Here is a 144,179-nt window from a genome sequence, read left to right as displayed (position 1 = left end):
AGAATTTAATTTATAAAATAATTATTTCTTTGCAATAACTTTATGTAAATATAATTTTAACAAGCGTGTGAATGAACCGTCCTATAAAAAGATTTAAAAAAAAGTAAGTAAATAAAGCAACCGAAACGGAACGGTTTATTAAAATTATTTATTTCTAAGCAACTTACGTTTATCTAAGACAATAATAAACGGATGATGTTTCTGCGCAAGCGCAGGGTGATTTACAAAAACGAGTCTTGGTACTCCTAAAAAACTTTTGTACCTAGACTTGACTCAGTTTGATACTTGATAATATTATTATTTATTTTTTAATATTTCATTATAATTATAAATCAAATTGTTTAAATAAAAGCATTAAACTTTCTGAATTTTTACTCGCAGTTGAATAATTGTTGTTTCTATTTTTTTCCTTTTTAACCAGTTTCAACAAAAGAGGAGTTTCTTAATTCAAACGTATTGTTTTATTTGAGTTACCTCATAACTTTTAACTATGTCTTCTGATTTTGATGATTTTTTATAATCGAAATGTGCTTGTCATGTAGTGCCATTTAAATTTTGATCGAGATCTGATGATCATTTTTTGTGTTATCCTTTTGGGGGAGGGGGCGTGAGCGCGGAATAGGCTGTGAAGTACCTCATCCCCCATTGAAAAGGCTTTGTGTTTAGTGGGCTACTGTCCCGACGGTTGTTGTCGGGTTCTTGTATACATGTTAAATCTTCGGATAACTTTGATATTGCGATGTAGGTAACGTCAGCTTTCTCTAGTTTGTATGTCACGAGATATATGCTGCCACATCCTAAATAATGCGTATTTAATTATTAGTCTTATCGAGTATTTCATGAAATTTATACGGAAGGTGTTCTAAAGAAATTTGGTTGTCTTATTGAATTGAATTATTATCATTGAATTGAAAACTGCTAGATCTGACGTCACGCGAGATGAGAGATAAATGTGTCTTGTGCCAACGTTTGGGCCGATTGTGCCTCTATCGCTTGTTCCGCGCTCTCGCTAACCCGCTGAGGCTCAGGCGGAACGTGACACTTTTACTTGCCGTTTGACAATTTTATTGATTAGTTACATTTTTATGAAGCGGTAAAATTTATTGACCCGGGGAAAACATTTATTTCATTTTAATGGAATCACTATAAATTTATCTTTTTACCTATTAAAGTAATCTTGAAAGGGGTACACCTATTAACATTGGAAATATAAAATTTTGATTTTGAATTAATGTTTGTTATTCTAATAGGCGAATACTACTAAAGATATTTTGATGCAACTTGATAAGGAGATAGTTGAAAATTCAGAGCGGCAAATTAAAAGTTAATAAACCATTGCCCTTTTGCACCTGAACATTAAACAAAATCGGAAAAGTACATGTATACATAACTAGTCAAAAATATATGAAACCTATGAACATCCTTTTTTGTTGGTTTAAAATTCACGTTAATTTTAATATTAAAACAATAAATTATATTTATGCTCATTAAGATTGTTTTATTGTACTTACGTCAGTAATTACAATACGTCAATATTAACAAAAACAATTAAAATAATATTATAATTTTAAATTTTAAACCGACCAATGGCGGGATAATCATCTAACTGCTGGCTTTGATATACATAGGCCGAAGACGGGCAGCAGCGTCTTCGTTGCGACAAAGCCCTACGGTCACCAACCCGCCTACCCAGCGTGGTGACTATGGGCAAAACACATGAGTTCGCGCCATTTTTGGCACGAACTTGTGGAGGCCTGTGTCCAGCAGTGGACTGCGATAGACTGAAGTGATGATGATGATGATAATTTTAATTTTTAACTAGACGACATTTTGAAAAATTTCTGTAAAATTATATCAAGGTTGTAATCTCGACTGTAACGTTTAACCTTCTTCGTGTTTTCTCTATTCTAACGATAAGTAACATTGGCGTTATCATTTGTACTATATTGCTAACTATATTTGACAAAACTGTAACTGTACTATATTCGACAAATACATATGTAGCACGTCTGGTCGAGTTTGGGGATGCGGAGGTACAAGGTGTTGAGTTCCTCGTTCGCCATCGCAAAGGGAGGATCCTTGGACCAGCCGGATGTTGTGTCTGGTGGGCTAACGCCCCGACGGTTGTTGTCGGGGTCTTGTAGTTGTCAGTTTTCTCTAGTTTGTATGTCACGAGATAGATATCGCTACACATATTAGTTGTCTTGTTAATTAGGTTTGATTATTTCGTCAAATTTAAGGTAATTTAGTGATCTTTGTACATAGTACAGTATAGTTACATTCGTTTAAGAACTTAGTTATTAACGTTAAGTAAAAACTCAACTTTTTACAAAAATATATACTTAGATATAGTTTCATTACTTGAAGAAGTCAATTATTAAGGATGAATTAAAAAAGATTTATTATTTTTGCTTTTCAGTTTTTTCGGCGGTTTAATTTTTTGTTAATTTTTTTTTTTAATTACTATTAGGTCGTCAAACAAACGTGCGGGTCAACTGATGGTAAGCGATTACAGTAGCTTATAGACGCCTGCAATATCAGAATCATCGCAAGCGCATTGTCGAACACCGACTCATCTCGGGAGCGCTGGTCACGTGACTCACCACAGGAATACAACACATTTAACGAAAAATAAAAAACGAGTTATCATCATTTCACAGCTAAATAATTCTGGTCTCAAGTAGTTTTCTGTTCCTGTGGCGAGTGAGGTATACCTAGTGAGAAGTATCTTCTATACATATAATAAAATGATAGGAAAGTCAAAACTGTACATTGAATATTTTTTTTAAAGAATACTTGGGGTCTGATCTACAATCGACATCGAAGCCAAAAATATAGTTTTTAGAATTATTGTCTGTTTGTCTGTATGTATGTCCGGGATAAACTCAAAAAGTACTACATGGATTTACTTCAAATTTGGCACGAATATTAGAAGTCGGGTCAACATATAGGCTTCAAATTATCACGCTATCACCTACGGGGAACGAGCAGTGAACCTTTATTTCTTCAATGCATTCTGTAACAACGTGTAATCTAACGACGCATATTTGAATGTTGTTATTATGGTAATAACCATGCTATAAGCTAGGTTCATACTATAAATAAAGACATTCTGTAGTATATTTAGTATCATTGAACCCGTGCGAAGCCGGGGCGGGTCGCTAGTAACTTCAATAAAAAGAAAAGATTTAGAACAAATGCTATTGCCCCCTACTCCCCTGATATTAAAGTGTTAAGCTGTACATATACTTAATATTCTGACGAAGTGATTGTTAGTTACGTGGAGATGGCATTACCTACGACCTTCATTTCTATATACAGAGGTTGGCTAACACAGCGCCGGGTTAAGGACAGGATGTTAGGACACTTATCGATACACATACGGACGTACACGTCTCTTGTGAACATATAGATGGTACTAGCTGATGTCCGCCACTGCGTCTGTGTTGCTGAGTAAATATTTATTTTATGTATGTAAAAATGTTTTTTTTAACATATAACTAGGTCAGTAAAGAAGCGTATGGCTTACCTGATGGTAAGCGATTACCGTAGCTTATAGACGTCTGCAACACCAGAAGCATCGTAAGCTCGTTGATGATCCTATCCCAAATTCCCCTCATGAGCTCTGGACACCTTACTCACTAACAAGAACACAACACTGCTTGAAAACAGTATTATTTAGCTGTGATCTTCTGTAAGGTCGAGGTACTAACCCAGTCGGGCTGCTCCATATTATAATCAAGAATTTTCTTGCTGTGCCCTATTTGAATAAAATGTCAAAAATATTAGTAACAATTTTTGAAACAAAACATACCTGTTTTAACGACACGTAGTATTTATATCTACTATATTAAATTAATAAAAAAACACGCAAATAATCATACGAAACAAAATAAAGTCAAATTGAGAAATTTCTTATTTAAAGAAAAAATCGATTTTTTCACGAAAATGCCTAAAATCGTTTTTGAAGAGAAAAATTCAGTCAAAACTTAAGAGAATTTCGGAAAACTATCGATTTTATTATCGAAATATTACACATATTTACAATTCATAAGTTAAGAAGTAAATATTTACAGATAGTTATGTTACGAATTATGTCCGCGTGGAATGGTGTCAAGAATGCTGGCAGCATTTCTCCGTTGCATCGTTATACTAATTCTCTGGACAAAAAATGCACCAGCCCTCTTGTCACCAATAAAGGCAATAAGGCGACGATGTTAAATAATTAATTCGATAATTATTTTATTTCGGGACACGCCCATATTGTAAAAATCGTATTGCTTAGAGCCAATTAAACATACTTGTTTTTTTCTATACAATCTTATATGTGAAATGATTCCGGTGCGTTTGGTGAAAGTTATTCCAGTGCATGGGAGTGAAGTGAAATGTATATTGCTTTTTCACTCGCTCTTACTCGTATAAATGTCTAGAATCCTAAAATCTTAGACTATTCTGTAGGTCAAGTACAGAATGGTTACTGTTGAGTTATAAATTATAATCAATAGAAATAAATAAAATTAGAGTGTCTGTTTGTAATATTAAAATAACTGCTTTTTACTAAATGCATTTGTAGATATACACATTATACCAAAATAACATTTTTTATAATTTTTGGCTGTCTGTCTGTTTGTTCCGGCTAATCTCTGAAACGGCTGAACAGATTTTGATGGGACTTTCACTGGCAGATAGCTGATGTAGTAAGGAATAACTTAACTACTTTTATTTTAGAAATTTAGTTATTTTATAGCTCTGAGAACTTAACAAGACAGGCAGCAGCGTCTTCAATGCGACAAAGCCAGCCCTGCGGTTACTCACCCCCCTGCCCAGCGTGGGGACTATGAGCAACACAAATGAGTGCATAACGTTTTTGGCGCGAACTTGTAGAGGCCTATGTCCAGCAGTGAACTGTAATAGGCTTAAATGATGGTGACAATCTTTGTCGATTAAGTTATCGGCAGACGTTAAAAAATGCCTAATTTCCTTAATTAGTGCAAATAGGCACAACGTTTTCTTGTTAAAAAACATTGAATATTTATCCTAAGCGAAGGTCGTATATCATTATAGTTATTGACTGCATTACGTCATGTCCGTCTGCGTTTAGTTAGCCTATATATAGTTTTGTACTTTTAGGGCCTGCTTCACCAGCTGTGACGCTGTTTGACGGATGACAGTAGGTACAGTATATTTATCTTAAAGTGAATATATAGGTGTGCAATTCCAAACCTATTAAGTCTAATTTATTATATCAAAACATCAGTTTCGACATTATTTTTATTTCAATTTAACTAACAATTAGATATATTTTGAAATGTGATGTCACATTTTTGGAACCCTTTCCACCTCTTGTCACACAATGCCAACCCCCCCCCCCCCCTTAACGTGTGACGTAATTTATGGATTGCCCCTAAAATATAAAAGTATTTTTTTTTTATGTCACTAGGTTGGCAAACAAGCGTACGGCTCACCTGATGGTAAGCGATTACCGTAGCTTATAGACGCCTGCGAAACCAGAAGCATCGCAAGCGCGTTGCCGACCCAATCCCCAATCCCCCCAGGAGCTCTGGTCACCTTACTCACCAACAGGAACACAATACTGTTTGAAAACAGTATTATTTTGCTGTGATCTTCTGTAAGGTTGAGGTACTACCCCAGTCGGGCTGCTCCATATTTTGAGCAGGAAATTCCTGCTGTGCCCTACCTCAGTGAAAAGTATTTAGTGCTCATTAAATATCTATATCTGTTGAGTAAAGTTTAAGGATTAAGGCTCACTATTGTAATCATAGCATATTTCTGTTTGCAATTGCGTATATAAATATCATGTTTTTTAAATTGAGTCGAAACAAGTCCTAGTGGCCTTCTACCTTGTACCTGCTTAAGTGTATTCGTAAATTATGTGCAGGTTTTTTTTTTTTTTAATATAACTAAGTCAGCAAACCAGCATACGCCTCACATGATGGTAAGCGGTTACCGTAGCTTATAGACGTTTGCAACAACAACAGTTGACCCTATCTTTAATTTTTCCCAGGAGTTTTGGTCACCTTACTCACCAACAGGAACACAATACTGCTTGAAAGCAGTATTGTTTAGCTGTGATTTTCCGTAAGGTTGAGGTACTACCCCAGTCGGTTTGCTCTATGTTTTTGAGCAGCTCGAGTTTTATATTATTTATACAATTACAAAAGTTTTTAAAGCTAAACAATTATAAAGGAAAAATCATTGTCTTTAATTTATTATAATTATTAAAGAAACTCCTATCCATTGTATGTTAATAAAACCACATCAAAAACTATGACGTTTATGGCAAACAAAGAACTTGAAATATTTTCTATATAAACTATGCTTATATAAAAATACACATGTTTTGTCTTATGTCCTGAGTTAATGATGAAAGATATCTTACACATGAGTAAGTAATAGGGTGTATCAGGCTTTTGTTGTTGCAAATGTCTATAAGCTACGGCAATCGCTTACTATATCAGGTGATCCGTACGCTTGTTTGATGACTTACGAGTAGTTTTTAAAAATAAAATAAAAAATTAAATGTCTAGTATGTGACGGTAACCGAACTCACATCGCTAGAAAGTTCAGGCAAACTATTCCATCAATATGATATATTATTATATTATATCTATTAATATAAACAATTATATTTTATGACGTAGGGTACAGCAGACAATATCTTGCTCAAAGTTTGGAGCACCCTGATTTGGGAAGTACCTCACACTTCAAAGATCACAGCTTCATTTTTCAATGTTTTTTTATACAACTAGGTCAGCAAACAAGCGTACGACTCACCTGATGAAAAGCGATTACCGTAGCCTATAGACGCCTGCAACACCAGAAGCATCGCAAGCGCGTTGCCGACCCTATCCCCAATCCTCCCCCAGGAGCCTTGGTCACCTTACTCACCACAGGAACACAACACTGCTTGAAAGCAGTATTATTTAGCTGTGATCTTCTTGTAAGGTAGAGGTACTATTCCAGTCGGACTGTTCCAGATTTTGAGCAGGGAATTTCCTGCTGTGCAATGCCTCAGTAAGTAGTACAGGATACTGCTTTCAACTATGTGTTGTGTTCACGTGGTTAGTAAGGTAGCCAGAACTGCTGGTGAGCGAATGGGATTAGACAATTTTATACCATAGCTATACACCAATAAATAATTTTATATTGAATTTTTGTTTTGTAAATATGTGGTGTATTGAATATATATTTTTTTATAAATAAATAAGCTATAGATAGACGTGTGAAATTACCAATGCGTGTACTCGTAAGCTCGTAGGTATTACAGATATTTTTTTGGTTATGAAACTATTTCGTATTTACAATAACAAACGATTTTATTTTCAAGGTATTACGTTATGTTTAGGAAGATGTTTAATGATATGGTACTCGCGAGTTACCTGCATGACTCAGTGCAAAATATGGAGCAGCCCGACTGGGGTAGTACCTCGAACTTACAGAAGACCACAGCTAAATAATACTGTTTTCAAGCAGTATTGTGTTCCTGTTGGTGAGTTAGGTGACCAGAGCTCCTGGAGGGGATTGGGGATTGGGTCGGCAACGCGCTTGCGATGCTTTTGGTGTTGCAGGCGTCTATAAGCTACGGTAATCTCTTACCATCAGGTGAGCCGTACGCTTGTTTGCCGACCTAGTGATATAAAAAAAGTAATAATAATAATACTACATAATCAAAGAAAACAAAATAACCGTTATGTCCCTGCATTTTAAATCTGTAATATCTTCGAAAATATTCATGTAAATTACATGCTGTTAAGGGCCATATTGATCAATATTAAATGCACAATGCATTTATGGTATTTAATTGGATAAGGTTTAATGCTGTATTGCTTAAGATCGCTTCGTAAATAAGCCATTATTTTTCGTATAAAGAAAAATATAAAAAATAATTATTGTGGGTTATCCCTAAGAGATCGACATATACTGTCGCGGACTTTTTCGTAGACCTTTTTAAAGTGTACTGTAGTACATTATTTTTATCAGTGATTCTCTACTATATTATTCATCAATTATACATATAAACCTCTTGAATCAATACATCTATTAAAAAAAGTCCATCAAAATCCGTTGCGTAGTTTTAATGATCTAAGCATACATAGGGACAGACAGACAGCGGGAAGCGACTTTGTTTTATACCATGTAGTGAAGGTGAAGCAGGCCCTAATTCCCTATTCTACCTCCTGATTTTAAAGTCTAATCGTAACTTATTTGCAAGATAAACTTTATCCAAAACTGTTTAAATATAGGCCCTGAATTTAAATCAATTTTACAACAATTATATAAGGATATTAATGAAAGGTTTAGGTCATTTAAATTACATAAGCACGATTTATTTTCTAGGTTATCAAGACTTGTACACATGTACGTAATACGACAATTAATTGCAATGTACATAAGTAAAGTTCACTTCTCACTAAAGGTTATAATATATCTCTTAAGGTTAATTTAAGTTTGTTTTTTTTTTTGTAAAGTGGTGTCAACCTTGGTACTTCCGCGGTTTTTAGTCACTTAACGCATTGAATTTGCTTCCGGTCTTGAACGAATAATATGTGCATATAATTATTCGTCAAGTATATGTAATTACAAAAAAAAGGTAAAATAAAGTGCGAGATTGAATTTATTTAGCCTTGACTCGGATTCAAACAGAAAAGTGTTAGAAAGGGCTATAGTTGTACCTTTATCTGTATTATGATGTGATAATTTAATGTTTTTACACTTTTTAACCGGTTTAAAAAAAGAGTAGATTTCAATTCGACTGTTTTTTTATGTAGATAAATAACTCATAACTTTTTAGTACTTAGTGGACCGATTTTGATGATTCCTTTTTTAATTGAAAACTGGTGCTTTTCATGCTTGGGACCATGCTATGTGTGTGCTATTATTCTGAAAGCAAGTATAGTCATCGGTCTCAGTTGTTATAACAATCAAGTTCTAATGATTATTAATGTTGATAGATGAATCAAATAAAAAATACTTTAATCAATTAATAATTCAAAACTAAATTAAAATGTATCCATAAAATTTTCCGTGATGCAACCAAAAGTTTAAATTAAATTAATTAATTAATTATTACCGCTCGTACGTTCTTAAAAATAAATAAATACGTGCATCACTTACACCCGGACTCACGGAGGAAATCGAAGCTACAACTTCGGAGAAGAATGTATATATTTATATAATATTGGTCCAATCATTACTCAGTATATTCAGTTTTTTTTTTTTTTTTTTTTTTTTATTAAATGATTACGATTCAACCGGTACAGCCCACTGCTGGGCACTGGCCTCTCTCCGCGTAGGAGAAGAATTGGAGCTTTATTCACCACGCTGCTCCACTGCTAGTTGATTGATTCTTTCATTTATGTACATAAATTAATATTAATCAACAAGATGTGCTCACGACTTCGTCCGCGTGGAATAGTGATTTTAAATGTGATGCTTTAAATTGGCATATTTTTTTTTGTGAACCAATTGCCATAAAACGAACATTAAATTTTAAGCTAAGCTTGCCACAATATATGAGTAAAAACCACATATGAAACGCATAAGCCGTTTCTGAGATTAGTGTGCACAAACGCACAGACAAAAAGACAAAAATTCTGACAATCATTGTTTTGGGTGCTATATGCGTTGATAAAAGTCCCAATAATATTATTTCTCATATATTTTAAATGTACATACAGCGACCTATGACATTTTTATTATATGTATTGATTAATGTTGAAAGTGTATAAACATTACCTTCATTATCAATGCAATCGAGTAAGTTTCACAAGTAAGTTATAATTAAAAAGAAATTCGAGCGAAACTAGGTCGGGGCGATAGTTAAAAATAAACAAAGACAGACGAAATAAGATAACTTACTTCGCTTTCGTTTCTGAAGGCCTAATCTGTATACAGGCTGTTCGCGTTAAAAATAATTGTTTGGATTTATAAATTTAATTTCATACTTTATTGTAATTTATTTTCATACTATTGTTTATGTCATCAATATTTTCTCTATTTATAGGGGTTTTTTGTAAGAGATCATTATTAGTGATAAGCCCGACTTTTCACTTTTGTAGAATATTTTGATTTTCTTTAATGTGACGGTACCGGGTACCTTAGTAGGCAGTATAAAATATCCCGTTCAAAATCTTTACCAGCCCGAATGGGAAAGTTCTTCGACCTCACATAAGATCAAAGCTAAGTAACACTGCTTTCAAGCAGTGCTGTGTTCCTGTTAGTAAGGTAGAGAGCTCCTGGCGAGGGTCGGGTCGGCAACGCGCTTGCGATGTTTCGGATGTTGCAGGCGTTTAAATGCCACGGTAATCGCTTACCAGCAAGTTTGCCGATTTAGTCGCATAAAAAAATAAAAATGTGATTTTAAATGTCGAATAGAGTATTAAATAAATTTATAATATAACTAGCTGACCTGGCGAACTTCGTATCACCTTATTTTTTTCTGAAATATAATAATAACATAATATATCAAAATAAAATATAGCCTATCTTTTAAGTTGGATCGAACTGCACATGGTGTGCGAATTTTATTGTAATCGGTTAAGTGGTTTAGGAGTCCATTGAGGACAAACATTGTGACACGAGATTTATATATATATTAAAATTTGTCGTAATTTTCATATAACGAGTCCTATATAGTTTGTTATGGAGTAAACTCAAAAATAAAAAATATTAATCGCCAAGTCAAGTAATTATAAGAAGTACTAGAACATTCTGTGTACAATCGGTTTCGGAGTAATGTGGGAATGTGTTACAAAGCATTGGGCAACGATTCAAACACAGTCTCACGGCTTACCGGCCGCTATTATAAAGTGATAATTTACTGTTAAACGAAACGAACTGTTCGTGATGGTTTTCTTCGGTCTTCTGTTCTGTGTTGCTTGTTATTCGAGCAGTACTTAACTTGTTGTAATTCCGTTTTTCACTTTTCTAATCGCTATTAAAAGTTATTCGGAAATCAGTTTTAGTTATTATAGGTCACCGATTAGTCATCCCCTTTTAAATTTGTAACTGAGGTAGGCCAAAGCAGAAAATATTATGCTCAAAATCTAGAGCAGCCCGACTGGGATAGTAAGTTGACCTAACAGAAGATCACAGCTAAAAACACTGCTTTCAAGCAGTGTTGTGTTCCTGCGGTGAATAAAGTGACAAGGCTCCTTGGGGGATTGGGGGTAGTATACTTCTAGTGTTGTAGGCGTCTATAAACTACGGTAACCTCTTACCATCAGGTGCGCCGTACGCTTGTTTACTAATATCATTTTTGTAATGAAAAAACTTTAAAATTATTATAATTTCTACTTGAAATTCGTGTCAAGTACCAACGAAGTTTTACTTTCGGCGTCTGAAGGACATTTCGCACTCGTAACAGTGTATTAATATTAATTGGCGAATCAAACACATGATAACTCGGTAATTATAATGAATATTATCAATTTTTTCATGCAAAAATGATTAAGAAATTAAAAACACTTGGTATATTGTTCAATAATATGTTATATAAATAGGTAAATATTAATCGTTGAAATGTACGTTAGCGCAACTTCCGAACGACGTCACCAAACAAGGCTAACTTTTTTTTTTGAGTATATTTAAAAAAAAAAACGCGATAAAAAAATAAATGAAAATACTGTATTACTCGTCATAATTGAAATAACCTTTAAAACTATGCTAGCGTCTTACTTTCATTGAACACGTAAACTTGTACGTTACAAATATTAAGGTTGCCTGCAGAGGTGGCCTGGCAAAAATATTTTTAGCATTAAATCCGCCTTATGTATTAAAAATGTGTAAAATTATCTGTGTATGAGGCCTATAAATATCAAGCAGTAGACTGAGATAGGCTGAAGATAGTGAGATAAATATATATATAGTATTTCAAGTATATAGCGTAATAAAGAATAAAATAAATAAATGTTCCCTCATTTCATTTTTCTTCACGTACGAGATTTATTTTAACAAACTGGAGATGAAATCATTCGATTGACCAATATATTCATTCAGCCTGTAATATCCCACAGCTGAGCAAATAAGCCTCTTCCTCTATGTAGGAGAAGGATTATCATTGGTAAATCATTTTATTGTTTAAAATCCGGTTCTTATATTCAAGAAACGGCCAATCGGTCGAATTATTTTAACCAATATAAGCCTACTAATTAGAATCAGCGACAATCAAAAATTACTTTATTCAGGTATGCTTCAAAAGCACATTTTAATCGTCATTTTACATATTAGAATTATATTAGTTTTAATAAATTAATTATAGTTAAAAGTGAAGATACCGTTAATTCGGAATGTAAATTCTGCAGAGAAGAATCGGCGAGAAACTCCACAGCTACCCTTAATAAAGATAAAATCATTTTATGGACCACTAGGCCATTAGCCCTATGCACCACAGTCAATGCCACAATACACTTAACAACAGGTCCATGCACGTCTCTATTTATTAAAAAAAAATGCTATTTATTCATTGTGATCCAAGTTGGTAACAATAAAGATGCGCGCCGTTTCGGTCGAGTAAACTCGTTCCAAATTCAAACGAACGGCCGCCATTGGTCCACTTGTATCGGAGTTACGTGGACAGTTGTGAAAATCATTACGTTGCTTCCGTTTGATATAGTTTTGTGAATTGTGACTTCTTATGTGCGATTATGAAAGTTTTGACATACTTTTTTTTCGTGTAAGTCACATGTGCGCTTGATTTTTTCCATGTTTTTGCTTGATTTTGTACTTTTTTTTAAGGAAATTGTAATCATAACAAATTGAAAGACGTGGTAACCGGTTTTGCTATAGTTAAGCTTCAGTCATTTCTATAACTCATCGTCTAAATTAGTCCCGTCAATAATAAATGATAGATATATACTAGCTGACCCCGCAAACGTTGTTTTGCCATATATGTTATAAACCCCCTTAATATACCCCCCCTCCTATAACTTCGGAGTATGAAAAATAGATGTTGTTCAATTCTCAGACCTACCCAATATGCACAAAAAATTTCATGAGAATCTGTCAAGCCGTTTCGGAGGAGTTTAACTACAAACACCGCGACACGAGAATTTTATATAATAGATTATAAAACCTTGTGCCTCGGGGAGCACGTTAACCAGTCGGTCTAGGTCGTTATCGTATTTGATAGCGATCTTTAATTGATAATAAGGGATATATCCGCCGACCCGCAGTAGAGCAGCGTGGTAGATTAAGTTCCAATCCTTCTCTTACATGGAGAAAAAGGCCTATGCCCAGCTGTGGTATATTTTAAACAGAACGTCGTCATATATTTAAAAAAAAAAATATTGATTTAAATATGAATAATTTTTAATGATAATTAACATGAACATATTTCTGGTCAAATTTGTGTTACTATATGTTGATGTACATATATTTCAAAAATTTGAATTGTCAATTTAATTTTAATGAGATACAAAAAAAAAATCTCGTTTAGTCGGCTTGGTTAAATGATAAAGATAAAAATTGATTTATAATTGTTAGGTAATTATTTTGTAATTAACGTATTTTTAATAATAACAACGCAAAAATGTACGCTATAAAGAAACAATCTAAAATCAATACATATAAACAAAGATGTACAAAGACGGTCTTATGGCTAAGAGCAATCTCTTATAGACAACCTTATGGGTATGGGACGGAGCTTTTTGAAACAGAATGAATAAAGAAAGGTACATGAGTTAAACTCATAGAAAAGTGGCGAGAGAATGGTTATATAAGTTACTGCCATGGTTAGGTTATCGTTTTTTAGTGCTTATGTAAAGTTTTAACACAATTATGTTTCTTTTATGACTACAAACAAACAAGCGTACGGCTCACCTGATTGTAAGCGATTACCGTAGCTTATAAACGCCTGCAACACTCGAAGTATACTACCCCGAATCTCCCCAGGAGCCCGGTCACGTTACTCACCGCAGGAACACAACACTGCTTGAAAAAGCAGTCTTATATAACTGTGATATCCTAATATTCTCAGAATGTTAGAGATGAATATCGAAGGACGAAGAGCGATCGGCAGACCAAAAAAGCGATGGATAGATTGTGTGAGTGAGGATATGACAAAGAAAGGAGTTAGCGCTGAAGTGACGACTAATAGAGGGGAATGGAAGAGGAAAACATGTTGTGCCGACCCTGCATAAGTGGGATAAGGGCAGGAAGATGATGATGATCTCCTGTAAGGTCGACGTACTTGCCCAGTCATGCTGGTCCAGATTTTGAGCAGGATGTCTCCTGTTGTGTCTTATCTTAAAATTTTATATAATTAAACCTATTAGGTGTATATTAGTGTGTAATACTATTTACTTGAACAAACCTAAAATTTAATTTTTTTAGATTTCTATATTTATAGTTTACTGCCATTAATCTAAGCACGGCAGAGAAATGTTCAAATATTTACCCGTTGGAGTAACACTGTAAGAATACAATACATTTTGACATTTAACATACTTCTTGTTACAAATCCCTCTTCTGTGACTTAGAAAAAACCGGTACCTGACTACAGGACATGTGTTTTGATATTACCTTTAAACCGAGATATTTACCTGGTAAACATTTTTCTGAAAATTGAAACTCATAATGAATTACTGGAAATATTCCAACTATAGATCGATGAAAGTCAAAATTAAAATCAATTAAAATCACTTTTGAATCGTCTTTTACAAACTGTGCTGAAAGTTTAATGCTTTATTTTATTTTATTTTTATTATTTTTTTAGAACAATGTAATAAAGCAGCCGTAATCGACCTTTTTTCAAATCAATCATGACTGCTTGGGCACACAAACTGCAAGATATTCACGTTTCGATGTTTGTGTAAAACGACTGTAAGAAAGAATGTCGGCAACATATTTGCAATGCTGCTGGCGCAGCAGGCGTCCATAGGCTACGGTATCTGCTTACCATCAAGCAGATCGTACTCTCGTTTTCCACCTTTTTGCAATAAAACTATATATTTAGACACCAATGACAGTTTGAGTAAATTTTATTTGAAACCACATTTTGTTTACGATATTAATGACTAGTCCCAAATCAGACTAAATACCAACTATATGGATCCACCCATACTACACATGAAAATAAGTTTCATATTTACCAGTTTCACAGTAGGAAATCTCCTGCTCAATATTCTGAAATCAGCCCGTCCGAGAAAGTACCTCGACCTTACAGAATATCATAAAGCAAAATAATACTACACTCGAGAAATGTTGTATTACTGTGGTGTGTAAGGTAGCCAGAGATCCTGTGGAGGGTCAGTAAACTAAATATTAGGTGGACCGTGAGCTTATTTGCCTAGTATAGTCTAGGTCCCCCTCTCTTCCCGTGGGTGTCGTAAGAGGCGACTAAGGGATAACAAGGTTCTACAACCACCTTGGAACTTAAGAAGCCGACCGATGGCGGGATAACCATCCACCTGCTGGCTTTGAAATACACAGGCCGAAGACGGGCAGCAGCGTCTTCGGTGCGACAAAGCCAGTACTGCAGTCACCAACCCGCCTGCCCAGTGTGGTGACTATGGGCAAAGCACATGAGTTCACGTTATTTTTGGCGTAAACTTGTGGAGGCTTATGTCCAGCAGTGGACTGTATAGGCTGTAATGATGTAATGATGATAGTCTAGGTCAGTTCAGATTTTAGGTATACATCAGGCGGTTTTATTATAATATTCTTGACTAGCCCGTTGGCGCAGTTTGTAATGGCCCTGCTTTCTGTGCCGTGGGTTGCTGGTTCGATTCCCGCCTGAGTCTGGGTGTAATTTTTCTATTTATATTTTATATTTATATATGTATTATTTCTATGTATATTTATCAAAAAAAAAATCGTTGTAACAGTAGTTTGTTACCTGTAACATAAGCATTAAGTTGCTTAGCATAGGAAGAGACAAACGTGTGTGTGTTATTTGATATTTATTATTTACTAGCTGACCCCGCAAACGTTGTTTTGCCATATATGTTATTAACCCCCCTTAATCCCCCCCCCCTCCCTATTACTTAGGGGGGTGAAAAATAGATGTTGGCCGATTCTCATAGATACCGGATAAGCACAAAAAATTTCATCAAAATCGGTCAAGCCGTTTCGGAGGAGTATGGCAACGAAAACTGTGACACGAGAATTTTATTTATTATTTATTATTTATTATTATTGTTCCCTAATTCCTAATATTCCGTACCGACCCAACGGGACTCGTAGACATTTTCTAAAGATTTCTCCATTTTTCCATATATTATACGGAACAGTAAAACCGATTTTACTCATTCAACCTACTTCGTACACATGGTTATTGTTATTCAAGCGGCAAGTCTGACTTGCATTGCGATAAATGTTAGCCGTCTTTTTTAACCGACTTCGATAAAAATTGGGTCTTCGATCTAAATATTGATCTTGAATGGCATGAGACATATTTGTCTTACTAAAATCGCCTTTAGTAATATCTACAGGAGTAATATTTTTTATTTGTGAAAATAAATAGACTCAGGCGGAGTGTTAAAGACAATTGAATACTGTGTAAATAAATGTTTTTTTTTTTCTTTTTTTAAAGTTAAAAATGAAAAAATGACGAGAGTAAATTTTTACGATGCGCGCGCACACCGTCACATAAAGCCGACACCTTGAAGTTAGCTAGTCAACGAAGAAGTTAGCAATGTAAAGTTAGCTAGCGGATGAAGTATAACTTCTTACGTGCGTATAAGTACACACATACTTTTTTAAAATTATTATTACTTGATCAATGAAATACAAGTTAATAAGTCCGCAACCATAACTTCGGATACATTAAAAATAAAAATATTTACAAGCAGAAAGTAAACGTAATTACAAGAAATTTAATGATGCCTTAAGGAATACTATAAACTCGGTGTACACACCAACACTACTCACAACACTACACTAACCCTTTTTTATTATTTTACTTATAGATTAATTATGAAACAATACATTTCTGCGGTCCTGCGGTCACCAAACCGCTTGCCCAGCGTGGTGACTATGGGCAAAACACATGAGTTCGCGTTATTTTTGGCGCGAACTTGTGGAGGCCTATGTCCAACAGTGGACTGTATAGGCTGTAATGATGATGAAACAATACATTAATATTAATTACAATACACTTCTAAAAACTTAGTTTATCTTAAGAGTGTCGCGCTCGCCAGACACAAAACGGCTGTGTATCTACAAACTGCTTCGAACGAAGCTACTTTGATACAATTATTTTTCTATAGTCCTTATTAAAACAGTCCCCAATGATTTATTAACATATAATAAAAAAAATAAAATTACTTTAATGAATATGGTTAGGATCTGATTACAGACTTCTGATGGATTTAGTCTATGGAGGGAATAAAAAACAAAGATAAAATTAAAGTGTTGGTTAGGCAAAGTTTCAAGTACATCGTCAAACAAATAGAGTCATAAAACTTTACAGTCCTTTTTTACCCTCTTATAGATTGAATTTTCAAAAATCCTGAAATACGACATTTTGGAATTTCAACCAAGTAGATAAATAACAATGACGGTGTTTCGTGCAAACATACTTCCAATTTTTAACCCCATAAGGAGTGAATTTCCAAAAAATCCTAGTGTCCTAGAGTAACTTATTGAAATATCCTGTTGTGTCCTGTATCCTGCCCTTATGATATATATGCTTTAAAATCAAAAAAATCGGTCCATAAGTGTAATATAAAACAGGCAAACTCTAGTTTAATTATATTACCTAGCCTTTTTTTATACGTACGAATTCCGGACAAAGACCTGTATGATTATACGTATTTCAGCCATTATCAGCCGTCGACCCACTAACGAGCGGAAGACAAATCGATGTGTGTCGACACGTTCGCTCAAAGGACGTTACCAAACAATCGTATATTGCTGTAAGAACACCCGATGCATCCTATTTTTGTAATATTTATACAGCTGTAATTATTATTACTTGAATAAAATGTATATTCAGTTGAAGTTACTACGGATTTCTTCGACCAAATTGATTTTGCTATACAACTTCAGAATATATCATAGAATATATAAAATACTAGCTGACTCGGCAAACGTTGTCTTGTCGCTAAACGCTATTTTAAAATAGGGGTTGGTGGTAGAAGGGTGAAAATTTAGGGTTGTATGTATTTTTCAACGCCAAATTATAATAAAATAAAAAATAAATAATTTATCTAAAAATAAAAAAAAATTAGGGGTGGATTACCCTTAACATTTAGGGGGATGAAAAATAGATGTTGTTCGATTCTCAGACCTACCCAATATGCACACAAAATTTCATGAGAATCGGTCAAGCCGTTTCGGAGGAGTTTAACTACAAACACCGCGACACGAGAATTTTATATATTAGAATAATATATAATTGTCTGTATTATTATTATTTCTGTGCTGTGTGGCTACGGCTCTAAAGAATTTAGCCACCCCATCTCTTCCCGTGGGTGTCGTAAGAGGCGACTAAGGGATAACAAGGTTCCACAACCACCTTGGAACTTAAGAAGCCGACCGATGTCGGGATAACCATCCAACTGCTGGCTTTGAAATACACAGGCCGAAGACGGGCAGCAGCGTCTTCGGTGCGACAAAGCCAGTACTGTGGTCACCAACCCGCCTGCCCAGCGTGGTGACTATGGGTAAAACACATGAGTTCACGTTATTTTTGGCGTAAACTTGTGGAGGCCTATGTCCAGCAGTGGACTGTATAGGCTGTAATGATGATGATGATGATGATTATTATTATTATTTCGTATTTGCATATTGTGGTGTATAATAAAGAGTAAATAAATAAATATAAATCATCATCATCATCATTTCAGCCTATCACAGTTCGTCACTGCTGGACATAGGCCTCCACAAGCTCACGCCAAAAATTGCGTGAACTGTAACGCCAAACGTAGATTAGGACGTTGAAGATATACGGATAAGGGAAATAGTGGATTAGAGGCAAACCGAGTCTTAAAATCAAATCTTTGTTAAGTACCGTCTAATCTATCTGTGGCAACGTAGCTCTAGTGTTGCGTAGATTTTAATGCGTTTTTTTTTTTAATTTCATGGTCGTTCAAGGCTGTTTGGTAATGGGGCGATAGTTTTAATAAAAATTGTTTTTTTTTTTACTAATTCAAATCATAAGTTTCATTAATGTAGAGCAGGAAATACTTTGCAAAAAAATTTTAGTCTTAGCGAAAGGGAACTGCTCGTTAATTTCGCTGTGCTCGAGCAAAACGACGTATCAGAGTTCCTAAGTATGCCCTATTTTGTCAGCACGGCTAGGGTTGCTCTGAATAGGTTAAGGTATCCGCTTAGCGTTAGGCGAATCATATGTTTGGTTGTCATCGTCAGTCATAGTCAGTTGTATAAGAAACAAGATGGCCATAAAAGATGATCACTAGCCTGCAACCATCCATCTGGAACCAAATAAAATACTATAAGACATACATTTAATAAAACTATATTTATTCATCCCTACTAATATTAGAAATGTGAATGTAAGTTTGTTTGTTACGCTTTCACGCGAAAACTACTTAATCGATCATCATGAAACTTTGTACATATATTCTTGGATGTATTAGAAGTAACATATACCTACCTATGTTACTTTTTATTAAAAAAAAATTCAATGCGAGCGAAGCCGCGGGTAAAAGCTAGTAAAAATATAATTCAAGCCCTACGACAAAGAACTTAGTACAGTAAAAAAAAAATTGACAATTTTTTGTCACGACTTTTAGCTATAAAAGACATACGGACATGATTCATGGCTGACAATGCCTTGATGAGACAATGTGATGACGAGATAAAGCTGAGTTCAAGGTTCGATAGCTGTTCAGTTACTGTTTATTAGCCAGAGAAACCGTTCGTATATTGTTCCTTTGTTGTCTTAGGATACGTTAACCCATATATTGAAAAGCCCGTTGGCGCAGTTTGTAGTGACCCTGCTTTCTGCTTCGGGGCTGTGGGTTCAATTAATATATATATATATATATGTGTGTGTGTGTGTGTGTGTGTGTGTGTGTTTATTTATTTATACATATAGGACAGACATCCAAACCGGAAAGATATTTTTGTACAAATACACATATCCATCCTGAGCGGGATTCGAACCCGCGAACCGTCGGTTTAGGTGACTACTCGCACCACTACACCAGAGCGGTTGATGGTGGTATAAATATATATTACACACGGTCGTCTGTTCCTAAAGTATGCAACATAATGCTTGTGTCATAGATAACTGCCGACTGATATGGCTACATTTTTTTTCTATAAACATACTTATAAATGACGCCGCGTTGGCGCAACGGTCACAGCCATGGATTGTACCTGTTGCGCTGGCGGTTGAGATTAGCGCGTTCAAGCAAACAAACAAACTCTTCAGCTTTACAATATTAGTATAGATTATCATTCATCATTTTTGTAGATCATTCTTATTTTATACTTTATTAATTATGTCATAGATATACAATTATATGATTCAGTGTAGGTGTATTAAATTTTCGTAATTACGTAAATTGTAAAATTTTCATCCAATTAGGTTTCATAATTGAATTCGTCGTCGTATGACGGGTTTCGTGGGAATTCATCATTAAAGTGAAGTAGCGATTCGTCCGATTAAGAATTAAGAGGACAGTCGTTAACGAGTTTTGCATAAGATTACGCAAAAGTGAAAGTAGTGCAGTAAGAGCACAGGTCTTAGCGATATTAAACATTATCGCCATTTTTAAAATTTAAATGACACAGCGTCGTTTTGTGTCTACTTAAATTCATTCTAGCCCAACTCAAAAAAAAAAGAAATAGCAAGCCGGCTCAAAATCTGGAGCCCGTCCGGAGAAGTACCTCAACCTTACAGAAGATCACTCATGTAGTGCTGTGTTCTTGTGGCGATTACGGACCCCAGAGCTCTTGGAGAGGGTTGGGTTTAGGGTTGGCGACACGCTTGCTATGCTTCTGGTGTTGCAAGCACCTATAGGCTACAGCGAGCGCTTACCATCAGGGCGGTATGCTTGTTTACTTATTGTGTTATATATAAAAAAATAACAAAACAAAAAATGCGAAATCAGTTGTGGGTAAGATCTTGCTTTGTGATATTTTTTAATCAATGTTTGTAATATCAGAACCTTTGTTTAAGTATAGGATATTCATTGTATGTTGCTGGAATATCAGACAAACAATGCGTAAGACACAGAGTGCGTAAGACAATGAGTCAAAATGCGTATTTTCCAGAAGTTCCTAATATGACGCGAACAGGCACAAAAGAAAACAATATTATTAATATTATTAAATAACTAGCGGCCCGGACAGACTTCGCTCTGTCAATACTTCATAGTAAAAATTTTTTTTTTTTTTAAAGTATCAAAACCGTCCATGGGCCTTAAGGTACATGCAAAAAAATAAATTAGCAAAATTGTTCGAGCCATTCTCGAGTTATGCGCTTAGAAACATTCATTTTTATTTATATAGATCTATTGTGAGATGAATAATACAAAGATTGGAAAGCAGTCTTATCACCAAGACTTACTCATGACTATGGGCTGATTGGAGGAAATCTCTTTCAGAGATAAGTCCACTTTACTATTATTATCGGAAAAAAATTAAATTACAATTATGTATAATTACTTAAGATAATTTTTTACAGACAATTCCTGTCTATAAAGGAAGTATTGGTAATATAACAAACATTTAAATATTAAGTCAAATCTTGTACATTATAAATGCATATAAGTATTAAATACATACATTTAAATATATTTTCTAAAACAACTTTATAAATAATAAATGGTAAACAAAATTATTTAAACTAAAAACATATTTTATCTATGATAGAACAGGAAAATTTTAAATTAAACTATATAATTGATTCTGAGAAACGATTCGACTCATTTTATATACTTATATAAAATTTTGATAATTATTATTGTATATAGTTGTATTTAAGTGATATTTGAATATGTAGCAAAAACTTTTTGAAGTGAAACTTGTTTGGAATCATTGTGATTTGTAACTCGATGAAACGAAAATGCGTCTAGTATAGGAAAGAATAAGATAGACACACACACAGTATTTTATTTTCAGAAGTTTCACATCTGCCGTGCGTGAATTGCGCACACACACCTTTTTACAATATTGGATTGTCTTGTGTTATATTAGCTGACGGCTTCTCGTTCCCTTAGGAAACTACGAAAGCTTAATTTTCGGAAACGTTTACTTCACGATTGTTCATATTCTTTTACGGCTTTCAAAAAAGTCTTAAGGAGAAAAATTCCAAAGTTTTCGAAAATCAAATGAAAGTGTGGTGTTATCATTAGTCATCCTTGTCATTTAATGAACATCTATTACTGATTTGGCCTCTATAAAGCTCTATGGAAACCCGAGTTTCTAGAAACCAGGGACTCCTTGTAGCTATTTATAGCTAATAAAAACACCTGATAATGTTAGTCAATTCAGCACATCATGACCTCAGCTCTTTACGCTCTGTATGAACAGGGCTCATCAAACCTTCAGCAGTGCTTGAACTATGTCAGTTACTTCGGCTCTGTAATGAATTTTTTCATTTCTGACGTTATTGTAGAGATACGTTGGGCGCAGTTCGTTTCGTCTGCTGACTGAGCTTGCACTTCTTATCTTCCATTTTTACTTTAACCAGATCGATTGGATACATAAAAATGTGCTAGACACCTAAAATCCGCAATCGTCAAATCAAACGTGTGTGTGCAAAATTTCAATCCAATCACTTGGGAACATCTGGCTTAAAATTGATGAGTTTTACTTCATCTGTGCTAACAATAACGCAAAATAAACAAAATCATGTAAGATTCGGAACCTTATATCACCTTGGAACTTAAAAAGGCTGAAAAATGCTGTGTGGTTACGGCATCAAAGAATATAGCCAGTCCCTCTTTTCCTGTAAGTGTCGTAAGGGGCGATTAAGGGATAACCCAGTTCCACTACCACCTTGGAACTCAAAAAGCCGACCGATGGCGGGATAACCATCCAACTGCTGGTTTTGAAATACTTAGGCCGAAAACGGGCAGCAGCGTCTTCGGTGCGACAAAGCCAGCCCTGCGATTACCAACCCGCCTGCCCAGCGTGGTGACTATGGGCAAAGCACATAAGCTTACGCCATTTCGGCGCGAAATTGCGGAGGCCTATGTTCAGCAGTGGACTGCGATAGGCTGAAGTGATGATAATGATGATGATGATGAAAGACATGCTTGAATACATGACGTTTTAGTAACACTTTGTCTAGTCAAGTCACATTAGTAGTTACGCCACTAAGTCAATACAATATTTTTAGTTTTAACACAAATAGCCTATCATTTGAAAACAATCGATTCTTAAGAATAACCTTAACACAAAAATCTCAAGGCGCAACAGGTTTTTCTTCTAGATCGCTCCAGTACTAATTAACCTTGATCTTTTATGTACGTTTTACTTAATTACATAACAATAATATATTCTATTCATTGAATGATGCTTGTATTCATAATTGTTAGCTAGCAAACGAAAAAAGTCGACTGCAATTACATTGACAATTAATACAACGTAAGTAGACGAAACAAAATTACAAACGCACTAGTCACCACTGCGATTTTTGAAGATTCGCTTCGATTTTCGATTTTCGATTCCTTATCATGGTTCCTTCCACTACCCTTGGGATATCTGCTTTCCGACAAAAAAAGAATCTGCGAAATCGATTCATAAACGAGAATGTTATCCGCAAACACACATATATTATATTTATACATACCGTCGAATTGAGAAACTTCCTCCTTTTTTGAATTCGGTTAGTAAAAACATTACATGACAACTTTTTCTTTAATAATAAAAGTATCGTAGATGCTACTGGTTTATAAATGTACGAAAAATTATAATAAATAATAAACGCTTCAACATCTAATTGCCTCCGATAGATTATGAATCTTTTGTCAACGGCCTAAAAACACAAAAAACAACAAACATAGTCATAAATGCCCAAACCACGACAAACATCAATATAGCCACGTAACACGTCCAAATTAGGAAGAAAATAAGCCCAAAATGAGTAAAACAATTTATTTGTTGATTGAGGAATTCCTTTGTCGATAAGGTTAATGGATGAAATGTCAAAAAAATATCATGGTCTTCGTGTAGTGTATTACATGACGTCTCAGATATTTCCTGAGATATGAACCTATTCCTGCTATCTTTTACCTTTATCAAGAAACCTAAAATGAATTTTTAAACTTAATAATTGAAATTTAGCGTTGCCTAAACTTAAAAATGGACTTTTGGATAGCTATGTATTATAAGTTTCGACTAGCCCATTGTCGCAATGCAGTCAGTGATCCTGATTTCTGCTCTAGGGGTCGTGGGTTGGCCCCTTGAATCTCGTTGTTCCCGCCTTGAGTCTGGGTGTGATATATGTTTTTATTTCTATTTATTTATCCAAAAAATGTAGCTATATCAGTCGGTTGTTATCTATAACACAAGATTAAGTTGTTTTTACCTTAGGGATATACTACCGTGTGTGTTTGATTTAAATTAAAAAAAATATATTTCATATATGATTTTCCCTTTCAGTAAGTGCACTACCCAATCTCAGCAGCCAATCTCTCTCAGTAACAGCCGGTGGATATACTTATTATTTAATAAATATAAATATTACATATATAAATGAATAGTAAATCAAACCCAAATTCTAAGACAATAAGCAGTCGCTGCCAACTACGCCAACTGGCTAGTCAATCATGTAATCTTAATATATATATAAATCTCGTGTCACAATGTTTGTCCTCAATGGACTCCTAAACCACTTAACCGATTATAATAAAATTCGCACACCATGTGCAGTTCGATCCAACTTGAAAGATAGGCTATATTTTATTTTGATATATTAATTATTATATTTAAGAAAAAAATAAAGAAGGCGGTACAAAGTTCGCCAGGTCAGCTAGTATACCTATAGATTTGCTCATAAACCTATCAGAATTAAAGAGACATCGAAACTCTCGCATTTATAATAAGACTGTGGATTTCAATATCCAACAAAACTAGAACAGCGTTATGTAATGCGGTAGGTTAAACCGAGATTATTACGATTTGCGGACTCATATTGTAGGTCACTTCGAATGATTGAACATTTAAATGGTTTTAAAATAATATACGACCTTGAAGAACTGTGTCAGTAGTGGTCAAGTTAAGGTTTGATCGACAATCTTGATTTCAGCTGATTATCTGATGCGTTTCTTATTCAAACAATTTAACATTTTAATTATCGCTAAAAGTGAATCTACCCCCGATTCGGAATGTAGATTCTCCGGAGAGCAGTCTTGCATATATATATAATGCATAATATTGTTACACATAGATACACCACTAACCATAACTTAAGGTTAAAGAACTTTATTCTCAAAAAGACAATGTCACTTACATGAGAACAATACACTACAATAAAAGTAAAACATACATATCGTCGTCTTATAATTCCTAGTGCTCAATTAACGAATAGTTTAAATGGTTTCTTCTAACGATAAAGTGTTATTGAGAATATATTGCGAAAGCCGAGATTAAAATTCGTTAACTGAGCTTACATCTTTTATTAGACAAGGTAATTTGTTGTAAAGCTGTGCTCCTTCGAATGTGATATCCCTTTTGGCAAATTTCGTCCTAGTCCTAGGCAGAACCAATAAGCTGGGTCGTCGATTGCTGCGCTTCGTGATACATTTTATAAAGGACAAATTTGAACGAATAGATTTACTGATAATTTTTTTTATTAAAATACAGGAATTATATATATAAAGTTGTCGTAGGTTCATGATTTTAGTTTCTTTATAAATTTTAGTTGTAGATGTGTAATATGGAACTTCTTACTGGGTATACCGATTTTGATGATTCCCTTTTAAATTTGATTGAGATCTGATTAGTAATTTTTGAGTTATCCCTAATAATGCGTAATTAATTGATTACACTGGCTCACAAAAAAACAAGTGCTCTGTACCTTTGATCACACCCATGATCTTTGACATCATGACCTTTGATCACCCCAAATTTCTTGCAAATTCCAAAAAACCGCCAAAACTAGCTAAAAAGGATTTGAGTTCAGTGCATTGAAAAAAAAATGAGAAACATACTTGTGCTAGTTAAAAAAATTTCACCTGCATTAATGCATTTTTTGCGATTTTCAGCCTTTTTTGGAGGTTATTTTTTCGACTACCTACGTTGTATTACTTGTCAATATAAATTGAAGTCACTTTTTTTTCATTTGCAAGCAAACACAATTATCATATATAGTAATTCGTTTCGCTTGTTATGCTAATGACTACTATGTACTCGTAGTTAACGAGCTTCTTTCACCGTGGTAAATTTCTGTCATTGTAAATTTTTTTACTATTTTTAACCGACTCTAAACAGTTGCAGGTTCTCGATTCGCATGTATTGTTTTATGTCTATTACTTCATACTTTTGTTTTTAGTAATCGAAGGGATATTTTTGTTTGTGTGGTTTGAGAGAATATTGTTTTCGTTTGGTTTCAATTAAATTTCAAGAAAATACAGCTTAAGGGTGATAAATATTACATGAAATGTAGTTTTTTTCATGGGTTTGAATTTTAGCTTTGAGGTAGCCTTAAAAATTATTCAAAGTACTCGCGTATATTAACTTTTAAATGTTTTATCCGTAAACTTCTTAAAGTTTCAAGTTCAAAAACCCATAAAGGTACCCTTAAATGACATCAGTTAAATGTTAATAAAAATCATTTTCACCTTTAACCGGCCTTCGAAGGTCCCTGATCTTTGATGGTCAGAACAAGTTTTTTTTTTAAATAATTCTTTCCTTGTTGCAGGTTTCTGCGCGTACGCATCGCGTAACGTTATATAGAAGTCAGTTTGCGACCGACCGCCGGCGGGACAGAACGTCAGTGGGATTTAAAATTAAATTTAAATAAAATAAATGGAACGGATTTAGTGTTTGTGTGTGTTGTGTGATCTTGTGATTTTTTTTAACGTGCTTTTGACAATCACAATGCAAGGTCGTGACAAATTGTGCGCTAAGCTAACGAGTGCATTCCTCAGGAAGTGGTGTAAGTATTTTAACTTGTATATAATATTTATTTAATAATCATCATTTCATCAATCAAATTTGATTTCATTGGTGTTTAAAATATTTAAGAAATTTTCTGAATAATGATAGAAATGAAAGTCTTTGATAGAGTCTTGAGAGAATTTATTTATAATATGATGTCATATTTAAAATTCAGATCATTCAAAATATTGACATAAAAATTGTTTTCTTTTTGTATGTTTACGATAGTAATAGTTGCAATTTTTTTATATTTTTAATAATAATGTTAAATATTTTATTTAGTCATAGCGTGGCAGGTTGGCAAGTAAAGTTATTCTAATTTCTAAGAACAAAGCGTCGTGCTACACGTATGCAAAGACATCAAACTAGATGTTCTGTTTTTTTTTTTTCTTTTTTATTATTAATATAAAATAATAAATATGTTTGTGTTAAAGTGTAAATATATATAGCTACAATTGACAATAGTGTTTTCATATGTACGTAGGATGGTTGAGTCAAAGTACTAGGTACGTAATTTAAGTTCTAGATGCACTAAAAACCTGTAATAGTATAGATAAGGTATAAAATATACGTATTTATACCTATCAGCCGACTGTTACGTAAAAATTAAGGCCCATTACTTAATTACCTAAGCGTTAAGTAGTCTATCTACAAAACTGATAACCGTGTATTTTAAAAATTTATTTATTTAACATTTAGTGATTTTATTAATTTTGTATTATCGAGAAGTTTCCTTCTAGAGAAACAATATATCTCAAATTTCTCAAAACATAAGTCACTATTTGTGGAGTTGATATTCTCGATGATGGAAAGGCATTTTAATAAGAATGTTTCCAATTTATTCCACTTATTTGACATAAAAAATGAATTAAATTAACTTTATATGTTCGTTAAAAAAAGCTACAAAGGAAATTACAAAGAGTCTTAATCACTGGAACTACGACATTATTATTATTTTAATCGCCTAAAAAGTTATTTGACTTTTTATCTTATTTGGGTTGTCATAGTAACCTGCGCTATTTTAAAAGTGACGACCGCTCTAGTGTAATGATGCGTGTGCTGTGTCGGCGGCGCCTAAAATCCGGCGGTCGCGGGTCGCGAACCCGAATTCCCGCTGGGACCCCGCTCGGAGTTTGTGTTTATGCAAATATTTACTTTAGATTTGGTTGGTTGTCTTTACGGGTCTCCCCACCTTGCCTCAGAGAGCACGTTAATCATTACAGCCTATACAATCCACTGCTGGACATAGGCCTCCACAAGTTTACGCCAAAAATAACGTGAACTCATGTGTGTTGCCCATAGTCACCACGCTGGGCAGGCGGGTTGGTGACCGCAGTACTGGCTTTGTCGCACCGAAGACGCACGTTAGAATCAAGAAGCACGTTAAGCTGTCATATATATACTAGCTGACCCGGCAATCGTTGTCTTGCCGCTAAACGCTATTAAAAATAGGAGTTGATGGTAGAGGGTTGAAAATTTAGGGTTGTATGTATTTTTTAATGTTATATCATAAAAAAATAGAAATTAAAAATTTTGTCTAAAAAATAAAAAAAAATTTTGGGGTGGACTACCCCTAACATTTAGGGGGATGAAAAATAGATGTTGGCCGTTTCTCATAGATACCGGATAAGCACAAAAAATTTCATCAAAATCGGTCAAGCCGTTTCGGAGGAGTTTGGCAACGAAAACTGTGATACGAGAATTTTATATATATATATATATATATATATATACCTGATAACAATTGCTAGATCGTTGGATGGTGGTTTAAGTTCTGATCCTTATTCTAGATGGCGAAAGAGTCCTAGCAGTGGGATATTATAGGCTGGATCATTCGTTCGTTCGTATTTAAAAATTACTGTATTTATAAATTACTAGTGGAATCACATACTTTAATGCCTACTGCTTCACTGCTACATACCACAATTATATGTTTAATAGCCTACGGTGCGTTTGCCTCGTATTTATGAAAAGATTATTAAAACAGGTTTAGTAAACTCTAGAAGCAATCATCAAGCATGTTAAAACCGATACTAAAATACTATATCTATAGTAGTAAGTCTTTATATAGTTGAAAACAACATTTTTAACAAGCAAATTTTTCTATTTGTTTAAATATAAGGAAAATTACGTCTTACATTGGTAAAACTAATATTTTGACAAAAATATAAAAAATATATTTACAAACGCATGTATTTTTTGTCGACACTTAAGATAAGCTTGGAAAAGTTTTAGTTGTGTCTAGTTTAGTTTCAATTATAATATGTAAATACATAGAAGCCATTTACGATAAGGCGTTGATTATTTTTTGATCAGCCCGTTAGCGCAGTTTGCAGCAAAATCAAAATCAAAAACAGCTTTATTCAAATAAGGCTCCAAGAGCACTTTCGAATCGTCATTCTGCAAATTAAAACTTTAAAAATAAATTATTATTCTTGTAAAAGTAAAGCTACCACCGATTCGGAATATAGATTCTGCTGAGAAGAATCGGCAAGAAACTCTGCAGCGACTTTGCTTTCTGTTTTAGAGGTTGTGGGTTCGATTTCCGTCGCGAGTCTAGGTGGAATATGCTATTATTTATATGTATATTTATTGAAAAATGTTGGTATACTACCGCTTTGTGTGGTGCATGTAGTCGCCTAAAACACCTACGTTTACGGGTTCAGTTCCCGTTCGGGATGGATATTTGTATTTCTACAAATAATTACGGTTTGGATGTTCATCCTTGTGGGTCTCCCCACCGTGCCCCCGATTGTTATCATAAATAACTGTTAGCGATCATCACTCGTAATAGGGAACATATCCGTCAACCCGCAGTGTCGCAGCGTGGTGGATTAAGCTCCAATCCTTCACCTACATGAAGAAAGAGGCCTATACCTAGCAGTGGGATGTTACAAGCTGAATGCATATATTAGTCCGTTAATACCCAAACATTATTTCTTTTTATTATTTATTAAAACCCTATCACACGTAAACAATTTGAAACCATTACAAATATAGTACGTAAAGACGACCTTATCGCTTTCAGCGATCTCTCCCGGGCAACCTTTATTGATAGTTGAGGAAAAGTGCCGGGAAGAGTGAACAAACAAAACGATACAAAGTTATTACATACACAGAAATCAGCTTAAAATTTATTAATATACACAATTCTTCTGTACGTGCGTTTGTCACGTAACTTGTACTAAAGTGGTGCAGTTGACCAATTTTGTTAAAATTTTGCGTCTACATTTTAATGGGTTCATAGATGCCACATTTGGGTACGGTGGGTACCTACTGACGGTATTTCAACAATCAAATTTCGTAGCTACTGTTCCGGGCGGGGCAACATCTGCCGGATGCGCTGTTTTTTATATATTTTTCATGAAATAAATGAATCTTAGTAAAAGACGACTGTGTCTGTATGTTGGAAATATTTATTTAATAATTAAACTTCTAATATCATAAGACTGAATAAAAACTCGTCTTCATTCAGGCGTCGAGTTAGCGAGTGCGTCAAACGGTATTCTATATCTGCGATCGAAAAAACAAGAAGAACCGGTCGGTTCGTGACTCGCGAGTGGAAACCTATTTATATATCGCGGGTAATTATATAGGAATATATGTATGAAAACATAAAAAAAAACAAGTGTTCTTTAGACCACAAGAGTGACGTAAAACATACGAACCGTGAGTCTCTCTCTTTTTATCTTCACACACACGTATTGTGTAAATATTTAAAAAAAAAAAAAAAAAATTATTTAAACTTCTATCTCGTTCTCAACTTCAAAATAAAGACCAAATTGTCTTTGTATTGTATTAGACTTTTGAAATTACATTCGAATCGTCGTTTAATCAAGTTATAATTATATTAAAAGTGTAATAAATTATTTATGGTTTTATAGCTATCTAAGATACCAAGCTAGTTCTGTCAAATGTTTTGTCACAGCTTGTAACACTTCACTGGTTAGGCATAGGGCATGTGGCTAGGCCTCATTCTCCAGGTAGTAGGAGAATCGGAGCTATTACTCTGCTCCACTGCGGGTTGACGGTTAATTTCCATTACACGGTTCACCTATGTCACCTATGGTTAAACAGGACCGTAAGCTTTTGATTTTTGACATATTGATTTTTGACATAATTTAGCAGTAAATGTGAGAAGCGTTAGAACTTAGGACTTTAATCGGGACGTGAAACTGGCAAAAAGTCTAAGGATTTCCTTTTTTTTTTATTAACTTCTATCTGCACGTCGTGTCACAGAGGGTTTTATGAGGGAACCAAAATTATGGGTTCTTTGAAATTTTGAGATTTAAAAATAGTTTGTGATATTTTATATATATATGTATATGCCAAATTTCACCACAAAATATATAATGGGTTTATTGAAAGAACAGAAAAACAAACAATTATAATATATATTAGAATCTACAATTTTTACGGTCTTTAAATATAAATAAATAAATATATTACAACAGACACACACGGTCGGTCGGCTGTTCCTAAGGTAAGCAACTAATACTTGTGTTATAGGTAACAGCCAACTGTTGTACCTAAATAGTTTTTTTTTATAACTATACATAGAAATAATACATATATAAATAAATATAAATAAATATAAATACTACACCCAGACTCAGGTGGGAATCGAACCCACAACCCGCGGAGCAGAAAGCAGGACCAATACAAACTGTGCCAACGATCTAGACAAGTAACAAAAAAACATAGTAAGTACATATAGGTAAATATATATATTACATTTATGTATGTATATTTATATATGGACACACATTAATAATCTTCAAACATAACATTAAAATGTCAATGTCAAATTTTATCTCAATTAATAATAATTATCAATTTTGTTTGTTGTTAGTTTTATTCTAAAACAAGTTATTAAGCGTCTCTGAGATCAGACAATATTCTTTAATTGATAATATTGATACGAAACTTTACTAATTCAATTAAGTAGGTATGGTCAAGAGTTTTTTGTGTCGGTTGCTTTTTTTGTGAACATTAATGTCTTAAAAAAGGGTCTTAGCTCGATTTCCATAATGCAAAATAGTTTTACTTTTGAACGAACAACGCGACTATAGTGAAAAAACTTCGAATTTTGTCGCGGTTTATTAGGTTGGCAGAAGTACACCGTTACACTGCTAGCTTTTTTCTGTTGGGTAATCTGGAAGAGATCGCTATTTAGTGATAAGATCGCCCATTGCACTATATGTGTCTAGAATTAAGGTTTGCTATGTATACTATCTTTAGTTGCAAAAAAGTGGTTTATTATTATTATTATTAAGTACTGTCCGCCTGTGACCATGGTTGCTGTAAAGTATCCGAAACGTCAGGCATCTAAAAAACCTAATAAACCGCCATAAAATCCGAAAAAGTTGTTTCTATAATTAGTGAAATTCGCGTAGACATTAGAAAACAACACGAACTTGTTTGAACTTTTACTGTATTAGAAGACAATATAGCAAATCAATGAAAGTAAAATATTTGTGATTATAATAATCGTACTGAATGAGTAAAGTGTGAGTGTGAGTAAATAAGTGAACGAATATAATTTAAATGAATTTAAAAACTCTAAACGGTTCAGACTCAACGACCCGCTAGGATTTAATCTTGTCCAGACCGCGACAAACATATATGGGATATACTAATGTTTGTTATTTAGGGGGATCAAAACCGCGACCGCAAATGTAAAAGCCTGTGCAGTAAACGCTGCGTCAACTCGTCGTTGAGTACCACTAACTGACCTGGCTACATTCGTACCACTAAATTTTGGAAGTAAATTTTCTAGAGACTTGGGCGTTATGAAAAGTATGATCGGACGTGGCGAACGGAAATTGAGAGGGAGATGTAAGTTAGTGAAGATAGAAAGAGAGAGAATTACGTTTCGTAAGTTATACTTCAGTCGTGTGGTCTAAAGCACACTTTTTTTTGACATAGTGACAACAGCATAACCTACCTTTTTTTTTACGTGGGGAAAATGCATCATGTATACCCTCCAGCGCGGGGGCGCCAGAGGGTTATGTCAGACTCCTACTGACTAAAAACCACCACGTGTTAGCAGTCATCCGCCTGGGTGGGGCGAGATGGGGTCGCGCTAGCATTCGCCATCTCGCCTCAGCGGTAGGCCCGGACAAAGCCTCCGGGCCCCGTCATAATGGTGGGGTGGCTTCGCTCACAACAAGGCCACCCCTCAGACGTATGGGGTCGTGTCGTCCGGCCGGCCGAAGTCCCCCTACTATCGGCCGCAACAGCATAACCTATCTGCTCCAATAGTGTTTTAAGAGCATCCATGAACCCTTTGAAATATACCGACGAAGTTTCAAACAAATCAGTCCAGCCGTGTAGGAGTTTGGTGAAAAACACACGTCCTGAAGAATATCTATACATCTATCCAAAAAAAAAATTCGAGTGTCTACTTGTAATATTAAAATAACGAGTTTTTACTAAATGCATATGGATGTATAGACGGTACATATACCAAAATATCATTTTTTACAATTTGTCTGTCTGTTTGTTCCGGCTAATCTCTGAATCGGCTGAATCGATTATGACGGGATTGTCACTGACAGATAGCTGATGTAATAAGGAGTAACTTAGGCTACTTTCATTTTAGATTTTTTTTTTTATAACTCAGCGAACTGAACAATAACTTTTTTGTTAAATTCCACGCGGATGAAGTCGCGGGTACAGCTAGTTATAATATATATATAAAGATGGATAAACGTAGATGTATGAGCTTGACGCCATTATAAGTAAAATCCACAGACGTCGTATCTAAGTTTAAGTATGACGGAATATTTATTTTGACATTTATCAGACACTAGCGAATTTTTTAAGTAATTAATAATGTTACGCTTACTTAGTGAAGTATAAGTTATTGTAACTTTTATATCTATATGTTGTGTTCCTGTGCTGAGTTCAGCTGACCAGAGCTCCTGGGGGAGATTGGGTCGGCAAGCCGTTTCTGATGCTTTTGGTGTTGCAGTTGGTGTTGGGCCTAGGCAACGGTAATCGCTTCCGATCAGGTAGCCACACGCTTGTTTGTTACCCCACTTGTAAAAAAATCGCCCTAAAGTGATTGATAATACACACATCATGATGAATGTCACAAAATTATCTATGTTCCGAATTACAGCGCCTGCGAGTAATTCGTTTCTTCGGTTGCTTTAATACTTTAGATTAATACTTTATTTTTTAAGAGATAACATTAGCTCGCATAAAAATTAATTGTAAAAATTGTAATAAAGCCGTATAAGAAGAAATTTTTGGGTTTAAATTAATCCCCAGGGTGTCGTTGAAGACAACCTATATTCTCAAAAAAAACCCCCCAAAAGTCAAGGAAGCCAATCAACCAACCAATCAATATAAAATTTGCCACATTAGGTACATTACAAACATAGTGTCTGTCTACTCACGGTTGTTTGAAAGAAATGATAAGGCCGCCTCCTAAGGCTCTGATAACATCACCATTGCACTTGTCATTGTAAGGTCGAGGTACTTCCCCAGACGCACTGCTCCGGATTTTGAGCAATATATTCCACGGCTTTCCAGACGTGCCCTTCCTCAGTTAGTATTACATAAATATAAATACCTAATTACGTATTAAGCGAATCTCAGTACTGATAAAAGGAATACTTCAGAGGTACGTTACGATACGAAATGATCAAAAATTCAATAAAAATATACAACCATTTTTGAAGGTCAAAAAACAACTAAGAAAATTTCACATGACTTAGGTTTTAGGGTTCCGTAACTAATTCCTACATTACGAGTTATTTGGGTTCACTTTTACGGATTATATTACTTCTCAGTCAGTCATAATAACTGCGTACGGTGCAGTTTTGCGCGTACCGTGTAGACTGTAGTGGTTCACACTCCAGCGATTACGGATTTGGTTCCCGTTCGCGATGAATATTTGTATTCGTAAAAATATATCCTTGTGGTCTAGACATTATACGGAATTCTTTTCGGACGAACCCGGTTCACAGTTACCGCGTTTTTTACAATAAAACAAAAGGGAAAAAGAGTTTTTATTTTTGATTATTTTAAAAAATTTACATTCAATGCCTTTTGTATTAATTAGTCGTCCTTTTAAAGGAGAAGTGATTAATTTTCAAGATTAGTTACTGAAGTTATCGACTTGAGTGGTGTGTTTATGTTAAAGATATTTTTATATAAAGTGCGATGTGTTTTTACTTCTGTTTGCGGGTTGAATACTGGGTGAAGAATATGAGTGATTTCCATGATCGTGATTCAGCCTGTAACGTCCTACTGCTGGGCAAAGGCCTCTCCCCATGTAGGAGAAGGATCGGAGCTTAATACATATGAGTAGTAATTTGATATCACTGAATACGTCTAGGCAATTATAAAACATAAAATTAATTTATATTAAAATACATAAAATACATAAAATTAATTTAGTTTAAATTAAAATTAATAAAAATAAAAGTAAAATTAATTAAGTTTGATTATTCGCAAGACAGGACAACGTCTGTCGATTCAACTTATCTTTATAAATAAAAATGAATGTTGCTAAGCACATAACTCGAGAATGGCTCGACCAATGCGGCTGGGCCCACGGAAGGTTTTAATACAATATATATACTAACTTTTGACAGAATGAAGTCTGTCCGGGCAGCTAGTTAGTAATAAATAATTGTGTTTGCTCGCAAACGATAAAAACCGACTTCAATTACATCGACAAGTAATACAACGTAATTAGACGAACAAAATTAACAAACGCATTAGTCGTCACTACGGTTTTCGAGGTTTTCCCTCGATTTCTCTGGGATTCCATGATCAGATCCTAGTTTCCTTATCATGGTATCATACTGGGGATATCTCCTTTTCAACAAAAAAGAATTATCAAAATCGATTCGTAAACGACGAAGTTATACCCGAACATACATACGGTCGAATTGAGAACCTCCTTCTTTGAAATCGTTTATGAATACCAATCTTTTATCTAAACTTTTAATGACTCGGCATATTTACAGGAAAAATTCATACCTTTGCTTAACGTAATTAATTTCTTTATGATTTTTTGTACAATCACAAAACAAAGCAGCGATATATCGTATGTGTTAAAAATAATAAAAGTTGATACAGCATTCCTTTATTGTAAGGACGAATTGAATATTTAAATGCGCATCTCTTCCGAGAAATATTCGAGAACAGAAAAAGTTTGAAACATACCATCCTTCATCCATACTAATATAATACAGCTGAAAAGTTTGTTTGTTTGTTTAAACGCGTCAATCTCGACTATTGGTTCGAATTGGAAAATTAATTTTGGGTTAGATAGTCCATTTACAGAGGATAGGCTATTTTTTTATTCAAATTAACATGAAACATATATTAGCAGAAATATTACAAAATAAAAACTTTTATTTATACAAAATATTATACATAGTTACAATTCACAACTTAAGAACTAAATATTTACAGATAGTTTTGGTTACATGAAACCGCAGGTCGGGTCAAATAAACATTTTATAGTGTTAAACCTAATCTTTTTCGCAGAGAACAGTCCTTAACCAAGCTTTGGGACGATTTTAGGCTGATTTTAATAAAATTCAAACAACAAATACAGTTGGGTTGTCTGGAAGAAATGGCTAATTAGCCATAAGTCCGCCCATTGTACTTCACTGCCTGTATCTATTTTTATGCTTTGTTTGTAATATATTTGTGGTGTACAATAAAGTATAAAATAAATAAATAAATGTTTTTCTTTAATACAACTAGGTCGGTTAACAAGCGTACGGCTCACTAGATGGTAAGCGATTATTACCGTACCCTAAAGACGCCTGCAACACCAGAAGCATCGCAAGCGCGTTGTCGACCCTTATCCCGACCCCCGACTCTCCTCAAGAGATCTGGCCACCTTACTCACGACAGGAACACACTGCTTGAAAGCAGTATCATTTAAACTAAATATAATGATGATGTGAGACGATATGACGCGACATGAACTAGCTACAAAAGTTTAGCTTTCTTGTTTACTGTCAAGCGCGTGACATTTAAATAAACGTTATTTTTATGATTTTTACATTTTTCTACGCAATTTTCCTTGTTTTTCATTTCGCTAGAACCTTCTACAAAGTATTAAAAAACTTAAGAACAATATTATCCAATTCGTCATTCGGAAGTCATGTGTGTACATACATTTTGGTGATGCAATTTTATTTATATAAATATTATTAGTAGATATACCAACCCGCAATGTAGCAGCTCTGAGGATTACGCTCCGATCCTTCTCCTAGATGGAGAAAAAGGTCTATGCCTAGCAGTGCGATGTATGTACTTTGTACACCTTTTTTACGAAAATTGCGCGGACAGAGGAGTATGAAATTTCGTACAGTTTATAATTTATATAGAGAAGGAGTGTAGAATGCTAAAAAATAAAAATAAAAATATATTAAATCAATAAAAAAAAAGATTACACACACTACCATATTTGATACACACGCATATTATATTCTTTTGTTGATTGTCAGTCTGTAGTCAAATTGAAAACTTAAAAAAAAGGTTCTTTATTTTCATAATTTTTTGGTTTTCTTTAATTTAAATTTTTAATTATGTTCGATATTACCCCTGGACGACCACTAGTCTGTATAATGAGCAATTAACTAAAACAATTATACGTCCACAAGATTATGACAATTTTGATATTTAATACGAGATGTTTTGAAAGAGATTGCAGTTAATGTAATTATGTACATTACATGTAATTCCATTGTCTTGATACTCGAGGACGGCTGAATTATTACCTAGCTACCGATCATCTGTCAGCCAAAACGATATAATATTTAGCCTATTGTTGTGTGATCAGTATTATATTAGCCTATAACCGTCCCAGTGCTGGGCTAAGTTAACTTTGCGTGTTCATCACGTTATCCAATGATCTTTGAGTGAAGTTTATACGTTTTAGTTAAAATATTTCATTATAATGAAAAAACTTTTTCGAATTTTATCGCCGTTTATTAGGTTTTTGGTTAGGAGTTCTATGACCATAGTTGCTGTAAAGTATCCGAAACGTCGGGCATCTAAAAAACTTAATAAACCGCGATAAAATCCGAAAAAGTTTTTTCATTATAATGAGTGAAATTTGCGTAAATATTAGAAAATAAAATATTCCAGTTACTAAAAATCATTGTGATTCCGTAATGACATAAATCAAAGAGTAGTCAATCATACAACACTGCTCGAGAGCAGGATTATTTAGCTGTGATCTTCTGTAAGGTCGAGGCATTTCACCAGTCGGACTACTCCTGATTTTGAGCGGGATATTTCCTGCTGTGTCCCTCATTCAATTGTTATTCGAAAGCGCTTATAAAAACGGCTTCTTACAACTTAGTGTAAATTTGTTCGAAAACTATCATGAAGCGATTGCTAGAACAATGAATGACCTTTGTGATGCAATAATAATATTATTAGAAAATGGGGCCAATAAGTACCTGAGACGGAATCGAATCTAATACTTATCTCAACTGTGTCACAATCCTAGTTTAAAGTATCGGCTCTGAGGAAATATGATCGTTAAGATATTATTAGTAAATGACTAAAGACAGCTTAATTAATCGTTAACGATCCGGAACGCGCTGCAAGGATATCGGATTCGATTTCCGACACCTTACCTCAGTAAATTTTATTAATTTTATTCATTTCCTCCACTTTTTAGGTATGTCATTAGATGTTTATCGAGATAATATGAAATATGTGGAAAAGTATTAACACCAAAATTGTCATCCTAATTATTTGACTGGACTTTTTTGGAGATTTACCAAAACTCAGTACTCAGATCCTTTTATACTTGTTACTTTTAGGTATATGGGGCTACGGCCCTGAGACTTCTAGTCACTAAATGTTACTATAACATAAATGAATAATGATAAATTATCAGACCAAATATATATGTTGATGAAAATATTAAATTAATAAAATAATGTATTGGACGAGAACAGATAGTTTATATTACAATATATATTACTAAAAGCGCTTCCTCTTCTCGACCCAATTATATAAGCCCCAGCGGGGTCCATAATAATGCTTTGTATCTTTGAAAATAAGTACACTGTAGATTATGGTTACGAAATAAATAAATAAAATAAAGACTTTTTCCATGAGGGTAGTTGTAAAACACTGTCATAATTTTGGCTTGCCAGCAACTTTCAACTAGCGTTGTGTTCCTGTGTGGTTAAGGTAGAGAACTCCTGGACAGGGTCGGGCGTAGGGTCAGCAACGCGCTTGCGATGCTTTTGTTATTGCAAGCGTCCATAAGCTACGGTATCAGCTTATCACCAGGCGGAACATATACTCGTTGCTACATTTTTAATAAAAAAAGTGTGTGTGTACTTATATACGCACATAAGAAGCTATAATTCATTGGATAGCCAACATCACTTGCTAACTTCTTCGTTGACTAACTAACTTCAGGGTGTCGGCTTTTTTTGTGACGGTGCGTGCGCATCGTAAAAATTTACTCATCATTTTTCCATAACGTGCCAAAAGAAATATAAGTTCAAAAATATTCCTGTTTTAAAATGGTCCAAGTTTATCTCATCTAAAGAAATACAATTAAATTACACTACACGAGTGTTTACAACGACATTCCAAATGTAATAAATAAAGTTAGATTTACGTTCGCACGTACTATATTTAATTACTTCAGTTATTTATTAGTTAATACACAGACGTACAATAAATAAACACTTTATATATGTTCAGAAATTAATGGGACGTAACGGACTTGCATCTGATCTTTACTCGTGTGTTCAATATAAACTAAAGAGTAACTGCGGAGTTTCTTGCCGATTCTTCTCTGCAGAATCTACATTCCGAATCGGTGGTAGCTTCACTTTTACAAAAATAATAATTTATTTTTAAAGTTTTAATTTGTAAAATGACGATTCGAAAGTGCTCTTGGAGCCTATTTGAATAAAGCTGTTTTTGATTGATTAATTGATTGATTGAAACAAGCTGTTAAACTCCTAACTGAATTTCTTCAAATGGGGCCTAAATGCGTTTCTTCAAACGGGGGTCCTGTAGGTGTAATGGACCACGTTCCACGTGATATAAATTCCTAGCCCGTTTTTAAATTTGACATTGTTTAAATAAACGAGCTAATTTGATAGACTCTTTCCGCATGATACCTTACGTGAGCGCGTAAACACGGCTATAATTTACAATGAAAAACATTCGACGAGAAAAAGAATTCGTTTCCATATGCGTTTGTTTAGTTGTATGCGGCAGTTAGTATTAATATTTCGATTTATCGACGTGTTATTTATAGGACCTGAGAAAATTAGTATTTGAGGGTTATGCAGAAGTACGTTGCCAGTACTCGTATATTAAGATAAAGTAAAATTTAAAAAAGTGTAAGAATATTTAATCTATAACACCTACGAATTGAAAAAATATTTTTGTGTCAGATTGCCCATATACCCTTGAAGGCTATAGGCTATACCCATAATATTTATATAACTATACATTACATTTATGACCAGCCTGTTGGCTTAGTGGGAGTGGTCCTATTTACTGAATCAAACAAAGGAGGAGGTTCGCAATTCGACTGTACACTTTACTGTGTGTACCGATTTTGATGATTCATTGATTTATTTGAAGCCTATAAATAAAGAGACTTATTCATAATATTATGTTATGTCAAACATATAACTTCTGTATTAACAGTAGAAACAATATTCTTTTAAAAATGTAGGAGAATCTCTGAGGAATGGAGACAGCACAAAACAATTGGGATATTTCATTTTTTGCTTTGTTTAGTGCTAAAGTTCTAATGTGTATATTAAGATACTTATATTTACTAAATATATATGATCATTAATAAATAAATTAATTAATTAATTAATATTAATTTATAATCAACATTTCACGCATGTCACTTTTTAGTTAAATAATTGTTTATTAAGTTTTTATGCAAAGAACATTACAATTCTGGACCTTTATATATCACTAACACTTCTATCTAATAGGATATTTACCCTAATACCGTACAGCCCAGCCCTACCACAAGATAATAATGATCGTAACTTTTACTAAATAATCATTTACATAAATAAAACTTAACCACAAATACTTATAATTAACTCTATTCGAACAACGTAAAGTACGTTTTTGTTTATAGCAACAGCGGTAACACGGGCATTCGACGAAATGTAATGAAAAAAAAAAACAATTTGCGAGTAAAACCTACTTGCACAGCAGTAAATCGCCAGTCTCTCTTGCGCACGCGCAGTATAATGGCGTTCTAATTTCAATTTCCAACCAATTGAGACCGCGTCGAGACATTCCATTTTCGAATTTTTCAAAATGGCGTTTACGTTTTCCCGGTTTTTCGAATACGTCAAGGACAATAGGGGGATCAGTGAGTGTTTTTTTTTTGTGTTATTTTTTTTAGTTTTTGTGACTGTCCGATTAAAATTGATTGCTCAATTTGAAAGGCGGTTAACGAGATCTTTCGAGCGTTTTGTTAAATTGTGCATTTCAGTTATTGTTCGAATTTTGAAATTACTTTAGTTGGTGTAATATTTCTAATAGATATGAGTGATTTTGTGATATCGATAAGGGATTTTCACTGTTCGGTAATCTGTAAGGGACGCTTAGCTACTGCTGGGGCGAATCCTATCCTATTAAACAGAAGGAACTTCCTCAAAGTTTTATTTTGAATTGTGACATGTATCAGAATATCTCTTGGAACATGTGACTTTTTTTTTTAATGGACTTTTCACGGTCAAGACTCACGTGCTATATTCCTAGTACAGGCAGTCCTCGACTTGCTTCGTTTCGCGTTACGTTGTATAATGTTTTGACACTATTCTTCAAGCATACGTCAATTGTTTCGATTTCTAGCATTAGATAATTCAAATTTTATGTTAATAATAAATTTTTTGCGGCCTATCAGTGTTACAAGTCCTGTATGGATAACAAGGAGAAAGAAGCAATCTAGTATCGATAGATTTTTATAACGCTTCGTTTCAGCCAGTAATATCCCACTGCTGGGCATAGGTCTCTTTCCCCATGTAGGAGAAGAATCAAAGCTTAATCCACCAACGCTGCTCTAATGGCGGACTAACTTGTTTCTTTTTTTATAAACCGAATGTTTAATTTATTTTAGTTAATGATATACATATAACAAAAATAACTACTTATTTTACGATTTTACAATTATTTTAAGAACTTACTTTCGATACTAAGGCATATTTCTTGTTATGTAGTTTTTTTTTTTTGAGTCGTTACGGACCATAACCTTTCACATGTACACATATGAAAAAAATATTACTCGACTTACGTCGTTTCGATTTACGTCGCGTATTTCGATAACTTAACATGCTGTAAGTACGTGAACTGCCCTAACCGATATAGATAGATTTTGTAGGTTTTATCTAGTTTGTATAATATATAATAATAATAATAATAATAATAATAATAACTCTTTATAGTACACCAAGAATGAGCAAAATTACAAAAGCAAAAACAGGATATATGTAAGTATAAAAGGCGACCTTAACGCCAATGAGCGATCTCTTCCAGGCAATCTTTATAATATAATTAATTTGAAAATATTTCTTTTTTGGTTTTGATATAGATTCATATATTTTGCAATGGTTAATATGTAAACCGGTTATTTACTATGTTCGTGTTCTCGATTTTTCGATTTAGACCATTTTAATTAAAAATTTTTTTTTAAATGAATTCTATTTTTTTTTACGTTACTATATTAATTAAAATTGCTTTTATTTTTATACTAGTTGTGCCCCGCGGTGTGCGTTAATTTGAGGAACAAACGTATCTATTAAAATATTTTTAAACAATTATACTTATTTCAATATAGTTCAATTATACGTCCAAATTGAACGTTATAAAAGACAAAGTTTATCTTCATAAAATTGTCTTATTGATGAAGTATTTTACGAATCATTCGTAAGGATTCATACGCTAAGCTAAGACTGATGCAATAAAATTACCTTTTCATTTTTTGTGATCATTAATTCGTTGCAGAGTTATTAACTGTAATGTTTTCTAAGATATTCATTGAAATCAAATGACATATTCATTTGGATAAGGATTTATACCATATCTATAACCTTTGCAAATAGTGCATTATTTTAGAAGAAACTTCATTACCATAAAAAAGGTCATAACGAGTTAATCTTAAGAGATAGACATATGCTTTCGCGGACTTTTTTTAGGAACTTTTAGTGGCGTTCAATTCCGTCAATTTTTGGGTAGGTTTAACCGTCTCCGAAAGAACCGAAAGATCTCAAAAATAATATTTTTCCCGTTTCCGTAACATTTCTTATAAATACTCAGATCCTATTGGTCTTAGCGTGATGTTATATAGCGTATAATTTTTCTTGGGAAATGGAATATTCAACACAAAAATAAATTTTTAATTTAAACCACGAATTTCTGAGATTAGTGCGTTTAAAAAAACAAAATCTTCCGCTTTGTAATATTAGTATAAATATATTAATTTAAACATAGTAATAAATATTTTTATAATGTCATTTTAAAATTCCGTCATGTTTGAAAAACGTTTCGCAGCTACAATGTGAAGTGTAAACAATGATCTTTAGAATGAGGAACGTAAATCAACAGCCGGACACGTAGAGCAACGTCGACCATTCCTCTAAATCGCGAAGGTTGAACATTCTGCATAGCAAAATACTTGCGTCTTAATACGTAACTAGATTAAACTTGTTTGTAGATTGTCTTGTGTATAGATTATATTAGCTGGGCCCCGCGACTTCACGCGTTAAATTGAGGAAAAATAACTTATAATCTTAATGTATTATTTTTTATGTGGGTAGACGAAAAAAATAGTCAAGTAAATACACTTTATTACAGATAGCTAAAAGAGTACTTGTCAGACCTCGATCAAATTTAAATGAAACTACAAGACAAGCACCACCTTTCGATTAAAAATGAATCATGGAAATCGGTCCACCCAGTAAAAAGTGTTGTGGTGACTAAAAATAAAGGGGAATAATTGTGTTTGCTCGCAAACGAAAAAAAACCGACTTCAATTACATCGACGAGTAATACAACGTAGATCGACGAAAAAATAGTCAAGTAACTACGCGTTATCAAAGATTGCTCAAAAAGTAGTTATCAGATCTCGATAAAATTTGTGACCACATGATAAACATCAGCTTTCGATTAAAAAAAAATTTTGTCGAAATCGGTCCACCTGGTCAAAAGTTCTGATGTAACATACATAAAAAAAAAATAGTCGAATTGAGAACCTCCTCCTTTTTTTGAAGTCGGCTAAAAAATACAGTCGAATCGAGAACCTCCTGTTTTTGACGTCGATTAAAAACTAAAGTAGCTATGATTTCATATTTTTTTTAAAACTAAAATCGTTTAAATATCTATACTAATATTATAAAGCTGAAGAGTTTGTTCGTTTGTTTATTGTTGATTCGAATTGAGAAATTATTTTTGTGTCTGATAGGTAGTCCATTTACCTAGGATGACTGTTGGCCGTATAATATTATAGTACGTTTTTCCTCAAATTAAAGTGAGTTAAACCGCGGGACACGACAAGTTAGAAAATAGTTTCAAAACGTTACATTTACAGAAATAATTTTTATCATTTTGTAGGTCAATATAATAGTTGTATCTTAACCATTTTTAACTGAGGTAGGGCATAGCAGGAATTTCCTGCTCAAAATATGGAGCAGCCCGACTGGGGTAGTACCTCGACCTTACAGAAAATCACAGCAAAATAATACTGTTTTCAAGCAGTATTGTGTTCCTGTTGGTGAGTAAGGTGACCAGAGCTCCTGGGGATTGGGGATTTGGTCGGCAACGCGCTTGCGATGCTTCTGGTATTGCAGGCGTCTATAAGCTACGGTAATCGCTTACCATCAGGTGAGCCGTACGCTTGTTTGCCGAACTAGTGGCATAAAAAAAAAAAAAAATTAGAATTATTTCGAAACAAAGTACATTATTATTACATAATTCTATTAATAATTTTGTTAGATATTACGCAAAAACAACATTAGCCTAAAATAATATAACAATTAAACGCGAATAGTAATTAACATATGATCTTAATGTTTATGTCACTGTTTTACGAAATACTAATTGCGCTTTGTGGTTTTACTTGCATAACATCTGGAACTTTTATTATTATGGGACAGAATGTAGATCTATAGCTGTCTAATACTGCGTTTTATAGCAATCAGCCTAACCCATTTTGGATGGTTGTTTTATATATATATATATATATATATATATATATATATATATATATATATATACTAGCTGTGCTCGCGGCTTCGCCCGCGTTGAAATCAGTGTTTCACAAAGTTTTACCGGCAAACTTCCAGTGAAACTTTCATCAAAATCGGCTTAGTCATTTCGTAAACCTTCCTCTTGAAGCACTCTCTCCATTGGTGAAACCGCATGAAAATCCGTTCAGTAGATTTTGAGGGAATCAACCACATACACTTTTGGGGACTTTGTTTTATAATAAACTAACTGTTGTCCGCGACTACGTTCGCGTGGTTATGAAGATATGCATTATTATTAAGATGTTTAACGCAAACTATTTTTTTATTTCAGTCACTTGAAATGCTTATCACACTGAGTAACTTTTTAAAAGGCACAATTTAGTATAATTTAATAGTTATTCTTATAAAACCTCTCTATACACCACATTTTTAGCTTTATTTTCAGGGTGCAGTATAAATAACCTATCAGGCGAACTTATAGCTGCTGTTTATGTTTCCTACAAACTATCAAGCCCAATTATAAAAAGCCCTCTTAGCGGTGGAATATCGCAAAATTCGTTCTTAGCGGACGTCTACTTACTATAATCTACCTCCCTACCAAATTTTATCTTTGTCCATCCTGGATGGATTAAAAACCGCTGGATGGTCCCATCGGTTTTTGAGTGATGAGTGAGTCAGTGACCTTTCTTTTTTATATATATAGATTACGATACATTATTTGGACACCTCCTCACCATCTATAGAGTATACATAACCATAAACTTCCAACCCCGTTTTATCCCCTTAAGAGTCAAGTTTCGTAAAAGCCGGTCTTAACAGATGTTAACACCCTATAAGGAACCTGCCAAACTTCAAGTTTGTGACTATTATAGTTTCGGAGATTTCGTGATGAGCGAGTCAAACTACCATCCCCCGTTTTAACCCCATAAGGGATTTGATTTCTAAAGATACGTTATTTACACACCTTCTTACCATCTATAGAGCATACATTTTAAATTTCAAGTCTCTTACTTCTAAAACATAGGACTTTCATACAAACTTCCAACCCCCGTTTTAACCCTTTAGGGGTCGAGTTTCGTAAAATCCGGTCTTAACGAATGTTTACGCTCTATAAGGAGCCTACCTGCCAAATTTCAAACTTGTAAGTGTTATAGTTTCGGAGATTTCGTGATGAGCGAGTCAAACTACCATACCCCATTTTAACCCCAAAAGGGATTTGATTTCTAAAGATACATTATTTAGACACCTTCTTACCATCTATAGAGCATACATTTTAAATTTCAAGTCTCTTACTTCAAAAACATAGGACTTTCATACAAACTTGCAACCCCCGTTTTAACCCTTTAGGGGTCGAGTTTCGTAAAATCCGTTCTTAGCGGATGTCTACGTTCTATAAGGAGCCTACCTGCCAAATTTCAAGTTTGTAGGTGTTATAGTTTCGGAGATTTCGTGATGAGTGAGTGACCTTTCGCTTTTATATATATTATTATTATTATAGATATTAGCATTAGCTAGGTACTTAACGTATGAAGTAATGATAAGATCTTCTATATCTCCACCGACTTTTAATTAAAGGATAATATAATAATACAATATTCAGGTAGTAAAATATGTAAGAGAATTGATGAATTGTAAATATAAATTAAAAGGAAAAATTTACCTTCCAAATTTTGTAATTTACATCTGTCAATTTTTTTTTAATAAAAAAATATAATAACGTAAAATGAGGTTTGTTTTATATTCTGATTTAAAAAGTTTGTGTATGTGTCGATACATCATAATAACACTAACTGACCTGGCTAACTTTGTTTGCCATAGTTTTCTTTCTGTGAATTTGCCGACTTTATTTTATATAAACCTTGTCTGATAAGCAAACGAATACAAATAATTGTGTTTATTCGAGAACGAAAAAAAAACCGACTTCAATTACATCGACAATTACTCGTAGTAGTCGAAAAATAGTCAAGTAAATACGCGTTATAAGAGATATTAGAAGTACCTCAAAAAATGGAACCACACGACATGGCACCACCTTTTGATTAAAAACATAATAATCGGGTCGATTAAACAAAGTCACATTTTAAAATGGGCTAGGATTTTTTTCTTTGGTACCCTTGTGGGTTTCCCCATCGTGCCTCGGAGAGCACGTTAAACTGTCGGTCCCGGTTGTTATCATATGCACCTGATAGCGAACATTCCTCATAAAGATTATATCCGCCAACCCGCTGTGGAGCAGCGTGGTGGATACATGGAGATAGAGACCTATGCCCAGCAGTGAGATTTTTCGGACTGAATTTTCTTAATCATCATCATCATCACTTCAGCCTATCGCAGTCCACTGCTGGACATAGGCCTCCACAAGTTCGCCCCAAAAATGACGTGAATTCAAGTATGTTACCCATAGTCACTACGCTGGACAGGCGGGTTGGTGACCGCAGGGCTGGTTGTGTCGTACCGAAGACTGCGTCTTCGACCTGTGTATTTTAAAACCAGCCGTTGGATGGTTATCCCGCTATCGGTATGTTCGTAATCATCGTCATTCAATACACGTTATATAAATCTATAGTTATAGTTATTTCTTATTCAGAAAATGTATCCTAAATACATAAAAAAAAATATATTTACATATTCGAAAAATAAAGTTAGGAAAAATATACATAACGACTTTCGTAATCTCTATTATTAAGTAAATATGGACACGGTCTGTTAACAGTTGCACTAAGACAGATGAATATAATATTTTTGAGGTTATTATTATATGTTACAAAATATCATTGGAACAGCGCGTTGCCGTAGTTTGCAGTTAACTCTGATTTTTGCTCCGTGGGTTGTGTTCGATACTTGCCCTGAGTATGGGAGTAATGTGTGTTTCATTTGTATATGTGTTATTTATACAACTCAGTCTAATATCCCACTGCTGGGCATATGCCTCTATCTATGTAAGTCAAGGGTCGCAGCTTAATCCACCATGCTGCTCCATTGGGGGTTGGCGGTTGGTGGCCATAGAATAGCAAACCTACGTTACACGGATGACACCACCTTATTTGCAACCGGTACTCAATGGGAGAGCTGCCGATGAGGATGGAAACCGTAGGCCTGGAGTTCGGAGTGAAGATCAATCGGACCAAGACCAAGGTACTGATTATGAACCGCCTTAACAACTCGCCGGAAGTGACTCAAGTTGCGAACTGCGAGGTAGTACAGTCGTAATTATGTGTACCTTGAAACTCTAATAACGAACAACGTCGGGTGCACGGACGAGGTGAAGCGACGAATAGCAATAACGAGAACTGCTATGGATAAGCTGAAAAAGATTCGGTAGAATCGAAACATCACGAAAGCCGCCAAGACCAGCTCGATGAAACCTTGTCATCCCCATATTTTTTACGGTGTTTGCCGTGGTCTGGGTGTTTATGCAGTCATTGTGGGTCTTCGCACCGTGCCTCGGAGAGTACGTTAAGCCGACGGTCCCGGTTGTTATCATGTACACCTGATCGCGATCGTTACTCATAGTAGGGAATATATTCGCCAACCCGCATTAGAGCAGCGTGGTGGATTAAGCTATGATCCTTCTCCTAAATGGGGAAAGAGGCCTATCCCCAGTAGTGGGATATTACAGGCTGAAGCGAAGACGTGTACACAACACGATATTCATTTATTTATATTTAATTATAGTTTTCAATGACAGTTATAATTTTTTGTGCTAAAATCAGACAGCCCTATCTCTTCGTATTCGCAATGATGAAGGTCGATTCTATTTGGTATCAAGACCATTGATTTCGTCAAACTACGCGTACGTACAAACGATTGTTGCAATAGACATTCCTATAGTTAAAGTAATTAGTAATAACAGCTATAAAATAAGAATAATTAACGGTCGTTCGAATTAATCGCGTTTTTACTGTTAAGAATTAATTAATTTTTCTCTACGGTTAGTTATTATGAACTTTATGAATGGACTTATGTTTTCTGTCGCTTCTGGTTTGTAGTATTAAAAACATCTGATAATAATAAAAATAGTAATATTCTTTATTGTACATACATATACAGAAATGACAGAATATTAAAATAACCGCTTTTTACTAAATGCACATGGATGTATACACGGTACATATACCAAAATATATTTTTTTTTACAATTTTTGTCTGTCTGTTTATTCTGGCTAATCTCTGAAACGGCTGGACCGATTTTGACGGGACTTTTACTAGCAGATAGCTGATGTAAGAAGGAGTAATGTATTTATTTTATAACTCTGCGAACTGATCAATAACTTTTTTGTTAAATTCCACGCGGACGAAGTCGCGGGCACAGCTAGTATATATATAGATATGTATCTGACACAACCATAAGAGTTATTTCTACAATTTTTGCAATAAATCACTTGTCGTAGTACAATGTGTTATGTATGACATTTAATAAAAACCTCGCTACTTTTATGTAATCGAATATTTTGTAACGTTTTCTTTGTCGCTGTGTTGAAATATTATAAAGATACAAATATACATAATTACGTTTAATGGAAAACATAATCGACTTCAATATGGAGCCGGTGTAATATGTAATTAAGTCTAAACTCAACCTACTTATAGAATTTTGTGCTACGACTAGTCTAAAGTTTCTTATCTTGTATGGGAGAAGAGTGTTACTCTTGCACATTTATAACATATTAGCATCCGGCCCCGGCTTCGCACGGGTATTTAACAAAAATTTTAAACTAGTTCTTTTCCCCAATTTTTTGAAAATGTAGTATAGCCTATGTCATCCGCGGATACGTACTGTAGCTTCCCAACTATGAAAGAATTTTTCTAATCGGTTCAGTAGTTTCGGAGCCTATTCAATGCAAACAAATAAACAATCAAACCTTTCCTCTTTATAATATTAGTATGGGCGTTTGAGCTTGTATATTGTATGTGTTTCCGGACGCCCGACACTGGAGTAAATCTTAGTGGAGGGCGTTGATTGTGAAATATTTTTTTTAAATTATTTATAACACTAGCGATTCGATTAACTGCACTATTGTTGTCGTTGGGCAATCTGATAATCGAAAACCATATAGCATAATATAATACTAGCTGACCCCGCAAACGTTGTTTTGCCGTATGTTATTAACCACCCCCCCCTTACCACCCCCCCCCCCTTATAATTAGGGGTTATGAAAAATAGATGTTGGCCGATTCTCAGACCTACGCGATATGCAGACAAAATATGCACATAAAATTTCATAAAAATCTGTCCACCCGTTTCACGAACGAACACTGTAACACGAGAATTTTGTATATAAGATGTAGATAGATTAGGTGATGACGTATTAACTTAAATTACATAAATACTAAAACTTAAATAACGGAATAACATACAAAGTGTATGTACTAGCATAACTTCCTTCAAATACTTATTAACATCTGAACTATGTATCAAGATGAAACCTACTACCTACATCAGATCTTAAGTCAGATATCCAAGATTACCAAAAAAATTATTATTTTGACTTGTCATGCTCTCCAAAAGACCTCTGTAAGTAATTTTTCTAGTAAACTTCTTTGTATTACGACTTAAGGTATTTACGTCTGTCTTGAGAGAAATCATTAGTAATGGAAAAATTTGTCCAAATTTTGACAACGCGTTAGCGCAGCGGTAATAATATAATAATAATAATAATTTAATTTAGACATATGTCCATATTTTTTTAGGTTAAGTTAGCACTGGTAATAGCACAGGCTGTTGCGATTCTTGCTCACGACATACATTTGTATCGACCATATAGATACTAGTCGTGGTCTGGGCGTTGTGTTTGTGTATTGTATGTGTTTTCGGACCCCCACCACAAAAGAAAAACCTACTAGGGGATCCGTTGAGTGTGAAGCGTTTATTAATTCTAATTCTTAAATAAGTACTAAATAATACTGCACGCAGTGTTGTGTACCTGTGTTAGTAAGGTGGAGAGCTCAATGGGGAAGGTCGGGGGTAAGGTCGGCAACGCGCTCACGATGCTTCTGGTGTTGCTGGTATCTATAGGCTACGGTAACCGCTCACCATAAGGACCGTACGCTTGTCTGCCAACCGATTTGTATATAAAAAAAAAAAAAAAAAAAAAACTTCTAATGTAGATAAATAAGTATTTACAACTTGAAAAAAAAAACATTATTTGTGGAAAAATTTGTCTGAGATGTATAAGTACATAATTAAATAATAGTCATAAATAAAAACGAAATACGAAATATGCTATTTCATCAACTACAACCTACCATACTCATGTACTAAAGGTTAAATGTAAAGTTTACATAATCAATATAAAACATGCAAATATCAACCATAATGTATACGAATAAGAGTTCATTTCATTTCAATTAACGAAAGAGTACGAAATTTTGTCACGTATTGTAATGGAATTACAAAGCTATGAAATTATATATAATTATTTGAATTAAGACCTTATATTTAGGAGAATAAGGGTTATATTTATTTTTTTTATTTAATTAGTTATGATTCGTTCATCTAGGAATGATAGTTTTTGCGGCATGACGCAGTTTTATTAGTGAATCATATTTAACAGTTAATTTTTTGTTGCTATTAACACGAGTACAAACAATTATACTTACATTTGTACCTATCATATATATTAATACGCCAAGATAACATCTTCAACAAACATCTTAATGTTTGCCTTCCTTTTTCGAAAATACTTCACAATAACTCGTCATAAATTATATATCGTTTTATAGATAATGCTCTACCGGCATCCACAACTAAAAAATTTAAACTGTTTAAAAAGGAAGATTAGGTATGCTTCAATAAGAAGGAAGGCAATTTTTTTCCTCAAATTAACGCGAATGGAACCGCGGCGCCCAGCTAGTGTAAATATAATTGTGTTTATTCTCAAACCAAGGAAAATAACCCTTAATTTTTCTTTTATATCACGAGATCTGCAAACAAGCGTACGGCTCACCTGATTCCTGAGCTCTGGTCACCTTACTCACCAACAGGAACACAATACGGCTTGAAAGCAGTATTATTTAGCTGTGATCTTCTGTAAGGTCGAGGTACTTCTCCAGTCGGGCTGCTCCATATTTTGAACGGGAAATTTGTTGCTGTGCGCTACCTCAGTTAAGTTTAATCTACATTGACAAGTAACAGAACAATTTATATCATAGGGATAACTAAAAAACTACTCGCCAGATCTCCATCAATTATATGGCACCACATGACATGCACCAGATTTCAATGAAAAAAAAAAAAACAATATGTAAATCGTTGCGCTCAGTAAAAGTTGTAAGGACACATAAGAAATACAGGTTAGTTGAGAACCTTTTTGAAGTCGGTTAATAAATAAATCGATTATTCTATAAAATGATGACCTAATAGTTATATTAACCTAATGTATGTAATCTCGATAAATAATGATTATTAAGTAATATTTCTACCAAAGAAAAGAGATTTAAATCAGCGGTTCTCAATCTTTTTTTAATCTTACCCAGAGATATCTTTATATCTGATGTCCAAGCAATTAAACATACAGACATGGCCTCCGAGTCAAATAAACCAAGTCCAAATTATTGAAAATATATTCGATAGGTTGTTTTTTTTTCATTACTCTAATTTTTTTTTTCGCTTTATACAAAAGTATTTAATGAAAAAATAATAATCTAAAAGTATTCCGATTGCCATATTATTTTACTTAGACAACAAAATAGACAATTTGGAATGGATTTATTTTTGTTGTTGTGACAAACATAAATTCATATTTTTATGCGGAGTGATTTTATTATGTAGTGCATTTTTAATTGAAAATTTTCCAAAAAATAATTTGGATGATATATATTTTTTTAATTTTGAACAATTTTTCTTATTTACTTACTTTTTGAGAATATGTGTTTAAAATTTTATAGATTGTGATGTCCATATTATAGAATAAAAATTGTAAAATGATTGAATATACAACACATCCTCCTGTTGTAAACAAATTAAAAATATACCCATGTCAAAAATGTTTTATAAGTCACGACCATAGAATAAAATGACACTTTCTTTGAGTTTTGTTCTTCTGTGTCAGGACGCTTATAATTTTTACTGCTAGTTTCAGTCGTAGGATCTTTGGTAGCTAATAAATTTCACTAATATTTAGAGTATCTAACTATGATTTAATTTTTAATTTTTATTCTAAAAATATTATTTTTTTAATAACATAACATTCAATGACAAAATCGACTTTTTGGAACATCAAATCTGGTGTCCCACAGCCCTAGTCTACAGGCAATGGCTTGAGAAGCACTGATCGACAGAACAGCAACTAGTTATGTAAGCCGTTTCCTCTTTGCGCAAGAGCACACGCGTCGCCGATTTGACATAATAACGTTGAACGAACGCGCTCTCTTGAAAGAGTTCCGTAAGAACTTTGATTATAAAAATTGGTTACGCACATAAATACTAAGGTTCATATTGATTTATCTACGATTCAGCCTGTAACATCCCACTGCTGGGCATAGACCTCTTTCTTTTTCTTTCTCTTCCATGGAGGAGAAGAATTAGAGCTTAATCTACCACGCTGCTCCACTGCGGGATGGCGGATATGTTCCTTTCTATGAGTAACGATCGCTATCGGGTATTTATGGTAAAAACCGGGACTGACGGCTTAACGTAATCTCCGAGGCTCGGTGTTGAGACCCACAAGAACAGACATCCGAACCGGAAAGAAATATTTGTAAAGTTACAAATATCCTTCCGGAGCGGGAATCGAATCCGCAAACTATCGGCGTTTGAAGCTACTACTCGCACGAATATACCAGAGCGGTTAATTTATTTAATCTATGTGATCTATTGATTGCCGGTGTAGGCTGGATGAGGATTGCGGAAAACTGGGATGTCTGGCGCGAACTTGGGGAGGCCTATGTCCAGCAGTGAACTGCAATAGGCTGAAGTGATGATTTATACATATTTTTATTGAGGTAGGGTACAGCAGAAAATATCTTGCTCTAATCTGGAGCAACGCTGGGGAAGTACCTCAACATTACAGAAGATCACAGCTAAGTAATACTGTTTTCAAGTGGTGATGTGTTCCTTGTGGTGAATGAGGTAGACAGAGCTCTTGGAGATTGTAAAAAGATAGGGTCGGCAACGCATATGCAACGCTCCTGTTGTTGTGGGCGTCCATAGGCTTCATCCTCTTACTACCAGGCGGATCTTACGTTTGTGAGCAAAACTAGCTGGCCTGGAGAAATTTGTATCACCTTTTTACCCGACTGCCAAGGAAGGGTTATGTTTTTCGCGCGTATCTTGTATGTATGTATCTTTATATGTAATATTCTTTACTACCTCATATTTCCAGAACCACTGAACGGATTTACATAATTGAGGTATCGTTAGGTTCGTCTTAGCTGCCCAAGTGTTCTTAGATAGGTGACATTAAAAAAAAATCAAACATGGCGGCTGCGCGAAGCCATTGTAGTTAATGAAAAAAAATTTTTTTTCTCGAATACTACAATATGGGTATCAAATTGAAGGGCATAATACAAGGATTTTAAAAAGGTATATCATGATTATTTTCCTTAATGTATTACATATATCAAAATAAAATATAGCCTATCTTTCAAGTTGGATCAAACTGCACACGGTGTGTAAATTTGATTAAAATCGGTTAAGTACTTTAGGAGTCCATGTAATTTATATATATTAAGATAAGAAAAAAATGAGTCGAGAAAACGTTTAAAAAATATGTACTCGATAATTAGACTAAACATATGGAAGTCACGATCTTGTCAACTATGATTTCACAAACAAGAAGTTAATGCACTTTGAAAATATACAAAAATATACAAAATGGCTGCCATTGTTTGTTTGATTAAAAAAAATGTTTAAATTTGAATTCAAGCTAACATTAATATTTGTTTTATTATAATTTTTGTGAGTTCAAAAGCATTGTATAATGGAATTTTTTGAATGTCAATAGTCAGTGAACTTGTCTGAATTTCATTGTTCAAAATAATAATGTTTGTATTTATTATTTATACTTTCCTAAGTGACGGAGTTTGTTGTTTGTAAAGACGTCTTGGGTTTTTTTCGTGTTTCAATTCTGCTCGTTAGATGTGTGCATATTTTGATGACTACACCTATATATTTTTGATTAATAAACTTTTCCAAGCAAGTTACGGAAATCAGAAATATTATAAGCTATTGGTTTCAATTAAAATGTCAAATATATTCTGCAGCTTTCAAATATATAACTCTGAGTTATAAAAATAAATTTAAATACGGAACAGCAAATCAAGAATAATTTTAATACTTAAGCAATCGGGAAAATAGCTTACTGCGCTTTAAGGCGGGGTAAAAAAAATGTTAGATACCCTCCGATGTCACCCAATTTAATTTTTATTTATGTTGACGTCACTACACATGTACTGCTCTCATAATCTCGGTACTATTCATCATGGCTTAACCTAACCTTGTATACACGAGAAATGCAAACACATATAAAATCAAAACAGGTAGAAGTGTTTTAATACGTATAGATAAACAAATTATATATTTATAAGTAAGATAGCAGAAGGTTAATAAACCAACGAATATTATAAATACAAGTTAATGCAGAGTGGAATTTTGGAACTTATACCCTGCATGTAATTTCAGAGGGCTTGGGAAACATTTAGACTCAAACGGATGTATAGTAAATCAAATAACGCATTATATTATTCTATACAAAAGAAAAATCATTATCTATCACCTATTATCTTATATATAAAAATGAATTGTAAAATGTGTTGGTAAGCGCATAACTCAACAACCCCTGGATGAATTTTACCAATTCTTTTTCTAAATGTTCTTTGAAGTCCAAGGATGGTTTTTACAGCGAGAAAAATTCGAATAATTTCCGTGAAAACCCTAAAAACCGCCCTTTTCTTTTTCCCATACAAACGTTTTCTAACTAAAATGTAGAGTCAATTTAAACTTTATTGCTATTCAATAAAGTTCATGTTAAATAATATATTAGGACGCATTTTACGTAAGTTATTAATGATTAAATTGATCTTATTCGTAGACCGCATTTTAATTTAATTTACATACGGTAAAAATTAATTGGCTATTTCACATTACTTATTATATTGTTGCGGGGAACAATGGAAAATTCCTGTTTTTAAACTATCAACTCCAAATTTGGTATGAATCTTCTATAGGGTAAAACCGGGATAGGTGCCTCACTTTTTGAAATAGCCACCTAATTTTAAAAATATGATTTTTATACGAATAATTTTTATTAATGTAGCTAGCTCAATCCTTTATGTTGAATTATGACTATTTTTTTTCAACCTAGCCTATGCAGATTAAGCAGAAATTAGCTTTTCGTGAACCCTTTTTTTTTGAGGATAGATGCCTACCTATATGGATAGTTGCTCCACCATGAAAATAGTGAGTAGGATAGATGCCCTTTAAACCGTGTAAACGAAAAACCCAAACCAAATGTTAGGTTAGGTTAGGTTAGTTCTACTCCTAAAACATCGATTGTCTCCAAGAAACATGGGCCATAGCAATGAAAAAATTTTTGTGCTTTTTTATATCTTTTAATTGTTATAATTAGAATATAATTTTTATATCACACAGATTACTATACCTAATTAAATTTTTAGAGCTTTTGTTTAACTAAAATATAAATTCGTAACATCTAAGATTTTTATTTTTTGTGTTACCCACATTAGGAATTCTAAACATTTTTGAATATCATATCAAAAATTGACCGCTCCAGCGGGGTTCGAACCCGCGTCTCCGACTTACCGTGTCGGCGCTCTAGCCAATTAACCCGATATGCACACAAAATTAGCGGGTTCGAACCCCGCTGGAGCGGTCAATTTTTGATATGATATTCAAAAATGTTTATAAATTCGTAAGTTTCAACATGATGTGTACATGTGATGTAGAAATGATCGATGAGCGGATTTTAGGATAACTCATGCCCAATAAGGGATACGGGGGTGGGCGTTAATAATGAAAATTTTAAATGTATGTAACTCCGAAACTACTGAACCAATTTTTATCCAATATTTTAAGCATCTGTAATTTGGTCCAACTTGGGAGATAGGGTAGTTTTTATCTCAATTGAACCTGATAGGTGGCGTTGCTATTGGCATCTAGCTCTGAAACCACTGAATCAATTTTTATCAAATTTTGTAAGCATCTGTAATTTTGTCTAACTTGGAAGGTATGGTAGTTTTTATCTCAATTGGACCCGGCAGGCTGCTATCGGTATGTAAGCTATAAAATTTCGTAGCTGTTTTCCGGGCAAGACAACGTCTGCCGGGTCCGCTAGTTACAAATAAAAAGATAAATTATTTTAAAAAATCATTAAAAATTAACAAAAAAACGTTTGTCAGCTCAGACGGGCTGCTGGAGTTTTCTCTTTAAGGACGATTACCGTGACATTTTTATTTAAAAACTAGCTGACTCCGCAAACATTGTTTTGCCGTATATGTTATTTACCCTCCCCCCCCCCCCCCCCATCCTTATAACTTAGCGGTATGAAAAATAGATGTTGACAGATTCTCAGACCTACCCGATATGCACACAAAATTTCATAAAAATCGGTCTAGCTGTTTCGGAGGAGTACATATAGTAACTAATATTGTGACACGAGAATTTTATATATAAGATAAAAATGTTCTATTAAGTGAATTAAATTGTAATTAAATAAAAAGTTAAAACTCTAAAATCAAAACATTAATTCACGTTTGCTACTCGTATCGGTACAGTAAACGCTGGTATACTGTTATACCTGTCACTCAGCTTCACTGCCATCTCTCCGTTTCCCACGACATCACTCCCCATAATTTCTTAACTTCAAAAATGTTACATAGTAATAAATAATAATAGAACTTCATGTGTGTAGATTAAATAGTTAACGAGTTGTGAAGTAGTCAAAAGTGGCTCGAAATAGTTCGTATAATATTATCCAAGACGCGTTGCCAGTTTTTTTACTAATGTAGGGCACAGCAGGAATTTTCCTGCTTAAGATATGGGGCAACCCGACTGCGGACCTCGACCTTACAGAATACCACAGCTAAATGATACAGTTTTCAAGCGGTGTTGTATTCCTGTTGGTGAGTAAGGTGACCAAAGCTCCTGGGGAGAATTGAGGATAGGGTCGGCTACGCTCTTGCTATGCTTCTGCTGTTGCAGATGTCTATAAGCTACGGTAATCGCTTACCAGCAGGTGAGCCGTGCGCTTGTTTGCCGACCTAGTTACATTAAAAAAAGTACTTTTTTAACTTGACACTATTAAAATATTGATTATTATATATTCATCAAATAAATGTAAGTACCTGGATGTCCGAGCTTAGCTCGGTATTTTTAGTAAATCGTGTTTTTTGGAAATCATATTTAAATACGAATTACATATATATAAAATACGAATAATATTTTTTTTACCGACAATAATAAAAAAATATAGACAAATATAAAAAAATAAAAAAATAAATAATTAAAACATAATAAAGATAAAATATGAATAATATTTTTCAATTTTACCGACGTAATAATATAAAATAAAAACTGGTTATTTTAATAAAAAATAACGAGTGCAATTAGAAAAAAGAAAAAGTAATAATCGATTTGTAAATTTGAGTATTCGAACCGTGGACTTTTCGGTTGATCGCGACCGCCCGATTTCCCACCTGAGCTATTACAACTTTATTGACATTTGCGAAATTTATCTTCGTATTCTAACGATATTGTAGCCATTTTTTCATTGTCTAAAAACTGGGATAAAACAACATTTTATAAAAATGAATCCTAGCTAGATTTATTTATCTCTCCCGAAATTCCCTGCATACTAAATTTCATGAAAATCGTTGGAGCCGTTTCCGAGATTCAGATTATATATATATATTATACTTAAGAATTGCTCGTTTAAAAGTATAAGATTCTTAACGAAATTAAAGTATTTCTAAATCAACTATCATCGCTCCTCAGTCATAATAAAATCTCCGTAAATCCAGTAATGTGTATCGCTATTATTCTCAGCTATCTTATTCACTAATTTAGCGATCTCTCCGGCCGAAACCAGCCAGCTATAACCTGATACATACTTCGCATTGTGCGTTATTTCGTACATAACTACACGCTAAGTTATCAATTATAATTGTTTATTTTAAATGTAAAAAAAAAGCTATAATTTACGTCGACAAGTACAAAATATATTATTAAAGATCGCTCAAAAAGTACTCGTCAGATCTGATCTTATTTAAATGAGACAACGTGACAATATGTATAGTACAAGTATAGTACAATACATAATATTAGATATCACTCAAAAACTACTACTACACACACTAGAGAATTACACTACAGAATATTTTTTTAACCGTTGGTTTAGCGACGCCGCGTTGGCGCAACGGTTACAGCCATGGATTGTATCGACCTGTTGCGCTGGCGGTTGCGGGTTCGATCCCCGCACATGACAAACATTTGTATTGGCCATACAGGTGTTTGCCGTGGTCGTGGTGTTTGTGCAATCCTTGTGGGTCTCCCCACCGTGCCTCGGAGAGCACGTTAAGCTGTCGGTCCCGGTTGTTATCATGTACACCTGATAGCGATCGTTACTCATAGTAGAAAATATATCCGCCAACCCGCATTGGAGCAGCGTGGTGGATTGAGCTCTGATCCTTCTCCTACATGGGGAAAGAGGCTTATGCCCAGTAGTGGGATATTACAGGCTGAAGCGTATATTTTTTTAAACGTTAAAAAATTAAATAGAATAATTATGCATATAGTCCAACATCTGTATGTTTATCTTTTATATAACCATAATATATATAACCATAACACCCCCCTTTCATCCTTAGAGAGGAGATAGAAAGAGACAGAGTAAAGACAAAAACCAATAACATAAGTAAAATATAAACTTGTTTTCAGGGTTCGTGCTGGCCTCCGCGGTGGTGCTGCTCCTCCTCGGTATAATATGCGCAATATTCTTCAGTACCTGGGTCCGGATGTTCATAGACCATGTGAGTATAAATTCTAATTTATCAAAAAGACATGACTTTCAAAAAAAACTTTCGCGTTGAGTCCTGTACAAGTAAAAATGTTAATATAGTAGGAGATACGAATTAGAGACGAACTCCATTCAGCAGATAAAAAAAATATTCGCGAAAGGATTGACTGAAAATTCCTGGCCAGGCTATATTAAATTAAATTTTTTTTTATTAAAAGTCCACCTTTGAGTTATAAGAATAAATTTGATACCTATACCGACAGGTTTGAAGCCTGTAAAAAATGCAAACGTTGGGTTGTCTTTTATCCTGGCGTAGCTACTGGGCGGCATGTATAAACAGGTATAATAATATATATTGTTCTAGTTACTTTCAACCACGTGTTTGGTAAATAAGTCTTACTCAAAATGACCGCTATTTATTCGAATACGATGATACAGGGTTGCCTGCTAAAAGTCTAGTTTGAATGACGGTTGTTGAATATAATATAGCCTGGCCAGGAATTTTCCAGCCAACCCTTTCGAGATTTATCTTTAACATACTATTTTTATCCATTAAGCAGACGGGTGAAGATCACGTCTAGTTCGGATCTTAGACTAATAGTTAACAAACAAGAAAGTGAATAAATAAAATAATAACAAAGAATAAGTATAATTTAATATTTTAATTTAAGTCTTCTAGTCAATTTCGTAAAAAAAAATATATTTTAAATCCAATTATAGATTAGCATTTCGTAAAACCAAGCCAAGCGAGATGTATTGACGCAATCGGAATGCTTTAAAAAGATTATTATCGAACTAAGTCTTGTGTTAGCCTCGAATCGCTATATAAGGGTACGATACGACAAATCGTTCAGATATATCTGATTGTAAACAGTGTATGTCAGATCCGACACGTGACCGGAGTCTCCTCAAGAACAATTATTTACCGTAATCCTATTTAAAATTTGAAATATTCTATTTGATGTATGAGTGACGTTTTAGAGCGCCTTTTAATCGACTTCAAAAAAGGAGAAGGATCTCAATTCGATTTTATTTTTTTATCTGTGTTAGTTCCGAACTTTGTACTCGTTGGAGCAATTTTTTCATCTACCTACGTTGTATTACTTGTCATGTAATTAAAGTTGTTTTTATTTTTTCGTTTACAAGCAAACACAATTAACCTTATAGCTGTTTAAGAAAGATATAGGTATATTTACTATTTTTTATGTATTATTATATTTACTGCACCGATACGAACAGCAATCGAAAATTATGTGTTGATTTTAGAGTTTTATTTCATTTAAAAATTTATTGTAAATTGATTAATAAAAAATTAGAATTCTTAGTAGTACACCTACTTTTTTTAATTTTGTTTTTGGTCGCAGGGTATAAATGTCATTGCATGGTGTATGTCACGCTAACCGCGTTTACCCTCGACCCGCTATTTGTAGGTACTAAACCACAAACACCGAAAAAAATTTAACTAGCCTTTTTATTTTGTATACATTTTTAATTTTATATACAAAATTAATATTATATACGTATAGACTTATACTAGCTTCACGTTCACACGCGTAAATTTGCGAAAAAAAAATATCCTATAGCCTTCTCTCGGTAAATAGGCTCAAACACAATAAGAATTTTTCAATTCGAACAAGTAGTTCCTGAGATTAGCGCATTCAAACAAAGAAACAAACTTGTCAGCTTTATAACATTAGCGTACATTAGAAATATTTAAGAAAAAATAATAGGTATTTATAAAAGCAACGGGAAGTTAGAACAGTTATTTTTGAAGTGATACTTCTTTAGGCGTTAAAATTTTTACGGATGAAACGGCAACGTTTTGATGAAACGGCAACATTTTTGTCGATGGCGCTGGAACGGAAATCTAAAGCTTTAGATTTGTATAAATATAAACGAGACTTAAAAATTAGTTTACCAAAGAAGTTTCACTTCTGACATGTGTACTTTGTACGGACACATATTTTTTTATAATTTTTGCCTTGTATTGCTCATATCAATGATTTCATTACTGACGACGCGTTGGTACAGCGATCACAGCACTGGCTTATGGCTGTTGCGCTAACGGTCGCGGGTTAGATGGGCACATGGCATACATTTGTACTGGCCATACAGATGTTTGTCGTGGTCTGGGCGTTTGTGCTTTTGTATTTTGTGTATTTCTGGGCCCCCGACATCAGGAGCCAATCCTAGTGGGGGTCGTTGAGTGTGAGTTGAGAGGCGTTTGTTATTTATTCACTGTCTGTAAGTTTGTTATGAAGGCCTAACTTAAAATCCTTTAACTGAGGTTGGGGCTCAGAAGGAAATAGCCTGCTCAAAATCTGGAGCAGCGTGACAGACGCTTACAGAAGATCACAGCTAAATAATACTGCTTTCAAGCAGTGTTGTGTTCCTGTTGATAAGTAAGGTGTCCAAAGCTCCTAGGGGAAATCGGGGATAGGGTCGGCAACGCACTTGCGATGCTTCTGGTGTTGCAGGCGTCTATAAGCTACGGCAATCTCTTACCATCAGGCGAGCCGTACGCTTGTTTGCCGACCTAGTTTTATAAAAAAAAATACACACACACACACACACACACACACGTATATTTTAATCCGTATCGATTGAATTTGCTTAAGTTAAAACATCTCTCTGAGTCGCAGTAACGGAATAACTTGATTCGTAACTCAGCCTAAATAGGCAATCTATGAATATGGAATAGATTTAACGGTACCGTGTGTCTGTTTACAAATTTAGTTTAATACTTGTGAAATAGTGTTGTTTGTTTAGTAAATTATATTATATTTAACTTATTCTTTTTTTTTTTTAAATCGTAAACCAGTGCTTGTCGTGTGACCAAATTTAGATTGTATCGAGATTTTATCGAAAACTGACGAGTAATTTTTGAGTTATACTTTTTTTTTTATTATCTTTATTAGAGACTTATACATATGTACATGACAGTCCTATACTAAACTTATCTATTATAAAACTAACAATTTTAACATTTTTAAATAAACTAAATTATTACTAGATCTTAACTTAATACTACTAATTACAAACTCTAGTATAAATTTGGCACATTGGGAAGTTGGTTCAGATGGTTCAGACAAGATCTGATTGAACAAGTGAGTTATACTTAATAATACATATTTAATTGAATAACTTTTCGACTACCTACGTTGCATTAGTTGTCGATGTAAAAAATTTTCATTGGTTGACAAAAAAAACGTTATTCGTTTGTGATCAAACATAATTGTTTTGCTATGCAGAATCCAGAATCGAATATGGCACCGGTAACATATTATGTATCTATGAATGTAATTTTTTGCTACTGGGGGTAGTTGAATATAAAGCATTTAATTTACTTCTAACTACACAAAAATTTCAAAATAATTTTTTTCCCCTGTTTTTTTTTTGAAAATATAATATAGCCTATGTCACCTGCTGATAGTGTAGCTTACTAACAGTTAAAGAATTTTTCAAATCGTTTCTGTAGTTTCGGAGCTTATTCAATGCAAACAAACAAACAATCAAGTCTTTTCTCTTTATAATATAAGAACAGATAATGTGTATTGTTCTATACTTATCGATGTACTCGTATATTAAAGTCGGTTTTTTTGTACACAATTATTTCGTACGTATATTCTAACATACAAACATTATGTAACTTTATACGTGCCTAAACCATGCGCCCTATTTCCATATTAGACACGGCTCAGCTGATGGTTACACGAAATCGGTAAACTGGTTATAATCCATAAAAATCTGTATGAAACTTAACCTTTCGTAACTAAATCCTTGACATAGATCGGCAGATAACTTTTTGCATTGTGAGGCAATGCACCCCCCGCCCCCCTCCAAGATGATTCGTTAAGGTCGGTTTAAAACAATCAACTGATTTAGTTAAAATTTCTGTATGATAATCAATACTTTAGATTCTATGTTTCATAAAAGCTGAGCTTTGTATGTAAGTGTATGTATAGCACATACACAGGAACTCTGGCTACCTTACTCCTCACTATTTAGCTGTGATTTTCTGTAAGATCGAGGTACTTCCCCAGCCGGGCTGCTCCAGATTTTGATACAGAGGTTTCCTGTTGTGCCATATCTCAAATATATGCTGGGATATGTTTAAAAACTAGCCATACCCGTACAAGCAATTCGCACTAAATAATAATAATTATCGCTGAACTTACTTAAAAATAATTATAATAATTATCACTTTGCAAAATTACAAAAACATATTTGTACGGGACTTGATTTGAAATTGAACAAAAAAAAAATTCCGACCGTCAATTATGTTGACGTCGTTTCAAAATTATAGCCGTCATATATATAATTTAGATAATTAATTAATTTAAAAAAAAGCAATAATATTTATTTTGTCGTGGATGCCGGTAGAGCAAGCAATTCTATAAAATGATATATAATTTATGTGGACCACATCTTAACCTTAGCGTATTAATATATATGATGATGAAAAAAAAAAACTAGTGTGCTTTAGACAACATGACAGAAGTAAAACTTCTGCACAATAGGCCTGCACTATGTTTTAGATATATGAAACACAACTGGCTATGAGAGAAAGAGACAAATTGTGTGCTCACGCCTCTCTTGCTCCCTTCGGCTCGCCCATCACATTTTTCGTAACGCTCTTGTCACGCATTCAACCAGCTTACTTCCCAAGTCAAGCGTAAAGAAGTTTTACTTCCAAAAAAACTTATAATGTTTTCCATTACAAATAGTAATTAGACGATTATTATGAGCGATATCTGACGAGTATTGAGTTATCACTAATTGATAAATGAGTTTTTAATTGACTTCGATTACGTTGGTATTCTCGTTTTATTACTTGTTGATGTAACTTACAAGTCGTTTCGGAAGTGAACTTTTTTAGCCGCTTTGGACACTTTTTGGTAGGGAAACGTCTTTTGGGTACACGTCACCGAATATACTCATGACTACGCCAGTCATGAGTGTTGCGCGTTAGACGTTTTTTGGATGCAAATTTTAATACTAAAATTTTTCACTTCTTTTTGCAGTCTCTATAACTGCCATTTTTTTTTGTTTGTTGACGAAAACAATTCTATCCACGTGAATATATCGTTTTTTTTTTTAAAGTTTTCTTTTTATACAAACCTTATCTTGAAAATAACATTTAAAAATAATTGTACTGCAGTCCTTCGGAAGTTACACGCGTATATAAATACCTATATATATTTCGGTGATTTTTTTTTATAATTATCATTACATAGTATCGAAAATCGCTTCCCGCTGTCTGTATGCATAGATCTTTAAAACTTCACAACAAATTTTGATGCTGTTTTCTTTAGTAAATATAGTGTGATCCCAAAGGAAGGTTTATATCTAATATATAAAATTCTCGTGTCGCGGTGTTTGTTGTTAAATTTCTCCGAACGGGCTTGACCGATTCTCATGAAATTTCGTGTGCATATCGGGTAGGTCTGAGAATCGAACAACATCTATTTTTATACCCCTAGGTTATGGGGGGAGGGGCTTAACAGGGTTAATAAAATATTATGAAATTTTGTGTGCATATCGGGTAAGTCTGAGAACCAACATCTATTTTTCATTCCGCTAAATTATAAGGGGGGGGGGGGGGGATTGAGAAGGTTAATAAAATATATAGCAAAACAACGTTTGCGGGGTCAGCTAGTATAGGTATAATACATGCATAATATAGTAGAGGAACACTAATAGTTTTTGCACCCGTACGGAACCGAGGTGGGTCGCTAGTATATTTCTTTATTATACCTACATTACATTGAAACCAATTACTAAACACACTTAAAATATAAGCTTAATTATAAGCTTATCTTAAGAGTGTCGCACACGCACTTACAGTACAGGCGTAAATAAAAAAATGCGTCATACTCAACGGCCCTCACTAGGATTTAATCATGTGTCGGGATTGCGGAATTAAATCCGCAAACGCCGTAACAGCCAAAAGCCAGTGCTGTGACCGTTGGCCTAACGCGTCTTTGATATTTATTGATCTATACATTGGTACTATTAAAATGTTTTAGATATTAAAACAAACGTATTCGTGTGAAGGTGTTCTAGTATCGTTCAGATCTATCTCACGAGCTTTCGAAACTAAGACAATGCTTTGTTTAGCGTGAGATGATCCTTGATCATTTATGTTTGTCTAGTATTCGTACCCGGTTTCACTTCAATTAAAAAACGATTAATTTACCATCTTCTAAATATCTTTTGCAGTAAAGATAAAAGTAAGTGCTAAAGTTATCAGATCAAGTCTTATATATATATAGGTTGTCTGGAAGAAATGGCTAATTAGCCATAAGTCCGCCCATTGTACTTCACTGTCTGTAACTATCTTTATGCTTTGTTTGTAATATATTTGTGGTGTACAATAAAGTATAAAATAAATAAATAATATATATGTGTGTGTGTGTGTTTATATATATAAATGGGTCACCGAGTATATGTACCAGCGAAACTTCCCAATGACTGCATTAAAATAAAACTACGCATGCTTCACTTGGGAAGTAAGTTGGTGTATGTGTGTCAAGAGCGTTACTAAAAGTGCGATCGGGCGAGGTGAACGAAAGTTAAGAGGGAGATATAAGTTAGTGAAGATAGAATGAGACAGAGTTAAGTTTCGTATATTACTGTTCGGAACTAAAGAAGTTTTACTTCTGTTGTGTGATCTAAACTCTCTTTTTTGTGTTCGTTATAGTAATTGACAAGGTTTTCATAAAAGAAAAATAAATTGATTGTTAAACAATTTAAAAAAAAAATATATGGCGGTACGAAGTTGACAGGATCGCTAGGTTACAATAATATACTGTGTGTAAATGAAACTATGTAAATCCTACTTGACAGATTTGATTTATCGAATCTTGGTCTTTGATATGGTGATGACTTCAGTTTTCATATTTTTAAAAAGATCGCGTCTAAAGATCTAAAGCTCGTCTAAAGATCAATAAGAAGAAGATAACTTCATGTTAGTGTCTATAATGAAAACATTTGATTATTTAAATTTCATTTCCCCCAAATACCAATCGCAGAGTCAGGAATATATTTCGAAAGACAAAATATATTGAGGAGACAGCTTTAGCTAAAACCATTAATCAGTCATACATGCTCTATCGCTTTTGACTAGCCCATTGGCGCAGTTTGTAATGACCCTGCTTTCTGCTTCGAGGGTTGTTCGGGTTTGACTCCCACCCCGAGTCTGGGTGTAATATATATATTTGTATTTATAAATGTATTATTTATAAGTACGTTTATCGAAAAAAAAAATATCTAGCTATACCAGTCGGCGGTTGCCTATAACACAAGTATTAAGTTGCTTACTTTAGGAACAGACGACCGTGTGTGTATTATGTAGATATTTATTTATTTATTACCATAAAATTTACTACAGCCTGTAACATTTCACTACTGGACTTGGACCTTTTCCTTGTAGGCGAAGCGTAAAGCTTAATCCACCGAGCTGCTTTTTTGATTTATTAATACATATTTATAAGTTATGAATTTACGCCGTTCTTTACAAATTCGACGAACTGTCAACACAGTTTGATTGCGAAAGAAACGCTCGATCTGCTGCGGGTTGGCTGAAGATATGGCTCAAGAACTAAATAATATGTTCTTTTCCAGGAGCTGGTGCTCCGCCCCGGTTCGATGACCTTCGAGTGGTGGGCGAAGCCCCCTGTCCGTCCGTTCGTCCGCGTCTACGTGTACAACGTGACCAACGCTGACGAGTTCCTCAACAACGGTTCCAAGCCCATTCTGGATGAATTGGGCCCTTATGTGTATTCGTAAGTATTTGGCATAGGACTGAGGCCCATACAGTACCTCAGGATTTTTCTCAGTCTCTTTTATCCTATCCTCTTTTTTTAACCGACTTCCAAAAAAGGAGGAGGTTCTCAATTCGACAGTATTTTTTTTTTATGTATGTTACCTTAGAACTTTTGACCGGGTGGACCGATTTCGACGATTTTTTTTTAATCGAAAGGTGGTGTGTGTCAATTGGTCCCATTTAAATTTATTTGAGATCTAACAACTACTTTTCGAGTTATATCTAATAATGCGTTTTTACTTGACGCTTTTTTCGTCGACCTACGTTGTATTATACCGCATAACTTTCTACTGGATGTACCGATTTTGATTATTTTTATTTATTTTATTTTTTTGTTAGAAAGGAGATATCTCTAGTTTGGTACCATGATAAGGAAACCAGGATCTGATGATGGGATCCCAGAGAAATCGAGGGAAACTCTCGAAAATCCGCAATAACTTTTTACTGGGTGTACCCGTGTACGTCGGTACGTGTTTCGTCGATCTACGTTGTATTACTCGTCAATGAAATTGCAGTCGGTTTTTTTCGTTTGTGAGCAAACACAATTATTTTTATACCACTAGGTCGACAAACAAGCGTACGGCTCACCTGATGGCAAGAGATTATCGTAGCTTATAGACGCCTGCAACACCAGAAGCATCGCAAGCGTGTTGCCGACCCAATCCCCGATTCCCCCAGGAGCTCTGGTCACTTTACTCACCAACAAAAACACAATACTGCTTGAAAACAGTATTATTTAGCTGTGATCTTCTGTAAGGTCGAGGTACTATCCCAGTCGGGCTGCTCCATATTTTGAGCAGGAAATTCTTGCTGTGCCCTACCTCAGTTAAACCTCCTATTACCTATTACCTCTTAATAAAGTATCTGAAATAGTCTTTGATAAATCTCAGCCAGATTTTATGACCGATGTAATTCAAGTAAATATCCTATCCCGTGGAAATGTCGGCATAAAAATTACCTATATGAAATTCTGGATCTTCAGATATCTTTTCGTTTTTCCGTTAAAGAGTAACAAAAATTCAATCATTCTCGTAAAGTTTCGCATTTACAATATTAGTACAATATTTATTGGAATAGTCAACAAAGTAGGTGACAGTTCACACGAATTATTTATAATAATTAATAATGGGTTTTTCTAATTAATTTGGGCTAATGGGTTGGTCACCAGAAATAGGGCAAAATTTTAGCTACTCATACCAGCCCTGAAACTTAGCCCTACGCTCCACCATACATACTATTTGTAAATTGTTCTCACGTAATGACACGACAAGTTGCATGTTTGCATGTAATTTTAGCAATTATGTATCTAAAATAACTACGCGTTAGGATAAGTCGTTTTCAATAGTCCAGACCAGCCCAGTATAGACTAGCCTTGAGATGCATTCCTTCCCATTAAGAGCCCAGAGTTCAGCAATTTTTTTTACAAATTGGTTCTGACGAGTTTTCATTCGTTATATTCGTGCTAATCTATTTGGGCAATCCTTTTTTCGTGGAATAATCCTAAAAAAGATTACGTTAAAAACTAAATTCAATCATTTTGGTATAAAGAAAATCGTTAAATCTTAGTGGCCTTTCTATTAGATGCTGTTTCAGTTGATTACTCTAAGATCGGCGTGTTTATTAAACTAGATTCTATTAAACGGTAGGCAAAATCCCGAATAGCCCGACTTCTCAATTTATGCTGTTTTCAAATAGCGTTGTAATCCTGCGGTGAGTAAGGTAGCCAGAGTTTCTGGGTAGGTTTAGGGTTCCTGGTTAGAGGCTTAGGTCGGCAACATACTCGCTCCTGGTGTTGCAGGCGTACATAAGGTATGGTATCCTCTTACCATCAGGCGGGCTATACGTTTGTTTGCCAACTACAAACTACTTCAAACAACAACAAAAATAACTCTTCACCTAATGACTAAGTTCTAAGTCTGTAGGAAGTAGAGTTACATAATTATGCAACCTTGTCATATTCAGATTAATTTAAATTTTTAATACATATGTATGTATATTCAAATTGTACAAATCTATTGCATTCAATGTTAATCAATTATAATTATCATTACTCATTCAAATAATAAACATGAAAATAATTTGTTTGTTCAACGGAACTATCAATATACGAAAGAAAATTTACTAGGAGTTATTATAATAGGCTATAAAACATCACGTTAAAAATTTTGATTAGCTGAACTTACAGTATCTGACAATTTCTCCAAACCGCGAAAGATTGCTAGTATATTGTTTCTAATATACTTTTAATTCAAAAAACGACGCGGGTTCGATGACACGCACGTGATAAATATTTGTAATGGCCACATAGATGTTTGTCGTAGTATTTGTTTCAGGACCCCCGACATAGGAGAAAATCCTACTGGGGGCTGTTGAGTGTAATGCGTTTATTTATAATTTTTCAATTCGAACCAGTACTTCCCTAGATTAGAGCGCTAAAACAAACAAACTTTTCAGCTGCATAATATAAGTAAGATAGTAGATTAAAATTTAAAAGAAAGAAATTTTTTGGTCCTAATTCACATTAATTCCTCTGAAATTGCTAAACCAAACCCTTTTTTTTCTATAGATTATTATTTTTCTACCTATTTCAACTACTCCATAATAAATTCTGCCCATCATTAGACATACCCAACTTTAATCATTGCTTTAAGTTAGTCTGTCACGATCACTGTCCATACTTTCGATAGTACTGGGCTTGCCCCGATATGCCATGGCGTAATGACGTCGAAATATTGGAAATTCCGAAATGGCAATAGCGGTTAGTCCTATGTATATGTAAAAATGTTCATATAAGAGCGTAAAAGTCTATTAAACAGTCAATACAAGCGAGAGGTATCAAATTAACACAAAATACAACACCACATACCACTGCAACTAAACAACTGAGGTAGGGCACAGCAGGAATTTTCTGCTCAAAATATGGTGCAGCCCGACTGGGGTAGTACCTCGACCTTACAGACGATCACAGCTAAATAATACTGTTTTCAAGCAATATTGTGTTCCTGTTGGTGAGTAAGGTGACCAGAGCTCCTGGGGGATTGGGGATTGGGTCGGCAACGCGCTTGCGATGCTTCCGGTGTTGCAAGTGTCTATAAGCTACGGTAATCTCTTACTATCACGTGAGCCGTACGCTTGTTTGCCGACCTAGTGATATAAAAAAAAAAATTCTAGATTTTTGCAGCTCTCTAACATGGGCGGGAAGGACACCGTTATTAACGTTACTCTGTCGTACCAGTTCTCTCATTTCTTCCTCTCGTACTTCCGTTCCGCACACTTGTCTTTCTTACATGGCAGTGATCCCCTCTAACAATTATTTCTCATTCTCTATTTATTATTTTTATTACTAAGGAATTAGGTTGAAGACTTACTTCAACTCGATTATCCAACATTTTTAATGGTACCGACTTCAGCCCTAGCTATAGAATCAAAAGGTTAAATCATAACTTTTGGTCCACAGCGAGGAATGGGAGAAGGTGAACATTACGGACAACGAAAATGGCACTCTATCATTCCACTACAAGAGGACGTACACGTTTATGCCTGAACTGAGTTCCGGTCCCGACGACGACTCGGTCGTCGTGCCCAACATACCTATGTTGGTAAGTGAATCATATTTATTTGTTACAAATATTTCAGCCTGTAATATTCCACTGCTGTTCATAGGCCTCTTTCCTCTTGTAGGAGAATGATCAGAGTTTAACCCACCACGCTACTCCAAAGCGGTTTGACGGATATATTCCTCACTATTAGTAACGATCGCTATCAGGTCATGATAACAACCGGGACCGACGGCTTAACGTGCTCGCCGAGGCACGGTGGGGAGACCCACAAGGACTGCACAAGCTGAATAGGTAACACACAGCGGACAAAATCTCGCTGAAAATTTAGGACACCCTGACTGGGGGAAGATCTCAGTCTTATAGAAGATCACAACTAAATAAAGCTATCCTCAATTAGTGTTGTGTTCCTGTGATTAGTCAGGTAGCCAGATATAGGGAAGAGTAGGGGGGCTAAACTCAGCAACTTTCTTGTTTTAGCAGAAAAGTTTGTAACTAACTAACTACCCTTAAAACATCACCAGTGAAATGAGGAATTTAAGCAGATATTTCTGCTGGCTTAGAAATACACAGGCCGAAGACGGGCAGCAGCGCCAACCCGCCTGCCCAGCGTGGTGACTATGGGCAAAACACATGAGTTCACGTTATTTTTGGCGTAAACTTGTGGAGGCCTATGTCCAGCAGTGGACTGTATAGGCTGTAATGATGAAGCAGATATTTAATAAATAAAGTATTACATTAATGACCTCTCACCGATTCATGATAAAATTTATCTTTGGACAGATTTATCTGATTTATGAGGTTAAAGTGGGCCTCTTGGAGCTCTTTCATTTCAACTAAAAAATAAAACTATTGGATTCAATTTAATCATAAACTCTTATCGGTTGGATTGATATCCATTAATATATTCATATTTACACGTTAGGCAGCTAAATCAGCTACCGGTTTAACTTGCTCTAATAATACTAAAGTACCCTTAAAGTCGATAGTAAGATGGTACGCGGTTGTATTAAAAAATGTTATTACGCTACCTACTAGGAAATACCATATATCTAATATTTTGTTTCCAATATAGTAATTTTAAGCTAATTGTCAGTAAATTGGCATCATTACAGCTTCTTTTACCACAGCGATTAAAATATCTTGACCCTCACCTCAAATTAAAATAAAAACGTACTTAATAATAACGTTTAAAATGCCATATTATTTATTACTAATTATATATTTGTCCGTATATAGCTAATATACCTAATGTAATTTCTGTTTTATTACGGTTTTGCGTGTTATAATGTTAGGCTCTAAGTGATCTTTTTAACCGACTTCCAAAAAAGGAGGAGCTTCTCAATTCGACTGTATTTTTTTTATGTATGTTACATCAGAACTTTTGACCGGGTGGACCGATTTCGGCATTTTTTTTTAATCAAAAGGTGGTGTGTGTCAACTGGTCCCATTTAAATTTATTTGAGATCTAACAACTACTTTTCGAGTTATATCTAATAATGCGTTTTTACTTGACGCTTTTTTCGTCGACCTACGTTGTATTATCCTGCATAACTTTCTACTGGATGTACCAATTTTGATAATTCTTTTTTTGTTGGAAAGAGGATATCCTTAGTTTGGTACCATGATAAGGAAACCAGGATCTGATGATGGGATCCCAGAGAAATCGAGGGAAACTCTCGAAAATCCGCAATAACTTTTTACTGGGTGTACCGATTTTGATAATTTTTGATTTAATCGAAAGCTGATGTTTATCATGTGGTTGCATATAAATTTTATCGAGATCTGATGACTACTTTTTGAGTAATCTTTGATAACGCGTAGTTACTTGACTACTTTTTCGTCGATCTACGTTGTATTACTCTTCGATGTAATTGAAGTCGGTTTTTTTTTCGTTTGCGAGCAAACACAATTATTCTCTATAAATATTGAGAAATCACAATCGAGATTCAGCTTTAACATCCCACTGCTCGGTATAGCCTTCTTTCTTCATGTAGGAGAAGAGTTGGACCTTAATTAACCATGCTACTCCACTGCAGGTTGGCGGATATATTCCCTACTAATCCTACTATATGATAACAACCGGGACCGACAGCTTAACGTGGTCTCTGAAACACGGAATGACCACTAGGATAGAAAGTCAAATAAAAATATTTATTCTCATTAAATATTGGGCAATCTTTATTTATACGTTAGGATTAAAATACGCATATATTAGTATAGATTATTGTGTGTATTTTACGTATTATCTATGTAGACTAAGGTAGGACAAAGCTGGAAATTTCCTGCTCAAAATATGGAGCAGCCCGACTGGGGAAGTACCTCGACCTTACAGAACATTACAGCTAAATAATACTGTTTTCAAGCTTCTTGGTTTGCCGATCTAAAATTTACTTACACTTCCAATAATGCATAAAGCTATATTTAGTTATTAGTAATTTTCATTCTACGAATAAAAATAACCAATAAATGCGAAAATAGAAAAACTATAACTAAATAATTATAATGAAAAACGTAATTCATACATGTCGATATTGATCATTAACCATCAATTACTACCAATTAAATATTTATTATAATTGGTCTGTTATTTACGATGTTTGTATTAACCATCGTTATTCTAACCATCGTCACAGATCATGTGGGCAAACAGTGGGATAATCGAGCAAAGAATGTCGTACTTGCCATAATCTTCAGTTAGTCAGTCAGTCAGCTTAGCCTATTGCAGTCCACTGCTGGACATAGGCCTCTAATAAATAATCTTAGTAAATAATAATAATCTCTAATAAATCCATAATCTTCGTTTTGATGATTTGATTGGCACAAATTTCTTCTCAATCGTGCAACGCGTAGACGTCTCGGCGTCTTTACCGAACTGCCCGACAGTGCTACCAGTCTACGCCGCGCCAAACTTCATTTTTCGTTCCCAATTAATGAATGGGATCTCGGATCTGTCAGGAGGAACCACGTCGTATTAATGAACGTCTCTGCCTTATATGTTATTACAGAGTTAGAGAGGTTATAGCCATACAATACCTGTAATTTTTATTTTCAACCGCCTTCATTTTTTTTTTATATCACTAGGTCGGCAAACAAGCGTACGGCTCACCTGATGGTAAGAGCTTACCGTAGCTTATAGACGCCTGTAACACCAGAAGCATCGCAAGCGCGTTGCCGACCAAATCCCCAATCCCCCCAGGAGCTCTGGTCACCTTACTCACCAACAGGAATACAATACTGCTTGAAAACAATATTGTTTAGCTGTGATCTTTATGTATAAATAAATAAACGGCTCACACTCAACAGCGTTCAACTCCTACTACTGTTTATTCCTGTGTTGCGGGACACGCATATAACACACAAGCATAAACGCCCAGACAACGACAAATTTTTGTTTGTCACCCTAGTGATGCAAAAAATATGATTTGTGTCAAAAGTGTATCTATGATAAGCAGATAGATAGATAATAATTGTGTTTGCTCGCAAACGAAAAAAAAACCGACTTGAACTACATCGACAAGTATAAATACAACGTAAATAGACGAAAAAAAAAATTAACAAACGCAATAGTCGTCACTGCGATTTTCGAGGGTTTCCCTCGATTTCTCTGGGATTCTATCATCAAATTCTGGTTTCCTTATCACGGTACGACACTTGGAATATGTCCTTTACAACAAAAAAAGAATTATCAAAATCAGTTCATAAACGACGAAGTTAGCCCCGAATATACATATATATATATATATATATATATATATATATATATATATATATATATACGGTCGAATTGAGTAACCTCCTCCTTTTTGAAGTTGGTTAAAAAAAGATAGGAAAAATCGATATAAACGGGAATAAAGTCTGTCTATGTTATTCCTGTCGTTGAGGTGTTATTGCCTATACTCGTAGATGTCTTGAAAAAATTTCAATTAATTGTTTTTCTCTTTTTCTTTTTGTGATGGTACTTATATACAAGGATTTCTCAGTAGGAGTTTAAGTTTTAGATTTTGATATTTATATTAATGTAATTTTTCATAATATTTTAATAAAAGTAATACTTCTCAGATGAAACTGTCCTTTACAATGCCATGGTACCTTTGAATTACACACTCAGCAAATTACTGTAAACATTTTTGTAAACTCTATATTAGTGTGTTTTGTAAGTTGTCCTAATCTATACATCTATAGAAATAAAATAAATATGGATGTATGTATACACGGTACATATACCAAATTATTTTTTTTACAATTTTTGTCTGTCTGTCTCTCTGTTTGTTAGTTTGTTCCGGCTAATCTCTGAAACGGCTGGACCGATTTTGACTAGATTTTATCTGGCAGATAGCTGATGTACTAAGGAGTAACTTAGGCTACTTTTATTTTAGAAATTTATTTATTTTATAACTCTGCGAACTGAAAAATGAATTTTTTGTTAAATTCCACGCGGACGAAGTCGCGGGCACGGCTAGTAAATAAATAAATATATTTATACTCATGCGTCATATAGTGTGATATAGAACCTGAGACCTTTTTTCTTGTTTAACAAATAAAATAAATACACTCTCAAAATTATATGGTTCCTGTATAAACTAGTAAGCCTTGATTTTGACCTCCGTTAATAGTACTTTAAAAAAAAACACTGTATCATGGAAATTATCTTAATTCTTAATACGGAAGCTGCGAACGCTCGGTTCAAGAGCAAGAATTTAAAAAAAAACCTTCGTTTTACCGACGACGATGGAAAGGTGTTACAACTTTAACTACGAATCTATACTAATGTTATAATACTGAAAAATTTGTTTAAACGCGCTAATCTCAAGTACCTAGTAATATTACTACCGAATTCGAATCGAAAAATTAATTTTGTTTTAAATAGCCATTTACCGTAGAAGGTTATAGAGTATGTTTTTCTCAAATTAACGCGAATAAAACCGAAGGTATACTGGCGACTCGTATTTTTTGAAACAGCCAATTTGTGATATAGTTTTCAATTTAAAGTAAGACGTTCGAATAATTGTGTTTGTTATCAAATGCAAAAAAAACGACTTCAAATTACATTGCTCTTCAGCCTGTAATATCCCACTACTGGGCATAGGCCTCTTTCCCCATGTAGGAGAAGGATCAGAGCTTAATCCGCCACGCTGCTCCGATGCTATCAGGTGTACATGATAACAACCGGGACCGACGGCTTAACGTGCTCTCCGAGGCACGGTGGGGAGACCCACTAGGACTGCACAAACACCCAGACCACGGCAAACACCTGTATGGCCAATACAAATGTTTGTCATGTGCGGGGATCGAACCCGCATCCGCCAGCGCAACAGGTACAATCCATGGCTGTGACCGTTGCGCCAACGCGGCGTCGTAATTACATTTGGCGAGTAATAAAATCAAAATCTAATCGTAGTCCAAGTCAATTAAATACGCATGGCCCCGGGTGAATCACCAAAGGGGGAAAAAATATCTCGATTTTTTCAATTGACAAAAAACTAATTCCAAACCGCGTCCGCAATATAACACACATAAAAAATACAGTCGAATTGGGAACCTCCTAATTTATTCAAATCGGTTGATGAACGTAATGGAAATTTTGCTTGCAATGATTGAGTTAAATTAATTTGTAAAAAAAATTGATAGCGTCGGTAAATTTACGGCAAAAAACCACGCTACGCCACTTATGTATGTTAAAAAAAATTGTATATGTATATTTTTGTGATATCTAATATATAAAATTCTCGTGTCAAAGTCTCGTGTTTGTAGTTAAACTCCTCCGAAACGGCTTGACCGATTCTCATGAAATTTTGTGTGCATATTGGGTAGGTCTGAGAATCGAACAACATCTAATTTTCATCCCCCTAATGTTAAGGGTAGTTCCACACCAAATTTTTTTTATATATATTTTGATAATTTATTTTATTTTTATTTTATTATGATATAGCATCAAAAAATACATACAACCCTAAATTTTCATAATATATATGGCAAAACAACGTTTGCTGGGTCAGCTAGTATATTATAATACACTACACTCCGACTCACACTTGAGATTATTTTCTGATATTCGCGTAAAGTAAATAATACGTAAGTACGATTCACAAAATTTTATAAAAGTCGAAAGTGTTCAAGTCCTCGACGAGTGAAAGTGATCGACCTACATACATGCGACGCGCGCATTGTGCTGTCTTAAACTCTGATCACTGAACATTTTTAATATTCAATATTAATTACATTGCTAATATTATAAAACATAACTCTTTCTGTTTATCCGTTTTACTTACACGAAACCATTAAACAGATTTTGAGTAAATTTGGTACAAAATTAGACTGGAATTTGGTAAAGGGCGTGAGTCATGAATCCGAAGACAGCGGGTAGCCGCTGGATTCAGAGGGCGCAGGACCGGATCGAGTAGCAGACATTATGGGAGGTCAATGTCAATTAAAGAATATTTAAGGCTGATGGATGTATTCATACCATAAGCTTATTGTTTCTCAAAGAGTACACTCAGATAACATAACTATTTTTGCGCCAATCGGGTAATACCAACTTCCTAGTGTCGTTAAAAATAATTATCGACTTTCACCTCTAATCGATACAAACAAGCAGAGTGTGACAGGCATTGCGCACCAGATGATTTGTGTGTACGTCTGTCAGCTTTCATTGTTGCCGTTCCGATCGGTGGTCCGGTGACCAGGAAGAGAGTCTGTGACCTTCTTCAATTTAAATGAGGTCGGGTACAGCAGGAAATATCCTGCTCAGTGTCTGGAGCAACCCGATTCGGGAAGTTTTCATTTTGTCGGCAAACAAGCATACGGCTCACCTGATGGTAAGCGAATACTGTAGCTCATAGGCGCTTAAAAATAATAATCAGTTTTAAAATTTAATCCTAGTGGGAGCGGTAAAAGGCATAAAAGGCACATTGTCGATTTAAGTAAACGGAAACTTCACCTCATTGAATAAAAATAAATAATATAAATATATATTTCAATACTAATAAATTTAGAACCGGTTTTTTTATTCGGTTGCTAACTTTGCCCGCGATTTCGTCCGCGTAGAATTTAACAAAAAAGTTATTGTTCAGTTCGCAGAGTTATAAAATAAATAAATTTCTAAAATAAAAATATCCTAAGTTATTCCTTTATATCAGCTATCTGCCAGTGAAAGTCCCGTAAAAATCCGTCCTGCCGTTTCAGAGATAAGCTGGAATAAACAGACAGACAGACAAAAATTGTATAAAATATTAACATATAGGTACCATGTACCGTGTTACATTCATATGCATTGAGTAAAAATCGTTTATTTTAATATTACAAACAGACACTCCAATTTTATTTTATTACTTATACCATAAGATGCAGCGTGCTTCGGAGAGGGTTATAGTATAATTATAATCTGTTGTTGATTACTTCTCGTGTAAAAAAGTATAGACGGACAGAGGTCGCTAGTGTATTAATAAAATTTAATGACAAAAAAAATAATTATTTATTTATTAATATTGATAAATAATTAAATCGAATGGTATTTCAAGGGTAGCTTAGTCGATTTCCTTCCGTTCCATAAATATATTAAAATGAATTTTATATAAAAAAAAAAAAAAATACCGCTGAATTGTATGTACGCGAATAACTTCCGAACGTCTGCACCGAATCGGATATTTTAAAAAAGGTATTATTTATTTATTTATTTATTTAAATAAACGCTTCACACTCAACGGCCCCCAGTAGGTTTTTCTCCTGTGTTGGGGGTCCGGAAACACATACAGTACACAAGCACAAACGCTCAAACCACAACAAACATCTATATGGCCAATACAAATATCTGTCGTGAGCGGGGATCGAACCCGTGACCGCCAGCGCAACAGTCAGTACTGTGACCGCTGCGCCAACGCGTCGTCAAAAATATATTATAATATTAAAAATTATAATTTATAAAATGAATTAAAACTAAATTATAAATTATAACAAGAAATTTAAAAAAAAGTGGTTGTCTGTAAAGTTGGTTTACGGTCGCGTGACAACGTCATAACAAAACATCTCCGCGGAAGCATAGGCCAATCGAGTGGAAGAGGAATGGATGCGGCGCAAGCGTACAATGAGCGTAACGGGACAATGAGACATCCTATTTCGTGCATGCAGCCTGCGTTTCATCGATTTATTAGACGTTGTCACGTCAAAAATGCGTGTGTCAACTCCAACACGTGACTGGAAGTTATTCTTTATGATAAAACAATAAAACTTTAAAATGAAAACATAAATTATCCCTTACTATTTGTATCGGTGCGGTAAACGCTGGTACACTGTTATACCTATACCTCGCTAGAAAGCTGTATGTCTAGCTAAAAGCGCTGTAAAGCGTCGCTGTCAGCGTCACTCTGCGTTGTTACACATGATTTCACTCCACACGCTCATATCGTTCGGCTAGTAGTAAACGCCAAAAATTATTATCAATATATTTACGGTCAGTTAGTTTAATTTAAACGCCTCAACGACCCACAGTAGTAAATGCTCTTTATTGAAGTAAAACTTCTTTACGGTGGTCTTTCTGGTGGATGCGTGACGAGAGCGTTACGAAAAGTTTGATCGGGCGAGGCGAACGGAGCAAGAGAGAGAGGTGCGAGCACACATTTTCTTTCTCTCTTTCCCTTATAGCCAGTTACGATTCGTATATCTAAGACACAGTGCAGGCCTATTGTGCAGAAGTTTTACTTCAGTCTTGTGATCTAAGGCTCGCTCGTTTTTATTTTATAAATAAGTACATGTTGCTGGTGCGAGATTCGATTCTCGACGAGTACCTTTATTTTATATATATGTATGTAGACTATAAAACCTCAAGTGGTGACTCAACCGCGCGGGAATATAACTAACGTATAGTAAAACTACTTAAGATTTTCTCGTCACGGATTCGAACCCACGACCCACGAGTGTAACGGATTTGAATAACCCATAAGTTGGTATTAAAACATTGTCGGACTCATTACTCATTCATACGAACACGTTTTAATACCAACGTGCTATGGTAGCCATGGGTTTATGGTACTTTATAAAATATTATTATAGAACCTGTTGATAAATGACTATACTTTTGGTGTTATGGTGAAAACAAAATTCCACAAACGATTTCACAATCGCTAGAAAATTAAAAGATTATTTTAATTAGAATTTATTAGCTAAAAATTTCAATATAATTATTACTGATAACATTTGTGAATTTTGTGGCGCTGTGCTTCATGCAAGATTTGACAAAATTTATAATAAACACAGTTTTCTATTAAAAAAATAACTGCCGACTGTTTTGCTGATTCTGACTGAAAATGACAATTCAAAAGTGCTTTCAAGCCCACGATCCTTGTCACTATCAACTGTGCTAACGGCTTTTTTATACGACTAGGCTTGTTAGCCTACAGACGCCTGCGACACCAGAATCAATGCAAGCGCGTTGCCGACCCTACTCTCGACAATCACCTTACTCACCAACAGGAACACAAAACTACTTGAAAGCAGTATTCTTAAACTGTGATCTTCTTTCTGTAAGGTCGATGTACTTCCACAGTCGGTTCAGATCTCGAGCAGGAAATATCCTGCTGCGCCCTACCTCAATTACCTCGGATTCGTTAATAATTCCAAAAAGTATGGTCACCGTACAAAATATCTTCGCCTAGCACATACGTGCTCAAAGAACTAATCAAATAGTTCAATGAACTTGCTGATATCATTTGAATATAATCTTTATCACTATGCTATAAGATCTATTATTGATTATCAGTAATATTGGTTATAAAGTGTTACACTGTGACACAATGCATATTTATATGTGCAGCGTTGTCTAATGAAGAAGTAATGGCTCACCCTAAACGCCCGCCACTAAGATTTACTCCTATGTCGATGGTCTGTCTGGATATGGGGTCTTGAAGCTATGATTTGTCTATCCAGGCTTTCCTGACCAGGATACGTTTAGCCTCCAGGATCATTGTAGTTTAGACCTGATAGGCCAGGGTTTAGTTTTTATAAGGAGCGACTGTTTGGATGTCAATTCCAAGTAGTTATTTTCCAGGTGATAGTCATCACGCTACGAACAATACTAGCAAGCATCAATGAAATGTGATGTAAAGACTATATTGATTAAATATGGTAGCATAACATATAATAATTGTTTTCTTGAAAAAAAAAAAAAAAAAACCCGACTTCAATTACATCGACAAGTAATACAACGTAAGTAGACAAAAAAAAAAATTAACAAACGCCACTATCATTTTCGAAGATTCTCCTCAATTTCTCTATGATGCCATAATCAGATTCTGGTTTAATAATCATGGTACCCTTGGGATATCTCATTTTTAACAAAAAAAGTTTTTTTTTTTATGTCACTAGGTCGGCAAACAAGCGTACGGCTCACCTGATGGTAAGCGATTACCGTAGCTTATAGACACCTGCAACACCAGATGCATCGCAAGTGCGTTGCCGACCCAATCCCCAATCCCCCCCAGGAGCTCTGGTCACCTTACTCACCAACAGGAACACAATACTGCTTGAAAACAGTATTATTTTGCTGTGATCTTCTGTAAGGTCGAGGTACTACCCCAGTCGGGCTCCATATTTTGAGCAGGACATTCCTGCTGTGCCCTACCTCATGCATCATCAGCAAAATCATCATCAATCAGTATCAGCAAAATCGGTTCATAAACGACGAAGTTATCCGCGAACACACATAAAAATATATACATATACTGTCGAATTGAAAAACCTCCTTTCTTCCCATTTTTAAAGTCGGTTAAAAATACACTCGAATAAGGAATTTCATTTATTTTTCACGGGATTGCCTAACTATAACAAAAATCTTTAATAAAATAAATATATATATATATATATATATATATATATATATATATATATATATATATATATATGATAAAGATAATATGTATGACGTAATAAATGTAACTAAATATAACATATTATAATAACATGTAAACGTATAATAAATTATATGAAACAAACGACGTCGCGTGCAACAGCTAGTGTGTGTAAAAAGATTAACGTCTGACATCAATCGAAATATTGAAATAAAAATGTTTCGAATGTTTCTTGTATTTGATCCAATATGACCTTCGCGCTTGTGTGAAATCGATGTAGCCAACGGCATTCTAATTGACAAACAAACGCGCTTCAAATTTATTTATTTTTAACCGATTTCCAAAAAAGGAGGAGGTTCTCAACTCGACTGTATTTTTTTTTGTATGTATGAAATTTTGACTGGGTGGACCGATTTAGACAAATTTTTTTTAATCGAAAGGTGGTGTGTGTCATTTGGTCCCATTTAAATTTATTTGAGATCTAACAACTACTTTTCGAGTTATATCTAATAATGCGTTTTCCCTTGACGCATTTTTCGTCGACCTACGTTGTATTATACCGCATAACTTTTTACTGGATGTACCGATTTTGATAATTTTTAATGTAATCAAAGGCTGATCTTTATCGAGATCTGATAACTACTTTTTGAGTAATCTTTGATAACGCGTATTTACTTGACTATTTTTTCGTCGATCTACGTTGTATTACTTGTCGATGTAATTGAAGTGGTTTTTTTTTTTGTCGTTTGCGAGCAAACACAATTATGATTATTATTGGAGGTGTGTGTGAAGGCCATTCTTTCATACATTCATAAAGAGGATGTTTGTTGAACAGAAGGCTGTAAAAGATCAAGTAACACAGAATGATGTGAATAGACACACAAACGTCCAGAATACGACAAATTGTAAGGAATAAAAGATATCTATACAAATAAATAAAATAGCAGTGTCTGTTTGTAATGTCAAAATACCCGCTTTCGACTAAATGCATATGGATTACACGGTACATACACCAAAATAACATTTTTTACAATTTCTGTCTCTCTGTTTCGGCTAATCTTTGAAACGGCTGGACCGATTTTGACGGGACATTCACTGGCAGATAGCTAATGTAATAAGGAGTACCTAACTTAGGCTACTTTTATTTTAGATATTTATTTATTTTATAACTCTGCGAACTGAACTTTTTTGTTAAATTTCACACAGACGAAGTTACGGGCATACCTAGTAATCAATAAAAGAACATAAATAAAGAATAACTCAGTAAATAGACATACATAAATAATCTATATAATATGTATGTATGTATGTATGTATGTACGTATGTATGTATGTATGTATGTACGTATGTATGTATGTATGTATGTATGTCTATTTATTGAGTTGTTTCACATTATTTTCTATATCATGAAACTGTACACCTACACCTTCAATATATCATCTCCTTTGCCCTAAGGTTACCTGGAAGATTGCTTTTTAGCAATAAGGCCGCCTTTTGTACATTTTTCTACTAATTTTATTGTTAATGTTGCTTGTTTATTTAATTTCTTATTTGTTGTTCAATAAAGTTTAAAATAAATAAATAAAGCTAGCTGAGAGGTAAAACTGTCCATAGATTGTTCTCTTACGTCATCAGATTCTACTTTAACACTTGAATACTTCTAAATTGTATCTTCGGAGATCTAAACATTGTAGTTTATTGGCTGAGGTGAAATAGCCTCTAAGGGTCTGTTTTATTTAATAAACTATATTATTAAATTATGTGCATTAGATAAATTTATCGGAATACGCTGAAATTGGCCCTTAATAGTATGTTAATAACGAATCGCTGAATCTTGGTACTATCCGTCAAAAATCTTTCACCATTCATTTTTATACTGCCTGAAAACCTTCTAAAGAAACAGTTCAGGGACAGAAGTGTTTTGTAAAACAGCATTTAGAGCGTGAAAAGGTCTAAAATTTGTGCAAATAATTGTAATAATGTGCTGTGTGGCTACGGCACTAAAGAATTTAGCCACCCCCTCTCTTCCCGTGGGTTTTGTAAGAGGCGACTAAGGGATAACAAGGTTCCACAACCACCTTGGAACTTAAGAAGCCGATCGATGGCGGGATAACCATCCAACTGCTGGCTTTGAAATACACAGGCCGAAGACGGGCAGCAGCGTCTTCGGTGCGACAAAGCCAGGACTGCGGTCACCAACTCGCCTGCCCAGCGTGGTGACTATGGGCAAAACACATGAGTTCACGTTATTTTTGGCGTAAACTTGTGGAGGCCTATGTCCAGCAGTGGACTGTATAGGCTGTAATGATTGATTGATTGAATTGTAATAATTGTTAGAATTTTCAAATTACAAAAACCGTTTCATCCAATTGTTCCGTATTCCATGTCAACAGAGCGCAACATCACAATCAAAGAACGCTGCGCGCTTCCTCCGCCTCGCCATGGCTTCGATCATGGATATCCTCAAGATCAAACCGTTCGTCGAGGTTTCCGTGGGTCAACTGCTATGGGGTTACGAAGACCCTCTTCTAAAACTGGCCAAGGACGTCGTGCCCAAAGAACAGAAACTGCCCTATGAGGAATTTGGTCTCTTTTATGGGGTAAGTTTGTATCTACGTTGTTTTTATATAAACGATTTTACAGATGCCAGAAAATAAATTGATAATAAAGCAGATACTTGCAAATGCATCGCAATACATTTATAACAGTTTTATGTACGTATGTTCACAAAAATTTCGATAATCGCTGTCCCGAGAAGAAATAACAAAATTGTAACTCAGTTTCTAACTGCGCAAAGTAAACGTCTCCTTTCTAGATTATGGTATTCGAATCTCTGACAAAATACCAGAAACTATTTTACAAATGACAGAAAATAAATTTAAAGCTTATATTAAAATTAATTTAATATTTAAACCATATTATTCTGTTCGTGATAAAATTCATTTTAAAAGTGTGTGGATTCAGCAGCGCTGCAATTCATAGAAAATATGACAAAATTTACATGTTAGACAGTTTTGGTAAAAGAGTAACTGCGGAGTTTCTTGCTGATTCCACTCTGCAGAATCTACATTTTGAATCTGTGGTAAAATCACTAGTCTTTTGGGACCTACATGAGTTTTTTTTTAATTTATTTAACGAACCCTACTGCAGAGCAAGGGATCGTACTAAAATATTAAAAAGGTTTAAAGATTAACCAACTCTTTATTAATTGACTAGCCCGTTGGCGCAGTTCGTAGTGACCCTGCTTTCTGCTCCGAGGTTTGTGGGTTCGATTCCCACCTCGAGTCGAAATAATACACATATAAATATATAAATATTTTTTTATTATTATTTATAAGTATGTTTATGGAAAAAAAATGTAGCTATATAACAGTCGACTGTTACCTACAACACAAGCATTAAGTTGCTTACTTTAGGAACAGATGACATAACATATGTACATAACTGAGAAATCGTCAACATTTTTTATACCATAATTTTGACAAAAAACTCCTTTGTACTTAAAATTGAATGAGTTTCAAGGTAAAATCAAATGCTTGATGCTTATTTTAAGTGATAATAACAGTTTTATATTATGAACAAATATTTCATATATATATATATATATATATATGAAATATTTGTTCATAATATAAAATATATATATATATTATATATATTATATATAATATATATATATATATATATATATATATATAATGCTATAATTTAATATACACGAAAGTCAACAAGTTTTTCAAGTAAAAAGTCAACTTGAAAAATGGGCTTGGGTTTTTTTTACGCAGGACGTGATCAGAACACCTACAAAACCCCCTATTTGAAGGAGCGCTTCATATTTCATGCTGTGCTGTTTAGTAAAATCTATCTAATATATATATTTCAAATTCACCTGTTTGAAACTTGGCAAGTTAGAACAACGTCTGAACTTTGAATTATGTGTATGTATAAAGTTGAAGGAATATATTCTCAATAACACAAATACTCAATCACTTGAGTAAAAAAAATACAATAAAGAGTATTAATTATTATAATTTCAGAAAAACGGCACATCACCAGAAGAAGTTACCATGTTCAGTGGAGCATCGGACATCACGAAATACGGCCTATACGAGCGCTACAATTACAGGGAACGCCTGCCTCACTGGACGACTGATGAGTGTAACAGCATCTCAGGGTCCGATGGTTCCATCTTCCCGCCTCACATCAGTAGAAACGATACCCTAGCTGTTTACGATAAGGACCTTTGCAGACTTCTACCTCTGAGGTAAGTTTTATTTTTATTTTTATACAACTAGGTCGGAAAACAAGCGAACTGCTCACCTGATGGTAAGCGATTACCGTAGCTTAAAGACGTCTGTAACACAAGAAACATCGCTAAACGCGTTGCCGACCCTATCCCCAATTCTCTCTTGGAGCTCTGGTCACCTACCCACAGAAACACAGCACTGCTTGAAAACAGTACTATTTAGCTGTGATCTTCTGTAAGGTCGAGGTACTACCCCAGTCGGGCTGCTCCATATTTTGAACAGGAAATTTCCTGTTGTGCTTTACCTTAGTTGAAAATATACAAAGTAGCATTTAATTGATTAAAGAATTGTAAAAAATCGTTTAAGCAGTTTTAGTTTATTCGTTAGAGGCCGTAAATTACATTACACGGATTTCACGATTGACCACTTCCCCGTAAAGTCCGGCGTAAAGCATACTGCATACCCAGTTACCTACAAAATCGTATTATGAACTTATTTTAATGCAAGTCGACGATTTAATAAACAATCACCATTATTCACGGAAGGTTCGATAATTCCAGCAATGATCCAATGTTTACGAAACGAAATTAAACAATGAACTCATTGACGATATGTTTGTTGATACAAGTCGCTGTAAACATTCCAGGTTGACGATATTTTGTCTGGAAATATCAAGTTTAATACCGTGAAAGACATAATCAATGACAGTAGGGTAGTGGGGGGCAAGGGGGAGGGGTATCATGTCCTGGACTCTACTCACAAAGGGACGCCAAATATTCCGCAAAACAAAAAGTTGTTGGAAATATTATAGGGTTTTCGAATGGGAGGCGTTTAAAACGTATTGTGCCCCGGGCGCGAGTTAGGCTCGCTACGTCTTTGATCAGTGATATACAATACAATAGGATAAGATACGAGAAGTAAAACTTCTCTAAGTGCTTAAAGAAGTTTTACTTCTCGTAGCTTGACTTCAGCTGGTGAATGCGTGACGAGAGCGTTACGAAAAGTTTGATCGGGCGAGGCGAACAGAGCAAGAGAGAAAGGTGCGAGCACGCATTTTCTTTCTCTCTTTCTCTCATAGCCAGTCACGTTTCGTATATCTAAGACACAGTACAGGGCTATGGCTAAGGAAGTTTTACTTCAGTCGTGTGGTCTAAAGCACATTCCCTTTTTTTCTTGTTTGAGAACACAATTATTGTATTGTGGATTGAGTTCCGAACCTTCTCCTAAGTGGAGAAAGAGTCCTATGCCCAGCAGTGGAAGGTTTACAGTTTGAATCAAGTACTTAACATTTTAGTTCAATGTTAATACCCTTATCTCTGTTTCAAATAAAACATTCTGCGTTAAAAAGCTTGTTTATTACAAAAGATGTGTGTACTGTGTGGCTACAGTACTACTAAAGAATATAGCCACCCCCTCTCTTCCCGTGGGTGTCGTAAGAGGCGACTAAGGGATAACACAGTTCCGCTACCACCTTGGAATTTAAAAAGCCGACCGGTGGCGGGATAACCATCCAACTGCTGGCTTTGAAATACAGAGGCAGAAGACGGGCAGCAGCGTCTTCGGTGCGACAAAGCCAGTACTGCGGTCACCAACCCGCCTGCCCAGCGTGGTGACTATGGGCAAAACACATGAGTTCACGTTATTTTTGGCGTAAACTTGTGGAGGCCTATATCCAACAGTGGAGTGTATAGGCTGTAATAATGATGAAAAAAATTACAAAAGATAGGCTATAAAAGATCATCTTGCGAGGTATAGAAGCTAGTGAAAACGACCCAATCGCCTAGTCTTACATCACACCAATAACATTTCACAACAATTTTTCTAGAAATAAAGATAATTTAATATCACTTAAAGTTTCATAATATGTTTTAAATATTTGGGTTAATATCCACTAATGGTTATATAATGGCCGTGTTGTTATAAACGCATCAAGGAGTGATGTATTCGTTATGAGGATAATCAGATTGTTTAATTTTTTGTTTAATTTGTATCAGGTATAAGGCTTCTTATAGAAGTAGGAAAAACTGTAAAAAAAGTTTTCCTTGTACCACAATTAAGGATTGCAATTCGGTTTCGTTGTCAATCCGGTCTGGATCCAGTCGGATTTACGAAAAACCGGTAAATAGATCAAACCATTGTAATCTAACTTTTCTTTTGCATTCCAACATAAGTAGACCGTTACTTGCGCGTCAAATTTATATGAAAAATAGAAATATATAAATAATTTATTTAATAATTATTTTAGACAAATTTTAAAAAGAGGTAACAATGATAGTCTCAGTTTCAAAACAAATTATAGGTATATCAATAGCAAAACATATCTAAACTTGTATTAGAGCTACAAGGTTCATATCAACTAATAAATATACTTATGGCAGTACAATCATTGATACAAAGGTTATGATTTTTAATAATAGGCACGCCAACAGTACAATTAAGAAAAATATTTTCAATAAACATAATGTTTATTCATTGATGTTTTAACATTGAAAAGTAATGAAATGAAATCATAATCAACGTGAATATTGAAAAAATGGTCAGTTAAATACACATTGTTAGGAATAACTAAAACTTGTTAGTAAGTAAGATCATCTAAGTTAGATCATTTTAATCATCATTTTAAGATAATTTTAAATTTAAACGGGATCACATGAAAATAGGTACATAAGAGCAGAAAAGAAGTACAGGTAGAAAAAGAACGAAAGTGCTCTCTCTCTTTCTATTTTCACTAAATCTTATCTCCCTCTCAACTTCCGTTCGTCTCGCCCGATTACATTTTTCGTAACGCTCTCGTCACGCCTTCACCAACTTCAGCAACTTCCCATATCAAGCGAGGACTTCCTGTATCCTTGTTAAAAGTACTATATTCAACTTAATTACATTATAGATACTTAAAAGATGTGGAGTCTTCGGCCGGCGTCGAGGGCTACAGGTTCACACCCCCAGAAGACGTCTTCGCTAATGACGAACACAATAAATGCTACTGTCCCGCTGGAGCTCCCTGTTCTCCGAACGGACTCTTCAACGTATCTCTGTGTCAATATGGTAAGTAAATATAATATATGCAGATATGTTGAAACCAGGTGATTAGTTTGACTAGTCCCTTGGCGCAGTGTACAGTGATCCTGCTCTCTGCTCCATTATATACTGAATTATGTCGTATGTGTTTATGTCGACTTTGCTGTGTGATTACGGCAGTAAAGAATATAGCTACCACCTCTCTTCCCGTGGGTGTCGTGAGAGGCGACTAAGGGATAACACAGTTCCACTACCACCTTGGAACTTAAAAAGCCGATCGATGGCGGGATAACCATCCAACCGATGGCTTTGAAATACACAGGCCGAAGACGGGCAGCGCGTCTTCGGTGCGTCAAAGCCAGCCCTGCGGTCACCAACCCGCCTGCCCAGCGTGGTGACTATGGGCAACACACATGAGTTCACGCGATTTTTGGCGCGAACTAGTGAAGGCCTATGTCCAGCAGTGGACTGCAATAGGATGAAGTATCTGTGTGTGTGTGTGTCTGTGTGTGTATGTCGACTATATTCAGTAAAATTGTAATCAAGGATTCTGTTACCATTATATATGTCCGTTGTTTCCCAGATTCCCCCATAATGCTGTCGTTCCCCCACTTCTACCTCGCCGACCCTCGTCTCCGGGAGGCGGTGGAGGGCGTCTCCCCCCCGGACCCCGAGGCACACAGACTGTACATCGATATTCAACCCGTAAGTATACTATAATATTATACACAGTATATGCACATTACATCAAATTATACATACCATACATTATTATGGTATATACGTCATATACGCTGGAGTATTATACACTATGTAATTTAAAAAACTATTAATTACGTATAATTCTTTAAAACTATACACTACATAATAATAAAAGGTGATACAGTCACAGTTAAAATTTCTAGTTACTATTCGGCATATCGTGATGTTTTATGGCCTACGAATCGTCTGAATAACCCGTGAAGTGAAGTAGATATCAAATTATTTCAGTACTTCCAATACCTAAAAAGGTAACAAAAAAAGAAACTACCTTCTCAAGTCTAGATTTCGATCCATAAAAATTATACTTATTATAAGCTAATGTAAGGTTTTAAAAGCACTTAAATAGGTCGTTAGCAGATTCTTCTTTTTAACCGACTTCCAAAAAAGGAGGAGGTTCTCAATTCGACTGTATTTTTTTTTTTTTTTATGTATGTTACATCAGAACTTTTGCCCGTGTGGACCGATTTCGACAAATTTTATTTTAATCGAAAGGTTTTGTGTGCCAATTGGTCCCATTTAAATTTATTTGAGATCTAACAACTACTTTTCGAGTTATATCTAATAATGCGATTTTACTTGACGCTTTTTTCGTCGACCTACGTTGTATTATACCGCATAACTTTCTACTGGATGTACCGATTTTGATAATTCTTTTTTTGTTGGAAAGAGGATATCCCTAGTTTGGTACCATGATAACGAAACTAGGATCTGATGATGGAATCCCAGAGAAATCGAGGGAAACTCTCGAAAATCCGCAATAACTTTCTACTGGATGTACCGATTTTGATAATTCTTTTTTTGTTGGAAAGGGTGCCGCGCTTTGTGGGTTTGGTAGTTGTAGAAATAGAATAATATACTAGTTTTTAAAGTTATAAATTTTAATAGCACGCGGTCAGAAAATAGGGGGTAGGTTCGGAATCAGGCGCGTTAGGCACCTGATTTTCAGCCTTTATTTCCTTAGCTGGCCCACGCCGCGACAACGTACCTTAGAAGTAATATGGAAGGACACTGGCCTGACTAATTCCCGGCGATGATGGTCTTCAGTTCCGTCTTCGTCCGATGACCGGCGGAGATCTCCACCGGTGTAAATGCCGGTAATCAGTCAGCCCGTTATTAATCGAGGGCAGTGACTCGATTTGTAGCAAAGTATAATTAAAGATATAAATCTTAAAGTAAAAATAAATCCTGGAACGAAGAAAGTTCCGAGTCAGAAAAAGAACAATTCAGAAACCAGTGTCACAATTAGCAAAATAATAAATAATTACAATTATCTCGTTAAGTTAAGAACACCAGCAATATGTAATTATAATAGATATCATGAGAACTTACCCCAGCGGGATTTAAGCCGAGTTAGGGTCGAGGTTAGGTCTCGAGGTTCGGCGGCAACGAAGTGCAAAGAAAAAGAAGCAAAGACACGCGAGCAAGGGAATATTGACAAGCAAAAGTCAAGTATGAAAAAGCAAAGTATGCGTTAAGCATAGTCTGTATTTTTATAAATTATTAAGTTTAAATTTAGACACCAAATTATTTTATAATTTAAGGAGTAGACAGGAATATTAAATTTAGAATTTCTAATTACAATTAAATTGATTTTATTAAAGAAAGATCAATAATTACCAAAAAACATCAGCGGCATCTATCAAGTCCGTTAGAGAAAAACGCCGATATGAAACACCAATAGTCACGAAGTGTTGAAACATGCCGATAGATGGCGCCACAAGTAGAAGCATGATAAAAATAAAGTGAAAAAAACTTAACCTTTACTACAAGATCTTATTTATTAGAGTAACGTTCCAGCACAACGTTACAAGGGAATATCTGTAGTTTGATACCATGATAAGGAAACCAGGATCTGATGATGGGATCTCAGAGAAATCGAGGGAAACTCTTGAAAATCCGCTATAACTTTTTACTGGGTGTACCGATTTTAATAATTTTAATCGAAAGCTGATGTTTGTCATGTAGTCACATATAAATTTTATTGAGATCTGATAACTACTTTTTGAGTAATCTTTGATAACGCGTAGTTACTTGACTATTTTGTCGTTGATCTACGTTGTATTTACTCGTCGATGTAATTGAAGTCGGTTTTTTTTTCGTTTGCGAGCAAACACAATTATTTATAATCTTTACTGGACACAATTATAATACATACCATAAAAATATTACTCTGACTCCTACACTATGTTACAGAAACCAGTATCCTCTCCTTGATTACGCGTAACAACAACTTATGCTCTTAGGGATTAATTATTATTAGTTTAATACTACAAAGCAATGCTAACTACACACAAACAAAACAATACTAAGTTTGAACGCGCCAACCTCAAGAAGTGGTTCTGCAAACAAACAAACAAACTCTTCAGCTTTATAGTGTTAGTATAGATATATAATATATACTGAATGAGAAAGTACCTCGACATTACAGAAGATCACAACTAAATGATACTTCTTTTAAGCAGTGTTGTGTTGCTGTGGTGAGTAAGGTGACCAGAGCTGTTACGGATATTGGGGGTGGGTGTGCTAACGATCAGGTGAACGTTACGCTTGTTTGCCGACCTAGTTGTATAAAAGAAAAATATTTGTTTCAGGAAATGGGCACAGCGATGCGTGCCCGAGCCCGCATACAAATCAACTTAGCGGTTTCTCAAGTCGTTGACATTAAGCAAGTTGCCAACTTCCCGGACATCATCTTTCCCATACTGTGGTTCGAGGAGGTCAGTGTTGCCATACTTAAGCATCTTAAATCCTAAATACAGTGCCTCTGTAGTATCTAGCAGACTGATATTTACAGGGTACAACTGGTAATTAAATAATAAATAATTGTCTAAGACATACACGCACGGTCGTCTGCTCCTACAGTAAACACTTAATGCTTGTGTTATAGGTAACAGTCGGCAGATGTAGCAATTTTTTTTTTCGATACAAAATTATCGATTGTGGATGGATATTGTGTTTCCGGACCCCGACACAGTTAAAATCCCCACCCAGGGGGCCGTTTAATTAGTTATTAGGGGGCGTTTATTTATTTATTTTTGGGGGTGCGATGGAATAGGGTGTAAAGGTTGCCCGTTGAAACGGGAGGATACTCGGACCAGACGGGTGTTGTGTTTGCTACTGCCGGTGTACCTGTGCGGTTCTTGTGTATATTTTCAATCTTCGGATGACTTTTAATATTGCGATGTAAGATAGGATTGTAGCAATGACTAAAACAAAAATTATACAAATATGTACGATTTTATTTTTGTGTTACCCACACATTAGGAATTCTAAACATTTTTGAATATCATATCAAAAATTGACCGCTCCAGCGGGGATCGCCACGGTTCGCTTAAACCAAATATGAAAATCATCATATCAAGAATTTCGCTCTAGCGGGTACATCGTTCCATAGCTTAATTGGCTAGAGCGCCGACACGGTCAGTCGGAGACGCGGGTTCGATCCCCGCTGGAGCGGTCAATTTTTGATATGATATTCAAAAATGATTATAAAAAGAAACATATGTTATAACAAACTCTGTAAAGAGAGTGTTTTTCTGAACCCCCAACACAGGAGTTAATCCTAGTTGGGGGGTGGGGGGGGGGGGGGGGGTTGAGTGTGAGTCGTTTATTTGTTTAATTACTAACAAAATTGTGTATTTTTTATAAAATCGTGTCATATTGTTGCCGTTTGTATGAAATCTTACTTAAAGACTTGGGAAGTTGCGAGTCATTCCCACAACAAGTATCTACGATAACTTATTGGGAAGACTCAGTGTAACTTATATTGTAAACAGATTTCATGAATAAAGATATTATTATTATTTATTATCTTACTGAATGTCACTCCGCCCGCCCAATACATAAATACATAATAGATACATATATTATAATAACTACTTATATAAATAATATAGTAAATTTACTTATACTTACATATATAAATATAAGCGGGTGGAGGAATACGCCCCGGCAGGGAGATCGAACGGCCGGGGGTTAGGGCTGTAGGCTGAGAAACCTATTAAAGCTGATTATTATTATTATTACTATTTGATCTCCGTTACCACTGTCGCAGGGTATCGACGAGCTGCCGGAGTCGGTGTCGTCCATGCTGCGGTTGGCCACCCGCGTGCCGCCCGTGGCGCGGCTGGTGCTGGGCGCGGGGCTGGGCGCGCTGGGCCTGCTGCTGCTGCTGCTGGCCGTCACCTGCCTCATACGGTACGTGCGCCCTATGTGACTGGCCCTCATACGGTACTGGGCGCGGGGCTGGGCGCGCTGGGCCTGCTGCTGCTGCTGCTGGCCGTCACCTGCCTCATACGGTACGTGCGCCCTATGTGACTGGCCCTCATACGGTACTGGGCGCGGGGCTGGGCGCGCTGGTCCTGCTGCTGCTGCTGCTGGCCGTCACCTGCCTCATACGGTACGTGCGCGCTGTGTCACTTGCCCTCATACGGTACTGGGCGCGGGGCTGGGCGCGCTGGGCCTGCTGCTGCTGCTGCTGGCCGTCACCTGCCTCATACGGTACGTGCGCCCTATGTGACTGGCCCTCATACGGTACTGGGCGCGGGGCTGGGCGCGCTGGGCCTGCTGCTGCTGCTGCTGGCCGTCACCTGCCTCATACGGTACGTGCGCCCTATGTGACTGGCCCTCATACGGTACTGGGCGCGGGGCTGGGCGCGCTGGTCCTGCTGCTGCTGCTGCTGGCCGTCACCTGCCTCATACGGTACGTGCGCGCTGTGTCACTTGCCCTCATACGGTACTGGGCGCGGGGCTGGGCGCGCTGGGCCTGCTGCTGCTGCTGGCCGTCACCTGCCTCATACGGTACGTGCGCGCTGTGTCACTGGCCCTCATACGGTACTGGGCGCGGGGCTGGGCGCGCTGGGCCTGCTGCTGCTGCTGCTGGCCGTCACCTGCCTCATACGGTACGTGCGCCCTATGTGACTGGCCCTCATACGGTACTGGGCGCGGGGCTGGGCGCGCTGGGCCTGCTGCTGCTGCTGCTGGCCGTCACCTGCCTCATACGGTACGTGCGCGCTGTGTCACTTGCCCTCATACGGTACTGGGCGCGGGGCTGGGCGCGCTGGGCCTGCTGCTGCTGCTGCTGGCCGTCACCTGCCTCATACGGTACGTGCGCGCTGTGTCACTTGCCCTCATACGGTACTGGGCGCGGGGCTGGGCGCGCTGGGCCTGCTGCTGCTGCTGCTGGCCGTCACCTGCCTCATACGGTACGTGCGCGCTGTGTCACTTGCCCTCATACGGTACTGGGCGCGGGGCTGGGCGCGCTGGGCCTGCTGCTGCTGCTGCTGGCCGTCACCTGCCTCATACGGTACGTGCGCGCTGTGTCACTTGCCCTCATACGGTACTGGGCGCGGGGCTGGGCGCGCTGGGCCTGCTGCTGCTGCTGCTGGCCGTCACCTGCCTCATACGGTACGTGCGCCCTATGTGACTGGCCCTCATACGGTACTGGGCGCGGGGCTGGGCGCGCTGGGCCTGCTGCTGCTGCTGCTGGCCGTCACCTGCCTCATACGGTACGTGCGCGCTGTGTCGCTTGCCCTCATACGGGACTGGGCGCGGGGCTCGGCGCGCTGGGCCTGCTGCTGCTGCTGCTGGCCGTCACCTGCCTCATACGGTACGTGCGCGCTGTGTCACTTGCCCTCATACGGTACTGGGCGCGGGGCTGGGCGCGCTGGGCCTGCTGCTGCTGCTGCTGGCCGTCACCTGCCTCATACGGTACGTGCGCGCTGTGTCACTTGCCCTCATACGGTACTGGGCGCGGGGCTGGGCGCGCTGGGCCTGCTGCTGCTGCTGCTGGCCGTCACCTGCCTCATACGGTACGTGCGCCCTATGTGACTGGCCCTCATACGGTACTGGGCGCGGGGCTGGGCGCGCTGGGCCTGCTGCTGCTGCTGCTGGCCGTCACCTGCCTCATACGGTACGTGCGCGCTGTGTCACTTGCCCTCATACGGTACTGGGCGCGGGGCTGGGCGCGCTGGGCCTGCTGCTGCTGCTGCTGGCCGTCACCTGCCTCATACGGTACGTGCGCGCTGTGTCACTTGCCCTCATACGGTACTGGGCGCGGGGCTGGGCGCGCTGGGCCTGCTGCTGCTGCTGCTGGCCGTCACCTGCCTCATACGGTACGTGCGCGCTGTGTCACTTGCCCTCATACGGTACTGGGCGCGGGGCTGGGCGCGCTGGGCCTGCTGCTGCTGCTGCTGGCCGTCACCTGCCTCATACGGTACGTGCGCGCTGTGTCACTTGCCCTCATACGGTACTGGGCGCGGGGCTGGGCGCGCTGGGCCTGCTGCTGCTGCTGCTGGCCGTCACCTGCCTCATACGGTACGTGCGCGCTGTGTCACTTGCCCTCATACGGTACTGGGCGCGGGGCTGGGCGCGCTGGGCCTGCTGCTGCTGCTGCTGGCCGTCACCTGCCTCATACGGTACGTGCGCGCTGTGTCACTTGCCCTCATACGGTACTGGGCGCGGGGCTGGGCGCGCTGGGCCTGCTGCTGCTGCTGCTGGCCGTCACCTGCCTCATACGGTACGTGCGCGCTGTGTCACTTGCCCTCATACGGTACTGGGCGCGGGGCTGGGCGCGCTGGGCCTGCTGCTGCTGCTGCTGGCCGTCACCTGCCTCATACGGTACGTGCGCGCTGTGTCACTTGCCCTCATACGGTACTGGGCGCGGGGCTGGGCGCGCTGGGCCTGCTGCTGCTGCTGCTGGCCGTCACCTGCCTCATACGGTACGTGCGCGCTGTGTCACTTGCCCTCATACGGTACTGGGCGCGGGGCTGGGCGCGCTGGGCCTGCTGCTGCTGCTGCTGGCCGTCACCTGCCTCATACGGTACGTGCGCGCTGTGTCACTTGCCCTCATACGGTACTGGGCGCGGGGCTGGGCGCGCTGGGCCTGCTGCTGCTGCTGCTGGCCGTCACCTGCCTCATACGGTACGTGCGCGCTGTGTCACTTGCCCTCATACGGTACTGGGCGCGGGGCTGGGCGCGCTGGGCCTGCTGCTGCTGCTGCTGGCCGTCACCTGCCTCATACGGTACGTGCGCGCTGTGTCACTTGCCCTCATACGGTACAGGGCGCGGGGCTGGGCGCGCTGGGCCTGCTGCTGCTGCTGCTGGCCGTCACCTGCCTCATACGGTACGTGCGCGCTGTGTCACTTGCCCTCATACGGTACTGGGCGCGGGGCTGGGCGCGCTGGGCCTGCTGCTGCTGCTGCTGGCCGTCACCTGCCTCATACGGTACGTGCGCGCTGTGTCACTTGCCCTCATACGGTACTGGGCGCGGGGCTGGGCGCGCTGGGCCTGCTGCTGCTGCTGCTGGCCGTCACCTGCCTCATACGGTACGTGCGCCCTATGTGACTGGCCCTCATACGGTACTGGGCGCGGGGCTGGGCGCGCTGGGCCTGCTGCTGCTGCTGCTGGCCGTCACCTGCCTCATACGGTACGTGCGCGCTGTGTCACTTGCCCTCATACGGTACTGGGCGCGGGGCTGGGCGCGCTGGGCCTGCTGCTGCTGCTGCTGGCCGTCACCTGCCTCATACGGTACGTGCGCGCTGTGTCACTTGCCCTCATACGGTACTGGGCGCGGGGCTGGGCGCGCTGGGCCTGCTGCTGCTGCTGCTGGCCGTCACCTGCCTCATACGGTACGTGCGCGCTGTGTCACTTGCCCTCATACGGTACTGGGCGCGGGGCTGGGCGCGCTGGGCCTGCTGCTGCTGCTGCTGGCCGTCACCTGCCTCATACGGTACGTGCGCGCTGTGTCACTTGCCCTCATACGGTACTGGGCGCGGGGCTGGGCGCGCTGGGCCTGCTGCTGCTGCTGCTGGCCGTCACCTGCCTCATACGGTACGTGCGCGCTGTGTCACTTGCCCTCATACGGTACTGGGCGCGGGGCTGGGCGCGCTGGGCCTGCTGCTGCTGCTGCTGGCCGTCACCTGCCTCATACGGTACGTGCGCGCTGTGTCACTTGCCCTCATACGGTACTGGGCGCGGGGCTGGGCGCGCTGGGCCTGCTGCTGCTGCTGCTGGCCGTCACCTGCCTCATACGGTACGTGCGCGCTGTGTCACTTGCCCTCATACGGTACTGGGCGCGGGGCTGGGCGCGCTGGGCCTGCTGCTGCTGCTGCTGGCCGTCACCTGCCTCATACGGTACGTGCGCCCTGTGTCACTTGCCCTCATACGGTACTGGGCGCGGGGCTGGGCGCGCTGGGCCTGCTGCTGCTGCTGCTGGCCGTCACCTGCCTCATACGGTACGTGCGCCCTATGTGACTGGCCCTCATACGGTACTGGGCGCGGGGCTGGGCGCGCTGGGCCTGCTGCTGCTGCTGCTGGCCGTCACCTGCCTCATACGGTACGTGCGCGCTGTGTCACTTGCCCTCATACGGTACTGGGCGCGGGGCTGGGCGCGCTGGGCCTGCTGCTGCTGCTGCTGGCCGTCACCTGCCTCATACGGTACGTGCGCGCTGTGTCACTTGCCCTCATACGGTACTGGGCGCGGGGCTGGGCGCGCTGGGCCTGCTGCTGCTGCTGCTGGCCGTCACCTGCCTCATACGGTACGTGCGCGCTGTGTCACTTGCCCTCATACGGTACTGGGCGCGGGGCTGGGCGCGCTGGGCCTGCTGCTGCTGCTGCTGGCCGTCACCTGCCTCATACGGTACGTGCGCGCTGTGTCACTTGCCCTCATACGGTACTGGGCGCGGGGCTGGGCGCGCTGGGCCTGCTGCTGCTGCTGCTGGCCGTCACCTGCCTCATACGGTACGTGCGCGCTGTGTCACTTGCCCTCATACGGTACTGGGCGCGGGGCTGGGCGCGCTGGGCCTGCTGCTGCTGCTGCTGGCCGTCACCTGCCTCATACGGTACGTGCGCGCTGTGTCACTTGCCCTCATACGGTACTGGGCGCGGGGCTGGGCGCGCTGGGCCTGCTGCTGCTGCTGCTGGCCGTCACCTGCCTCATACGGTACGTGCGCGCTGTGTCACTTGCCCTCATACGGTACTGGGCGCGGGGCTGGGCGCGCTGGGCCTGCTGCTGCTGCTGCTGGCCGTCACCTGCCTCATACGGTACGTGCGCGCTGTGTCACTTGCCCTCATACGGTACTGGGCGCGGGGCTGGGCGCGCTGGGCCTGCTGCTGCTGCTGCTGGCCGTCACCTGCCTCATACGGTACTGTGCACGTTATGTCACTTGCCCTCATACGGTACTGTGCACGTTATGTCACTTGCCCTCATACGGTACTGTGCACGTTATGTCACTTGCCCTCATACGGTACTGTGCACGTTATGTCACTTGCCCTCATACGGTACTGTGCACGTTATGTCACTTGCCCTCATACGGTACTGTGCACGTTATGTCACTTGCCCTCATACGGTACTGTGCACGTTATGTCACTTGCCCTCATACGGTACTGTGCACGTTATGTCACTTGCCCTCATAAGGTACTGTGCACCTGTGTCACTTGCCCTCATACGGTACTGTGCACCCTGTGTCACTTGCCCTCATACGGTACCGTGCACCCTGTGTCACCTGCCTCATACGGTACTGTGCACCCTGTGTCACTTGCCCTCATACGGTACTGTGCACCCTGTGTCACTTGCCCTCATACGGTACCGTGCACCCTGTGTCACCTGCCTCATACGGTACTGTGCACGTTATGTCACTTGCCCTCATACGGTACTGTGCACGTTATGTCACTTGCCCTCATACGGTACTGTGCACGTTATGTCACTTGCCCTCATAAGGTACTGTGCACCTGTGTCACTTGCCCTCATACGGTACTGTGCACCCTGTGTCACTTGCCCTCATACGGTACCGTGCACCCTGTGTCACCTGCCTCATACGGTACTGTGCACCCTGTGTCACTTGCCCTCATACGGTACTGTGCACCCTGTGTCACTTGCCCTCATACGGTACCGTGCACCCTGTGTCACCTGCCTCATACGGTACTGTGCACGTTATGTCACTTGCCCTCATACGGTACTGTGCACGTTATGTCACTTGCCCTCATACGGTACTGTGCACGTTATGTCACTTGCCCTCATAAGGTACTGTGCACCTGTGTCACTTGCCCTCATACGGTACTGTGCACCCTGTGTCACTTGCCCTCATACGGTACCGTGCACCCTATGTGACTTGCTCTCGCTTTGGCGGCGCGTTGGCGCAACGGTCGCGACAGCTGTTTCAGTCACTCAGTCAGTCAGCTCAGCTTATTGCAGTCCACTGCTGGACATAGGCAGATGTTTATTGAGATTTTTATAAGCGTTGTTATCAAGAATTAATGACCACTGAGCTATGAAATAAGAACACGTTCACTGCGTATCTTTTATTATATTATAAACTTAGTTAATTAAGAAATATTATACGTTCACTTTATTACAGTCGTGTCACAGAGAGGGAAGACGGAAGAGTACTGTCATAGATAATAAACAGCACAGATCATAGTATATATTATGGGGCATACACACAATCTAACAATATTTGTATTGGCCATATAGTTGTTTGTCGTGGTCTGGGCGTTTGTGATTGTATATCGTGTGTGTTCTGCAACCACCGGAGGAAATCCTACTGGGGGGGCGTTGAGGTCGAGTGTGAAGCGTTGATGAGCGCTTATTTATTATCTTACTTCATCGATTCATCCCACCGCTGGGCTTAGGCCTCTTTCCTCGTGTAGAAGGATCGGGAGCTTGTTGTTGTTGTTGTTGTTCACGGGCTCTTTTCCGCAACTCGACGTCTTGGTGCGCCTTTTTTGCGTGATCGGCTGGTGGGCACTATTCGGATCGGGAGCTTAATCCACCATTGAGTGTTGAGGGATATATTCCTTACTATGAGTAACGACTATCTAGTGTATATGATAAGAACCGGGGCTGACAACTTCTTGTGCTCTACGAGACACGGTGGGGAGGCCCACAAGGACAGAAAAATAGACAGGAAATGAATTTTTGCTTAAACGCAATCTGAGCGGAAATCGCATCCGCGCCCGCCAATGTCTATGTGCCGCCGACCCGACACACGCACCATTACACCAAAACGGTCGTCTTATATCGAGTGTCAGTAATTATACATGTAACGGTAGCAATTATACACGCTATACGATTATACATTTAGTAATATAATTATTTATACTTACTATGCCCCGCGATAAATAATATCGGTAATGATCGGAAAATATAGCATATATTTTAGTAGCGTAAAGTTACATATCTGTCCAAAATTTACATTAAAATCGGTCTGGTAGTTAATTGTACGACCAGTCGATCTCATTGCTAAAAAGCGATCTCTTCGTAAAGATTTGATATAAAACACATTTTCACAACTTGTGTTACAGATCCTCACATCGTCAAAGTACGTTGAGGCTGGAAGGTCACGCGGTCGCAAAACCGCCACCAGCTAAAACTCCGAGCAAAGAAAACGGCTACGAACTCAATAATAGAAGATAACGTGGAAATACATGTTTAATATGTAAATAGTGTGTGTGACTACCCTCGACTACGACATGACTACGAACTGACTACCTTTTAAAACATAATTAGAAAAAAAACTACTAAGTTACAAGTGATATGCTAGTAGTTTAGAAACAGGTAAAATTGTTTACTGTATGACAACGACCTGACTACCTTGTAGTACTTAATTCGAGATAAAACTACTAACTTAAAGAAATGTAAATTATTGAATTTTTGACTACCATTAGACTATAGTCTGACTACTTTTTTAAAGTTTCAGTAAAAAACTCCCTACACAAGTCACATACACTAGTAGTTTAAAGATGGATAGTTTTTTTTTTATTTTTTTTATTTTTACACTATCGACGGGAAAAATGACGTATACATTTTTTTAATTTAGCATTTTTACTCGTTAAGGAAACCACCTTGTAACGTCGTTTTATTATTAGTTTTTTATTTTATTTTTTTATTTTTACTTTCTTCCAATGTGTGATAAATGAAATTTAAGATTCGATCAAATATATTTTTTTTTAGTTTTTAAATTTTGACATTCGATATGACTGTATTTTTAATCTGTAAATAATTTTTTACCTTCAATCGGGCTTCGGGTTGCCATTATGAAAAATCTCTTCGGTTTTAAGAAAAGTAAAACGTAGACAATGGGAAGGGAATGTGCGATCCATAATATATTTGGAATCCGTTACAAAAATATTTTTTTTCTTTCTTAAATATGTTAAAATAAAAAAAATGTTTTTTTTTGCTTTCTTAAGGAAAGGGCCTTTGTATCTCAAAAATAAAAATTATAAATTGCAAATACATTGCAATAATAAAACATTTTCTGCAAAAAAATCGCTTTCATTAAAAATCTCATTGCCAATGTACGAAAATAATAAATACAGTATACCTTTCAAAATACAATAATATACCAAAAACAGATAAATACCATTAAGTAACGTAAAAAAGATCAGTATATTTAATCGTGGGTCGCGCATTCGATTCCCGATGTCGCTTGTAAAATATTAATTTACCGATAGACTAGTCTGTATCCGTCCTAGGTTAGTACTTTACCATTTAACTCATTTTAACTTTCGCGGTACGGTCTTAGAAATAATTAGTAATATTTAAGAAATATGTATGTCGAAGACAGAATTATTTTATCATCAGACATATCGATGGCTCCTAAGTATACTGAGTCAGCTAACAACTTTTGATAATTTCATTTTTTAAGATATTAATAACATTTACTTCATTTCCTATCTACCTATGTAACAAAAAAATAAAGTTATTAAAAGTAGAGTTGACTCAGTATACTTAGGAGCCATCGATATAACAGTTGGATAATTAAAGAAAGTATGTTATAACAATAATCTTAGTTTTAATTGATTTTTACAAATTTCTTCTCAGTCGTAACATCACAAGGGGGTTAAAAATTTGCTCAAAAATGCTGATTAATTTACGACCCCTTGCCCCCGACAGTGCTGCCAACGTCCGGATGCGACAAACTTCGCTTTTCGTCCGTATTAGTGACTGTCTCCGACATATATATCGATATATTATTGTAATTATTGAATACAAATTCTTGAACACAGTTATGTAAACTAGCTTTTGCCCGTAGCTTTGTTTGGATTTGTATTCCAAGGGAACTATACATTTTAAGATAAAATGTAGACTGTGTCTTTATCTGGCCCTCTAACTATGTAAGAAACATACTTCAGCGAAAAACAGACTCACCCCACGGATATATTTATTTTTATTAGCAAGAGGTCGCAAGACTGCTACATTTTATTTTTACTAGTTGTGCAAAGCGGTTTCACACGTGTTAATTTGAGGAAAAAAATAGCATAAAGTTTTTTTTTTCTATTTGTAATCTATTCATAAATAGTAATCAATTTCAAATCATAATTTTTTATCAAGCTTTAATTACTTAGACATAACTTGATGTTCAAGAATTTGTTTATTTTTAACAAAACAAAAGAAAGACAAGCTTATGTACTTAGCTTCTATGTATTCGATAATTAGCCATCGTTTCAACGGTTACTGATAAAGCTATGTGACGTATAACGCTATCCAACAGATAAAATTTTATGATATATATTACTATTTCACTATCAAACTCTAAAATATGTAATTACTAGTTCAGTTGAAATAGGCCTCAACAATTTTTAAATCCTGCTGGTAAAATTTATCAGTATCTGTGAGATATACTTTATCAGTAACCGGTGGGACAGATCATGAATCTCTTTTTTCAATTTTTAAACCTTTTTTATATTTAAATTCTATGTAATGTTTTTATATCTATTTTTTTCTTTTGACCAATTTGTCATAAAGAAATACAGTAGTTGTTTTATGTCAAATTGTGAAGAGGACATTAAAAATGTCTACAAATATTTGTCAAATATCAACGAGGGAATCGTTTGAAATTATATAAATGGCATAAAATTGACTAAATAAATAATGAATAGATATTTGTTTTATATTGTAACAGATTTTATTTTTTTAACAATTCACATCTAACAGATAATTCAAAATAACTTGATATAAAAGAGATTACTTTTTATAAAGTTATTTCGAATTAGGTATCTATATTTTTTATCTATGGCATTATTTTGACATATTTTGACATAAATGACATTGACAGTTTTATTCGTACAGAATTTTGATAAACAAATTTATGTATTTTGTATATTTACATTAAATTTTTATTTAAAAATACATATTTTAAGTTGATACGCCTGTTTCAACGATATTTGACAGAAGACAGCATCCAACGGATTTAAGTTTATGATATATGATTCTTTTTTCAATGTCGAATTCCATTGTATTTATGGCATATTTCTATTTGCAAATATGAAACTTAAAGTTTTAGTATATTCATTGAGGATAAACAGCTCCTAATGGCCTATTTCTATCTTCTACCGTTAAAGTCTATTCGTAACTTATGTGCAGGATAAATTTTATCCACAAACAGGCACTTAGCAAGATTTTGTAGAAATAAAACTAAAAGTTAAAACAGGGCCTCTAAAACTGGTACCTTTTATGTAACCAAGACTACCAATATATATATATTAAATAATAATCTCAAATAAAGATTTAAAATCAAGTTGATTCTGATATGAAATCTAATTTTTGTATTATTTTGAATACTGTTGAAAAAAATAATATTTCAAAAAATGTTGCTATATAATAAATATACAAAAAGTATCATTATAGAAAAATGTCATATAAAAAACGAGTTTTCCGACTTATTCTAAATGTGAGTGGTGACAACACTGACGTAGTTAAAATAATTTTTATATTGTGTAATTAAAATTTAATTAGTTAATTATTTAGAAGACGACAATAGAAAATAATCCATATATTTTTCAAATAAAAAAAATACTTAATATTATCCTTTAATTACACATATGGCAACTTCTAAATAATTTTGCCACAACAACCTAACAACTTTATTTTGATTTATATAGCCATTTCTTTCTTCTTATGTCTTGTATGTTGCTATCTCTTTCACACAGTGTTGCCACAAATTATACAATTTGCTCAAATTCGGGGACTAAATGTTAAAAGCATGTTTATAATTGTGAATGTTTTAATTGCGCGTATTGTAAATAAATGAAATAAAGGTGTAAGTTATATTATTATTTGGCGTTTTATTTTTATACTAGACAGGTGTCGTGGTTTTACTTGTTTTTAATCGATTTCAAATATTCCGATTTTTAATTCGATTGTATTTCTTATGTGTTACCTCCTAACTTGACGGATTTTAATGATTCTTTTTTTATAATAAGCTGTTACGCGATCTCATTTAAAATTTCATCAAGATTATTTTTTCGACTACCTTCGTTATATTACTTGTCGATGTAAATTGATGACATTTGAATTTGTACAAAACATTTGTCTCCAGTCTGGATTCTGTCCTTGTGGATCAAACAAACAGACAGACATACAGGCAAATATCGTGAAAAGTGTTACTTTGGTATATGTGCCGCGTATACATCCATATGCATTTAGGAAAAAGCGGTTATTTTAATTTTACAAACAGACACTCCCAATTCTATTTATTTGTATAGATATAATAATAATGAAATGCACGCAAATGTAATATATTTTTGAGATATGTACATATATATGTGGATCATAGATATAGTAAAAAAAAGTAGATAATGCGCGGCCTTTGTTGTTAGTGAAGCCACAAAACTCGGCTCCTTCAAGTAAATACACGCGCTCACGCACACATATGCATCAAACTACGCTCATTTTCGTTAGTATGTCACGAGGCTTCATACAGTAACTTTGCTTATAAAATGCCGTCTTGTGTGATTAAATGGTGCAAAAACAATACCGAAGTAAACAAAAAATCTGAAGAAATATCGTTTCACACGTAAGTACATATAAAACTTTAAATTTATTGTTATTCCAAAATAATATTGAGGTTATTCGGAACTTATAATTTCAATGTCACGAAATGACGTACCACGGGAGTGTTGCCAGTAGTTCTTTTTTTCAATACCCCAAAATGTGGGTAAGTAAATTGTACGCAATCAGAAAAATAATTAAGTAAAAAGTAGACATAGTTATTGTTTTTTTTCTCGTGTTATTTTATGTTACATAAATTGAAAATAAAAAAATCAAAATATATTTATGAATTATTAACTCGTTTGTCTTATGTTTTAACTTTTTACAATTTTTGAGTAAACTAGGTACCCATATTTTACTATCAAATTTCATGGTTTTAGGTTTCCAACGAATATTTTAATAAGAGGTGAATGGGTAGCGGCTGTAAGACTGAGAAAATGACCACGATTATGCTGGCCATGCGCATAAAGTCAATATAATACGATTAGTGATTGAAAAATATAAGACTACATCATATTAGTAAAATGCAAACAATGACGATGACTCTGAGTTCTAAGCGACAAAAATTTAAAAAACTTATACAACATAAAGGATTCTAGGTTTAAGAAAAATAGTTAAAAAAAACCGACTGCAAACTGAAAAGAGATAAATAGAGGGGATAGGAAATGTCCATTCATACGATTATCTTAGGAATATATTTTTTTATTATTCTACCGATATTTTGTTTTATTTTTATTATATTTATTTAAAACTATAAACAGGTTTTTATTTTCACATACCCATTTCACCTATATTAAATTAATTGTTTAATAAAAATTTTAGGGACTTTTTTTAAAAGGTGTCAACACTTCACTCACACATCTTTAAAAAAGTGGCTTCAGTTTTCTGTTCTAGGTGCGTTATCTACCTTTTTTTACTTGATCTATGATGTGGATAAACTAAAAAAAAAAAAACAAAAACATGGAATATAATATATTCTTTATTTTATACATTTCATATACAATTATATAGCAATAGCCCGTGAGAAGAGCATTATTACAATATAATAAATAAATCATCTGATGTATAATCATGCTGGACATAGGCCTCCACAAGTTCGCGCCAGAAATGGCGTGAATTCATGTGTGTTGCCCATAGTCACCACGCTGGGCAGGCGGGTTGGTGACCGCAGGGCTGGCTTTGTCGCACCGTAGACGCTGCTGCACGTCTTCGGCCTGTGTGTTTCTAAGCCAGCAATTGGATGTTTATCCCGCCATCGGTCGGCTTTTTAAGTTCCAAGGGGTAGTGGAACTGTGTTATCCCTTAGTCGCCTCTTACGACAACCACGGGAAGAGAGGGGGTGGCTATATTCTTTGGTGCCGTAACCACACAGCATAATTATATATAAATAAATGTAACAACGTATTTAGTTTTATTTGGTCGAAATATATTTTACAATTTATTAGTACCTAATTTATTATAGGTCTAAAAAAGAAAACAATGTGAAGCTTAAATTTATTAATTTATTTTTCGAGTATTATACTGATTTTATGTCAAGTGTGGCATAGATTAAATGATAACATACATTTTTTTGTGTATATTTCCTGCAATTTGTAAATAATTTTTGTGATTCATACAATGTTTTATATTTTAAACTAGCTGCCCGGACAGACTTCGTTGTGTCAATAGTTAATACTGAAAAAAATCATTATATTAATATTGACAGTCATCATCATCATCTGAGGCATTACAGCCGCGGGTGGGCCTTAGCCTGGTCCAGCAAAGCTCTCCAGTCCGATCTGTTAGAGGCTTCCCTTCTCCAACTTGTTATTCCCAACGTCTTGATGTCTTGTTCGACGCCGTCCAACCATCTGAGCTTGGGCCTTCCTCGACTTCTGCGGCCCTCCGGTCGGCCTTCTAAAAGGCGCTTGGGTACTCTGGCCTCGTCCATTCGCAATACGTGCCCTGCCCAACGCAGGCGCCCAATCTTTATGGTCTTAATTATATTTGGCTCATCGTACATTTGGTATAGCTCGTGGTTATAACGCGTTCGCCATCTCTCATTTTCCATCACAGCTCCGAAAATGCGTCTTAGTATTTTCCGCTCAAATACCAACAAGGAATTTTCGTCTTTTTTGCTCACCACCCAACATTCGGAACCGTAGGTGAGTATGGGCCTTAGTAAGGTTTTGTACAAGAGAAGTTTTATGCTTCTTGAAAGGAGTTTCGAACGTATGTATCTTAGTAGTCCGAAGTAGCACTTGTTAGCCGCCATTATTCTTCTACTTATTTCTGAAGACACATCGTTGTTATCGGTTACCAAGGATCCCAGGTATACGAAATGATTGACGCTAGCGAAGGTGTTATTGCCAATATTAACTCCTTGTAGTACGGTTTGCTGGTCTTTTGACGCTTTCAGGTACTTAGTCTTAGCCATGTTAATTTGAAGACCGGCCTCCACAGCTGATTTTTCAAGAGCAAGGTATGCACTCTCCATTGCAGGTAGAGATCTTCCTATCACATCGAGGTCATCCGCATACCCTAGAATTTGAACGGATTTGTGGTAGATAGTGCCTTTGGTCTCGATCTTTGAGTCGCGAATACACTTGTCGAGAGCGATGTTGAACAGTAGGCACGAGAGCGCATCCCCTTGTCTTAAGCCGTCATTGGTTCTGAACGGTTCTGATACACTTGTTTGAACTCTGACAACGCTCTGAGAGTTTCTAAGAGTCATCTCCGTCAGGCGCACGAGCTTTGTTGGGATGCCGATCTCCATCATAGCCTGGTACAGGAAACTTCTGTGCACATTGTCATAGGCAGCCTTAAAGTCTACGAAAAGGTGGTGAGTGTTCACGTTGTATTCAAACGTTTTCTCAAGGATCTGCCTAAGCGAGAAGATTTGGTCTATTGTGGACCTGTTTGGACGGAACCCACACTGATACTCCCCCAAGCTGGATTCTACATATGGCTTTAGTTTATTGAAAAGCATATTGGCAAAAACTTTATAACCGGTGTTCAAGAGAGATATGCCTCGGTAATTATTGCACTCCAATATGTCGCCTTTCTTATGTAGGGGACAGATAACAGATGTATTCCAATCATCAGGCATTTTTTCATCATTCCAAATCTGGAGAACCAGGTGGTGAAACTCCTTCTCGAAACCAGTTCCGGCATACTTTATAAGCTCGCCTTGGATATCGTCTATTCCCGGAGATTTGTTATTTTTACTGAATTGAATGGCTCGTATAGTATCTTCTATGGTGGGGTACAAAGATTCATCTGTCTGTTGATCGTTTAGTAGAAACTCAGGTACTGGTACAGAAAGTGGACGAGTCTGCACTGAGCTGTTAAGGAGCTCACGAAAGTATTCAGCCCATCTTTGAACGATCTCATCTTTATCATTAAGTAGCTGTCCAGTCTTACTTCTACACGCTGTGGTTCTGGGTTTGAATTCTTTCCGTCCCCTATTCACTTGGTTGTAGAAGTTTCTAGTTTCTTTTTGCGTGTAACTAGATGCAATCTCCCGCAGTTTTTGTTCTTCGTACGATCTTTTCTTTTTCTTATGTAGGTGTTGTAACGTTGTGCTGGAACGTTACTCTAATAAATAAGATCTTGTAGTAAAAGTTAAGTTTTTTTCACTTTATTTTTATCATGCTTCTACTTGTGGCGCCATCTATCGGCATGTTTCAACACTTTGTGGCTACCTACCACAACGAACTATTATTACATAAGTAGTAATAGTAATTCAATGAGGCTTCAAGATAACTTACCTGATACCTTTACCATTTAACCATACCGATACCTTTACCATTTAACCTTACCCGATACCTTTACCTTAAAAATACCTTCACCGTTCATAACCTTAACCATTACCATTACCAAGATACATTGACGTGTCCGTGAAACAGGAAGTACATAGCTCTGAAAAGAGCTGTTTCAATGTTCGCGAAACAAGATTGTTAGCTCTGAAAAGAACTGTTTGAAAGTAGCACAGCACACCATGCAAGCGGATGCACCAGCAATCACATGCACAGATCTTCACAGAAGTCTTCAAGCTAACTTGCACGTATTCTTCATGTATATCTTCACGAAGTACAATCACGCCGCCGCCGAGTGAAGTACACGTCAGAGATCCGTTCGCCGCGCCGATCGCCGCCGAAAAGGGCGAGACGCGGGAACGTATGATCTATTTATAGATATCGCTCCGCGCTACCGTGCCTCCGACTCGCGACGAAGCGCATGAGTAATCGACAGCGGCACGCGCGGAGAAAGAGATAGCCACGTGCGGAAAAGAGACGCAAGGCTTACTAATAAAGATCTCTGATTGGTTATACAACTTCTTTACTATTGATATACTTAGTTTTTTATTGCTAATAATTTTATATAAATATTACAATTTTTTATGCAAATATACTCGATCGACACCTTCTGAGAAGACTTTCATTTCGACACTACAATCGTCCCTAAAACTTCGTGACTATTGGTGTTTCATATCGGCGTTTTTCTCTAACGGACTTGATAGATGCCGCTGATGTTTTTTGGTAATTATTGATCTTTCTTTAATAAAATCAATTTAATTGTAATTAGAAATTCTAAATTTAATATTCCTGTCTACTCCTTAAATTATAAAATAATTTAATATCTAAATTTAAACTTAATAATTTATAATAATACAGACTATGCTTAACGCATAGACTTTTGCTTGTCAATATTCCCTTGCTCGCGTGTCTTTGCTTCTCTTTTTCTTGGCACTTCGTTGCCGCCGAACCTCGAGACCTAACCTCGACCCTAACTCGGCTTAAATCCCGCTGGGGTGAGTTCTCATGATATCTATTATAATTACATATTGCTGGTGTTCTTAACTTAACGAGAAAATTGATTTTTACTTTAAGATTTATATCTTTAATTATGCTGTGTGGCTACGGCACTAAAGAATTTAGCCACCCCCTCTCTTCCCGTGGGTGTCGTAAGAGGCGACTAAGGGATAACAAGGTTCCACAACCACCTTGGAACTTAAGAAGCCGACCGATGGCGGGATAACCATCCAACTGCTGGCTTTGAAATACACAGGCTGAAGACGGGCAGCAGCGTGTTCGGTGCGACAAAGCCGGCCCTGCGGTCACCAACCCGCCTGCCCAGCGTGGTGACTATGGGCAAAACACATGAGTTCACGTTATTTTTGGCGTCAACTTGTGGAGGCCTATGTCCAGCAGTGGACTGTATAGGCTGTAATGATGATCTTTAATTATACTTTGCTACAAATCGAGTCACTGCCCTCGATTAATAACGGGCTGACTGATTACCGGCATTTACACCGGTGGAGATCTCCGCCGGTCATCGGACGAAGACGGAACTGAAGACCATCATCGCCGGGAATTAGTCAGGCCAGTGTCCTTCCATATTACTTTCTAAGGTACGTTGTCGCGGCGTGGGCCAGCTAAGGAAATAAAGGCTGAAAATCAGGTGCCTAACGCGCCTGATTCCGAACCTACCCCCTGTTTTCTGACCGCGTGCTATTAAAATCTATAACTTTAAAAATTAGTTATTATTCTATTTCTACAACTACTCAATCTACAAAGCGCGGCAGTGGCGCCCTTAACGTGTAATTTCTAAGGCCTGCTCACGTTGTGATAGCGTATTTTTTCGTATTTTGTGTAAATCTAATCTACCTACACTTGCTGCATTGTGTACGTGAGGTGACCTATCGCCGAGCGAACTGGTACGTACTTATTTATTTGCTTAATTATTGTTTAATTGTCACTATATTTCCTATAATTGTATAATTGTTTCGTATGTTATAATTTGCTACAATATTTTGTTATTTCGAATCGGCCGTGCTATACGTCAAAATTTTTAAGTAGTTATTTAACATATCGCTTTAAAACTATAAAATTACTACAAAACCCTAATAATTGTTGTAATACGTGTTAGTTCGCGGAGCTATAGTAATAACTATTAAATTCAATTTATTTTTACAAAAATTTTTCAACTACCTACAATTAGTTTCATTTCCGAATTCATAAATTTTCTATCGTTGTTTTTACATTTTATTTGTCACTAAGCGTAATTCTGTGTAGGTAATAGGTAGCATACTTTGTAAAGAACACCATTTAACTATACTTACATGTAAACAGCTGATCTATTATTCGACAATCTTAACTATTTGCGATTTGTATAACTTCTATAACTTTTAAAATTTTAACTATTTAAGATTTCTGTAACCTACGTTATCTTATTGTTTTGTTTAACTTAATAGTAATCGTTTTGTTCGCTAGATATCATGGAAACATACCCCATTAAATTCTTTTTGCTAAACAAAAATGAATTAAACTATGAAGTATTAATCAGAGGCGAGGAACCTGCTTCAACCGTACTAGGGTTGCGTAGACAGATTAGGGTACAGACAGACTAGGGTACCCATATAGACTACAATGGACCCCCATTTATACTAAGACTAAATACTACTGTTAACTTCAATATTTTTAACATCTACTACCTAAATTTATGCTGTATTAAATAAACTAAATAATACTATTTAATACTCTTAAACTAGCTTATTGAGTGAACAACATAGTGCTGCAGTTGTTTGCTCTGTGTGTAAGGATCTTTGTGTCGCTACCTACTACTGACTAAAAGATTATTATGAGAGGTGAAAGAGTGTATGTGATGTGATGTATGCAATGTGATGTATGGATATGATGTATGTGATGTGATGTATATATAGAATGGAAGTGTAGTAAGTTTAGTTGTTATGCATAGTTGGTGTGTAGGACTGCAATTAAGTATTTTGTCTTGCAGTGAGTTTAGTAGTTAGTTCAGTCGGATTTTGCTCTAGTAGGCAAAATCCTACGCTTTTTGGCGGGGTACTGTAACGTTGTGCTGGAACGTTACTCTAATAAATAAGATCTTGTAGTAAAAGTTAAGTTTTTTTCACTTTATTTTTATCATGCTTCTACTTGAGGCGCCATCTATCGGCATGTTTCAACACTTCGTGACTATTGGTGTTTCATATCGGCGTTTTTCTCTAACGGACTTGATAGATGCCGCTGATGTTTTTTGGTAATTATTGATCTTTCTTTAATAAAATCAATTTAATTGTAATTAGAAATTCTAAATTTAATATTCCTGTCTACTCCTTAAATTATAAAAAAATTTAATATCTAAATTTAAACTTAATAATTTATAATAATACAGACTATGCTTAACGCATAGACTTTTGCTTGTCAATATTCCCTTGCTCGCGTGTCTTTGCTTCTCTTTTTCTTGGCACTTCGTTGCCGCCGAACCTCGAGACCTAACCTCGACCCTAACTCGGCTTAAATCCCGCTGGGGTGAGTTCTCATGATATCTATTATAATTACATATTGCTGGTGTTCTTAACTTAACGAGAAAATTGATTTTTACTTTAAGATTTATATCTTTAATTATACTTTGCTACAAATCGAGTCACTGCCCTCGATTAATAACGGGCTGACTGATTACCGGCATTTACACCGGTGGAGATCTCCGCCGGTCATCGGACGAAGACGGAACTGAAGACCATCATCGCCGGGAATTAGTCAGGCCAGTGTCCTTCCATATTACTTTCTAAGGTACGTTGTCGCGGCGTGGGCCAGCTAAGGAAATAAAGGCTGAAAATCAGGTGCCTAACGCGCCTGATTCCGAACCTACCCCCTGTTTTCTGACCGCGTGCTAATAAAATTCATAACTTTAAGGACGCTATCACATTTTTAACTCGCTCAAGTTTAGGTATTTAAATCGCAACACAATAACTTTACGCGTACGCACACATTGATACCGCTATCTGCTCGATTTTGTACCGACGTAACTAATCTTGGTACTTGAAAGTATTAATTTTTAATTTTACTGGTATTGATTAGTAAATTTAGTTGTAAGTTTAAAGTCGAACTTGGTAACTGTTACTAAGTACCTACTATTCACGGAACCTCTCCCCTACTCTGTTTATGACGATGTCTTAAGGCGTCAGGGTATCTACTATTCGTTCGTCGTACTATACAATAAAATATAATAGATAATAATACGCTTATTTTTATAATTTAAAATCACATACAATTTTAAGTTATATTATTATAGTTTTAACATTATAATAATATAAACATAACATATTTTACGTAAACAATCTATACAAATAAATAAAATTGGAGTGTCCTTTAGTTATATTAAAATACTGCTTTTTACTAAATGCATACGGATGTATACACGGTCCATATACCAAAATAACATTTTTCCAATTTTTGTCTGTCGGTATGTTCCGGCTAATCTCTGAAACGGGTATATCTTATGCAATAAGGAGTAACATAGGCTGCTTCTATTTTAGAAATTTATTTATTTTATAACTCTGCAAACGGAACAATGATGATGATGATGAATGTAAATTTAAAATAAAATAATTTTTAACAAAAAAAAAACATACTTCAAACAGGAAACTTCTTCAATATTATAAAATATTTATTTAATCATTTCTGATTAACTAAATCAAATTACGAATTACTTTGTACTAAGTAAGTTTATTTTTCACTTTTTAGTTTCCTGTTAGAAGTCGGTTTTTTTTTTGTTAAAAATTATTTTATTTTACAATTTTTAGTGATGGGTAGACCTAACAAGGATGCTTTTTCTCTTGTGTCGGGGGTCCGGAAACATACACAATACACAAGCACAAACACCCAGATCATGACAAACATCTTAAATGGCCAATACAAATGTCTGTCGTGCGCGGAGATTGAACCCACTAACGCCAGCGCAACAGCCAGTTCTGTGACCGCTGCGCTAACGCGTTGACATACTATGAGTAAAGTTCGCTATCAGGTGTACGTAATAACAACCGGGACTGACAGCCTAGCGTGTTCTCTGAGGCTAGGTTGGGAGAACCACAAGGATTAACAACTAGACTGAAAATAAATATTTATATAAACATAAATATCCACTCCAAGCGGGAATTGAACCCGCGACCGTCAGTGTTTAGACGCCGCCGACGCGGCACATGCACCATTATATCAAAGCGGTCGTCAAACAGCAAAAGGTAACTGCTGTAAATTGTTGAGAACTTCCCTCGAGTGTTTATGGGCTCCATCATCAAACCTGGTCCTGTGGCACAGATGACCACACAGCAGGTAATTCCTCGAATATCTTTCGTCTCCATCATCAGACTGTAATGGCACTTGTAACTCATATAGGTGCAAAGTTCTCATCGATAGAAACGAATTAAGTTCAAACAGCAGGTAATTGCTATAAATCGTTAAAGAGTTCCCTCGACTATCTTTTATCTCCATCATCAGACTGTAATGGCACTTATAACTAATACAGGTGCTAAGTTCTCATCAATAGAAACGAATTAAGATCAAAAAGCAGGTAATTGCTATAAATTGTTGAAGAGTTCCCTCGACTATCTTTCTTCTTCATCATCAGATCGACTCCAGACCTTTATTAAATAGTAGTGCTTTATAGTAATTAATGAAAACATGATTAAATTTACTAGTCAACCGTACAATTTTTGAAAGTTTCCCTCAATTTCTCTGGGATCCCATCATCAGATCCTAGTTTCCTTATCAAAGTACCAAACTAGGGATATCTCCTTTCCAACAAAAAAAGAATTATCAAAATCGGTTCATAAACGAAAAAGTTATCTCCGAACATACATTAATATATATATATATATATATATATATATACGGTCGAATTGAGTAACCTCCTCCTTTTTTTGAAGTCGGTTGAAAAGAAGACAAATTGCGAAGATTACTTATTATTATTGATTATTATATATAAACCAGATGCATAGCAAAGACAATCGATTGTGAAGTATCAATTTCGTCCAAGCACAGTACACACAAGGAACTCATTTTTTACGTAATTATTACTTGCGCTGAAGCGATACAGCCGTGCTTCCATGAGCGCGTTTCGGCGCGGAATGACGAACGACGATGGTTCACTTGTAAAAAATGTATGAAGAAATTTGAGAGCGTTTCTTATTTTTCTCATAAATGGAAATATTATTTATTTTTATATAAAATATCTAGCGCTACGCATAGAGGACTAAATAAGCAACAATTTCTTAGTGTATTTATTTTTCTTAGTGCAGTGTATTTAGGCTATAATGGTTCCGATTCAGACCCGTCTTTTTTAATTTTTTGCGATTTCTGTGATGGTTAAACTGTATTTGTGTGAAAAGTTTGTATGGGGCTATAGAATTTTTATGGTCTCACTCGGAGATGAATATATTATCTTTCATTTGAAACCAAGATATCCTCTCAGGGTGACTCCTAATTAATTAAAATGGTACGTGAAAAACACTGATATTTGTAGAAAAATGTGATAGCGTCCTTAAAATAAGTTTACTATTCTATTTCTACAACCCCAAAATCCACAAAGCGCGGCAGTGTTTTTCTCTTCTTCTTCGCTCCTTATAATCTTCTCTACACCTGCGAGTGTACTTCTGTTGCATTAATCTGTACGCATCATTTTTCTCATTAGTGACCTTCTGACATTCATTATCAAACCAGTCGTTACGCTTCAGTTTTTCCTCAAATCCCAGAATCTCACCAGCGGCCTTATATAAAACCTCCTTAAGTTTCCGCCAGGTGCTATCAGGATCGCCAATGCTGTTGCTATTTCTTTCGCCCACTTTCATAAGTTCCCTGTTAACTGTGTCCATATATTTGTGTCTGACATCCTGCTCGCTCTTTAGCCTTGTTGTGTCAATCTTTTTCGTTCTTACAGTTTTGGTGTACTTGTAGCGTGATATTCGTGCTCTTATTTTGCATACAACAAGATGGTGATCGGAGTCGATGTTTGCTCCTCTATGGCTTCTGACATCTAAAAGATTAGAGCAGTGTCTCCCGTCTATCAAAATATGGTCTATTTGGTTTCGGGTGACGTTATCCGCGGAGACCCACGTTATCTTATGGATATTCTTGTGTGGAAAGCGTGTGCTGCCGATGACCATTCCTAGGGAAGTTGCCAAATCAATGAGACGTATGCCATTGTCGTTAGACGTTTCATGTAGGCTGTGGGAGCCTATCGTTGCTCGATACATACTTTCTCTTCCTACCTTTGCATTCATATGTCCAATTATAATCTTGATGTCACCTTTGGGAGATTTAGAATACACGCCTTCCACATCAGAATACCATCTTTCCTTCTCTTCTAGGTCAGTATCTTCCGTCGGAGCGTGCACATTAATGATTGTGTAATTTTGAAATTTACCTTTAAGTCTGATTTTACACATACGTTCATTAATTGGTTGGAAATCAATTACAAGATGTTTTAGGCGTTTGCTCACGACTAAACCCGTTCCAAAGGTATGGTGTTTTTCATTACAACTATAATATACGGCGAAATCTGATTTATTAACAATGCCATGTCCCAACCATCTAAGTTCCTGAACTGCTGTTATATCAGCCCTGTGATTTGCAAGTTGTTGACATAAAAGTTGAAGGCCCGCTGGTCTGTACAGTGTTCTTAAGTTCCATGTACATAAGGTAAATTCGTTAGCCATTATTGAGTAGCCAGGTCGTTGGTTTAAAATCCGGTCCGTAAGTTTTGCTTTTCCTTTCACAATCGTTTGTGTTCAGACGAGTGGGTGATTAACCCCCTGCGTCCTAGGCCTTTAGTGGGGCTGCCACTTTTGAGCTCAAGACCTAGCTCCGTTTATTTTCAGGTATCGTCCCTTCCGAGTTGAAACCAGTTTTAAGGCGCCGGTTGCTCGCCTTCGCCCTTTGTCCTTGTGAGAATTTATGTGATTTATCTACTGGATCTGCATATTTAGGTTGTTAGGCCCCCACGCAACTCACTTAATTAAAACATTTTTATTTTCTTTGTTACATTATATATTTAAAACAACACTTGAAAACTTAAGCACCGACATCTTGCATTGTTAGTACAGAGTAGAAAAATCAGTGTAATAGCACAGACTACAAAAACTAGTTACACAGCTTAAAAACTAAATATTAATATTCTAACATTCTCCCTCGATTTTTAGTAATTTTATGTAGTGAAATTAGTGAAAATCGCAACAAGCTTATTTTTAAACTATTGAATAATTACAACACTAAAATGGATTGTCCTGTTACAAGCTATACAAACAATATCTTAAGTTAACAACAAAACTTCTTAACAATAAAATATGATACATTCTGTATGATATATTCAGTTCTTAACAACAAAATTTTAATCAGTAATTCTGAATAAGTAAATTAACAATGATTATTATTAGAACACCTATATCTCAATTTAACCCAAAATCTTTAACTTAACACAATTATCTTAATTTTAAATTTTAATGAAGTTTACAATAATATTACTTTTAGTTAAGATATTTATTACATTACATTTCAACTTAATTTGACAATACAAATACAATACAATTTAGTTTATGCTTAGTGCTGAACGCAAACATATGAAATGTTCCTTGGTTAAACTTTTAGTAAATAAATCTGCATAATTATTTTTTGATGATACATATTTTATCTCAAATTCTCCCTTATTATGAAGATCTTTTATAAAATGTAATTTAATGTCAATATGTTTTGCACGTTTACTGTTTTCATAAGATTTAGATAGTTCTATAGCACCTATATTGTCCATATATAAAATACTTTTCACATCACTGTTTTGTACACTATTAAAGTTCATAAACAGTCCTTTCACATTGATTAAGTCACAAACACTCACTGTAGCAGCTATGTATTCAGCTTCAGCTGTCGATAGCGCAACACAATTTTGTTTTCTTGATAGCCATGATATAATGTTTCCATTGTACATTGTTACTGATCCACTTACACTCTTCCTGTCGTCTTTATTTCCAGCCCAGTCTGCGTCTGAATATGTTTCAATACATCTATTATCATTTTTATAATATATTAGTCCGTGTGTTCTAGTACCTTTTAAATATCGTAGTATTCTTTTTCCTTGTTTCCATAAGTTTTTAGTTGGTTTTTCTAAATATTGTGATAGAAAAGATGTTGCATAAGATATATCAGGTCGGGAAACTGTAGATATGAACATAAGTCCTCCAATCAATTGCCTAAACGGTATGTCCTGTATTATTTCATCATCTTTATTTACTTGATAACCTTTTGTCATAGGTGTTTCTGTAGCATTGCAATGTTCCATTCCAAATTTTTTAAGCATTTTATCTATCTGTCTAGTCTGTGTGATTTTTAGTGTGTCGATTGTCCTTGTTATTTCCATTCCTAAGAATAATTCAACTTCACCCATATCTTTTGCCTTAAACTCCTGTTTCAAATCTCTTATAGTTTCTAACAAATTATTTTTATCACCGGTAATTAATATGTCATCTACATAGAGTACTAGCCAAATGTTTTTCATTGTATTTTTATATAAACAAAAATCATTTCTCGATCTTTCAAACCCTTTTTCCTCTAGATAATTATTTAATCTCTTGTTCCAACATTTTCCACTTTCTCTCAGTCCATATAATCCTCTATTCAGCTTTAAAACATTTCCATCAGTAACTTCTACTCCTTCCGGTGGTCTCAAGTATATTTCTGATTCTAATATTCCATTTAAGTATGCTGTTGGTACATCTAATTGTCTTATTGGCCAAGAATTTTGTACTGCTTGTGCTAGGGTAAATCTCACGGTTGATGTTCTTGCTACTGGTGTATAGTTATTGTTTCCAAATTCATCATTTTCTTTTATCTGAAATCCTTTTGCAACTAATCTTGCCTTTTTTATACCATTTTCTTTTGTTTTAAATATCCATTTAGCTTCTATTGCTTGTTTTCCGTTTGGTAATTTAGTTTCTGTCCACGTATTCATTCCTTTCAATGCATCTAATTCCATGTTAATTGATGTTGACCAACCCCTTTCTATAGCTTCATCATACGTAACTGGGTCATCTTCGCTGTAAAAACAATATGCCTGAAAATTAAGATGGTAATCTTTAAGATGGTTCGGAACTTTAATTTGTCTCCCACTTCTAGTAGTTGTCACTGGCTCTACTATATCTATTTCTTTTTGCTCTGGTATTATTTTTTGTGATTTTTCATACTGTACATCCGGATCTTCTTCATTTGTTACAATTTTATATTTTATTCTATTTTCTTCTTCTTTTGTATTCACTTCGGAAGTATATTTAATATCCGATTCATCAAAAGTGACGTCTCTTGACACTATGATTTTGTCAGTTTCTGGAATCCAAAGTTTCCATCCATTGTTCGCGTATCCAATCATTCTTGTTGCTACAGCTCTGTTTTCAAATTTATTTGCTCTAGGTAAAATTACTGCCCAAGCTTTGCAGCCAAATATTTTTATATCATCTAACTTCATATCTCGTTCAAAACGTATTGCAGGTATATCATTAAATATTGCTTTTGAAGGTGAACGGTTAATTAAGAATGTAGCTGTCAAAACTGCTTGCCCCCATAAGTGTTTAGGTAAGTTAGACTCACTCATCATTGTTCTTGCTTTATCTAATATTGTGCGATTCATCCTTTCAGATTTTCCATTCATTTGCGGGCTATATGGTAAACTATATTCAATTTGTATTCCTTTATTTTGACAAAAATCTCTTAAATAGTCTGATCTGTACTCTCCTCCATTATCACATCTTATTTTCTTTACTCTTATTCCTTTTTCAGTTTTTATCATTTTTATGTAATCAATTAAATTTTGTGCTGCTTCTGATTTATTTTTCAACAAATATGTAACTGTAAAATGCGAGTAGTCATCTATGATAGTTTGATAGTATCTTTCTCCTTCATTGGTAGTAGTTTTCATTGGACCTGCTATATCAGAGTGGATTAGATCACCTATAGCATGTGATTGAGGTTTTGTTACAGGATAAAATGGTTTTCTGGTACTTTTGTTCATTATGCATTCATTACATATTTTATTACTAAAAGGTAAGTCCATTATTTGTAAGCTTTTTCTATTTAAATGTCCAAGTCTTTTATGCCAAATATCATTTTTATCTATAGCTTGATTACACTGAGCATTTTGTTTGATTAGCATCCTCATAGTAAATAATTTTCCTTCTTTATAAATATGATGTGTATTATTATATGTATCATTAGTATATATTTTCATTTGTTCTTGTTTAATTATTATTGTCATACCCTTTTCCATTAATTTAGAAACTGATATCAAATTATGTGTAATTTCTGGTACTATTATTCCATTAATAACTATAATTTTATTCATGTAAATTCCTTCTAATTTCCCTTTTTTGTTAGCAATTAAAAATTGACCATTAGCTATTTTAATCTTCATCGGCTCATCTAATAATTGTATGTCATACATGTACTTTTCATATTTTTCTTGTATAAAATGATGCGATGCCCCAGAGTCTATTATAAATAAGATGTCATTGCTTTCTTTAAATTCCTTTTCCAAAGTTAATGCAACAAATGTACTTTTATTTTCCTCCTGTAAATTAGATTCTTCTGTGGTGTTTGCTTGTCTAGAAAAATTATGGTGCCATCCTCTTCCTCTGTTCATATAATTATTATTGTAACCTCTAACTTGATTTATGTAGTTATTATTATATCTGTGACCACGATTCATATAATTATTATTATAACCTCTTCCTTGATAAATCTGACTATTGTAACCTCTTCCTCTATTATTGTTATTATACCCTCTATTAAAAAAATTATTGTTGAATACTCTTCCCCTATTAATTTTATTATTATTATGAGTGGTTCCTTGCTTCATATCATTGTTAGTAATATTATTATTTAAATCACACTGAAAAGATTTGTGTCCTCTACGTTTACATTTAAAGCAAATAATGGTTTTGTTTGTAATAAACATATTTTCAATTTTCTCCTTGATACTATTTTCTTTTAATTTATTTTCCAAATCGAGTAATCTACACTTTACAAATTCATAATTTAATTCCTTGTCGAGGGATTCCAGTGTATTTATTATGGTATCATATTCCTTAGGTAATGTTATAAACAGGTGCTCCACCTTATCTAATTCCTCTATCCTTGCACCTCCACCTTCTAATTCATTAATTATATTTTCAAAAGTAATTAAATGATCCTGAAGTTTATTTGAGAATTGATGTTTCAAAGTAATGAGTTTCTTTTTGAGTAATACTTTGTTAAATGTGCTTCTTCTTTCAAATACTCCACTTAATAGTTTTAACATTTCTAATGCACTGGTTGCTGGTTTTACTACTTCCAAAAATTTATCATTTAAGCAGTTTATAATTATCAATCTTCCCTTAGCATCATCCTTTTTATAAGTGTCCTTTTTTAAATTATCTTCTCTCTTTCCTTTTAATAAGTACTCAATACCTTTTTCTTCAAATAAAATATTTAATCTAAATTTCCAATTACTAAACTTACTCCCTTCACAAAGTTGCGGATAAACCTCTATACTCGACATTTTTAATATTAGTTTAATATAATACTTTCGGAATGAATTCAAACATTGAAAAATAACTTCTGTTTCTCAGGGCCGACGAGTGCTAGTTCATGGCGTCCATTTTGATAAATTTTAATTTCTTCTTTAAACGATACGAAAAAGATCAGAGCAATGAACAGAGGTCAGAACAGAGGTCCGTGGATGTGAGAATTTATGTGATTTATCTACTGGATCTGCATATTTAGGTTGTTAGGCCCCCACGCAACTCACTTAATTAAAACATTTTTATTTTCTTTGTTACATTATATATTTAAAACAACACTTGAAAACTTAAGCACCGACATCTTGCATTGTTAGTACAGAGTAGAAAAATCAGTGTAATAGCACAGACTACAAAAACTAGTTACACAGCTTAAAAACTAAATATTAATATTCTAACAGTCCTTAGCATCTGCGCTCTGAGAAAGGGATGGTGATCGTACTTACAGTACGGGCGCAGAAGGTCCCAGGGGGTACGACGTGGACGTGGACAGATCGGACTGGTTGGTACCTGCATACTTATGCTCCACCATCAGCAATATTGACAGTAATATTAGATAATATTGAATGATTTAAAAATGAAAATTACGTATTTTTTTTACTTTAGACCAGCTTTTCCAATCTTTATGAGCCCCATCGCCTTGAGCATTTAATATCTCCGCTACCTCTTGCCATTTTCTTTTGGAGTGCTCTTTTGCCTGTAGGGATCTATTAAAGGAAACGGCAATATCCCTATGAGAATGTAGGTATATAGAATATCGAGCTGTTGCCCAGAAACCCGACGCATTCCGACGCTGCAAACAAAATCGTAAACCACTTGAACCACTTGAAATACCATGTAACTTTTGCATTAATGTTCTCAATATAATATTATAGAGCAATTTCATGCATTTTAAAAATTCTTTGTTTTAAAGTATTATTACTTACTTTCTATTTGCCATTGTATGTTGAGTCTGTTGAAAATTGAAATTAAATCTTCAAAGTTCTTCACTTGAAAACTTGTATTATCGCGCACAACAACACTATACTTCTATATAAATATTTTACGTTCCGTTAAAAAAAAATTCAATTTTTTTAACAGCTTTACTGTTTATTCGCTCAATTTTTAGACTGTGTCATACTTTTTTATGTTTAGTTAATTAAATGTTATTGATTTTATGTTATGATATTTTAAAATAACGTTATTATTTAGTAAGAAAATTCTATATTTTATAAAATAAATACGTAATACGAAGCGCAAATCGTAATGTTCGTGCGAAAAGGACAAAACATATTAAAAAGTGACTATCTCGTTTTCGCTCATTGCAAAGTAATAGACAATCATTATGAAATCGTTCATTCTTTCACATCTCTAAGCAGGAATAAAACAATAATGTTTTAATACATTATAAAATGCTCATGGTACGAATCTGAGCAATGTATTTGTAATCTTATAACAGTGTTCTGGAAACCTGCTTAAGTCTCCCGTGGGGCAGTTTACCGCGGGTTTGAATTCAACCCCAGATGACTAACTCGTTTTGAAACCATGTATAGAGAATAGAGCTTTAACTAGTTTACAGCCATATTTTTTAACACATTTAGTACGAAATTAGACACCAATCGGAACAAACATTCATTCGCTCTTCATAGAAATTTAGTAAGATTCAACCGGTCAGTCTCCCCGTACCCGCCAATTTCTGCACCGTTATGCTATATGTTTGGATCGAGTTTTCTTATTTTCTTTATAAGGAAATTGTATACATATTATACACCGATACGAAGAGTATTTTGTATAATTTATGAATATTCCTAATCCTATTTGTCGATGATACGTAAATTAACTATAGTTTGCTTTCAAAAAAAAAAAAAAAAAAAATATCCTTTCTCGCCCTTGCGTTGTTCATTTCCAATACTAATTTTGATTATTTTCCTCAATCAACTATGAAGTACCTACGGTAATTTCTTTACAAGTTGTAGATATTTGAAATGTCCACCTATTATATAGACCACCTATTTTCAAGTATAAAAAAGAAACTTTTCTGTATCACAATATACCTATTTCTTTTACTGTTAGAGTTAGATAGATAATTGGAAAACAGAATAAGTAAAATCAACGACAAATGTATCATAATACTATATTTTTTTCGATAGGTTTTAGCACCAAAACCACTTTTTCTCCCTCCATACGCACATGTACAACACTTTTTATACAGTAAATTAAAGCTTAGTTCATACTCTTCAAAATAATATGAATATTTTTGTTCTAAGTGTAGAAACTTGTGAGTTATAAGTAAAAAACTACGTCTCAAGTAGCGCGCGCTTATCGAATCATATTACGCGGGAGATGGACAGCGCCGTGCGGCCGATGCGGTAGACTGAGTGCTGGGATTGAATTCAACCCCGCGGGCAGTGTTGCCAACTTTATTTTTACCAACCCACCAAATGAAGCCGTGTAAACCACCAGAAACCACTAAAACTTATTGGCCTCTCAAACCACCAGAATTCCACTAAAAAAATCAAAGACAACGGCTACCTACCTAAATATAATTTGAAAATACAACAACAACAACGTAATTATTATCATGAAATAAAATAATAATTATTTGAGTTACAGGAAACAATAATTAATGTAACTACAGAAAAAAAAGGAAACAATTAGGTAAGTACATAACTACTAAAGTAGATCGTCTTCTGATGAATCAGCTTCATCTGCAATTTGTAATAGAATTACTTTCTGCTTTAGTAACAAAAAAGTAATAGTAAGTAATAGTAAGTAATATAAACAGATAAAAATGTAATTTTAATTACATGCTCCGACTCATGCTTAAATAAATTTTGTTAAATTGATTCCAGAAAAAAAAATGTAAGTATTGTAACAAATTATAGAGAATTTAATTATTAATAACATTGCTCTCTTTAACAATCTTGATAAAGTTAATAGTTTTTAAAATAAATGATAAATAATGATTCAGGACACAGAGAGGCTGGTGCAGCGAATACTTGTGAGAGCGCGAAATTAACAATTAAAAAACAAGTATACACAATGAATTTTTTTAAAATCTCTATTAAAAGTAACATTAATTATTGTATAAAGAATTTTTTAAAAATATATTTTTTATATTTTAGTTTTTTCTTTAATTTATTTTTCATCACCAAATTTAACGCCACCCAAACCGCGCCCGAAAGCTAGTTAGTATTAAACATTCGAAAACAAAATTTTCGTTCGATAATTAATATCCACTCGCACAGGTCTTGCCTCTGACACACAGGTTCTAATTTATGGGAGGTTAAATTTTTGTTACTTCTGACTCTACCTTAATTCTAGTGCTGCGGGAAGTATACTCATGCTCCGTTCTGCGACTTTTACGCGTTATTTTCGAACAAATTTACGAATTAAAAACGATCTTTACTGCAAGATTAAAATACGATACGAACTGACCTTTAACGACTGACAAATAGACACTTTTAAACAAAATAAAGCGTCAGACATAATATTCTAATAAAACTAGTAACATTGTGTGCTAGAATATAGGTATAGAAATTCGTAAAATACCCAAAACCGAATCGGAGCAACCCACGTCCTCGTGGTCTTGGTCTGCCTTACCTCTAAGTATATATATACTTAGTATTTTTTTAAGCAGGAGGCGCGGAGGTAGGGCAGCCCTCGGAAGGGCTGCACTTCCCGCAGCACCGGAGCCAAGCGTTATTCTAACCTCAAAGGTGGTAGGTTAATTTTTTCCGATTTAAAAATCGAACCTCAAAACTTCAACCACGATATCTCTGTAACAACGTCACGTAACCAACAATCTTGAAACTTTTGGGTGTACTGTGGCTTGAGCATTATCAAATACTATTTAAAACTATTTCAAAAATAATTTTACAGCGCTAAACAGTTTAAAAACAAATTAAAGCAAGATTGAGAAGTAAGTATCATTTACAGATTAGAGAACGATAGCAAACCAATAGAGAACTGTACTGTTCACTGAACTGACTGACGACTGAGTAAATAAATAACAACTTGGTCTTTCGAATCAAATCAAAATTAACCAATAGTTGAACATATAAAGTTTATGTTCATTCAAGAAATTCATAAACAATTTTTGGGGAATTCCCAACAGCCGAACTTGCCGGCTTGAATTCGTTCGGTGTTGCCTACACAACAAAATATACCATTTTTGCCTGTTGTGTGTGCCTGTAAAAAAATCCTAGAAAAATACTAGATCATTCTTTAGTGGTAAGCTATGAAGCTTACCACTAACTGGAATAAACCAAAACCACTAAAAAATCCACTAGCCACTAAAACCAATTTTTTCCCGCCAAAAGGGGTGTCTAAACCACCAGATCTAGTGGAAAATCCACTAAGTTGGCAACACTGCCCGCGGGAGACTACGGGAACTCGCGCACGATGGAGTCCGGGCTACCAGAGGTTAAGGAACATACAAAAAAATTAATAAGCCGAATTTGTCGAGCCATTTTTGAGTTATGTACCTAGCAACATTCATTTTTATTTATATAGAAGATCATTGAAATGTTGTTTAATAATAAAAACGCTTTACGATATATTTTACTATCAAATTAAGGTGATTTTTTTAATCTATTGTACAAATTTATGAACTGCCGGGTTTTAACCAATTTAACCTGTGGTGAGTGTAATCGAGGTTGTTTGTGGGGATGCCCCAAAATTTATTACTACAGATTAATAATAAAAAAAGTTGTTTCATTATAGTAAATTAATGAGAGAAATTGGCGTAAACATTAGAAAACAATATAAAAAAATAGATTAAAGACAAATTTACCCATAATATTAAAGATTAAGCTAAATTTTCTAATCAGAATTTTTATCCAATGCACTTTTCAGTTTATATTACCTAATCAAATCGATCAAATACTCATACAAATTACAAACTTTAATCGAACAATCGTGAGTATCGTATACCGAGTCGTATGATCTTCACTACCAGCAAAGACTACCAGTATATAAGTGTATTTACATCCAAAGTAGTACAAATGTCAAAACGGGCTTATTAACAAAACTATTCCTTTTTTTGTGATTGAAAGCCATTATTACACCTGTGTAACACACTTGGTTAACTTTGCATTAACCCCGAAGAAGAAGGTATTATTTTGTGATTGTGTCTCTGTGATCATTATGATTTGCGGCGATTATAATATTTTACATAGCTGATAGCTATAGATACCTTTCGCGTTTTATCAATGAACTAACGTAACAAATCCAAGTTTATATCACTCATGTATTACTACAAATAGTATTTAGTATTTATTTACCTCATGAAATTAGTTAAATATACAATGTCGGATTCAGCAGTAACAAAACCAGTGAAAACGCACAACTTACCACTTTTGATTAGAAAGAACGCTATAAGAACGTACGAAAGATTAAAATCGAACAATCGACGCGTTGAGAACGCTCAACAGAGTTACAATGAAAACATAATTTTTAAAAAAGACATAATCTACAAGGCCCAAGAACATGATACAATGAGCGGGAAATACCCTAATTTAATCATTATAAATATACTGAATGTCGTGAAAAATACGAGTCGGACGATCGCCACTTACCAGGAAAATTCTTCTTTAGTCGAGTTGAACTCTGACAATATATCAAACCTTATTGGGCAGAAGAACTACGACCTAGTATTCAGTGCTCTGTGTTCAGTTATAAACCAAGACTTAAAAGTTCAAGGTATAATATCATTACTAAGCTTAGATAAAAAAAACACTTCATGTGATGTGAAAGGTGAGGATAAATCTTCTCAAACAGACGAAACTTGTCGAGAAATGTTCATGCGTATTAAAAGACAAAAGACAGTCATTAGACGGAAACGGATAGGATCTTATGCTATTAGCGATGATGCGCTGCCAGAGGAGCATATGAAAAAATTTATTATTTATCCGAAAAACTTAAATCTTATTACACCAGAGAAAATAAAAGTCGTATCTGATCGTAATAAAACTTTAGAAGAATTTAATAACAAAAATTTGTGTGAAGAATCTTCTAACAGTGAATATTCACCAGAATTAAAATGTATACTCGAGGAAGACAGTAATATCTATGACAGCAGTATCGGTAACATCTCTATAGGCAGCTGTAACATACCGAACATATTAGAAAACCCTAATTCTTTATTAAACAACATCGACAAACACACAAAACACACGGACACCAGTAACTTGACAACGGTCAGAATGATTGACGGTTCGGTGATGATGATTCCTGGAAACCCTGATATATTTCATTTAGCGAGTCAGGATATTTTAAAAGATTTGTCGCCGCAAGATAGGAAGAAAATATTATTGCATCAAGCTTATATCGATTGGAAGTTCTGTTTACAAGCTGATTGTGATGGATATCTGTGAGTATTATAATGTTTAATTGTAAAATAAATTAGCATTGTTAATCACAGACGTAGCACTTCCACTATATATATTCGCTTCAGGCATATATGGCGCATAGGCCTCTTTCCCCATGTAGGAGAAGGATCAGAGCTTAATCCACCACGCTGCTCCAATGCGGGTTGGCGGATGTTTCACTGGCGTCGGGTGATGTGTAGTAAGCACATAACTTATGAGTAGACCTCAACAGCGGGAGGTTAGAATAAGCCATTAGGACCTGTTTCTCGCTGCTCTTTGGTCAAGTGACAATTACAAGTCTTTTTTGTGTATAATTTTATTGTGTATATAGTCCTATTTGTTTGTTTTTGTAGTGTATATTGTAAGCGTAAGTATATTTAAGTAATTAATTATGGATTCTGAACGCCCTGACCCTGGTGGAGGTTCCTATAATTTCTCCCAAACAATGAAAATAGATGAAAATAATAATAGAAAAAGAAATAATGGCGATGCTAATTTATTCCAATCTAAAAGACCCACTAATAATCTTCATCAAACACCATCCATTCATTTTTGAATATCATATCAAAAATTGACCGCTCCAGCGGGATTCGAACCCGCGTCTCCGACTGACCGTGTCGGCGCTCTAGCCAATTAAGCTATGGAACGATGTACCCGCTAGAGCGAAACTTTTGATATGATGATTTTTATTTTCGGTTTAAGCGAACCGTGGCGCCGTCTATAGTGAGTTCTTTACAGAGACCCGTAACTATTCAAAGTTTCATATTTTTGATATGATATTCAAAAATGTTTAGAATTCCTAATGTGTGGGTACACAAAAATAAAATCGTACATATTAAACCATCCATTCAATTGAATTATGTCACGCCGGAATTTCAAAATGAAAAGAGGTTATACTCGACCGAGGATATTGCCCCCTTACATTGTCCATGTTTCCAAAACGGAAACTAATCCCAACAGTGGAGCTATTCTGCGGCCTATTCAATTCGGACAGTTCTTACACAATAATAAAGTAACTAATATTGTGATCAATGGCATAAAGCGAATTGGGCGTAATCACGTATTGATAGAATTCAAAACGTCACAGCAGGCTAATTCCTTTGTAGATTTAACAATTCTTACTTGCTCTGGATATAATGCATCTATTCCCAGTTACAGCGTATCTCGCATGGGTATCCTCCGTGCAGTACCTGTTGAATGGTCCATGGAAGAATTAGTAACAAATTTACAAGTTCCTTCTGGTTGTGGGGGAGTTGTCAAGGCCCGGAGACTAAGTCTAAAATCTATTAATGAACATAATTCTCCTGTATGGATTCCAACACAGTCTGTAGTCCTCACATTTACTGGACAGAAACTCCTTCCCCATGTTTATTGTTATTTTAGCTCTTTACGTGTAGAAACCTATGTGTTACCAACTATCCACTGTAACAAATGTTGTAGATTTGGGCACGTTAAAGCACAGTGCAGGTCAAGTCCAAGATTTATTTATTTATTTTAAAGGTACATCCACAGAATACTTACAAAACATTATATATGAATTATTGTTACATTATTATCTAATATGTATCCCATTAAGGAGTATATTAATATCATGAAGCAAGTATAATTAAGATTACATCACATAAAAATTTTAAAAGTAAAAATCCTTCTTATTAAAAATAAAATTCATTTTAAAAGATCATTAATCAAATTTATATAAAAAAAGTCAAAGGTATGTCAAGAGAATATTAATAATCAAACATAACTAGAATTCATCATCGTCACATCAGCCTATGGCAGTCCACTGCTGGACATAGGCCCCCAAGTGGCGCCAGACATCCCATTTTCCGCAATCCTCATCCGGCCTACACCGGCAATCTTAGGTAGATCGCGGTCCAACGGGCCGGAGGACATCCCGCACTGCGTTTGCCAAGACGAACTAGAATTCAATAATAATAAATTTAATAATAAATAGATAACTAAAATTTAAATAATTATATCAACATGTAAAAATACAATAATTACTATTTGTAATTATTTAATAAATCAAAAGGAAATAAAATGTCATTGTAATATCATTCTTCTTCTTCTTCTTTTTTAAAGACTATGGCTCCATCAGCTTTTCGCCGATGATTTTGCCAATGACAAGTACCTACTGAAAGTGTATAAGTCCGGAAACGGTCCGTTTTTGACAGTACAATAGTGGGATAAGCCGCCTAAACTGCAGTTAGTTGAAAATATTTGACATGACTATTTAACTTTGATTTATTGGTAAATTATAATTTTATATCATTGATTCTAATAAACTTAGCTAAGACAACACAGAAAGAAGATGGCACTAAAGTTAGAAGAAAACAAACATTGACCGGCCGCGGAATGTTTTTGGGAAGCATATCATATAGTGATACAGTTAATTTCAGACAATTAAAAAATAAATGATCGAGAGATCCTTCCTCCAAGCCACATTCACATAAGGAACTATCACGAATGCGTAACTTAGCTAAGAACACAGTATACAGTATACGGATAATTATCGACGTAGTTATTTTACCTAGGTCGGAGTATTTAAAAAACCATGGCTTGACAGGGATACACGGCTGGATATTGCCATAAAATTTACCTGTAACTAGTCTTGAAGATTGCCATAATCTATCCCAAGATTTATCCAGGCATTGTTTAGCCAAACTTCTAAAGTCTCGGGTAAAGCATTTATTATATTTATCGCAGCCTAGGTGAATGGCGTCTTTTGCACATATGTCTGCCATTTCATTACCTGTTATACCGCTGTGACTAGGTATCCAAGCAAGCGCTACTTCAATATTCGACTGATGACATTTGAACAGTGTTTCTTTTATCTTTAGAGTAATGGGAAGATTATTTTTAGCATGAAATGGACTTTTCAATAAATCCTGGAGGCAGCTTCGAGAGTCAGTGAATACTACAGATTTATTAAGACCATGAGATTCAATATACAAGACAGCTTCCAAAATGGCAATACATTCACCTGAGAAAGTTGAGGAGAGAGGAGGCAGTTTGTAATTCAAGATAATATTGTATTTAGGAATCCAGACAGCAGAACCAACGTTTAACTCGGGGTTAATTTTAGATGAGTCAGTGAAGAAATGTAACCATTCTGACCAGTCCGAATCGATTATTCTATTAAACTCAAGTGCGGCGCCAGGTGATTCTTTAGTAATTCCTAGGTTCAGGATAATTCTAGGATGATATATCAAGGAATCGTAGCTATACGTGAATAGTGGATTTTTGTCAAACTGAAATATACCATTGATGTTGATTTTAAGAAAAGATTTAGTAAGGGGGGGTTTATCTTTATAGGTCCAAAAATTTGAATTATTAATAAGCTGATTGAGATCATGGAGTTTATTAATTAAAGGGTGAGAAAAGTTTTGTACGGCATTAATAAGGAACCTGTCACATAAGAACTGTCTGCGGAGATGTAAAGGAGGATCAACCAATTCCACTTGAAGGGCATTAGTAGGAGACATTTTCATTGCTCCAGCTATAATTCGTAGGCATTTCGCTTGTAATCTAGTCCAATATGAGAGAGCAACCTTATTACATGGTTCCAAAACGAAACTTGCATAGTCAAAATGGCTACGTATAATCGCATTGTACAACAACTTCTGCGAATAAGGGTGCGATCCCCATCTAACGCCCGAGAGAGATCTTAGAATATTAATATTTTTTTCACATTTGTTAGAAATATAATTTAGATGTTGAACGCCCGACATTTTGGAGTCCAGTATGACTCCCAAAAATTTTACGTGATTCTGAATGGCAATAGGTTGACTATTGATGTGAAGAGACACGCTATCTGGGACAGAGCGTTTTCGAGTGAAAACGATGCCAGAGCATTTTGGGACAGACAAGGTAAGACCATGATCATTTAACCAATTATTTAAGTAGTACAGGGCAGAATTAAGTCTAGAAGTGGCCTCGGAAAAAGTTGAAGAACAAGAATAAAGAGCAATGTCATCAGCATATTGTAGAATATTGCAAAAACAGAGGACCGATTTGTCAAGGTCGTAAGTATACAAATTGTACAAAAGGGGGCTCAGAACGGAGCCCTGAGGAAGCCCTTTCCAGACTATTCTTTTTGGAAGTAATAAACCTTGGACGCGAACCGTGATGTATCGGGCAGAGTAAAGATTAAAAACAATATTGATCATTTTCATCGGCAAGTTTAAGTTAAACATTTTCTGACGGAGAATATGGAGCTCAACGTTATCGTATGCAGATGAGATATCAAGGAAGGCGCCAATAACATGTTTCCCAGAGCTAAGGGCACGCCAAACATCGGTGGTAAAGATGCTGAGGCTATCTAAAGAGCCCATACCCTTCCTAAAGCCTAATTGGTATTTAGACAATAGGCCTTGACTCTCTATAAGCCACTCTAATCTATTTTTAATAAGGTGTTCCATAATTTTAGTCATAACAGATGAAAGAGCAATTGGTCTATATGAAGAAGGATTCCTGGGGTCTTTATTAGGTTTTAGGATAGGAATGATAATATGAGTTTTCCACGAATCAGAAACAATTCCGGAGCTATAGATTAAATTAAAGATATCAAGCAGATATAGTTTAACAGAAGTGGGGGATTTCATAATAAAGGAGTATGGAATACCATCGATCCCAGGCGAAGAATCCTTAAGTCCATCAAGGGCAGAAAGTAGTTCATTTAAAGAGAAGGAATCGTTGAATCTTTCGGAAGCCATGCAAGAGGGAGGACATAAAAAAATGTTTTCAGAAGGAACATAGGGAGGAGCTAGATTATTAACAAAGTTAGGCAACCAGTAAGAGGAATCGTTAGAAGAGACGATACGATCATCCTGAAAAATTTGTCTAAAAGATTTTATTTTTCTCCACACAAGCGAGGCAGGAGCTCGCGGTGACAAAGACTCGCAGAAGTTACGCCACCCACTAGACTTTTTCTTTGAGAGTAAGCGCTTAGTCTTAGCAGTTGTTTTCTGTAAATTTAGGTAATTAGTCATCGATAAATCAGAAAGATAGGTAACCTCAGCAGCCCTGCGTTTCCGAATACTATCTGTGCATTCAGAGTCCCACCATGGGGGCGAAGGTATTTTATCTAGAAAAGAATTTTTAAGTGGAATTGATTCATCAGCTGCAGAGGTTAGACACAAAATAAACAGATCATAACACAGTAAAAAATTATTGTCAGAGACCGGAGGAAGGGTAGCAATTTTAGAATCAAGAAAATATGAGAATTTACGCCAATCAGCTTTCTGAGTTCGGTATTTTAAGAGAGGAGGGAGAGGAGCCGATTTATTAGGAGCGGAATCAAAATTTATTAATATGGGAAAGTGATCACTACCGAATGAGTTCGGTAAGACCATCCACACGAAGGACATGACTAAACTCGGAGATGACGCGGAGAGGTCAACTGCACTAGGTTTTTCACTCGGGGCACCTCTTCTTGTCGGAGTACCATCATTTAAGACACATAAATTGAGATTATCAAAAAATGACAACAGTGATGAGGAATTTGAGTCACATTTACCGCAACCCCAGAGTGTGTGATGAACTGAAATCTCCTAAGATGACAAGAGGAGACGAAAACGTGGATAAGATATTGTTTAATTCTGAAATTAATGCTGAACTAGGGTGTGGTAAATAGATTGAGAAAAATAATACATTAAATATTTTAGCACCAATTATTTGAAAACCAGGACCATGGTATGGGATATGAATTTGCGAGAAGGTAACAGTTCTATCAATCAGAAGAGCGGACCCTCCGTAGCCATCATCTCTGTCATCACGTAAGCACAAGTAGCCAGGTACTCTAAATATAGAACGAGGCTGAAGCCTAGATTCTGAAAGAGCAAATATTGCAGGTTTATATTTATTGATTAAATAAATTAGTTCATGTTTTTTATTTCGAATACTTCTACAATTCCATTGAATGATCGTGCGACCCAGCATTTTTATTAACTAAAAGTAGATATAAAAGTTTGCAATAAACTTAGGACATTGTTCGGTAAAGCGTCTCCAAACTTAGAGATCATGTTAACAAGAGCGCAGACCAAAATCTCAATTAAATTATCGTTAGGAGTTAAATTTGGGGTCGGCTCAATCATTTGGGGATTAGGAAAAGCACAACCGTTAGGCATAGTAGATTTAGGAGAGTTGGTGAGGGAGGAATGAGCATAAACATCATAAGAGGGGCGCAAAGGGGTACTAGGACGAGGAGTACTGAACACCGTTTTACGGTAGGAGGTAGAGGGAATGGTAGGAGAGCTTTGGGATTGGTGAGTGATTTGAGGAGAAGGATCTGTAGGAGAGCTTTGGGATCGGTAAGTGACTTGAGGAGAGGGCTCTAGCCTAGGCGACGCTTGAGAAGCTGCAGCATAGGATAGCCGAGGCAGATGAGGGACACGTGATGAAGCCTCTGTGTAACCAATACTCTCTTTGGTCATAATTAGTTTAATTTGCTTTTGCCTTTCATGCTCCGGACATTTTGAAGATTCTGTAGCCTTATGATTGCCTCTGCAGAAAAGACAAGAGACATTTTCATCTGAGACAGAGCAGGTTTCGCCAGAGTGAGGTTGAGCACATTTGTAGCATCGGGGGGTGGAACGGCACTGGCCCTTAGTGTGACCGAAACGGCAACAAGCAAAGCATTGGATGATCGGTAATTGGTACAAAGAAACAGGAAGGGATGCGTGAAAACAAAAAACTCTCTCAGGTAAATTCTGTCCAAGAAAGGTTAGGGCAACTGTAGTAGTAGGTATCCATTCAGGTTTTCCATCGGTAATTCTTTTTTTATTTAGGCGACGAGCTTTGATGACTTTACTGCAGTTATGAGGGTATTCCATTCCCTCAACCATATCTGATAAAGACCATTCAATGGGGACAGAGCGGACCACGCCAGTCCTCGTGACTTGATATTGTGGGATAGAAGCCTCGTAGTTATTTGCGGATAAAATAGGATTATGGACAAATAAATTTGCTAGATCAGCCGACAAAAAATCTACAGAAATCCTATTTCTGCCTAGGTTTTTAATGCCTCCGTTAACAATTCCATTTATGGAGTTCTTATGAAGGAACTGTGCGAAATTGAGAAGGCGAATGGATGGACCAGATTTTTGCACAGATTCCAATTTAGAAATATGAACAGAAAAGGGACCTTTATCATCCTGATTATAAGCAACTTTATTATCTGTGAAATCTGGATCAGTATAAGTGTCTTGCACAGAGGCAGACGGAGGAGAGGCTTTCTTTACACTTTCAGGAACAGGATCCATTGACAAGTGCCTTTTATTGCTGCCAACGCCGCCACCTCCCCCATCAGGAGGAGGTGAAGCGTCCCACTCCATATTAGGGACTACCACTTATTACATAAAATAAAAACAGCACTACTATTCAAAACAAACCGGCACAGTATACAAAATTCAACAATAAACACAAAAATTTCCACCAAATAATAGGAAAGATACACTAGCACGTGTTGACTCTCACCTACCCTCAAACGAAAAAACAATCATTAATATCATAGTAATATCATTGTCAAATTCATTATACACAAATTGTCTATCATGTCAAAAAAAGAAAAAAAAAAACAAATTGATTATTAAATGGGTTTATTAGAAAAAAGACGAAAAAATATATCTAATTACAGCCCACTAATAAATTTAATAAAAAAAATTAAAAAAAAAATAATAATCATTTTTTTTTAATTTTCAGACCGCTCCAGAAGGCAGTACTCAATAAGGATGCGGATTTAGTAAAACGTAATTGTATAGTTCTAAAGATGCGCCATCAATCAGTCGACGTCACATTTAATGGGAATCCGGTAAGAAAAGACAATGAGAACAAACAACTCGAGCTCTTATTTGTTTGTTTAATTTCTAAATTCTCCCTTTTTTGTAGTCAGTTAAAAAGCTAATAATGATGTAATTTTCAAATGATCATAACGGAATAAATGACTTCGTTATATTATAATGTATTTAAATTTGGAAATGTACGTGTGAGTATCCATACATTTCTGTGGGTACTTTAATATTTTCTTGTGTTTCACTCATACTGTGGTACCAACAACTAACAACCACAATAACAATGACCAGACCGTTGGCGCAGTTTGTAGGCGCAGTAGTGGCCATGCTTTCCTGCTCCCTGGTTTGTTAATTCTATTACTGCTTAAGTCTAGGTGTAATATTTCTATTTATTTATATTATATGTATTAGTTCTACTTATATTTATTAAAACAGTATTAAGATATATCAGTCGGCTACCTACAACACAAGCATTAGGTTGCTTACCGTAGGAACAGATGACCGTGTGTGTATTAAAAAAAATTATAAATTTTTATCAAGTTAAATATTATTTTTCAGACAGCACTTCAATTATCACTGATCCATGGCAGTCCCAAGTGTACAGCGATATTGTTGCAATATGGAGCCGACCCGCTAATACCTGACGAAGAAAGCAGGACACCGTTACATCTAGCAGCGGAGGTCAGCTCGGAAAACGTTAAAGCTATTTTGGATCACTGTAGAGCGAATGCTAGGTGAGATATTGTTTTAACTATATTGTTGCATATATCTAACTAATATTGTAAAGCTGAAGAGTTTGTTTGCTTACTACTTGTTCTAATTGAAAATATATTTTTGTTTTTGAGGCTATTTACTGAGGAAAGCTATATAATATTAATTATAATAGGCTATATAATATTATAGTGTTTTCTTCAAAGTAACGCAGGTGAAACCGCGGCGCACAGCTAGTATATTAATGAGTAACTTTGGTCTTTCAGAGAAGTTCTAAGAGAGAACGAGGGTATGTGGAGAGACAGCTTCGACAGTAAATCAGATAAAGATTTGGCAGACTTTTTAATATATAAGATGTGTATTGAGTACGACAATCAAGGTTAGTTTTAAAATTTATTTTTTATTATTTAATTGATGATTGTATTAAATTTTTCTATTTGTTTTTGTGTCTTAATTGTTTATTTTAGTGTTGCTTGAATTATTTATATTTTATATTTCTGTATGCGATTTATCGATTATTTCTTGTTAATGTGTTCTTTTTGCTCATTTATGAATTATTTACTGTTGGAAACTTTGCTGGTTTGTGTATTGGCTGTATGAATTTATTAATTTACTGTATTATTGTACTGTATGTTTCCTAAATAAAATAAAATAAATAAATAAAATTTATTTTTTATATAAAAAAGTGTGACTTATGTACGCACGTAAGTAGTTATACTTCATTGGCTAACTTCTTCTTCTTCTTCTTCCCCTTCTTCTTCCTCTTCTTCCTCTTCTTCTTCCCCTTCTTTCTCTTCTTCTTCTTTCTCTTCTTCTTCTTTCTCTTCTTCTTCTTCTTTTTCCTCTTCTTCTTCTTCTTCTTCTTCAACTTCTTCTTCTTCCTCTTCTTCTTCTACTTCTTCCTCTTCTTCCTCTTCTTTCTCCTCTTCCTCTTCTTCCTCTTCTTCCTCCTCTTCCTCTTCTTCTTCTTCTTCCTCTTCTTCCTCTTCCTCTTCTTCTTCCTCTTCTTCCTCTTCTTCCTCTTCTTCTTCTTCTTCTTCTTCCTCTTCCTCTTCTTCTTCTTCTTCTTCTTCTTCTTCTTCTTCTTCCTCTTTTTCCTCTTCTTCCTCTTTTTCCTCTTCTTCCTCTTCTTCTTCGATTCTTCTTCTTCTTTGATTCTTCGACTCTTCTTCTTCTTCTTCGATTCTTCAATAATGACTTTATCTTGCTGAACGCGCTGTTAAACTTCACTTGCAGTGTCACACGTCAAACCCCAAAATCATATTTAGTTCGCGTCAGCCTGTAATACTGGGCATAGGCCTCTTTCCCCATGTTCCTACATGAAAGGATCAGAGCTTAATCCACCACTCTGCTCCAATGCGGGTCGGCAGATATATTCCCTACTATGAGTAACGATCGCTATTAGGTGTACACGATAACAACCGGGACCGACGGCTTCACGTGCACTCCGAGGCACGGTGGGGAGACCCACAAGGACTGCACAAACACCCAGACCACGGCAAACACCTGTATGGCCAATACAAATGTTTGTCATGTGCGGGGATCGAACCCGCAACCTATATTTAGTTATTTTAATTTAAACTCTTTGATGAAAATGATTAGGATTTTCTTAATAATATAAGTTTAACAGAATTTTGGATTGTGGCCTTTGATGAAAAATCAATCTTCTAGTTCAGGAAACATTATTTTGAACTCTGATTTTTGAAGTAAAACTTTATAATCGTTGTGATTTGAAACTCGATGAAACGAAAATGCGTCACGATAAAGAAACACATAAATGTATAGGATTATATTGAAGATTATGTTGCTGTGTGGTACACATAGGCCAAAGACGGGCAGCAGCGTCTTCGGTGCGACAAAGCCAGCCCTCCGGTCACTAACCCGCCTGCACAGCGTGGTGATTATGGGCAAAACACGTGAGTTCACCCCATTTTTGGCGCGAACTTGTGGAGGCCTATGTCCAGTAGTGGACTGCGATAAGCTGATGTGATGATGATGATGTGATGATCTTAAAGATTCGTATAGAATTCTCAGTGAAAACAAAATCTCGTAGACTGTTTGTAGTGTGTAGACTGAACAGTTTCAGAAGTTTCACATAGGCCGTGTAGTAAAATTATAGTGTACAAAACTTAATTCACCGTAGTATTTCATTGCGGTGCAGGTTGGTGTATGAGGGAGAGAGCGAAAGAGAGAGAAAAAGAGAGAGGACGAGATAGAGAGAGAGAAACAAAGCAATTAAAATCCTGGTGTTAACTTAGGTATCTGTATGTTATAAACGTTACACAGTTGTACAGTTTCGGTGCGTTGGTGGATGGAGGGATAGACAGTAGATGACTGGATGAACGAATCGATGAATGGATAGGTCTGTATGGCGGCACCTTGTTATGGTACACTTTCGTAGATAATATAAAATAATGGTCCAAATATCTCTCCTTAGGATACACACCGCTAATGTTGGCCAGTAGAATGGGAGTTTCCGAGGGTGCAAAGCTGTTAATAAAAGCGTCACCGGAGACTATCAATGTCGGTATGCCCAACTGTGGGAATACAGCTTTATTCTTAGCAGTCAGCACGGTCTGCTTAAATTGTCAAGGTAAGTCGGGTCAAAGGCTTTTAAGAAATCTTACTGATAGATTAATTGATTGATGCAGCCTATAACATACCACTGCTAGGCGTAGTCCTCTTTTTCTCTATAGGGCTCTTTATAGCCCTCTTTTTCTGTCAGAGCTTAATCTCATGTTCTTACTAATCAATGTATTTTATTATGCTAATTTATATTTACCATAAGTTGACTTATTTTATCGTTTTTAATTGCTGTGTGGTTACGGAAGTAAGGAATATAGCCACCCCCTCTTCCCGTGGGCGTCGTATGAGGCGACTAAGGGATAACATAGTTCCATTACCACCTTGAAACTTAAAAAGCCGACTGATGGCTTGATTGAAATACACAGGTCGAAGACGGGCAGCAGCGTCTTCGGTGCGATAAAGCCAGCCCTGCGGTCACCAACCCGCCTGCCCAGCGTGGTGATTATGGGCAAAACACATGAGTTCACCCCATTTTTGGTGTGAACTTGTGGAGGCCTATGTCCAGCGGTGGACTGCGATAGGCTGAACTGATTGTTTTTAATTTGGACATCGTTGAACTTACAATTCTATTCCAGTCTATTATGTATATTATTAATATAGATATAGGGTCATCATCGTCAACTTTGATATGACGTGTATTATTATAATGTTTAAATCGGCTTAAGTTACTTGTTTGATTCTTGTTTTTTATTATAGTATTTTGTAATAAAAGTTAGAAATTAGAGCATTAATGCAATTACTACAAGTTCAGTTGCCAATCTATCAGTACTGGTTATATTTGACTGATATCTTGATAGCTTAGAAATGTTATGCACTACGTATGTTTGCAGAAAACATTTATTCTTTAATATTTCAGAGTGCGATGACGTGGAGCCGAAATTCATTGACACAATAGACGTCTTAATGGAAAACGGCGCAGATCCGGCTATCAGTAACACTAACGGTAGCAACGTTAACACTCTGCTGGGGGAGTTTTGTATATCAAAGATGTCACCGCTAGTAGCGAACAAACTGATAGAAGCGATATATGTCGATGACGTAAAAACGAAGAATTTCTATACATACATGCTGTTAAAAGAGAAGTTTAGAGAAGCGGATGAAAGGAGAAATTTGAAAGAAACAAATTCTCCAAAAGAAGGAGCAACGGAACCAATTAAAACTAATGAGATAAAGGCTGTAAATGAGAATATTAAAAAAGTGAATTCGGCTAAACGTGACATAAATAAAGTGAGTTCAGCCAAAGTTAAAATAAACAAAGTTAAGTCGCCAGAACAGAATATACAAGAAGTCGATTCGGATGAAGGCGAAGTACTAATAGTTGATACAGATAACAGTGAAAGGAAAAGTGTGAGTTCGCGTATAGATGAAGTTAAAAATCAATCGATACAAACGGATGTGGAAGTCAATGTGTCAAAATGGGTGATCAAAAAGATAAATCAGAATCCTGTACTACACGATATACCCGTTACTAACATCGGTCTGAGGCCGGTTATTTTGGAGTCGGTAGACCTCGCCTCGATGACTGAGAATAATCCTAACATTGTAAAAATAAGTGAGCATTTTATACCAGTTACATTGACAGGTAAAAAGCAGATCAAATTTGTGAAAAGTTTGCCAGAATCTACAGTTGTGAGTTCGACTGCTAGCGGTACTACAGGTATTGCAAGTAAAAATAAAAATACTAGTACTAAATGTACTAGTACAAATAACAGTATACAAGCTATTATTACTGATACAAATGGTATTACTATTAAAAGATCTTTATCCCCTTCGAATTCGAAGCAGATTCGAAAAACGAAGAAATCTAAAATTTGACCAATGGAACATTAATTAGACTTACAATATGGGGGATTTTTGTTATTGAAGCATGGTGGGGAGGTAACTTATTGCTATTTGAATTATCAAATAACGTTGTACTGGACCTGATTATTATTAACAATGATGTTAAATTAATATATACTATAAAAGATGAGGAGGGAAACATCTTATTAATTTTAGTTATTTTGTAATATTTGATATAATCGTTTTTTTTTTTGTCTTAAGAAACAATTTTATTATAATTTAGTTAAATAAATTTAAAATTCAAATAAATGTTAAGGGTTATTTCTTACTATTAAGATAATTCTACTGTCACCATATCTTTATTTCCTGTCTGTGAACGTAAAATGGCGGAAGGCGATGAGCTTACAAAGTTATAATGATTTTGCTGGCGAAATTAATGTATGTACTAGGTAATTAAATGTGATTATGTAAATCATACAATAAATGTAAATGATGTAAACCCACCAAACGTTCGGAGACTTGGGCGCGTTTCTACTGACACGGAGCTTAGGGGAAGTTAAGCTGAGAAGATCATTAAAAGTGTTTCCATTGAAGCGGTATTTTTGGCAATGTTTAAGAAATTAAATTTTTAAGAAACTGAGTTAAAGTTTTATAAAATAAAGTGTTAAGTTATATCGTTTAGTTACGTTATTTTTGGCGTTATACTACGGGCAGCAGCTTATTCGGTGCGACAAAGCCAGCCCTGCGGTCACCAACCCGCCTGCCCAGCGTGGTGACTATAGGCAACACACATGAGTTCACGTTATTTTTGGCGTAAACTTGTGGAGGCCTATGTCCAGTAGTGGACTCTATAGGCTGTAATGATGATAATGATGATCGTTTAATTAGTACAGTATAATTATGTGTATAATTATTTTTTGATGAATGATTTTGACTTAAATAAGAACTGTCGAATCGATTTTATTTTCTGTAAACATTTTCTTATCAGCTTCAACTTGTGTATTGTTAGTTCATATTAAAAATAGCTTTTATTAAAAAATACTAAAACGTTTTTTGGTTTTATTTTTTTCTGCAACACCAGAAGCATCGTAAGCACGTTGGCAACCCTACACCCAATATACAGGAGCTGTGGTCTCCCTACCCACACAGGAAAACAAAACTACTTGAAAGCAGTATTATTTATCTGTAATCGTCCGGAATATCGAGGGACTTCCCCAATAGGGCTCAACAGGAAATATCCTGCTCAAAAACTGGAGCAGCCCTCACATAAATTGTAATTATTTTATTTACAACAAAGTATGTAAAATATAAATCACCAAGCGGGCTTTTTAAAACAAAGTTCATTTTCATAGTAATGATTAACTTACACACACATTATTATGTTATTTGTCAAAGGAATAAGTTACTGGTATGATCTTAATAAAGTATCAAATCATTTACACTTGATAATCTTAAATTCACCCATTCATTCATTTCACTTAAAAATCATTTACACCTAAGTAAAAAACATAAATTGTTAATTAATGAATGTGAAAAATCGAGGCAAACCTATAAAGCTGACATCAATGAGTTAAATTTAAAAATTAGCAATTTAAATCATGATCTTAGCGAAATTACTGAAAAATAATGAAGATCGCTTCATTATGTAGTAAAGCATGACTATCAATGCTCAAATACAGTTCATACAGAGCCTTCGTGTGAAATAAAAAAAGGAAAAGATGTCAGCTCCGTAATTACTACGCCTGTACCCAAAAGTAAAGTATTGATGTATAGCGATGAACTAGATAAAAATATAGGTACAAGGTTGAATCATGTAAATAGTAACAGTGCAATTTGCAACTTTTGTATGCCAGGTGGCACAGTAGGTGAATTAATGGATAAGGTACTAAACTGTACGTTCGAACCCTCTACTACCTTAATATTACTATTCGATAGAAGAGGGAACTTAAAACAACAGCAGTTATCGTTTTACTTAGATAAATTATATAGACTTAACGTAACAAAGATTATTTTATTTACCTACCTCTCGAAAACCTACTCTCTCTCGGAACCTACTCGAAAAACTAAATCTACAGCCACATGCATTGATAACATCTTTACAGGTGGGACTCCGTCCTTCTCAGCTATAATAAATAAATTACATTCTGATCACTGTGGCCAATTAATCAGCTTCAATTAAAATACGGAAAAGCAGGTTGGTAAGAGGAAAGTGGTTGTTCCAGTGAATGTTAAACGTATGGAGAGATTTAGAAACACTTTAAAAAATCAAATAGATATGCCATCAATAGGTGGTGTTATTGATA

At 36.0% G+C, this 144,179-nt stretch overlaps 2 protein-coding genes across 2 annotated transcripts; both read left to right on the top strand.

The window, feature by feature from the left end:
• Positions 1–26,807: 26,807 nt before the first annotated feature.
• Positions 26,808–102,419, top strand: LOC123668238 (scavenger receptor class B member 1). The gene is made up of 11 exons (XM_045602011.1): positions 26,808–27,040; positions 60,184–60,275; positions 67,889–68,049; positions 71,548–71,689; positions 84,883–85,089; positions 86,527–86,753; positions 89,624–89,781; positions 90,338–90,459; positions 93,108–93,233; positions 94,571–94,713; positions 101,818–102,419. The coding sequence occupies exons 1-11, from the start codon at positions 26,983–26,985 to the stop codon at positions 101,927–101,929; spliced, it is 1,548 nt and encodes a 515-aa protein (XP_045457967.1). The 5' UTR covers positions 26,808–26,982; the 3' UTR covers positions 101,930–102,419.
• A 25,526-nt stretch (positions 102,420–127,945) lies between these two features.
• LOC123668131 lies at positions 127,946–137,906 on the top strand. The gene is made up of 5 exons (XM_045601923.1): positions 127,946–129,009; positions 130,160–130,330; positions 136,709–136,817; positions 137,356–137,531; positions 137,775–137,906. The coding sequence occupies exons 1-5, from the start codon at positions 127,946–127,948 to the stop codon at positions 137,890–137,892; spliced, it is 1,638 nt and encodes a 545-aa protein (XP_045457879.1). The 3' UTR covers positions 137,893–137,906.
• Positions 137,907–144,179: the final 6,273 nt, after the last annotated feature.

Source organism: Melitaea cinxia, chromosome 30 (genome assembly GCF_905220565.1).
Source record: "Melitaea cinxia chromosome 30, ilMelCinx1.1, whole genome shotgun sequence".
In the NCBI taxonomy this organism is placed as follows: domain Eukaryota; kingdom Metazoa; phylum Arthropoda; class Insecta; order Lepidoptera; family Nymphalidae; genus Melitaea; species Melitaea cinxia.
Note: the sequence above shows the minus strand (reverse complement) of the source record. Positions and strands in the feature narration are given on the sequence as shown.

Coding starts and splice junctions, on each gene's coding strand:
- LOC123668238 (XM_045602011.1), top strand. CDS start 26,983: ATGCAAGGTCGTGACAAATTGTGCGCTAAGCTAACGAGTGCATTCCTC. Junction 68,050..71,547: donor TTGGGCCCTTATGTGTATTC/GTAAGTATTTGG, acceptor TTTGGTCCACAG/CGAGGAATGGGAGAAGGTGA. Junction 94,714..101,817: donor GCCGTCACCTGCCTCATACG/GTACGTGCGCCC, acceptor CTTGTGTTACAG/ATCCTCACATCGTCAAAGTA.
- LOC123668131 (XM_045601923.1), top strand. CDS start 127,946: ATGTCGGATTCAGCAGTAACAAAACCAGTGAAAACGCACAACTTACCA. Junction 136,818..137,355: donor TCACATTTAATGGGAATCCG/GTAAGAAAAGAC, acceptor ATTATTTTTCAG/ACAGCACTTCAATTATCACT. Junction 137,532..137,774: donor CACTGTAGAGCGAATGCTAG/GTGAGATATTGT, acceptor TTGGTCTTTCAG/AGAAGTTCTAAGAGAGAACG.